The sequence below is a fragment of the Odocoileus virginianus genome, chromosome 4, assembly GCF_023699985.2.
Source record: "Odocoileus virginianus isolate 20LAN1187 ecotype Illinois chromosome 4, Ovbor_1.2, whole genome shotgun sequence".
In the NCBI taxonomy this organism is placed as follows: domain Eukaryota; kingdom Metazoa; phylum Chordata; class Mammalia; order Artiodactyla; family Cervidae; genus Odocoileus; species Odocoileus virginianus.
In genome coordinates, this window is record NC_069677.1 from 79,455,814 (window position 1) to 79,599,408 (window position 143,595).

Here is a 143,595-nt window from a genome sequence, read left to right on the forward strand (position 1 = left end):
AATATAACAGAAAAAAGCTGACTCCATGTTGGATCTGTTTCTTTTCCTTTGACCTTTGCTGTTCATTGCTTTTGTTCTGTCTATAGCTATGTTGTCATTGTTTAGTCTCTAAGTTGTGTCCAACTCTTTGTGACCCCATGGACTCTATCCCACCAGGCTCCTCTGTTCATGGCACTTTCCAGGCAAGAATACTGGGGTGGGTTGCCATTTCCTTCTCCAGGGGATCTTGCTGACCCAGGGATTGAACCTGAGTCTCCTGCATTGCACGCAGATTCTTTACTGCAGAGCCGCCTGGCAAGTTCATCTATAGCTATAAGCATACATAATGGCCTGCCTTGGGGACCGTGCCCCTCTACCTGAATGTTAAACCAAACTGCCTTTGTTCAGCTCACAAGGAGATACCCAGACTTGCCCAACTCTGAATGGTTGCAGGAAAGAAGAAATTAACACAACTCCTCTCCAAGACTGTGAAACCAGGAGATGTTTTGCAAGACTTAAGGCCTTTTTATTTCACTTCTTCACCTTCTCCCCTTCTCTGTTCTATAAAAGAAATTAGCATCCAGACCCCCATAAGATGGTACTCTAGAACTCTAGTTCACCATCTTCTTGGATGGCTAACTCTTTGATAAAGTCACTGTTCTTTGTGATAGCTTACGGTGAACGGTGCCAAGCTTGTGGTCTCTAAAGGAGAAAATTTCATTCTGGGACCAAAGACACAGTCTCAGTCACTCAGAGCTTCGTGCAGCATATATTTCATTAAAGTGAAAGGGTAGAGACAGCTTTTGACATAGACATCAGAAAGAGGTAGAAAGAGTACCCCTCTTTTTGAGGTTAAGCAGAGCTTTATACATTTTTCAGTTGGCTACTAAGAATAGATAAAAAATACTTCAAGATTGCAAAACTTTTGCTAGACCTCTTTCCCACAACATATATCTTAGATAATATCAGCATAAGATTAGCCAAGGAGAATGGGCTCCTGGGCACCGTGTCTTCAAGGGAGAAAGCAGTGATATACGAAAACAGACTCCAAGGCAAGATTTGTTACAATTATAATCATTAATGTGGAGCCTAAGAAAAGCATTTTCCAGGAGTAAGATATATTGTGATATATCATTAACTCTGGCCTTAAAGAAAAAAACCAATTTTCAGACAAGATATGTTGTTGCAATGCAGAGCTTTAAGAAAAGTATGTCCTTGAGCAAGATGTATTGTTGCTTAGAGGGCCCATGTGACTAAGGCAAAACAATGTGAAAAAAAAAAAGAATGTTTGCCTCCTCCTCCTTAAGGGGCCTTGGACTATCTATCAACCTGCCTAAGCTTTAACTTTCTCACTTGCCTCAACACCTTGTCTCCCAAATTATTGGTCTGTCGTGTAGTGAGCACAGCAAGCTTGGACTTAGTAGCTATAAGACAAAGGACTATCCACAAGAAGGTATCTACAGGTGGGATAAACAAATTTGGATTGTCCATCTCGTTTCTAATCCTTGAGGTCCTAAAATGCCCCCTTTGTCATGCATAGTGACATGGTATAATGGTTATCTATTTTTACATAACAAATTACTCCAAATTTTAGCCCTGAAATTTCCTCACCATTTCTTGGCTCAGGAATTCACATGAGCCTCAGACTGGTGCCTCTGGCCCAGGGTCTTTCCTGAAGTTTCAGTCCAGCCATGGACCAGTCAGCTACACTTGAGGCAGGAGATAGATGGGTTTCAGGTCAGACATTTGAAGATGAAGTTCCAATATTCTGACCATCTGATGCGAAGAGCCAACTCATTGGAAAAGACCCTGATGTTAGAAAAGCTTGAAGGTAGGAGGAGAAGGGGATGATGAGGATGAGATGGTTGGATGGCATCACCAACTCAATGGACATGAGTTTGGGCAAACTCTGGGAGATGGTGAAGGACAGGGAAGCCTAGTGTGCTTCAGTCCACAGGGTTGCAAAGAGTCAGACATAACTTAGCAACTAAACAACAAGAGGTTAGAGGTTTACAGACAGAAATATCTTCCAGATAGAAATAATAACAGGAACAGGGTAAATAGCTGGCTTTGCCTCTAGATAGACAATTAAGAGGAACAGTAATGGCATTGGCAAGAGCCCTGTCCAGATAAGAGATAAAGACCACATATTTCTCATCCTCGAGGTCAAGGAGACCTTCTCGATTGCACATGCACAGGAAGGCTCCTTGGGGGTCAAAAACAGAGGGAGTTGGCACTCTCCCTACAGGTAGTGATGTCAACCTTCCTGGGGGCCTCTTAGCTGGAATCCAACTTGGCTAAGAGATGTGTGCATACATGGGAGGATCCTGAGATATACCAAATGCAGCCTCAGAACCACGGAAAGCAAGATGATTGGCCAGAGGAAACCTGGAAGAAATGCCCCATGTAAGTAATTCAAACTACCATAAGGGCGTGACTCTGAGCCCACCCGTGTGTGTCTATTCACACCTACTCTTTTTTCTCCTAATAACCACTTTACTTGTGGAAAATTATTTCTACAAAGCCAATGGGCCAGGCACCTTATCACCAGCCACTGGCCCTGGTGGTCTAATGGCTAGGATTCAGTGCTCTCACTGCTGGGGCCTGACTTCAGTCTCTGGCTAGGGAAACCAAACCTTGCTGCAAGCTGCTGCAGGCCAAGGTCACCCCAGATCAAGTCCATTTCTCTGAGCTCCATTTCCTATTTCATTTATTTTTGCAATCTTCCAGATCATGTCAATTAGCCCAGTGCCTGACGTGGTCACTCCACAGATGCTCCATAACCAAGAGATGGCAATTTTAACACAAAAATTCAACTTTATTCCATAAATCATGGAACTCAGTTGCAGGCAGAGGAGGAACTGAGTTGGAATTTGCAGGAAATTGGTGCAAAGAACAGCCTGGACGGACCAATTCCCATTCCCCTGGGGAGAGTTCCCCGGAAGGCAGGTAACATGCACTGTTGCCTCCTCCATTGGAATATCAAACCTTCACCAAGTGATCACGACGAATGCCAGCTGGACAGCTGGCCCTTATCCAGGAAAAAATGATTTTGGAATGGCCACCAACCGTCCCCAGTGACTCCACTTTGGGTCACATGAGAGCTTCCCGAGTAGCTCAACGGTAAAGAATCTGTCTGCAATACAGGAGATCTGACAGGAGATGCGAGTTTGATCCCTGGGAGTTCCATTCCTGGGTCAGGAAGATCACCTGGAGGAAGAAATGACAACCCTCTCCAGTATTTTTGCCTGGGAAATCCCATGGACAAATATGTCTGGTGGGCTACAGTCTCCGTGGTTGCAAAGAGTCCAACTGGGCGACTAACAACACCACCAAGCCTCGTTCCAGGGCCACCAGCTCAGCTCCACCAGAGTGACAGACCCTGCGTTTCTAATAAGCTCCAAGGTGAAGCCAATACTGCTGGCGGGGGGACCCTCCTTTGAGAAGCACGGATATATGTCACCCGCCCAAAAGAGAAAACGCGGCAGCGACACCAGACACTCAGTCTTCAGGGGGGACTGACAGGGCCCTGACCAGCGTCAGAGAGGGGAGCATGACCCCGGTGGGTCGGTTCCCAGGCCCCCCGGAGCCCCGCGCAACCCCGCGCTCCGGAAGAACTGCGTCCAGGCTGGATGCAAGGTCCCAGCTGCAGCGCGGCCACAACGCGCAGCGCACAAGACAGCCAGGTTGCGAAACTATCCGGCGGGGCTGGGGGCGGACCCCTAACCCCACCCCCTCCACCCTCGGCGCGTCCTTCCGTCTCCCGAGGCTCCGCCCCTCTCCCCCTTCCCCGCCCCCCGCGCACCGCCCCCTCCTCTCCGGATCTGGACTCTAGGGAGGCGCCAGTAGGACTTCCTTTCTCTGATCCGAGAAGAAGAAACCGAAACCCAACTTGAATAGACTGGGAAACCGGAGACCAGAAACTGATAGCCTTAGGGGGAACTCTCCGGGGGTCATATAAGGACCACTCTGCAGGAACAGAGCCAATCCTCCGACTCTTAACTCACTCATTCTTTAATTCTAGCAACATTTATTGAAATGCTATGTGTCAGGAATTGTGCTTGGATCACAAGGATAGCAACAAACATCACCAACTTGTCCGCCAGGTTGATGGCCTGTAGCAGACAGGGCGTACAGAAAAAGACCAAGACGGTGTGATGAAGCCATGGTCCCGGGAAGCTGGGAGCTGGGGCATGCGGCTCCCAGAAAGCAAGTCAAGTCCTTTAGGCCAGGAGAAGGACGGAGGCTGGCTGACTTCTGGGGAGAAGCCCAGGTGGAAGATGAGAGCCCTGAATTGGAAGTTCTTGTGCAGTGAGGAGGCATTACATTCGGGCAGTGGAGGTGGAACGAGGTGAGGCTGGGCATGCCAAGCTGAGCAGGTTGGAATGCCTCTACCGGCTCCCACCCCTGCAGTGGGGTGCGGGGTTCCATTTGCTTCCCACAGGCATCTGAGCTACAGGTAGGGAGTGATGCCTAGAAGACTGCCCAGCCTGGTTTCCCATCAACACCAGTGCACCTCTCCTCTGCAAAGCCAGGCCAGCAGGTAATGAGAGAGCTGGACAAGAGCCAAAGAGACCTACAGAGCCCTGAGCACCCAGGACTGCATAGGCAGGAGGGGTTCTGGGGTCAGTGTGATTTTTTTAGCCTCATCTTGATATGCTTTCCTGGAAAAGACCCTGATGTTGGGAAAGATTGAGGGCAGGAGGAGCAGGGGGAGACAGAGGATGAGATGGTTGGATGGCGTCATCAACTCAATGGACATGAGTTTGAGCAAACTCTGGGAGATGGTGAAGGAGAGGGAAGCCTGGCATGCTGCAGTCCATGGGTTGCAAAGAATAGGGCATGACTGAGCGATTGAGCAGCAACAAATGCTTTCCTGTGGATGCTGTGTTTCCGCCAGACACTTCAATGAAGTTAGGAAACAGTAAGAGGGTAGGGGGCTTCCCAGATGGCACGAGTGGTAAAGAACCCACCCGCCAATGCAGGAAACATGGGTTCAATCCCCATAAGAGACATGGGTTCAATCCCTGGGTGGGGAAGAGCCGCTGGAGGAGGACATGGCAACCCACTCTGGTATTCTTGCCTGGAAAATCCCCATGGACAGAGGAGCCTGGCAGGCTACAGTCCATGAGGCTGCAGAGAGTGGGACCCGACTGAGTGACTAAGCACACACGTGATTACTAAGCACCCACTGTTGGTAGGTGGTTAGGCACTGGAGCATCCAAGCTTGATAGACCTTTATCAAGATGACAGCCTCATTGAGGAGGTGGCCGTATCCCCACTATTCAGAACATCCATCTGAAATGCAAAGCATCTTTGCCTGAGCTAATTAAGCCCACGGAAGGGGAGGCTGGAAGAGGTGCGACCCAGGCTTAGCTGCAGAGACAAGAAACACACAGTTGGGACTTGGCCAGAAAGGAGAATCTGGGAGCCCAGGATGACAGGTCAGCAGAAATGTGATCAGGGGTGGTGAATGGGGGTGCTGAGCCTGGAGGGCAACTCTTAAGGGCTAAGAGTTTGACACTTAACCTGGTAGAATATAGAGTCATCAGTGTCTCTCTAGTAGGGGAAGAATAGTCCATGATTCAGGTAAAAGGCTGTGAACTTCCTAAGAACAAGAGCGGCATCTTGTCAGCTTTAGCATGGAGAGAAGATGCTAGGGAACCCAGGCTTAAGAATAAAAGCTTGATTGCAGTCTAAGCTCCCCTACTTCCTAGTCAAGGGGCCAAGAGTAACCTAACTTGTTGGCCTCCCCTCACAGGGTGGTTGTGAAGGTGAGTTACTTTCTCAGGGTGGCACCCACACACTATGGCCTAGAGCATATAAGCTATTATTGTCTTATTATTGAATTACATCCTCAACAAGCCCCTGAGTTCTTTAGGGAACTACTTTCTAAGGTGCATATGGAAGCAGCAGGTACCAAAATCCCAGGCCAGGAGGCGAGAGGGGGAGGAGAGTTAAGCATCTGGGCACCAATTTTAAGGATGCACTTGACCTACTGAGAGTGAGCGATTCTTTAAACCCTGAACTCCAGGCACCTCACTCACCTGTTTCTAGTTCTGGCCCGGGCAGTGACTTTTGCCCTGGCCAATTTTCACTTTTGCCAATGGCTTTTCCTGAGTTCATTTCTGTACAGGAGTCAAGGGGAGAGCCTTCTGTGGTTTGAAGAAGTAAGATCATGCCTCAGATTTAAGTCTTCACTCTTCTTTGTGTCAGCTAAAAAAAATACATGCAACCTAAAAGTTGGGAGATATGCGTTATTCAGCAGAAACTTTTAGGACTGCAGGCCCAGGAGACAGCATCTCAAGTGACCCTGAGAAAACTGCTCCGAGAAAAAGGGGGCTGGGGAGAAGTCAGGTTATACAGATGTTTTGCAACAAAGAGCAGGTAGTTTGAATGCCAATTTTTTTTTCAAATAAATTACAGAAAACCATACATCCCAAGTTAAAGAATTTAGTGGTTTTTCTTTGTATGCACCTAGTCCAAGCTATGGTTTTTTCAGTAGTCATGTATGGATATGAGAGTTGGACCATAGAGAAAGCTGAGCGCCAAAGAAATGACACTTTTGAGCTGTGGTGTTGGAGAAGACTCTTGAGAGTCCCTTGGACTGCAAGGAGATCCAAACAGTCTATCTTTTTTTTTTTTTTCTTGGAATAAGAACTTTTATTTTTTTTTTCTTTTTTTTCTTTTTTTTATTAGTTGGAGGCTAATTACTTTACATCATTACAGTAGTTTTTGTTATACATTGAAATGAATTAGCCATGGATTTACATGTATTCCCCATCCCAGTCCCCCCTCCCACCTCCCTCTCCACCCGATCCCTCTGGGTCTTCCCAGTGCACCAGGCCCTAGCACTTGTCTCATGTACCCAGCCTGGGCTGGTTATCTGTTTCACCCTAGATAATATACATGTTTCAATGCTGTTCTCTTGAAACATCCCACCCTCGCCTTCTCCCAGAGGCCACAAGTCTGTTCTATACATCTGAGTCTCTTTTTCTGTTTTGCATATAGGGTTATCATTACCATATTTCTAAAGTCCATATATATGTGTTAGTATACTGTAATGGTCTTTATCTTTCTGGCTTACTTCGCTCTGTATAATGGGCTCCAGTTTCATCCATCTCATTAGAACTGATTCAAATGAATTCTTTTTAATGGCTGAGTAATATTCCATGGTGTATATGTACCACAGCTTCCTCATCCATTCGTCTGCTGATGGGCATCTGGGTTGCTTCCATGTCCTGGCTATTATAAACAGTGCTGCGATGAACATTGGGGTGCACGTGTCTCTTTCAGATCTGGTTTCCTTGGTGTGTATGCCCAGAAGTGGGATTGCTGGGTCATATGGCAGTTCTATTTCCAGCTTTTTAAGAAATCTCCACACTGTTTTCCATAGTGGCTGTACTAGTTTGCATTCCCACCAACAGTGTAAGAGGGTTCCCTTTTCTCCACACCCTCTCCAGCATTTATTGCTTGTAGTCTTTTGGATAGCAGCCATCCTGACTGGCGTGTAATGGTACCTCATTGTGGTTTTGATTTGCATTTCTCTGATAATGAGTGATGTTGAGCATCTTTTCATGTGTTTGTTAGCCATCTGTATGTCTTCCTTGGAGAAATGTCTGTTGAGTTCTTTGGCCCATTTTTTGATTGGGTCATTTATTTTTCTGGAGTTGAGCTGGAGGAGTTGCTTGTATATTTTTGAGATTAATCCTTTGTCTGTTGCTTCATTTGCTATTATTTTCTCCCAATCTGAGGGCTGTCTTTTCACCTTGCTTATAGTTTCCTTTGTTGTGCAAAAGCTTTTAAGTTTCATTAGGTCCCATTTGTTTATTTTTGCTTTTATTTCTAAAATTCTGGGATGTGGGTCATAGAGGATCCTGCTGTGATTTATGTCGGAGAGTCAAACAGTCTATCTTAAAGGAAATCAGTTCTGAATATTTATTGGAAGGACTGATGCTGAAGCTGAAACTCCAATACTTTGGCCACGTGATGTGCCGAAATGACTCACTGGAAAAGACCCTGATGCTGGGAAAGATTGAAGGTGACAGGAGAAGGGGTCGACAGAGGATGAGATGGTTGGATGGCATCACCGACTCAATCGCCATGAGTTTGAGTAAACTCTGAGAGTTGGTGATGGACAGGGAGGCCTGGTGTGCTGCAGTCCATGGGGTCACAAACAGTTGGACACGACTGAGCGACTGAACTGAACTGAACTTGAACATTCTCTGGCATTGCCTTTCTTCGGGATTGGAATGAAAACTAGCCTTTTTTAGTCCTGTGGGCACTGCTGAGTTTTCCAAATTTGCTGACATATTGAGTGCAGCATTTTAACAGCATCATCTTTTCAATCTGAAATAGCGCAGCTGGAATTCCATCATCTCTACTAGCTTTGTTTGTAGTGGTGCTTCTTAAGGCCCACTTGACTTCACACTCCAAGATGTCTGGCTCTAGGTGAGTGATCACACCATGGTGGTTTTCCAGGTCATTAAAATCTGTTTTGTACAGTTCTGTATATTCTTGCTACCTCTTCTTAATATCTTCTGCTTCTGTTATGTCCATACCATTTCTGTCCTTTATTGAGCCCATCTTTGCATGAAATATTTCCCTGGTATCTCTAATTTTCTCTAGAAGAGACCTCTAGTCTTTCCCATTCTGTTGTTTTCCTCTATTTTTTGCATTGATCACCGAGGAAGGCTTTCTTATCTCTCCTTGCTATTCTTTGGAACTCTGCAGTCAGATGGGTTTCTCTTTCCTTTTCTCCTTTGCCTTTCACATCTTTTCTTTTCTCAGCTATGTGTGAGACCTCCTCAGACAACCATTGTGCCTTTTTGCATTTCTTTTTCTTGGGGATGGTCTTGATCACTGCCTCTTGTACAATGGTACGAAGCTCTATCCATAGTTCTTCAGGCACTGAGTCTATCAGATCTAATCCTTTGAGTCTACTTGTCACTTCCACTGTATAATTATAAGGGGGTTGATTTAGGTCATACCTGAATAGCCTAGTGGTTTTCCCTACTTTCTTCAATTTAAGTCTGAATTTGGCAATAAGGAGTTCATGATCTGAGCCACAGTCAGCTCCTGGTCTTGTTTTTGCTGACTGTATAGAGCTTCTCCATCTTTGGCTGCAAAGAATATAATCAATCTGATTTCAGTATTGACCATCTGGTGATGTCCATGTGTAGCATCCCCTCTTGTGTTTTTGGAAGAGAGTGCCGTGATGGCTGCTAGATGGCAAGTATTCTCCTTCCTGAGTGCCTTTAGGGCTCACCAGTTCACCGTAAGCTGTGGCTACAATGGCTGGTGACTGTGACATCCTTGTTTACTGATACATCAGGAAATATTCCATTTCTCATTTGTAACTAGGAAGTAACTGAGGCCTGGATGGGTAAGCAGCCATGCAAGGGCTCCTTGATAATTGCTGGGGAAGCCTGTGTTCTCCCATTAGACCTCAGGAAAGGGCCCCATAGAACATGCCAGACTTCATGCCAGGCAGCTGCTCTGTGTGGCCCCCTCCCCTTCTTTTGGGTGCCAGCACATTGAAATTGGTTCCACCCAAGTTTTCCCGATGTGGCTGAAGAACGTCATTTGCCATATCAGTAGACAAAAGATATTGCAGCCATCACGCCAGCAGCCACTGCATTTTTTGACCTGTGACTGTATATGCTTGAGGGATTCAGGATGAGAAAAAGTGGGATGCTGGCCCTAGACAGCTAAGGTGCACATCAAAGGAATAATTTCAAGGAGCCCAGACTCTTGCATCTTCCCATACATAGAAAAGTGCTGAATTTATGAACTTGAGATGTCTGTTTTTTCTTTAATTAACAGTAACTTTGTTAATATTTTCAGTACCTGGATTTTGTTGCAAAAACTCCTTTATATTCTGGCTCCTCTCTGACCTGTTTGGAGCCATCCCTAAGAGCAATCTGAGAGGCTCTCTTCCAGGGTAAGTCCTCAGCAAGTCCACCAAGTAAAATATAATTCTCAGTTTTTTTAGGTGAGCAGTTTTTTTTCTAAAGTCTACATCTGACCCCAGCATTTGGAAAAAGAGCAGTTCTGGGTCTTTGTGTAGGGGGCAGGAGACCCTCTCTAACCACAGGAGTCTTTGTGGGGAAGATACTTGTTTAGCTGAGCCAAGGAGAATGGAGGTGGGGTGCCAGCCCTTTCCAAAATGAAATTTTACTCCTCACTCCCAGAGCCCTCCCGGGGGGCTCATCTTTGGGTCTGTTTGACCTTTGTCCCCCACTTTCTACTCATTTCCATCCTGAAGAAATCAAATGAGCTAAACTTCAGGGAGGGCTTGGGACTTCCCTGGTGGTCCAGGGAACCCTTTGCTTCCAATTCAGGGGGCACAGGTTCGATCCCTGGTCAAGAAACCAAGATCCCATATGACATGCAGAGCGGTCAAGAAATTAAAGCGGGGGGGGGGGGGGGGGGGGGGGGGGGGCGGGGCTTGAAGAAGATAATGAAAATTGAGAAAGGAGCCTGATGTAGGGATGTAGGTCTGGGTGAGGAGGGGGCTAAGGGGGTAGCTCCCTAGCATGCTTTAGAATCCCTACCAGTGATGGAATGTTCCTAGTGAGCCTACAGCAGGAGTTTGATACCCAGTTATCAATGCCTGTGTTCAAACAACCAAAGGTTAAGGGCCCAGCTAGGCTCCAAGCTACTTTCGGCTTTGGATGACTCAGGGCTGCTTGAACAGAGGTTCTCAAACTGCCAGGAACGTCAGAAGGGCCGGCTAAAGCTCGGAGTTTCTGATGCAGCAGGTCTGGGTGCGGGCCGAGAATCTGCATTTCCCGCAAGCGCCTCGGGGTGCTGTTGGTGCGGGGCGCACCTCGAGTGCCTCTGAGAGGATACAGCTGAGGGTGCGGGGCGCAGGGACCTCGGGAGGCGCCAGTGAGAATGTGCGCCGCCGGTTCGGTTTCGGTTTCCTTTCTGATCCGCAGCCCTGAACGTTTTCTAGGAGTTTCGTTTCCCCGAGGCTGGGTAGCAGAAGCGGGAGGGGGAGGCGGGGTCGGCGAGCTAGGGGCGGCGCTCGCGCTGCTTAAAGGCGAGGAGGGCGAGCGCTGGGAGCCTGCCTGTCACTGCGCTGGGGACGGGTAAGTGTAGCGCTCCTGGGTCTGGGCACCCTCCGCCGGTCGGGGCATTTGGGCGTTTGGCTGGGAGTTGAGCGCTCTGGGGTGCGATATTGCGCAGACTAGTAATAGTAGAAATGAAAATGATTAATAGTGATGGCATCCCAGAATTCTTGCCTGGAGAATCCCATGGACAGAGGAGTCTGGTGGGCTACAGTCCATGGGGTCGTAAAGAGTTGGACACGACTGAAGCGACTTAGCACGCAATAGTGACGATGACATGATGATGATAATGCAATGTTGGCTGGGTTCAGAGCATACTTGATTCTGCTTTCCCACCGACACGGTGCTGAGGCTCTTGAGTGATGCATCAAAAGCAGCATGACGCCCCTCCCGTCCTCCAAGCACTGGCGATTTTTCTGCCTGAAGAAATAGGAAGGTGGAGCAGAGCAGGTAAAGAGGGGCTCCGAGGGAGCAAAGGAGTGCAAGTGAAACAAGTCAACCCCGGGGGCGGGGAGGCATCCTTGGAAGCGCAAGGACCCGGGGATCTTCCCCAGTCTCGCTGAAAAGAGCGAGGTTGGAGCCGAGGGTCTCCGCGAACAGGTTTTGCCTGCGGGAGCTTCTCTATAGAAAGCCGGGCCGGGGCTGGCCGGGAAGATGGGGCATGCACTGAAGTGCCCTGCGCGGAGTACAAGTCGCCCAGGTGATGGAGAGCTGCTTCCCGCAGCTTGTGCAGCGGGATGCGATGGTGTAGGGCCGGGCGCAGTTAGTTTTCCGGGTGGAGCGAGATAGGACAGCCCTGGGGGCTGACCGAAAGCCCAGGCATCGCTGAGACCTGCAACCTGCAGATCAGCCAGGGGTGGCATTCTCAGAATTAATAAGTCAAATTTTAAATCAAGTTTTTATTGGAAGTAGGGAAGTAGGAGGGGATGTGTTAACTTCTTCTTTACTGTAGTCTTTCACAGGCGGCTGGGTCAGGATGCTTCTTGTGAGCTGAAAAAAATATTTTAGTTTCACATCTTGGCTTGGGGGCCATTGTGTTTAAGCTGTAGGGAACATCCCTTTAATGATTAACTTGTGGCAAAAGCAGTAGTGTTACAGGAAGGGGGGACCCCTTCCAGGGCCCGAAACTGAGTTCTTATCTAACACTTGGAAATGGGGTGTCCAAGGAGACTCTTGTGCTTTCAAAGCAAGAGATTTTATCGGGACAGGGCCCCCGGGCAGAGAGCAGGAGGGTAAGGGAACCCAGGAGAACTGCTCTGCCAAGTGGCTCGCAGTCTTGGGTTTTATGGTGATGGGATAGTTTCCGGGTTGTCTTTAGCCAATCATTCTGATTCAGGGTCCTTCCTGGCACCTTGGTCAGCCAAGATGGATGCCAGCGAGAAGGATTCTGGGAGGTGGTCAGACACGCAGTGTCTCCTTTTGACTTTTCCCGGACTTTTTCGGTTGGTGGTGGCTTATTAGTTCCCTGTTCTTTACCAAGACCTCCTGTCATAAAACAACTCATGCAAGTGGTTACTGTAGTGCCTGGCCAGGGTGGGCGGTTTCAGTCAGTGTTCTTCCCCTAACAATAGAATATAAAGGTAAAAGTAAAAGAAACAGCTCTAATATGGTGTCAGATTTGTTATTCCCTATTACAATCATAAACAATTTAAATGTCAGTGAGTTTTTGGAAGGTGAAACACTTCTATGAGAAAAAGCCAATATAAATTCTTAAAGGATTAGCTGGACTGAATTATTTAGGCTGGTCTGTTCAACAAGTGCAGCCAGATGCTGAATGTGACGAGTAAGTAAAACACTGATTTTTATTACTGAGATGGCCTTGCCCCAAAGATCCAAATTGATTTTCAAAGACTGTCTGAGATAGGTACAGATATTTAAGATGAACAGACAAAACTCACAAGACTTGGTTTTCACGGAATGTCACTTTATGAAACAAAGAGAGGGACTTTTTCGTTCTCAAAGCACCCATGGTCATCGAGAGCTAGCCCTGGGGATCAATGATGCCACATGACTGGGCTGGGTACAGTAAGGTCAGCTGAAGTTGTGGTCTTTAACCCGGGGCCCCAGCTCCAGCCTAGCAGCCCCTGGACACATGAAATCTTTCCAAAGGCATGGGGGTGGGTGGTGGTTAGGAAATAAATTGCCAGACTCCATAAGTATTCTTTAAAGTTGATCACCTTTCACTATACAATGAACAGAATCCATCCCTCCCACACTTTTTTTTTTTAAGCAAGCTTGACCTTTCAACTTGCCCTTTCAATGTAGATCCAAAATCCACATAGGCCTTGGGAGAGGGTCCCTAGAGAAGATACAAGAAGAGCATCAGGAAAAAAAAAAAAAGTGTTGATCCAATACACTGACAGCAAGTCTCTCTGCTTTATCCTTCAACCTTAGAATTTAAATATTTAAGGTATACAAAAGGACTCGGGGGACTGTGAACTTCCTTCAAAGCACATCCCCTCTGCATCTTCACCATTCTCAGCAATGGGATGTATAGTGATGAGCACTGTTATGTATTGTATTCACCGGGTTTTGGTCTAATTTGTATGTTTTGCCTGATTCCAAGGCGGTGTTGGAGGAGAACTCTGCATTTCTGCCAACTAGTCAGCACTACAGTGTCAAGTAAAAGGAAGGTATATTGGAGGTAAGTGCTTTATACTTTTTATAACATGTATTTCAAGTCCTAGGAGATATATATTTTCATTTACTTCTAGCCAAGATTATTACATATTATAAGTTTTAATACTTAGAAGTTTATGGTCCCAGAAAAAAAATTATAAATTTTTAACATATAGTCCAGTGGTTAGGACTCGGCACTTTCACTGCTGGGACCTGAGTTCAAGCCCTGGTCAGGGAACTAAGATCATGCAAGCTATGCAACATATATATATATATATATATATATATATATTTGGGTATTAAATGATCAAATATTTAGAATCCCTCATCTACATTGGAAGGAGTCTTACAGTAATTTTATTTTGAAACATAAATTTTAAAATGCATTAGAAATTTCATCCTTTGTTGCTATTTAAATTTATGGTGAAAAAAAATTTTTAATGTTCAACCTGTAATCATTTTGGGAAATACAGAGTTTTAAAAAAGCTTTTAAAAAAAAAGAAAAAAAAAACAACAAAAAAAAAAATAAAAAAGCTTTTGGCATCCAGAAGCATGTCTTTGAAGACCCCTGAGCTGGGATGGAGCATTGTCTTCATCTGACATTTGGTTCCTCGGAGTTCTCCTGTCATTTCTTTCTGAGCTCCCACTCTATCCCTGTGTGTCCCACGGTGGGTTTGGGTCCATGACTGAACGTACCCAGCTCCTGAATTGTGTTAATCCTTATGTGCTTGATTTATGCTGAACTGATAAAGGAAGAAGATGGTTCTTTCTGACTTGGATATCGAAGAACCTAATTCACCTGAATCCAGTCTAAATGGAAGTGATGATCCGGTGGGGGAATGTGAAACTGTAAGTTGATGCCTGAAAATCACTATCCATGTGGACATGAACTGTGTTCACTTGTGGGCTGCCCATTGATAACAGCGATGCCATTACTGCCTGGGGATGCTCACTTCCTCATCTCTCAAGGGGCTGGATGTGGATGCAAAGATGTGACTCATTTTGCTTGGGCCCTTCTTGCAGCCAAATGCCATTAGTGTGTTGCTTTAGCTGATGCTGAAAGTGAACGTGTTAGTCACTCAGTCATGTCTGTCTGTGACCCCATGGACTGTAACCTGCCAGGCTCCTCTGTCCATGGGATTCTCCAGGCAAGAATACTGGAGTGGGTAGCTATTCCTTTCTCTAGGGGATCTTTCTAATTAAGGAGTCAAACCAAGGTCTCCTGTATTGCAGGAGGATTCTTTACCATCTCAGCCACCTGGTTGGGGTGCAATTTTGGTCTGGAAAACCCAGGCAAGAGGCCGATGGGCTGGTGTAAGAATTGGGCCCAGGCGCTGGGCCCAAGGAACCCTGTGAGATCAGGTGCCCACCTCATGATTCAGTCTCGAGCTCAAACCTCCTGAGTGTCATTGTGATATCCCCGATGTTGGTCCTTTAATGGACCGGAAGCTGGTGGTCCGGAGTCGGAGTCGACGATAAGAAAGTAAGAGAGAGAAAGAGGCTGATAACTTGTTGGTCCTTTAATGGACTGGAACCTGGTGGTCCGGAGTTGACGATAAGAAAGTAAGAGAGAGAAAGAGGCTGATATCCCCTGGTTTATGCGGAAAGCCAATAGAGTCCTATTCTTAGGGCTCACGCTGCTGCACGTGGGCACCGGGCGCCCCCTCGAGTGGGTGAAGGCACAGTGCGCCTTCTCGAGAGGGTCTTAGAAGCCCGGGCAAGAAAGGGAGCTCAGCGGGCCTCCGCGCTCCAAGGAATTGCCAGAAATAGAGAGATAGAGAGAGAAAGAAAGAAAGGAAGAAAGAAAGACATGGGGACCAAAGCTCTAATGGAGCAAAGGTGTTTTAATCAACATGGTGTGGGCATATATACTGTCTTACAAGGTGGTTATTCTCAGCAAAGACAAAGATTAAAATTCCAGACTTACAAAACATAAGATGATCCCTATCAAAGAGAAAGTTGCAAGTGATCAACTTTTCATAAGAAGGAAGAGGGTATTTATCACTGTAATGAGAAATGCCTGGATTCCTCAGCCCCGGAAAACGCAAAGGCATGCCTCTCCTCTTAACTCCTGAATATTCAGGAATCAGTAAGGGCCAGAGGGTTCCGGACAGATCCGAAACAGCACACAGGAAGCCTTTTGTTAAATGCTTTCTGACAATTCCCCCTATTTTATTATATTTGTAAAAAAAAAAAAAAAAAAGGTCCTGACCAAATGAGTTTGGTATTAACCAACCTTATAGAAAGGCGACGAACAACAAATACAATTATCAAGACAGTTACCAAAGTTACAGTTTTAGACACGATGCTGTGTGTAATACTTTGAAACCATCCTTGTGGGTCTAGCCCTGATAATTTGTTCAGCCAAAGTTTCCAAATTAGTGGAAGAAGGCAGACGTTTAGAAAAAGTTTTAAAGATTTCCTTTTTGCAGTAATTGTACATTCAGAGAGGCATTATCAAGTAAATGAAATTTGATTTGTTCCCAGCTGTAGGTACTATGATTGAAATGAACAGGAGTAACACAAAATTGGCAATTAATACAATTTACAGATTAAATTGTAAGTGGGGCCCAGGCCTGTATAAAATATGATTATAGCAAAAGAAATAGTTACTATGACCACTACTGGTCCCTGTGAAATATCCGGTCTGAGTCCCAAGTTCTCTGGTGTTGGTGTTGCAGGAAGGGGGACCCCTTCCAGGGCCTGAAACTGGGCTCTTGTCTAACACTCGGAAATGAATTGTTCGAGGAGACACATGTGCTGATAAAGCAAGAGATTTTGTTGGGAAAGGGCACCCGGGTGGAGAGCAGGTCGGTGAGGGAACCCAGGAGAACTGCTCTGTCACGTGACTCACAGTCTCGGGTTTTATAGTGATGGGATTAGTTTCCAGGTGGTCTTTGGCCAATCATTCTAATTCAGAGTCTTTCCTGGTGCGCATGCATCACTCAGCCAAGAAGGAAGCTAGCGAGAGGGATTCTGGGAAGTGGACCGACAGGCAGGGTCTCCTCTCGACCTTTCCCGAACTCTTCCAGTTGGTGGTGGCTTATTAGCTCCGTATTCCTTACCAGGATCTCCTGTCATAAAACAACTCATGCAAATGGTTACTATGGTGCCTGGCCAGGGTGGGTGGTTTCAATCAGTGTGCTTCCCCTAACAACTCCCCCCTGAGAGACTTCATACTCAAGATACTTCTTGGGAATTGGGGCAGAGGTCTCTTTCTTCTGTAACTTCTTCCTGCTGTGCATGGGCGTAGGCCTGCCTAGCAGAGCAGAAGTCTCTCTCTCCCTGATCTAAGTTGGGGTGTTCCACATCTGAAACCAGCTTTCACTCCTGTAATAACAGCAATTTAGTTTGAAACTCTTGGTGTCTCTCAGAGATGAAATAGACAGGGGCCAAACAGGAGACCTAACAGGACGGTCATCACTGGTCCCCGGAAACAGGAGGCAACACTTGGGGTGAGGGCTGCAGGGTTTGTGACTTTTTTTTTTTTTTGATTGGCTGGTGGTCAAGCAATAGAGCTGTGCTCTAGGAATCTTGTGTTTAGTCTGAAGTCACCGTCCTCCACCTGGGTGGGGGCTCCAGTTCTGTAGAAAACTCAAAAGACATTGTTATGCATATTTCTTTGAGTAGAAACTAGGACCCTGTCTCAAGGCTGTACCACCATTTGATTGTTTCTCCTCTGTTTCTGTATTCCCTCCCTTCCCTGATTAGCAATTGTTTGAATCCACCCTTTGGAACTCAGGGAAGGTCAAGGAGGCTGAATGAAGCCTATATCCTACAGATAAGAGATGGAGAACACACAGCAGATCTGTAGTCCAGAGTCGCCACCCCACGGAGTCCTGCTCAGTTTTAATTTAGGGAACAGGGCGACTATGACTGTGATAACTTCCTGTCAAAATGGGGCATAGGACTGCCTCAGCTCGTAAAAGAGACACTCAATTGGAAGTATTCCTGAGTTCCAAGTCCTAGATCTGAGCCTTGTATGATTAAAATCTCAATCCCTTGGTCTGTCATTTTGTTGTAACAGACCCAATTAGTAGTAGCTGGAGGAGGGATAACTGGAATTTTAATAGACAAAATAAATCTCTTTCTTTTTAGAAGAATAGGCCTGAAACCCAGTCTGGACCTGGCACTTCGGGGAGACTTTTAGCCAGGTGGCCAGTTGCCTAGTTTTATAAAAAGTAAGGTAGAAGTTACTAGCTTCCAGCAGACATTGTTTTGAGAATGGTGGCATCTAAGCCTGATAGGACTCAGAAAACTCAAGTGTTTAGCAATACAATGTCTAATCTGAAATTACACCCATAGTAACACTTAGTTATTTCCCAGGATGTCTGAACCGTAGTTGAGTACTCTATTTTGACTTTTCATTGTAAAATTTTCCTTAATAGCCAAAGCAGATGTCACCATTAATGACGTCAGTGTTTCTCTAGGTATGAGAAGATGCAAGAATTGGGACTCATAAAATCTCCTGAAAAGATCTAACTATCTGAAGGCCTGTTCTGCCAGTTTTTCTCAGAGCACCGAGTGCCTCATTCCTGATTTTTACCCTGAACTCCTTTCAGGGCCGTTGAAAGTCAGCAGTTGCAGTGGCCATGATTTAACCTCTGTAGATGGCAAGTGTCAATCTTCAGTTGGCAGAGCCCCTTTTTGCTCATAAACTTGACCATGACTTTGAGGGGGGCATTTCATGACCATTTTATCTCATGGTGCTTAGAATGTCCATTCTCAGGTTTGGCAAACTTTTGTTGACAGGCCACTCAATGTGCTGTTACTGGACTAGGCCATAAAACAGTATCCAAAATTCTCTGGACCACCTGTCTTACTAGCCTCTTGGTCCAGGAAAACATTCCCTCTTGTTGCTTCTTTCCATATCTAGAGTTACACTGTTATCATGATCGATCTCATAGGGAACTATATATTATTCTATCAGAGGCCTCAGTCACACATTTGGCAGTGTAAGAAGCAGCAATTTTGTAAAACAGGTGAAATACAAAGAACATAGCCAGCAGTACTAGTAAAGTCACAAGTAAGACTTAAGTTAAGAGCTTCCATTAGATGTAGCCCAGTATATCCCAGGTCGTCTGACTTAGTCTACTCTGTACGAATCTTTACCTTTTAGGGAAATTATACATTGACACCACCGTCTATAAGGCACATAGCCCAGTTTTCTAGTGTTACTAGACTGATTATCCTTAGTATAATTTAATTGTTTCCAACACAGAGGAGACTTTACACCTAAATTACCATAGCCTGGTGTTATCTAATAAATCCTTCTCATAATCGTGGGAGATTTCTTTCTCCTTTGCTGAAACTTTTCTTGTTGCTCTGATTGAGCTTGAGGAATAGAAAAAAGCTCAAATTTATGGCCAGAGTCAGAGCAGGCATTATTAATTGGCCCGGTGAGGGGATCCCATCTAGTAATATCACAGTGACATGAATAGGACTATAATTTTTTTTTTTTAAGTGAATTTTCTCAGGGCCAACCAGTTAGAGCCTTGTAGTAGAGAAATTTACCAAGGTAACCCAGAACTAGACACAGGTAATTGGCCACAAACCCAACAATTGGATTGATTTCTAAAACTAGCATAGGATCAGGCCTATGATAGAAAAGCATTTGATTTATATGCAAAGGTGTAAGAAGTCAAGAAAACATTATAAATGATCATACAAATCAGGTCCAGCATCTTGGGCAAGCTGTCTACCTCTGATGTGGTTGTCTTTTCATCCTGATGTAGTGTAGTTTCTCCTGTTTGAGCATCATTTTAAGGTGAAATCAGGTCAGCTGTCTTCTCTATAGACCAATCCAGTGTAGGGGCCTTTGGAAGTGGGAATTAATCTGAGTTAATTTCTCTTCAGTTTCATTGTGCATGAGCTAGTTAAGAGTACCTGATAAAAAGTCCTTCCATCCAGGTTGGAGACAGTCTCTTAAATTATGTCTTTTTCCAGTCCTGGTTGCAGGTCATGAGGCATCTCATCTTCATCCAAAGATAGATTATTGAGAAAAGCTTCAGAAACAAACTTAGGATGTTCTTTAAGAATTCAATTAAATTTTACATTAACGTCACATAACAGCAAAGAACTATAGAAGAAATGACTCTTACTACATGCAGACCTCCATTAACAAACTGGGACTTAACATTTTTTTGCACAAATATAGCCAAATTCAGGCTAGTTTGTAAAATAGGTGTGTTCTCACTAATTTTGGTCTGATGATTTATATAACCATAATTGATTATAGACTTTTATTTTGCTGAAACACTTATAGAATCTCAGACTGAACTTTTAATATAAAACAGGGCTGGGAAACTCACACCAAAGGTTTATTACAGATTTTGCCTAACAAATCTAGGTGAACTCTTTCCTTTTTAAGGTCTCAAAAATTTCTTGAGATTTTTTTACCTGTTAGTGAGATAACCTTCCTAGCTCATTTGATAAACTTACTGGAAACCTAAGAGTTTCAAATTTCTGGAGGAGTCAGATAGAGAGAAAATATAATTGTTTTGTTTATAATGTATAATTTTACCAAATTATTTTCATAATTAGTTTGAGGGGAAGGTTTTCCCTACTCCTGGAAAACACAAGATTCAAACCTATAATTTTTTAGATAGAAACCATAAAAGTTATAAGCATATTCTCTGGTTCATTCAGTCCTTTGTTAACTTTTGTGAAGTCATCAGGTTTTTCATCAGAATACCAAGACATATCAAAATGTTAAGAACACCGTATAATTTTTGGGCTATCTGTATTAGTAACTTTATCATACATTATAACATGAGTGGATTTATCACTTATTTGATAATCTTTTTCATGTAATTTAACCAACCAAATAAACAGAGTTTAATATCTCTCTTTGGGATGTTTCAGGGGCCCTCTGAAGCACCCCAAAGTTAGCTAGAGGTCAAAGGAACTTTAAAAGAATTCGATTTAGGAAGTTTTATCGAAAAGATCAATTAAAAGCGTTTAGAACATTTGGTCAGATTTAGTCAATGTTGATGGGTGTATCATTTAGCTTGTTGACATGTCACAATGGGCATAAATACCAAGGCTCAAAGTCTAGTGAAAATCAGCTCTGCCATCTTGGACCTAACTGGCTCTAACCAGTTTTCTTTTTTTCCATTTATTTTTATTAGTTGGAGGCTAATTACTTTACAATATTGTAGTGGGTTTTGTCATACATTAACATGAATCAGCCATGGATTTACATGTATTCCCCATCCCTATCCCCCCTCCCACCTCCCTCTCCACCCGATTCCTCTGGGTCTTCCCAATGCACCAGACCCGAGCACTTGTCTCATGCATCCAGCCTGGGCTGGTGATCTGTTTCACCCTAGATAATATACATGTTTCGATGCTGTTCTCTCTAAACATCCCACCCTTGCCTTCTCCCACAGAGTCCAAAAGTCTGTTCTGTACATCTGTGTCTCTTTTTCTGTTTTGCATATAGGGTTATTGTTATCATCTTTCTAAATTCCATATATATGCGTTAGTATACTGTATTGGTCTTTATCTTTCTGGCTTACTTCACTCTGTATGATGGGCTCCAGTTTCATCCAACTCATTAGAACTGATTCAAATAAATTCTTTTTAATGGCTGAGTAATATTCCATGGTCTATATGTACCACAGCTTCCTTATCCATTCATCTGCTGATGGGCATCTAGGTTGCTTCCATGTCCTGGTTATTATAAACAGTGCTGCGATGAACATTGGGGTGTACGTGTCTCTTTCAGATCTGCCTAACCAGTTTTCTTATGGCCATGTCATTCTTAACAAAATCTATTTATCTAACTAATTGTAATCCAATTTTAGAAAATCCTGATCATGCATAACTTTTTAGTATTTTTTTCATACCTTTTTTTAACTGAAAGCACACTTCCTGTTTTCCTTTAGCAACCAAAAGCTAACTTTTATATTAGCATTTTATAGATTGGTGAGCATAAATAACCAGTGCTAATTTCTAAAACCCTTGCTTTTTAAAACATTTTGTGGTGGCATCAAACATTATTCATTTATAGTTCCAAATCTCTTTAGTTTTTCTGTAAAAGGAAATCAGTGTTTAGCAGTAAATGTTTCAAAATCGTATTTTATTTGGAAATGACCTAATTATTCAATAGACTTCTTATACTTAGTTTAGCACAATGCTTAGAAATTCAAGTTATGCCAGTCTGGAGAGACTATTGTAGGCAGATATTCCTAAAGAATAATTATTCTTAATAGAGTTTATATACAAACTCATATCTCATTTACATTTTTAGAAGTTTCTTCACTCGAGGTAATTTCCTTGTTGACAAACTTGTAACAGATATAATATTTAACTTATATTAAACCTAGGTACAATAAAAATATTCTACTTGATGTTAATTACTCTAAGACATGTCTATATTAGATGGGCCAACAAACATTAATATCAGGTATTTAATACTGAATATATCCCAGTTCACTTGAACATGGAATTTGTTACTTAATTTAGAATTATTTGATTTGTAAGTACTTAATCTTCTTTAAAGCAAATCAATAGAGCTCATTTACAAATTAACCTAAAAAATATTACCCAGAGACAAAGACATACCAAGACAGACACAGTGCAAGATCTAGCTTCATTTTCTAAGTTTGGTCATGAATTAGGTATTACAGTATAAAATTTACTAGTTTATAAAAAAAGTTGATACAAATAAAAATTTTAAAGACTTTCCCCCTTTTCCCCTCAGTCTCAGGAGTTAGAGATGGTCTAGATAAGTGTTACTGAGAGCCGTGGTCTCAAGGCACAGGGAAAGAAAATCAAGTTCTAACAAAATGGCGGCAGGTCTAAACCAAATGGTGGCCAGACAAAGCAAAATGGCCATCAAAAATCACAACACAGAACAGAGTTAAAACACACATATAAACCTGGCAGTCCTCATCAGACACTCCCTTAAATACAAGAATACAGTCTCTCAGAAAACCTTCTATAGAGACACAGAACTTCAGATGTCTTCAAAGATTTCAAAAGGAGGAAAGGAAGCCAGGTTGAAAGAAGAAGGAGGAGGAGGCAGGAAAGGGGGGCAAAAGGGGTGGCCTTACAGATGTCTCCTGCCACCTGCAGAAACCCAGGCGTTATGGGACTTTTCCCTGGGCTTCCAGAGAAGGGAGAACTGGAACTTGGCCCTACCAGAAACCAGAACCAGAATTCGAGTTCTCTGCCAAGAGGAGGTGATCAATCTCCAACCCTCAGCTCAGGCTGAGGCCCTTCGACCAGATTCCTGCGTCCAGGACCAGGGGACTAGAAAAACGGGAAGGATAGGAAGGGCTAAGGAGAGGAAAGAGGGAGGGAAGGGGAGAGAGGTCAATAAAGTCTCTTGTTCCTTATCGGTGGGGGCACTCTGGCCAGTTGTCTGCTTCAGGAGGAGACCAGGGACAAAAGGGTCCCAGTTGCGGCCGCTGGGTCTGGTCCATTGGCAGGCAAGCTGGCCTCTGAGTACCCCGAGTGGTCAGGATGTCAGTCTCAGCGAAGAAGAGTCCCCACCAGTTGCAGGAAGGGGGACCCCTTCTAGGGCCCGCAACTGGGCTCTTGTCTAACACTCGGAAATGAATTGTCTGAGGAGACACATGTGCTGATAAAGCAAGAGATTTTATTGGGAAAGGGCACCTGGGTGGAGAGCAGGAGGGTGAGGGAACCCAGGAGAACTGCTCTGTCACGTGACTCACAGTCTCGGGTTTTATGGTGATGGGATTGGCTTCCGGGTGGTCTTTGGCCAATCATTCTAATTCAGAGTCTGTCCTGGTGGCACTCGCATCGCTCAGCCAAGAAGGATGCTAGCGAGAGGGATTCTGGGAAGTGGACAGACAGGTAGGGTCTCCTCTCAACCTTTCCCGAACTCTTCCGGTTGGTGGTGGCTTATTAGCTCCGTATTCCTTACCAGGATCTCCTGTCATAAAACAACTCATGCAAATGGTTACTATGGTGCCTGGCCAGGGTGGGCGGTTTCAATCAGTGTGCTTGCCCTAACATTGGCAGCAAGTTTTTATGTTTTGTCTGTCTCATAGTTCAAGCTCAATTTGTCTGTTGAGGACAATTCAAGGAGGAGAAGGAGGAGGAGGAGGAGGAGGCCAGCCAACAAGTCCTTTGTCATGGTAATGTTTCAGCTTAGTGTTAGTAACCTTTTAAGCCACTTAAGCAGCATAATGTATAATGCTTTTTGTTCTTTCCCTAAAGTTTCAGTAGTATAAACATGGTTCACAGACAGAAAAAGGGCCGCCATGTCTGCAAGTCTTCTTTTGGAGGCAGGACTAAAGCCCAAGTTTGTCGGCCAATGTTTATGCATAATTTTGCTGGGCCCACTAACAAAGGAAGGACTTCATAACCTAAAGAAATGTTAATTAGTTTTCTCTCCTCCCCAGGGTATGAGGGTTCCAGGGAGGGGGCATTTGGGTGGAGTCATTGGTTGATAGCTGGGTCTTTTCTCTGTCCATTTTATGACCTGAAATAAAGGGGGGTTGGGTAAGTAAATTAGTTAATCTGGCTCCAGCGGGGGTCATGAAGGCCAACAGAGCATAGCGATAAGGTTTTCAGGACTCTGAGGCATTCCCTGTTGAGAAATCAGATTTTTTTTTTCTCCATTTATTTTTATTAGTTGGAGGCTAATTACTTTAAAATATTGTAGTGGTTTTTGCCATACATTGACATGAATCAGCCATGGATTTTGAAAGGTTGTTGCTTGAACGATTAGACGCGGGATTCTTGGCCTCCGGAGGAGACGAATTCAATCGAGGGCCAGAGACGAGGCTGGATCGCTCAGAGCTTTTGTGTAATAAAGTTTTATTAAAGTATAAAGGAAATAGAGAAAGCTTCTGACATAGGCATCAGAAGGGGGCAAAAGAATACCCGCCTCCTAGTCTTTAGCTGTCTGTTATATAGTCACTCACAGTCTGTTAATGAAAAGGATGTCATGAAATTTAGAATGATACCAGATAATTCATCCCTGGCCATAAAACGATTGACTTGAATCTTGTAGAAGGGCAGAATACCAACAAATATTTTCATTTACATAGATTAGGGGAACAATACCTGAGTAAGTAAATTTAGGCCATTTGGCGGAACCAACTTGAAGATAGAGTCTGGGGTTCATTAACATAGCTTAAGACAACATTTCCATACGAAAAAGAAACGTATTGGTCAACTCAAGGTTTGAGAGTAGTTAGCTTCAGGTGAGACCAGGTGTCATGGCAACACAGCACTTTAAGAGAAACCTCTTTTAAATTTGTATAGAGAAGGAAAAACATATCGCTGGTTTGTTTCTTCCTGCCGCTTAAGAGAGATAAAAATGTCTGGCACCTGCAGCTTCCTTTTTCCATTTGGAGACCCCTGGCCTTCCTGCCTGTTATCCTCTCATTCCCCCCTTTTCTTTTAGGAGAATTATGTTGCCTAGGGAAAAGGGGCGTCGTTTTTATTCTATAACTGCTTCCGAGCTGACAAGGGGCGTTGTCCCTAAATTGGTGAGGCAACATATTCTCCTAATCCTCATAGTGAGGATGTCTGACCCAGGGGCCCCAAATAGTAGTCGGGAGAAGCTGCAGTGATAGCAGGAGTTTGAGCAACCATTTGCAACTTAAAAGCTTTCATGCGACTAGAAACAAATCTAGTTACACAGTTACAGATGCAGGGAGCAAACAGCAAAAACAAAACAATCAGAATTATTGTAATTAAGATAGATTTCCACCATGGGGAACTAGTTAACGTATCCCAAAGTGACGCAATAGAGGCCTCAGGAGTATCCATGGCCCTAATCATCTTGTTCATGTGTTTAGTAAAATGAGTAACATTAGTGCTCATATCAGGTATATATGTGCAGCAAAATAGTCATTAAACTGAGACAGAGTATAATCAAAATTAAAAGTCACATTATGTCCATAGTTAAGGTACAGAGTATTACACCAGTCCATTCTAGGGTTGTTAGATGTCACCAGACGAAGAAGAGGCATCACATGTGATTGTTGTTGAAGGTATTCGCAGACTTGGAGAAAGTCTTTTCCTTGAAGTGGAGATGTCCACCACGGGAAGCCTTCCACTGATGAAGTGGGGAGTGCTCCGCAGACCCAGCAGTTAGACCGATTGTGGAATGCAGCATAGGAGTGAGCCCAGGACAGGAAGGCATTGTCTTGAGGATCAAATGGCAGACTCAGGATTTCTGGAGTCAGCAGAAGTAGGCTCACATAGATTATCAGGCCCATCTGAAACGTACAAAGCCAGAGCATAGAAAGTAAAGACATAAAATGACATCACTTAGTTTTGGTCAGGGTGCCATCTCTTGACTCGAGTGTGATGCACCCATGAATCAATTCCTGGCACTTTGACAGCTGTGGGAGAAGAAAGAATAACCTCGTAAGGGCCTTCCCAGAGGGGCTCGAGGGATGAGCCCCCAGATCCCAATGTTTTTATAAGGACCTCAGTTCCTGGCTCAAATAGAGGCTTGCTGGATTCAGAGGCTGGGTCAGGAGTCGTCTCCTGGAGTTCTGTTAATGCCTGTTGAAAAGCTGAGAGCTGAGTTACATAATTAGTTAACTCCAAGGCTTCAGGATCTATAACAATGTCCGTGCGTAAGAAAGGCCTTCCATAAATACATTCAAAGGGGGACAGCCCCTCCTTTTTGGGGGCAGTTCGAGCCCTCATTAAAGCTATGGGTAGGACTTTAATCCAGTTGTCCTGCGTTTCTTGAGTTAATTTGCGCAGATGTCTTTTGATAATGTCATTAGCTTTTTCGACCTTTCCTGAGGATTGGGGTCTCCAGGAGCAGTGTAAGTGATACTCTATTCCTCCAGCTTTAAAGGCGGAGCCATTGTCACTCTGAAGGCTCCGTGGCAGCCCAAACCTGGGGATAATTTCATGGATTAAAATCTTTATAACCTCTTTAGCTTGTTCACTACGACAGGGGAAAGCCTCAATCCATCCAGTAAAAGTATCCACCCAAACTTGTAAGCAAGAATATCCATTAGCTTTTGGCATATGAGTAAAATCAATTTCCCAGTCTTCTCCAGGATACTTTCCCTTTCGTTGTAACCCAGATTTGGCTAGCTTTTCAGTCTTTGGGTTATTTTTCTGACAAACCTCACATCGTTTGATAATGTTCTTTAAAGTTTTCATTACATTTTTACCTTCAAACAAACGAGAAGCCATCTGGTAAGTACTTTCTATACCCAAATGAAAACTCTGATGTAAACCCTTAAGAATTTTCCACTGAGCATTTTCAGGAATTATTAATCGTCCATCCTCGGACTGTAACCATCCTTTATCAGTAATCTTTGCTCCTCTTTTCTCATATCTTTCTAATTCTTCCTCAGTATATTGTGGTTTTTCCTGTTGCTGTTCTAAACTGTCTTTCTTTCCATATTGCAGCATGAGCATGTAAAGTCAAATAAGCATACTTAGAATCAGTGTAAATATTCACACGTTGCCCTTTGCTTAACTCTAGAGCTCGGGTCAGGGCCACAAGCTCCGCTAACTGGGCACTGGTTCCCTGGGGGAGAGATTTTGCTTCTAAAACCTGTTCAGCAGTCACCACAGCATAACCTGCTTTACGCTTTCCATCCCGAACAAAAGAACTGCCATCTGTAAATATTTCCATGTCAGGATTGTCTAATGGGGTATCCATTAGATCTTCCCGAGCTGCATAGTTTAAAGTTAAAAATTGAGAGCAATCATGATCAGGTGTTTCATTTTCTTTCTCAGGAAGAAAAGTAGCAGGATTTAAATTTCCACAAACTTTAACCTTAGTTACTGGTCCTTCTAACAATAGTGACTGATATTTAAGAAGCCTACTGTCTGTCATCCAAATATTACGTTTAGAATTCAAGATTCCACTCACATCATGAGAAGTCAGTACAGTAAGGTTTCGTCCATTAATTATTTTTAAAGCTTCAGGTGCTAATAAAGCCGTTGCTCCAATTACTCTTAGGCAGTGGGGCCACCCACGTGCAATTACATCTAATTCTTTGCTTAGATATGCAATAGGTTGCTGATGAGGCCCTCGGGGTTGTGTCAAAACTCCCAAGGCCATACCTTTTCTTTCAGTGACAAACAAGTTAAATTCTGACCCCTGTGGGCAAACTCAAAGCCGGAGCTTGCAGGAGAGCAGTCTGAAGAACCTTAAAAGCCTTTTGAGTATCTGGAGACCAAACCAGTTTGTCGGTTTGGGCCTGCTGAGTTTCAGCTATAAGTTTATATAAAGGCCGGGCAAGTTCCCCATAGCCCGGAATCCAAATACGGGCAAGTTCCCCATAGCCCGGAATCCAAATACGACAGTAGCCTGTGATTCCCAAAAATCCTCTCAATTGCCTTAAAGTCATAGGTAGGGGATGGCCTACCTAGGGGGTAGACTATGGCCCTAGTCTCTTCTGATATGATTAGGCCCAGATATCTAACAGATTGTTGACAAAGCTGAGCCTTTTCTCTTGAAGCCTTGTAACCGCAGCCTGCCAGAAAGTTTAGGAAATCTTCTGAGGCTCGTGAACAAGCTTCCTCTGTTTCAGCACAGAGCAATATATCATCTACATATTGTAACACTACCGCTTCAGAGCTATTAAAGTTTTGTAGATCCCGTGACAAACTTTGTCCAAATAAGTGAGGACTGTCACGAAATCCCTGGGGCAAAACTGTCCAGGTTAACTGAGAAGCTGGCTGCGTGGGGTCTTCAAAGGCAAATAGAAATTGACTTTCTTCCGCCAAAGGCACTGAATAGAAGGCATCTTTCAAATCAATTACTGAGAAATATTTGGCTCGTTCAGGAATTTCAGACAATAGAGTATAAGGATTAGGCACCACAGGGTGTAAAGGAACCACAGCCTCATTTATTATTCGTAAATCTTGAACTAGTCTCCATTTACCGTTTGATTTCTTTATACCCAAAATAGGAGTGTTGCATGGACTGTTACAGGGAACTAACAGTCCCTGCTCTTTTAAATTCTCAATGATGGGTCTTAACCCTTCTTTAACCTCAGGTTTCAGTGGATACTGCTTCTTATGTGGGAATAAGTGTGGGTCTTTGAGCTTGACAACTACAAGAATAGCATTCTGTGCTCGACCCACAGATTTTCCATCAGCCCATACTCTAAGATTTACATTTTGTTCAACTAAAGGGAGAGAAAGGGAGGGCTCCATATTCATGAAAACAGAGGCATGGACTTTGCTCAGTATATCCCTTCCCAAAAGGGGTGAGGGTGATTCTGGCACGATAAGAAACTCGTGTGAAAATAGCACAGAATCCCAGTTGCACGATAAAGAATAACTGGAGTAATACCTTTTGGCTCGTCCAGACAGTCCCATTACGGAAGCGGATCGGGAAGAAAGTGGGCCAGGGGCTTCATTAAGCACGGAGTAAGTTGCCCCAGTATCTAAAAGGAAATTGACGGATTGGCCTCCCACCGTTATCAATACCCGGGGCTCCTCAGGTGTAATTAGGACGGGAGCTTGTGTGGGGACCCCCGGGCACCTTCAGTCCTGGTGGTCTTGAGAGTCAGACCCCTGAGACCTACGCCTCTGGGGGCAGTCTCTCCTCCAGTGGGGTCCCTTGCAGACCGGACAGGGAGCTGGGGGCGGCTTAGATGCCTGAGGGCAATCTCGCTTGAGATGCCCCTCCTTTCCACAGCAATAGCAAGCCCATCCCTTTTCACCTGGGTCCCTCTGTGCATTTTTCTCAGGCTGCTTAAGAACGGTTTTCATAGCCATTGCGAGAGCTTCCGCCTTTTCCTTCGTCTTTCTCTGCCTTTCTTTCTTTTCCTCATATTCCCTTCCATAATAGACTGTCTGAGCCAGTTGTAACAGATTATCTAAAGACTGATTTGGTCCATGCGCCCGTTTTGATAACTTACGGCGAATATCTGGAGCCGAGTGAGTGAGAAATCTATCCTTTAAGATCACTTTTCCCTCTTCACTTTTGGGATCAATCTCAGTGAATCTGCGAAGGGCTTCTCTCAGTCTATCTAGGAATTTACCAGGAGCTTCCTTCTCCTCCTGTTCTATGTCTGCCAGTTTGCCATAGTTTAAAGGCTTAGAACGCGCCTGCTTGAGTCCTTCAAGAATACATCTGACAAAATGACTCTGATCCCATCTTCCTTTTGCAGTGTTATAGTCCCAGTCTGGTTCTGTAGCTGGGACCGCCTGACTCCCAGTGGGGACTTCGTGAAGAGGCAACAGCATGAGTGGCTGTCCCTCAGTCTCTCTGGCTGCCCTGCACATATCCCAGTTTTTCAGGATACAGTTCAAAGGAGTGAGGCTGGAATTATTAGCTCCCATCTGTAAGAGAGAAAAAAAGCGACCAGCGCCATTTTTTCTACCGGAGGCGTCCCTCCCTGCTCTAGATGGGGGTGTAGACAGACTTTACACCAAAAGCTTTTCCTTCCTGGTCGGACTTAGTCTGTCCCTTACCGACGCAGGCGTCACACTCGTCCCTCCCGGTTCTACCACCGAGACGGGGTGGGGATGCACCAGGGGTAGACCTGACGGCATCCCTGACTGATGTCCAGCCCTTCACCTCGCTTGCCTCTGATGCCACCCGGGGTGCATTCAGAGTAACCTTCCGGAATGTTTTCCAGGCTAAGACCTCTGGGGGACACATTTGTCACCTGAGTGCCTGTGCACGACCCTAAGCATATTCCTGACCACAGCAAGACCGATACAAACATGAAACTGAGATATGTTCCTTCCAAGTGTTACCACACCGGTATAAGAACCTCCTCTGGTCCACTAAGAGCCAGTGTTACCAAAGGGAAAGAAAACCACTGCAGCTCCAATCCGAGTCACCTTTAACCTCAGAGATGCTCTGGGAGTTAGAGCTCCATCTAGCTTCCGAACTTTCCATGCCTAGCGAGGCTAGGCGCTTCCTGACTACCAATCCAAGTTTGAGACCTAGGCCACAGTACAGTAGCAACATAGATTACAAGTCCCTTGAAAGCCTATGATCCGATAGATTAGGTTAGTACTTTTAATTCCCAAGGAGTTATGAAATGGTCAAAGAGACCGAAAAGGACCGAGAAAGGAGAGTTCGGTCCACACGCTTTGCCCGTTTCTGGTCGGTTCCTGAAAAAGACATTGGTTGCCTCTTGCCATTGGCAGGTCGGTATAAACGCCCGACAGGTTTTTGCCATAAGCCTTATGAGGTCGCCGCGGAACCGCAGAGCAGGGCTCTTCATTTGCTTCGCGAGGGCGTTTCATTCATTCACACAAGCACACTGAAGAGTTAGTAAAGTACAGCAGAAAACATGTTTGCTAGGAGAACAAAGAACTAGAGCTCCAAGCATCCTTACCTTGTCTTGAAGGATCCCGGACGAGCCCCCAAGATGAAAGGTTGTTGCTTGAACGATTAGACGCGGGATTCTTGGCCTCCGGAGGAGACGAATTCAATCCGGGGCCAGAGACGAGGCTGGATCGCTCAGAGCTTTTGTGTAATAAAGTTTTATTAAAGTATAAAGGAAATAGAGAAAGCTTCTGACATAGGCATCAGAAGGGGGCAAAAGAATACCCGCCTCCTAGTCTTTAGCTGTCTGTTATATAGTCACTCACAGTCTGTTAATGAAAAGGATGTCATGAAATTTAGAATGATACCAGATAATTCATCCCTGGCCATAAAACGATTGACTTGAATCTTGTAGAAGGGCAGAATACCAACAAATATTTTCATTTACATAGATTAGGGGAACAATACCTGAGTAAGTAAATTTAGGCCATTTGGCGGAACCAACTTGAAGATAGAGTCTGGGGTTCATTAACATAGCTTAAGACAACATTTCCATACGAAAAAGAAACGTATTGGTCAACTCAAGGTTTGAGAGTAGTTAGCTTCAGGTGAGACCAGGTGTCATGGCAACACAGCACTTTAAGAGAAACCTCTTTTAAATTTGTATAGAGAAGGAAAAACATATCGCAGGTTTGTTTCTTCTTGCCGCTTAAGAGAGATAAAAATGTCTGGCACCTGCAGCTTCTTTTTCCATTTGGAGACCCCTGGCCTTCCTGCCTGTTATCCTCTCAGATTTGATCCTCCCTCCTGCCTCCCTCCCCATCACATCCCTCTGGGTCTTCCCAGTGCACCAGCCCTGAGCACTTGTCTCATGCGTCCAACCTGGGCTGGTGATCTGTTTCACCCTTGATAGTATACTTGTTTCAATGCTGTTCTCTCAGAACATCCCACCCTCACCTTCTCCCACAGAGTCCAAAATTCTGTTCTGTACATCTGTGTCTCTGTTTTGCATATTGGGTTATCATTACCATCTTTTTAAATTCCATATATATGCCTTAATATACTGTATTGGTCTTTATCTTTCTGGCTTTCTTCACTCTGTATAATGGGCTCCAGTTTCATCCATCTCATTAGAACTGATTCAAATGAATTATTTTTAATGGCTGAGTAATATTCCATGGTGTATATGTACCATAGCTTCCTTATCCATTCGTCTGCTGATGGGCATCTAGGTTGCTTCCATGTCCTGGCAGTTATAAACAGTGCTGTGATGAACATTGGGGTGCACATGTCTCTTTCAGATCTAGTTTCCTCGGTGTGTATGCCCAGAAGTGGGATTGCTGGGTCATATGGCAGTTCTATTTCCAGTTTTTTTAAGGAATCTCCAAACTGTTCTCCATAGCAGCTGTACTAGTTTGCATTCCCACCAACAATGTAAGAGGGTTCCCTTTTCTCCACACCCTCTCCAGCATTTATTTCTTGTAGACTTTTGGATAGCAGCCATCCTGACTGGCATGTAGTGGTACCTCGTTGTGGTTTTGATTTGCATTTCTCTGATAATGAGTGATTTTGAGCATCTTTTCATGTGTTTGTTAGCCATCTGTATGTCTTCTTTGGAGAAATGTCTGTTTAGTTCTTTGGCCTATTTTTTGATTGGGTCATTTATTTTTCTGGAATTGAGCTGCAGGAGCTGCTTGTATATTTTTGAGATTAATCCTTTGTCTGTTGCTTCGTTTGCTGTTATTTTCTCCCATTCTGAGGGCTGCCTTTTCACCTTGCTTATAGTTTCTTTTGTTGTGCAAAAGCGTTTAAGTTTCATTAGGTCCCATTTGTGTATTTTTGCTTTTATTTCCAATATTCTGGGAGGTGGATCATAGAGGATCCTGCTGTGACTTATGTCAGAGTGTTTTGCCAATGTTCTCCTCCAGGAGTTTTATAGTTTCTGGTCTTACATTTAGATCTTTAATCCATTTTGAGTTTATTTTTGTGTATGGTGTTAGAAGGTGTTCTAGTTTCATTCTTTTACAAGTGGTTGGCCAGTTTTCCCAGCACCGCTTGTTAGAGAGGTTGTCTTTTTTCCATTGTATATCTTTGCCTCCTTTGTCAAAGATAAGGTGTCCATAGGTCCGTGGATTTATCTCTGGGCTTTCTATTTTTTTCCATTGATCTATATTTCTGTCTTTGTGCCAGTACCATACTGTCTTGATGACTGTGGCTTTGTAGTAGAGTCTGAAGTCAGGCAGGTTGATTCCTCCAGTTCCATTCTTCTTTCTCAAGATTGCTTTGGCTATTTGGGGTTTTTTGTATTTCCATACAAATTGTGAAATTATTTGTTCTAGTTCTGTGAAAACTACCGTTGGTAGCTTGATAGGAATTGCATTGAATCTATAGATTGCTTTGGGTAGTATAGCCATTTTCACAATATTGAGTCTTCCAATCCATGAACACAGTATATTTCTCCATCTATTTGTGTCCTCTTTGATTTCTTTCATTAGTGTTTTATAGTTTTCTATGTACAGGTCTTTCGTTTCTTTAGATAGATATACTCCTAAGTATTTTATTCTTTTTGTTGCAATGGTGAATGGTATTGTTTCCTTAATTTCTCTTCCTGTTTTCTCATTGTTACTGTATAGGAGTGCAAGGGATTTCTGTGTGTTAATTTTATATCCTGCAACATTACTGTATTCATTGATTAGCTGTAGTAATTTTCTGGTAGAGTCTTTAGGGTTTTCTATGTAGAGGATCGTGTCGTCTGCAAACAATGAGAATTTTACTTCTTCTTTTCCTATCTGGATTCTTTTTATTTCTTTTTCTGCTCTGATTGCTGTGGCCAACACTTCTAAAACTATGTTGAATAGTAGTGGTGAGAGTGGGCACCCTTGTCTTGTTCCTAACTTCAAGGGAAATGCTTTCAATTTTTCATCATTGAGGATAATGTTTGCTGTGGGTTTGTCATATATAGCTTTTATTATGTTGAGGTATGTTCCTTCCATGCCTGCTTTCTGGAGAGTTTTTATCATAAATGGATGTTGAATTTTGTCAAAGGCTTTTTCTGCATCTATTGAGATAATCATATGGTTTTTATCTTTCAATTTGTTAATGTGGTGTATTACATTGATTGATTTGTGGATATTAAAGAATCCTTGCATTCCCGGGATAAAGCCCACTTGGTTATGATGTATGATCTTTTCAATATGTTGTTGGATTCTGTTTGCTAGAATTTTGTTAAGGATTTTTGCATCTATGTTTATCAGTGATATTGGCCTGTAGTTTTCTTTTTTTGTGGCATCTTTGTCTGGTTTTGGTATTAGGGTGATGGTGGCCTCATAGAATGAGTCTGGAAGTTTGCCTTCTTCTGCAATCTTCTGGAAGAGTTTGACTAAGATAGGTGTTAGCTCTTCTCTAATTTTTTGGTAGAATTCAGCTGTGAAGCCATCAGGTCCTGGGCTTTTGTTTGCTGGAAGGTTTCTGATTACAGTTTCGATTTCCTTGCTTGTGATGGGTCTGTTAAGATCTTCTATTTCTTCCTGGTTCAGTTTTGGAAAGTTATACTTTTCTAAGAATTTGTCCATTTCTTCCAAGTTGTCCATTTTATTGGCATAGAGCTGCTGGTAGTAGCCTTTTATGATCCTTTGTATTTCAGAGTTGTCTGTTGTGATCTCTCCATTTTCATTTCTAATTTTGTTGATTTGGTTCTTCTTCCTTTGTTCTTGATGAGTCTGGCTAACGGCTTGTCAGTTATATTTACCTTTTCAAAAAACCAACTTTTAGCTTTGTTGATTTTTGCTATGGTCTCTTTTGTTTCTTTTGCATTTATTTCCGCCCTAATTTTTAAGATTTCTTTCCTTCTACTAACCCTGGGGTTCTTCATTTCTTCCTTCTCTAGTTGATTTAGGTGTAGAGTTAGGCTATTTATTTCACTTTTTTCTTGTTTCTTGAGGTAAGCCTGTATTGCTTTTACAGTGTCCCATAGGTTTTGGTTTGTTGTGTTTTCATTTTCATTTGTTTCTATGCATATTTTGATTTCTTTTTATTATTTCTCCTATGATTTGTTTGTTATTCAGAAGCGTGTTATTTAGCCTCCATATGTTGGAATTTTTAATAGTTCTTTTCCTGTAATTGAGATCTAATCTTACTGCATTGTGGGCAGAAAAGATTACTGGAATGATTTCAATTTTTTTTAATTTACCAAGGCTAGATTTATGGCCTAGGATGTGATCTATTCTGGAGAAGATTCCGTGTGCACTTGAGAAAAAGGTGAAATTGATTGTTTTGGGGTGAAATGTCCTATAGATATCAATTAGGTCTAGCTGGACCATTGTGTCATTTAAAGTTTGTGTTTCCTTGTTAATTTTCTGTTTAGTTGATCTTTCCATAGGTGTGAGTGGGGTATTAAAGTCTCCCACTGTTATTGTGTTATTGTTAATTTCCCCCTTCATTCTTGTTAGCATTTGCCTTACATATTGCAGTGCTCCTATGTTGGGTGCATGTATATTTATAATTGTTATATCTTCTTCTTGGATTTTGATCATTATGTAGTGTCCTTCTTTGTCTCTTTTCACAGCCTTTATTTTGAAGTCTATTTTATCTGATATAAGTATTGCGACTCCTGCTTTCTTTTGGTCTCCGTTTGCATGGAATATTTTTTTCCAGCCCTTCACTTTCAGTCTGTATGTGTCTCTTGTTTTGAGGTGGCTCTCTTGTAGACAGCATATATATGGGTCTTGCTTTTGTATCCATTCAGCCAGTCTTTGTCTTTTGGTTGGGGCATTCAACACATTTACAAGAAATCAGATTCTTAACTTGATTAGTGAGGGTTTTTATTTGTCCCCAAGAGGGGATATCATAGGGTTGATGTCTCCAAGGGTGGTGCTTTCTGGAGTTCTTTAGAGCCGCCATGGCCTGAATTGGAATTTCTTCCTCCTGGAGTTCTTGTTTCATCTCCATTTTGAATGTCGGGGGCCCCCTTGGGTTGAATTTTCTGAGGAAAAAGTTTGTTCGATCCACCTGGGGAAATACAAGCATATCCCTTTCCCTGTGAGATTAATTTCCCAGATTTCTATTGTTTATTGAACCCATCTTGGTCCCACATGGGCAGAGGAAGAGAAGTGTCCTTCATTTCCTCTAAATGTCTTTCTGCTCTTGTTAAAATATTTCCCTGTGGTAGGTTTAAAAATTTTAAAACAAATAGAGCTGTATTAACAATAATTATGAGTTTAGAAAATATGTTGGAATCTAGTAAAGTCTGCTTTGGATAAGGAAGACAGTAGTGTTCCTGTGTATTCCCCCCTTTTAAATTTTTTTTATTTTTAACTTTAGTGTGTGATGTGCTCGTTTGATATGCCTTGTGTCTGTGGATTATAAGGAACACCTGTAATATGTTTAATAGAAAAAGATCATAAAAATTGTGTAAAGTGTCTAGAAATATAGGCAGGGCCATTGTCTATTTTAATAGAACTAGGAGTTTATGGTGGAAGTTTCTATATTTTTTAATATAAAAACTGAATATATAGAATCAGAGACTATATTAATGGGGTAAGGATATAGGCAAATAACTTGAATAAGAGCATATAATTTATTTTGTTGAGCAGAATGAAATTTAGTATAAAAGACTTTATATTTTTTAAGAGACCAGAATGGAGTTTTGGCGTTTTTAGTCCCATCTATATAAAAGAAATGCGAGAAATAATAAATTCAAAGGTTTTGAAGAAAATTCCATAGCTTACCAGAAGGATAATGAAATGATATTTCTCCAAAATATTTTAGAAAAGCTAATTGGAAATCAGTAGAAGTTTGTAATGTGTTCTCAAATTGAGATTTATTTGTAATAAAGTTTTATTAAAGTATAAAGGAGATAGAGAAAGCTTTTGACATAGGCATCAGAAGGGGGCAGAAAGAGTGCCCCCCAGCTAGTCTTTGGCCAGATGTCATATAACTACCAGCAGCCTGCTTAATTAGAGAAAGGAAATGTCTCCAAACTGAAGAGAACGGCACCAGGCCCCTTACCCACAACATGCATTTTGAGATAACCTTAGCACCAGGTGAGTTGTCCCAGGCCACAAAATGATTGACGTGAATATTGAAGAAAGGCAGGTTTTCAAGCAAATGTAGTTTCATTAACATAGCTTAAGAGAACATTTGCATGAGTAAAACATACCAGTTTGTCAAGTCTGTTCTGAGTCTTAGGCAGAACCAACTTGAAGACAGAGTTGGGAGTAAATGCACATTAACATAGCTTAAGACAAACATTTCCATAAGAAAAATGCATTGGTTAACCCAGGGTTTGAGAATAGTTAACTTCAAATGAAACCAGGTGTTGTTATGGCAACACAGTATTTTAAGAGAAACCGATTTTTAAATTTGTATAGAGAAAAAAAAATCACTAGTTTCTTCTTGCTGCTTAAGATAGATAAAAATGTCTGATACTTGCAGCCTATTTTTTCCATTTGGAGACCCCTGGCCTTCCTGCCTGTTAAGTCAAACTAGATCCGCCAAGTAAAAGACTGAAGGTTTGGGGGAGCAGGGGCCCAAAAAGTCCAGTAGGTATTCTAGAGGGGGCTGCTTGAGGGTAAAAGAGTTTAGGGCTGGTCTATCGAGGGCAGCACTGCCAGATGTTGAGGGTTTGAGGGAAAAGATGGAATTTGCTCCTGGTTTTTGTTGAAGAGGACCTGGCGGTCTCCTGCTTGGAGTTTCCTGGAATAGGTTTTCCTTCAATATCAATTTTAAATTTACACTCTTTGGCCCAATGCATTTCTCTACGGCAGCAAGGGCAGATTTTTTGGAGGTTTTTTTTTTTTTTTAAGTTTTCTTAGGGCAGCCTGTTTTAAATGGTACTTATCTCCACAGGTAAAACATCCATTATTTTCCTCTTCTTAAGGCAGCACCCATTGTTTCAGCTAGCATTTGCATCTTTTGAGTTTCTGATTCTATATTTCGATAAGCCTTTAAATAATCAAAAATAGTCCCTGTCTCACGAATTGGGGCTATAGCCCTTTGACATTCCTGATTTGCATTTTCATAAGCAAGTAATTTTTCTAGTTGCCTTTTAGCTTCTTCTCCAGTTACTATATGGGAAATAGCAGTTTCTAATCTAGCTAAGAAATTGCCTTACTTTTCATTAGGTCCCTGCAATATTTTAGTGTAGTTACCTGTAGGCTCCCCTTGAGGAGTAATTCAACCCCAAGCTTCAAGGGCCACTGTTTTTAATTGTTCATGCAGCAAAGAAGGGCATCGTATTTGAGCTTCTATAGCGTCAAATTTTCCGGTGCCAGTTAGCATCTCAAAAGTAATTTGATTTTGGGGAGCGCCAGCTCGAGCATTTATGTTAGCATGATCTCTGGCTATATCTTGAAACCACATTGTCCATTGAAGATATTCTCCTGGTTTAAGGAGAGCTTTTATTAAAATTCGCCAATCATAGGGAATAAAGTTTCCAGTAGAAGATGCCAGAGCGTTTAGAATCTCTCTAGTAAAAGGCAAATGTGAGCCACACATAGTTACAGCCTTTTTCATTTGTTGCACATGAAAAAGGTTAATACTTTCATATTGAGGTATTATCTGCCCTTGAGCCTCAGCATTTCTTAAAACTGGAAAGGCAGAAAAACCATTGGCTTCAGAGACTTGTGATTGCAAAGCCACCTATTCAGAGAGCCTCTGTCGCAAAGGGGGTTGGTTATTGTTCTTCAGAAAGGTGGTGTCGGTTTTAATGTTAAAAGGTGTCTTAAGGGAGTTGTTGCCAAAATCATTAGGTTTTATCCAGGGAGAGACTTTGGGATATGTGCCCTCCGGCAGGGGAGGAGCACTTGAACAACTGGGCCACGGTTGGTAGGAATATCTTGAAATATCTTTTGTTGTTCTAATTGGGTCTTTTTAAGGTATCATTGTCTAATTTATATTCATGTAATAAGTGTTCTGCCTGTTTGCAAATATCAGGAGGGCTAGAATTACCTTGGAATGGCAGAATCACAGCTTCAATGAGAGCCCATAGGGGCCAGAAATCTATCGGAACTACCTTCATTAGGGAACCAAGGGTTACATTCAACCACTGTCTGAAGGCAAGCCTCTATTCTCTGGCATGAAACTGAAAATCCCTGAACTTTAAATAAGTGCTGAAGTAAAGCAGAAAAGTGAGGGGGCTTTCCAGCCGATTGACCCGTGTCTTAATACTTACCGGCCTCAATAGGCCCTGGGAGTCACTCCGTCTGAAGCCACGTGTACCAAGTCCCTGTTTCTGGTCGCCACTTGTTGGTCCTTTAATGGACCAGAACTTGGTGGTCCGGAGTCGACGATAAGGAAGTAAGAGAGAGAAAGAGGCTGATTACTTGTTGGTCCTTTAATGGACTGGAACCTGGTGGTCCGGAGTCGATGATAAGAAAGTAAGAGAGAGAAAGAGGCTGATATCCCCTGGTTTACGCGGAAAGCCAATAGAGTCCTATTCTTGGGGCTCGCGCTGTTGCACGTAGGCACCAGGCACCCTCTCGAGTGGGTGAAGGCATAGTGCGCCTTCTTGAGAGGGTCTTAGAAGCCCGGGCAAGAAAGGGAGCTCAGCGGGCCTCCATGCTCTAAGGAATTAGCCAGAAATAGAGAGATAAAGAGAGAGAGAGAGAAAGAAAGAAAGACACGGGGACCCAAGCTCTGATGGAGCAAAGGTGTTTTAATCAACACGGCGTGGGCATATATACTGTCTTACCAGGTGGTTATTCTCAGCAAAGACAAAGATTAAAATTCCAGACTTACAAGACATAAGATGATCCCTATCAAAGAGAGAGTTGCGAACGATCACCTTTTCATAAGAAGGAAGAGGGTACTTATCACCGTAATGAGAAATGCCTGGATTCCTCAGCCCCGGGAAAGGCATGCCTCTCCTCTCAATTCCTGAATATTCAGGAACCAATAAGGACCAGAGGGTTCCGGACAGATCCAAAAAGCACACAGGAAGCCTTTTGTTAGATGCTTCCTGACACCCCGACAGTGAAGACGTGTGATGTCTTTTCTCCCAGGAATGAGACATATTTTCGGTGGGAACCAAACTTGGCTTCTGGAATCAGTTCAACCTAAATTTGATTCCACTGCTGACACTTGCAGTTGTAAGATCTTGGGTGATTACTCCTCCCTTTAGAAGCCTGGTTTTTCATTTCTAAAATGAAAATAAGAGTGTTTACTTTGTGCAGCTGTTGAGAGGAGTTGGAGGCTGGGCGCTTAGAATGAGCTCTGTTTATTGCTGTCATATGTTTTAAAGCAATAGATCTTCAGCTTCTTTCTAATTGACTCCATTTTCATAATCAGTGGTTAACAGTATTTTAAACAATATTATAAACTACACCGAAGGACACAGAAAAATAAGAAATTCACCGATCTTTCCAGCACCATGATGTAACTGTTGTGTCTTGCCTGGCTGTAACTGGCAAGGTACAGGGCAGTAGGAACTCATGTGAGTGTGAATGTTGCTGTTTTTGTTATTCAGCTGCTAAGTTGTGTCCTTCTCTTTGAAACCCCATGGACTGTAGCATGCCAGGCTCCTCTGTCTTCCATCTCCCAGAGTTAAATTCATGTCCATTGAGTCAATGATGCTATCTAACCATCTCATCCTCTGCCAAGCTCTTCTCCTTTAGCCTTCAATCTTTCCCAGCATCAGAATCTTTTCCGGTGAGTTGATTCTTCGTATCAGGTGAATGTAGCTTGGCCCTTGGCCTTTCTGGCCAGGTTGAACAAGGTGTATCTTAAGACCCAGAAATTCCACTTCTAGGTGTTGACCTTGGTTCTTAGAGTGTGATCCCCAGAGAAGCAACATCAGTATCTCTGGGAAAGTTTGAAATGCAAACTATCACCCTCGCACACCCTTCCCCAGACCTAGTGAACTAGAAATTTCAGGGGTGGGGCCTACCATCTGTGTTTCTACAAGCCTTCTAGGTGATTTTTCTTTGTGCTGAAGTTTGAGATGCATTTTGCCATGTTCGTACAGCACTTTTTATAAGCAAAACCAGAAATAACGTAAGTGCCCATGAGTAGTGGAATGCATACATAGATTGTGGTATGCAGCAGAATTCCACACAGCAGTGAAAACTAATGAGCTAGACTTCCAGGTATCATGATGGCTGGGTCTAAAAAACAGTGGTGTGGCTGGTGGCTGTATGGTTCGGGCTCAACAATTTAACTGCCATAGCTTGGATTCAATCTGTGGTTGGCAGACTAAGATCCCCTGCAAGCCACATGACATGGCCAAAAAAAAAAAAAAAACAAAAAACAAAAAGTAAATAACAATAAATAGACAGTGGTGAGTCCCCTAGAATCAGGTCACAGAAGAAATATACTGTATCATTCCACTTATATAAAGATCCAGGCAACCATAAGCCATGTATTTTTTTAGGGAAAGATGGGTGGGTGGTAAAACAAATGAAGAGCAAGGACATAGTAATCATAAACCTGAAAATAGAGGGACCCTCTAGACGTAAAGGTGTTTTAGGAGGAAGGTACCTGGGGAGGGGTGGATGAAATATCTCAAGTTCAGGGAATATGTGTTTTCTTAACCCAGGTGGTTGGCACATGCATTTTGGCTAATTATTGTTCCTGTTTTATAAACTCTTGGGAATGGGTGATATAAAGAAATGAAAACAAAAAAAAAAAACCCGTAAGGAGGGCTAAGAGGCCAGTGAGGAGTATGAAGGTACAGCCAAATACGTGCATAGCCACCACCAGGCTTTCCCTGGGGATTCAAGCTCCAGACCTTTCTTAAGTGTCATTATTGAGAAAACTCACACAGGACACTTGTTTAAAAATAGTGGGGAAGATTTTATTCAAGACTGTTGCAATAGAGGAGAGAGCTTGAACTTGGTGTGGATACAAGGACAATTGGGCAGGACAGAGGAGAGGAGAAGGAATTTCCAAGAGTAATCTGGGAAGGGTAAAGGGAGGTGAGGAACTGATGCTTTCGAAGTGTGTTGCTGGTGAAGCCTCTTGAGAGTCCCTTGGACTGCAAGGAGATCAAACCAATCAATCCTAAAGAAAATTAGTTACCACAGCTTTAATAATAATTATGGAAATCAGGTCATGTTAACCCTCCAACTCTTTTCTTTTTCAAAGTCATTTGACTATTCTAGGAGTATTTAAACTATTTAGATTTACTGTGATTGTTAATATAACTGGACTTGGAAAGATCATTTTGTTATTTGTTTTCTATTTGCCCTATTCTTCATTTCCTCTTTTTCTGCTTTCTTTTGAATTAACCGAGTTTTTTATGATTTCATTTTATCTCCTTTGTTGGTTTATTGAGTAAAACTATTTTAGGGAATATATTATGTCTTTAATTTATCAAGTTTACCTTCAAGTACTAATATATTATTTCATATTTAATATAAGAACCTTATGATAATATGTGTCCATTTCTCTCCTCCCAGCCTTCATGCCATTTTTGTCATGAGTTTTTATTTTATCAATATTTTAAACCCCCACATTACATTGTTCTTATTGAAATGGCCAAATGTCTTTTAAAGATATTTAAGTAATAAAAAAATATGGTAGTCACCATTTCTGGTGTAAATTCCTTGGTATAGATTAAAATGTCCATTCAATATCATTTTTCTTTGGCTTGAAGGGCATCCTAAACTTTTCCTGTAGTGCAGGTCTGCTAGTGATGAATTCCTTCATTTTTGTACATCCAGAAAAGTCCTTACTTTCTTATTTTTAAAGATATTTTTTTCTGAGTAGAAAATTTTAGGTTGATGATTTTTCTCAGTACTTTAACAAAGTTGCTACACTGTCTTCTCATTTGCATAGTTTCTACTGAGAAATATGCTATGAATTTCATGTTTGTTCCTCTGTACATAACATGTCATTTTCTGACTGGCATTCTGTCATTATCACTGATTTTGACCAATTTGACTATAGTGTGCCTTGATATAGTTACTTTATGTTTCCTTTGCTCTGGGCTCATTGAGCTTTGGGGATCTTTGGGTTAATAGTTTTCACCAAGTTTTAGGACATTTTAGCTATTGTTTCTTCAAATATTTATTTCTGTTTTACCCTCATTCTCTTGATTGGGGAGCTCTCATCACTTGTATACATTACGATGATTGAAGTTATCCATCTTTGATAGAACGTGACCTGCAGGCTATGATAGAGATCTCCCATTCTGCCTCTTCCAGGAGTCCAAGAGCAACCTGTACAGCCAATATGAGGAGAAGGTGCGGCCCTGCATTGACCTCATCGACTCCCTGCGGGCCCTGGGTGTGGAGCAGGACCTGGCCTTGCCCGCCATCGCCGTCATCGGGGACCAGAGCTCGGGCAAGAGCTCTGTGCTGGAGGCTCTGTCTGGGGTCGCCCTCCCCAGGGGCAGTGGTAAGCACTTGCCTTCTGTGTTGGTTAGCTCAGGCTGCAGTAACAGAGGACCTCAGACTTGGGCTTAAACAATAGAAGTTTATTTCTCAAATTTTGGGAGGCTAGAAGCCCAAGATCAAGGTATTACCAGGGTTGGTTTCTCCTGAGGGCTGTGTCCTCTGCTTACCGATGGCAATATTCTCTTTGTGTCTTCTGGGGGATGGTGGAGGATGTTTGCAGAAGTCTGGGGTTTCCCACTGCAGTGTACCACCTGGGCTGATGGAAAACACTGGGGTGAAGCAAGAGATCTAAAGTAGGTGATTTCAAGTCAAACTCCATCTGAAATGTACATTCTAGATGCACATTCATGAGTCACCCCAGATAGCATGCCTCAGAGTCAAAGGGTGAGAACAGGGAGTTTGCAGTTTTAGGAGCCTCCCAGATGATTATATACAAATTTAAGAACCACTGGTCGAAGACCACCATATAGGACTGTTAGCAGCAGAGTATAGACCTGATGAGTAGTGGTTTCCTAGGTATTGTTACAAGATGTCCTCTCGTGCTGAGGCTGAAAAAACTTGGGAATGAAGGCGAGTGGAAAGGCAAAGTCAGCTTCCTGGACAAAGAGATTGAGATTTCAGATGCTTCACGGGTGGAAAAGGAAATCAGTGACGGTAAGTGTCCCATGTTTGTTCTTCATTGCCTATTTGAATATCTGGTCAACCAGGTGAAATAGCTGGGGTCTGCCTGTCTCTGTTCCCACTATTTCCTTTCTAGGCCTGTTCTGATCCCTCAAGGTTCTTCCCTCCCTCCATCCCTTCCCTCCATCAGGCCCCCAGCTCTCTTGTATTTTCTCTTTTTTTAGTCTCATTAAGACCAGTGCTTTGGACAGAATCTGACCTCAGTAATTTATTACTTAGTATGTAAGTATGTATCTGAGCATAATGTGAATTTTGAAGCTTGTCTTCAAATATGGAGTATTTGTCCTTTATTCAAAGGCCTCCCCACTCCACAGATCTGATGTCAGGGTGTGGAGCCAGGGAACACCTTGACCTGTTAACCAGCTTTCCAAAATTCTGACTGGAACATCACTGAATCCTGTTCATAACTGGAAGTCTTTTTCTTCCAAGAGTGGGATTCATGTGCTTGAATAATCCCAGCCTAGAACAATAGATGGCAGGTCTCAGTAAATGCACAGCACAGAGATTACTGTATCAATTTGAAACATCTGAAAAGAAAACATTAACGCTTGATGTAGATAGGGACAAAGTAGGGATACACTTAGTTGCTGCCGAGTGTGAGATGAGTAAGCAGTTTTCCGTTATTGACTTTAATTTCTTCCTAGTGTGTCACATAATTAAGTTCTAATCATTTGGGGAAGATACAAAAATGGTATGAACTGATATCCAGCAGTAGGAAAGAATGGATTTGACTCTATGAAAGTGGAAGCACTACCTACCATTTATTGGCTGTTGTGCAAAAATTAAATAATGTTATGAAGATGTTATTGTGTGTTTGTTGGGATTAGGTTGCCTGCAGAAAATGCAAAATTAGCATATATCTGTTAGTCCTTGGTGTGTAGCAAAACAATCTCAAAACCTAATGGCTTGAAACAACTTATTTCCTGTGATTCAAAGGATCAGCCGGGCAGTTCTTTTCCTCTAGGATGATTTCGCTGGGGCCAACAGTCTAGGATGACCTCAGGTACCAACCCAATCCTCGACTGGAATGACCAGACCTTCCCATGGTCTGACAGTGGCCTGTCCCCCAAAGGTGACTGGGTTGGGTTTTTTAACATGGTGGTAGAATGTTTCCAAGTACCAAGAGACCTGAGTACAAAGCTCTGATGTGTAAGCACCTTTCAGTGTCTACTGGAATACATTTTGTAACATCCTGTTACCGAAAGAAATTAATGCACTCAAGTCCAATTTCAAGAAGCAAACTCTTTTGATGGGAGAAGTGGCATTCTTTCTATAAAGCAGCATCCATATGGAGATGGGAAGGCATACAGAAGGCATTTGTGCAAGCAAGTTACTAACACAATGGTTTAAACAACATCAGTTTTATTTCCCTCAGAGCTGATGTAAGGGTTCCAAGGGTATGAACCCAGACTTCTGTCTCATTCCTACACTCTGTGTGGCCTCTGTTCCCAAGGCCCCTTCGTCATTTAGTCAAGTGTCCATTCCTGCCAGCTAGTCATTGGCAAATGGCCTATCCCTGTCTTAAGCATATTTTCTGGAAGTTGCACATAGCATCTTCACATCTATCCCATGGGCCAGACAATTTTATATAACCGCATCTCTGGGAAATGGATTTGGAGGGGGCGGGGGGAGTGCAGAATTAGCAGATTGTGGTACATATACCATTGTTACTATTATTTCCTTCTACATTCTTGACTTATATAAAGCATACCAAAAAGACGTTCTGGATGTACAAAGTGGTCAAGTGGTATTAGCTAAAAATTTGATGCAATAAATTCTTATCTTGAAATTTTCATTATTAAGGAGGAAGGAAAAGAATTAAATCTTAGTGGAATATCAACAACTAATGCTCAGCTTGCCCAAAACAAGCATGTACCACTACTCATAACTTTCCAGGTCATGTTTTAGGAGTCACCATTTATTTTTATTTGTTTTCATTTTGCCTCTTTGTTAAGTTCCTAGTATATCAATGGGAGGAATTCAGGTGTGGCACCAGGAAGAACTTACATGCTCTGCCAGGTTAAGACTGGTTCAGATGGGTGTCACCTACAGAGGTGTTCTCGCTAGTTCTCTCTGTAGACTATTCTGGCCACTGGCAATGCACATATGGGATTATCCTTTGATGTCCCTTTTTGTTTCAGAGAAACGAATCTGCTCCAAATATGCTTTACCCTTGAATCACAGCAGGTGGATGTTGTCTCCAGAGGCTTCACTGTAATGAGATATTCTACCCCAAGCTCTATTCCGTTTTTCTTTTTCCTCTTCTCTAGCCCAGATTGCCATCGCTGGGGAAGGCATGGGGATCAGTCATGAGCTGATTAGTCTGGAGGTCAGCTCCCCTCATGTCCCAGATCTGACCCTGATAGACCTTCCTGGCATCACCAGGGTTGCTGTGGGCAACCAGCCGTTCGACATTGAATATCAGGTGAAACTTCAGGCTCCATCCTGGCCTAGGTCTTGTGGGGGAGGGGCTGCATTAGAGAATCAGTGAGTCCAGGACCAAGCTTGAGGAGTGGGTACGGGGAGGTGGGGAATTTGGAGCATGCATTGGTCGAAATTACTCCACCAAGTTGGATGGAAAGAGGCAAAGTTGGGAAAGCATTTTATTTGTGTTTTATGTAGTGACTCATTTTTGGTTATAGTTAGTTACACTCTGTGCCATATCTAAATTGGCATGCATTAGGAAAGAGTTTTATGTGGGAAGAGAGAGTATTAGGAGCAAATATAATGATATTCCTGTATCAGTGAATCTCACCCTGTGGATTAAAGATTTAGGGAATAGTCAAGCAATTCTTTTGGCATCTTGTTTTTCATTGTGACCTTCAGCTTTGAGGTCTTGGGAGATGATTCACGAGTTAAAACCTCACAGTGTTCCCTCAGAAAATGTAGTTTTTCTGACTTGTGTTGTCAGCTCATTTCTCTGTGTTTGTTTCTTGGAAGGCCTGAAGCAAGTACAAGGTCAGGACCTGTCTCAACTCTCATACCCTTTCATTTTCTTACAGATCAAGTCTCTCATCAGGAAGTATATCCTTAGGCAGGAGACCATCAACTTGGTGGTGGTCCCTGCTAACGTGGACATCGCCACCACAGAGGCGCTGCGCATGGCTCAGGAGGTGGACCCCCAGGGAGATAGGACCATAGGTAAGAAGAGTGAAATTGTTAGTCACTCAGTCATGTCTGACTTTTTGTGGCCCCGTGGACTGTAGCTCTCCTAGCTCCTATGTCCTTGGGATTTCCCAGGCAAGAATACTGGAGTGGATTGCCATTCCCTTCTCCAGAGGATCTTCCTGACCCAGGGATTGAACCCGTGTGTCCTGAATCTCCTCCATTGCAGGCAGATTCTTTACTATCTGAGCTACCAGGGAAGAATCTGAAAGTGGCAGGTGGCTTGACAGTGGAAGAGCATCCTTTAAATCCAGTGGGTGTTCCTTGGCACACCTGAGTGGGGGCTGACACCCAGCAGATGAGAACTATTCAAGAACCATTGAGGCCAGATGACTCTTGGGCCACAACTGACTCTTGTTGGCCATGGGTTGACCCATAATCCTTGTCTATCTGCTTATAAGAGGTGTGGTGGGTTCCGGGGCAGGGCAGAATCAGAAAACAGTTATATCAGTTGACAATGCATTTTATGTAGCAAAACCCACGTGTCCCTGAAAGATGAGGGGGTACACAGGATGTGAGGTATCCATACAATGGGATAGTTCTGTGCTGTGCTTAGCCGCTCAGTCATGTCCAACTCTTTGCGATCCCATGGGCTATAGCCCGCCAAGTTCCTCTGTCCATGGGGATTCTCCAGGCAAGAATACTGGAGTGTGTTGTCATGCCCTCCTCCAGGGGAATCTTCCCAACCCAGGTCGAACCCAGGTATCCCATACTGCAGGCAGATTCTTTACCCCTGAGCCACCGGGGAATCCCAATAATACTGCAGTGGGTAACCTATCCCTTTGCCAGGTGATCTTCCCAACCCAGGACTCAAACCAGAGTCCCCTGCATTGCAGGCAGATTCTTTACCAGCTGAGCTACCAGGGAAGCCCACAGTGGGATAGTATCCAACCTTAAAAGGGAGGGACATTCTGACACCTTGAAGACATTGTGCTCAATGACATAAACCAGTGCCAAAGGTCAAATACTGCATGATCTCATTCATATGAGGGATCTAGTGTGGCCAGGTTCATAGACAGGAAGTCAAGTGGGGGAAGGGAGAAATAGGAGTTAGTGTTTGGCGGTTACAGAGTCTCAGCTGGGGAAGATGAAAAGGTTTTGAAGATGAACAGTGGTCAAGGTTGCCCAACCACATGAAAGTGTTTCACGCACCTGAAATGTGCATGTGAAAAGAGTTAAAATGTTATGTTTGAAAAAATGCATTTGGTTGTAAATAGCAGAGAGCTGGAGGACAGTGGCTGAAACAAACAGCAATTTATTTTCACACCTAACAAGAAGTCTGGGCAGAGGCTGCTCACCTGTGTACCAGTGATGCTGTCAGTCCCTTCCACGTTCTGCTCCACCATCCCTAGCGTCAGGTTCTCATTCTTTGCCTCTTCTGCTGCCCATCCTGCCTGGGATGAGACTCTCTCAGCCAGGGCTGCAGCTACAAGTGGGCACAGTAAACCTCAGAGTTAATCCTGAGCTGGACAACCGCATGGCGCCTCACATGCAGATGGGTCCTTGCTTGGCGCAATGTTGTGATGCTGCCATCTTGCAATACTTGTTTAAACAGGCGTTTGCATTTTCATTTTGCAGTGGGTCCTGCAAATGACCTAGCTGATCCTGGTCAGACCCTTATTTTCCCAAGTGTGAGCCAGGCCCCACCTGCACCAATATTAACTGAAGAATTTTTAGAAATGCAAGTCCCTTGATCCCGCCGAATCTCCTGAATCAGAATCTCTGGAGCAGGGCCTTAAGGTGGCTCAGATGCACAGGGAAGTTTGAGACCCACTGCATGAGTGAAACCCTCTGCTGGTCAGGAGGAACATAACGGGCCATTACATGCTGCTATCTCTCTGGCGTGAAAGACAAGATCTGGGCGCAGTGCACTTCAGGAGCACATAGGGGTTGAGCCTCGCACCTTCACTAGGCAAGCTGCATTGTCTGCCCCAACCAGCATGGGAGCAAGCCCAGGACCAGGGGACCTCGCTCCCCAGGAGGGGAGCTGACCTTACTCCTCACCCTGACAGAGTCTCTGGGTTGCAGGAATCTTGACAAAGCCTGATCTGGTGGACAAAGGCACGGAAGACAAGGTCGTGGACGTGGTGAGAAACCTGGTCTTCCACCTGAAGAAGGGCTACATGATCGTCAAGTGCCGTGGCCAGCAGGACATCCAGAATCGACTGAGCCTGGCCAAGGCCCTGCAGAGAGAGCAGGCATTCTTCGAGGATCACGCACATTTCAGGTATGTGCATGGAGCTTTCTCAGGGAGAACCAAAGTTAAGGACCTCCTTCCTCATGGGAGAAATGCATGCTGTTCAAGGTCGGCTGTTGAGAGTATCCGTGTGTGTCTGTTCCTTTACTATGACCGTGGGGAATCTGCCTGGAAGAGTGAAGTAGGAATTCACAAAGTAGGCAAAGAATAAATAAATCTAAAACTTCAGAGGAAGGCGAAGACTTTTTGCAATAACTTATTATAGTTCTGGAAACAGAATATAAACATAAGTATCCCAGGATGGAAACAGAGTGGAAAACCCAGAAATAGAGTCAAATACATACATTTGGCCTGTGATCAATGTGGCCCTTCAAATTTCTGGGCTTTGTCAGTTTATCAATCAGTGGGACTGAGATAATCATTTCATAGTTGGGGAAAATTAAATTTGTCCTTATTTAACATGGGACACCAAAACAAATATCAGTGGAAGTTTAAAATTAAGTACAAAGAAAGTACCACTTCTCAGAAGTAAATATAGGTGGAGAATTAATAATCCCAGGATAAAGGCCTTTCTAACCCTGATGCCAAAATGAAATTTTTTAAAAAAATGATGAAAACTGATAAATTGGTTATTTTGAAATAATGAGAAGGCGTAGAGTTGGTGGGAAAGGAGGGGTGTGGGCTTGCATCTGTGCTGCCTATAGCGTGTGCTGAGATCACCCAGGTGCCCCTAAGGCTGAGTTCCATTTCTAGGAATTCCACACAGTCAAGTAATCAGAGATGTGTTCAGTAATGTCCCCTAAAGCGTGCTCAGCACAGATTTGTTTTTAATTGTGAAGACTGTGGAATGTACATGTTGAAAATCATGGGATTTGTAGGGACAAACTAGAATGAGAGATCACAGTGCTGGCAACCGTTATAGTGCTGTGCCAAGGAGATGCCAATAAAAAGGTTCTTATAAGATGTTGAGAAAAAAGTGACACATTCACTGAGATCCCTTGTGTGTGCACATGTGTATGTAGGAGGAGACGTGTGCCCTTTGTAAACATTATCGTATTTGATGTTCCCAGAAGCCTGCAGAGACGCATAATTCAGAAGAGATATTTGCAGTCCTGTGTTCATAGCAGCATTATTCACAATAGCTAAAAAAAACATGGAAGCAACCTGAGTGACCACTAATAGATAAACACAATGTTTATCCAAAGTGGGTAAAAAAAATTCCATCCACACAATGGAATAGTATTTGGCCTTAGAAAGGAAGAAAATTCTAGCACCTGCTATAACATGGCTGTACCTTGAGGGCACTATGCTTAGTGAAATAAGCCAGTCATGAAAAGATACTGTATGATTCCTCTTATATAAGATCCCTAAAGGGGTCAAATTCATAGAGACAGGACCTGGGGAAGGGGATGGGGAGATGCTTAATGGGAACAGAATTTCAGGTGAGGAAGATGAGCTGTTTCTGGAGGGAGATGGTGGTGATGGTCACACATCAATGTCATTGTACTTAATACCACTGAATATGTGCTTACAGGCTTTCCAAGCAGCACTCATGGTAAAGAACTCACCTGCCAATGCAGGAGATGCAGGTTTGATCCCTGGGTCAGGAAGATCCCCTGGAGGAGGGCATGGCAACCCTCTCTAGTATTCCCGTCTGGTGAATCCCATGGACAGAGGAGCCTGGTTGGGCTACCTTCCATGGGGTCGCAAAGAGTCAGATATAACTGAAGTGACTTAGCTCACACATGTGTGCTTACAAATTATTAAAGTGGTGAATTTTATGTTATGCATATTTTCCCACAATTAAAAAATTCGACAGGTACAGAAGCTGAAACTTAGGTATGAGTGTACTCTTGCAACGATGTGTGTGAACTCATGTTTCCTGGCTGCCCTTCATCCTAAAAAGTCTTTTAAAATGTGGAAAACTGTGTAGTAACTCACTCTACAAACACATATTTGGAAAGAGTGAGAGGAAGGCTTGGTCTCCTTCCCCAAGCAGCTCATGGTTGAAGTTCTCATTTTGGAGAAGGGTGGGTCCCCCAGTTCAGGCTTCATCCATGCACCTGTGTAAATATCTGTCACTATATTTTCATGAAGCCCAATACCAGTACGCACTGTGTATACAGAAGGGCATATGCATGCTATGGAAACATATCTCCAGGTGATATGTGAATTTTTATAAAGACCATTTATAGTCAGATGTCATAAGACACATTTAATATATCAGCTTGAAGGGATCATTCTATACAGTTTTTTCAAAATATGCAATGTTACAAAAATTCAATCATAATTCTGTGTGATCCAATTGCAGGACATGCCATCCAGTGGGAAGTAACTGTATTTACTTTGGCTTTCCCCAGCAACAGAGAGCTAACCTGCATTTTCTGGCTAGACCCAGGTGGACATGAATGTTGTCTTCTCTTTGCAGGGAACTTCTGGAGGAAGGGAGGGCCACTGTCCCCTGCCTGGCAGAAAGACTGACCAATGAACTCATCATGCACATTTGTGTAAGTGCACGCAGAGCTGAACAGACTCTGAACAGAGTCTTGCAAGCGCAAAGCTAAACCATGTCGACACACATGGATCTCCTGGACATCTTGTTAAGATGTGGGCTCAGATTCAGGGGTGTGGATGTGGCCTGGGATGCTCCCAGGGGGTGTGGCTCTTGCCTGTCAGAAGACCACATGTTGAATGGGACACTGATAAACTACCCACCCAGCCTAATTTAAAATGAGCTTCTTGCAAGCACTGGCCTAACCCTAGTCTTTCCCCATCAACAACTGCAGCCCATTCTCTCTTCATGTTTATGTCTTTCTGTTGTTTTCCTCAGAAAACTCTGCCCCTGTTGGAAAATCAAATAAAGGAGACTCACCAGAGAATAACAGAAGAGTTACAGAAATATGGCAAGGACATCCCAGAAGAAGAAAGTGAGAAAATGTTCTCCCTGATAGAGGTGAGAACCGCCAGCAGCGCCACGCTGGGGAGTCGTGCATCATTGTCCACAGGGATTATGGGCGCCACGCTCATCCGTCTTCACTTCCCTAAAGCTGATCCGAATTCATTCTGTCCACTTAGCACCAAAATGGGCCCAGAGTTAGAGGACAGAGGGCAGGGAGTGGTGGACCACCCCATGTGTGCTATTGGCTCTTCCTCAAGTGCGTTCCCTCACTGGGGACCCCCCAGGCAGTGAGGGGGATTTGGGGTTGTCTGCTGCCCAAGCTTCTTCTCTCCTGTCCTCCCACCTGGCCTGAGATACAGCAAAGAGGGACTCACCCACTCTCTGCACGCACACAACTGCCAAACTACCTTGCTCTGTTTAGAGTTATCTCTGCTGATTCTTTTTTTCTTCTTGGCAGAAAATTGATACATTTAATAAAGATATCATCTCAAGAATAGAAGGGGAGGAATTTGTGGGGCCGCTTGAGTCCCGACTGTTTACCCAAGTACGAGCCGAGTTCTGCAAATGGAGTTCTGTGGTTGAGAAAAATTTCCAGCAAGGTGAGCCTGAGGCACCACGGTAAACACGTCAAATTGAGCTGAATCCAAGGCTGGGGGAGGTGGGTGATGACGGTGGTCAAGGACAGTCAGAGTAAGGACTTGGTAGTGTGAAAACCACATGTGCTGTTTCAAGACCCTGAACTCTGGCCAGCAGGCGTCAGGTACAGATTTCAGAGGACACCTAGAGAGAAGATGCGGATTCAATGGCCCATGTCAATCATGACTCTTGGAAGAATCAGTTTTCCCCCAATAGTGAGCAAGTGAGCCTGCCATGTGTATCATGCCCTTTAGGTTCCCGATGGTGCTGCCCCAGAAATAACCCAGGTTCCATCTTGGTTAATCCACTGAGGCCTTGAAACCTGATGTGTCCTGTAATGGATCTTATAGTGACTGTTTAGTTGCTCAGTCATCCGACTCTTTGCAACCCCATGGACTATAACCTGCCAGGCTCTTCTGTCCATGGGATTTCCCAGGCAAGACTAATGGAATGGGTTGCCATTTCCTCCTCCAGGGGAATCTCCCAACCCAGGGATCAAACCCTTGTCTCCAGGTTGGCAGGTGGATTCTTTACCACTGTGCTACCTGGGAAGCCCTTACAGTTGCAGTGGTGAAGAGAAAATGCAACAGCATCTTGGGTACCACCTTGCAGCATCAAATCCTCAAGAGTCTAAGAAAAGTAGAAAATGTGATCTGAAACTTAATTTTTTTTTTACTATTTTAAGAAGCCTAAACTAAATCATATATTGACCAATGAGAAAACTGCAGCAGCTGAGGGAAATTTCAATTTGCTTTTATTCCAACAATCTGATGGTGGTGGGGGGTGGTGGTGGTTTCATGATTTATTTAAACTGAGCAGCGGTTCAGACTGACGGTCCTCCTTGGCTTTGAGTAATGAACATGGGGAGAGAAATCAAGGGAGTTTCTGCATAATTCAGAGGCTGCACCTTTATTCCCTGGCAGAGGGCACAGAGGGTAGTGTAGGGTGTGAACTTTGGGGACCACAGTCCAGGACACTCATTCCTGGGCAGGTCACTTGGCATGTGTCCACAGTCTTTGTTCCACGTGTTGCTATTGCTTAGCTGCTTGGTCGTGTCCGATGCTCTGCGACCCTGTGGACTGCAATACACGAGGCTCCTCTGTCCTTCACCATCTCCCAGAGTTTGCACAAACTCATGTCCGTTGAGTCTGTGATGCCATCCAACCACCTCGTCCCCTGCCTCCCCCTAGTGCTGCTTAGAGAAGCTGAGTCCGTGAGCAGAGAGTTGTACACCGGCTGTGCAATGTGTTTTTATGTCGGGGAGGGGGAGCACCCTGCTAACCCCTTTCAAAGAAAACGACAGTCTTTGGCTTCCAGAAGCTCCCTCGTGGTGTTGCCTGGCCAGGTTTTCATGGCAAAAGTGCTTATGGCAGACAGCCTGTGAGAAAAATGGCTCATTTTTTTTAAATGATAAATTCCTCCCAACAAATGATCAGTTCCATATCACTGGGTGCCCAAATGTAAGAATTAATTTGGACCCCCTCATGCACCTCCTATCCAAAAATAAACTCAAAACGGATCAAAAACCAAAGTGTACCAGCCAAAACTGTAAAACTCTTTGTGACCTTGGGATTAGGTAGTGGTCTCTTTAGCTAGAATACCTGAAGCAGAAGCAATACATGGAAAAAAATGATATGTTGGATTTCATCAAAATTTAAAACTTGTGTGCATATCAAAGAACACTATCCAGGAACATGATCAAGAAAGTGGAAAGACATTCCAAAGAATTGGAGAAAGTGTTTGAAAACATGTATATGATAAGGGTGTAGTCTTTATAAGACTTCACTTCCCAGGTGGTGCTAGTGGTAAAGAACCTGCCTGGCAATGCAAAAGACCTAAGAGTCGTGGGTTTGATCCCTGGGTCAGGAAGATCCCCTGGAGAAGGAAATGGCAACCCAGTTCAGTATTCTTGCCTGGAAAATCCCCTGGACAGAGGAGCCTGGTGGGCTACAGTCCATAGAGTCACAAAGAGCTGGACACAACTAACGCGACTTAGTTCTCACTCACTAGTATCTACAATATGTAAAGACCTCTTACAGCTCAGCAACAAAAAGAGAAATAATTCAGTTTAAAGATGGACAAAGGATTGGAATAGACATTCCTCAAAAAAAAAAGAAAAAAGATACAGGTATGGCTAATAAGATTGTCTTCCCAGTGGCTCAGTGGTAAAGAATCTAGCTTCCAATGCAGGAGACATGAGTTTCCTCCCTGGGTTGGGAAGATCCCATGTCAGAGGAAATGGGAACCCACTCCAGTATTCTTGCCTGGGAAATCCCATGGACAGAGGAGCCTCTGGGGCTACAGTCCATGGGGTGGCAAAGAGTCAGACACAGCTGAACACGCATGCACACATGGCTAATAAACATGTGACAAGATGCGCAATATTGTCAGCCATCTGAAATGCAAGCTAAATCCACAATGAGATCCCATCTCACACGTGCTAGAGAGGCCTTTATTTTAAGTGGAAGAAGTGAGGCACAAAAGGCCACAGGATGTGCAATTCCATTTACAGGAAATGTACAGAACATGCAAATCCATAGAAATAGAAAGTGGATTAGTGGTTTCAAAGGCTGGGTAGAGGGAATGGGGAGTGAGTGCTGATGGAAACAGGGTTCCCTGGGGTGGTGGAAATGCTTGAGAATTAGATAGTGGTGATGTTTGCACCACTTTGTGAATATACTAAACATATACTTTAATAATGGTGAATTTATGGTATGTCAATGACATCTTAATTTTTTTAAATACCTTTGAGAAAGTATCTCCTGACCAAAAGAGGGTAACCAGGCTACCATCCCTGGTTAGTTCTTCAAAAAGAAGGAACCTTAGTCCTTCTGAATCATCCTCCCCTCCCCACCCCATGCAGGAGGTTCTTTACACCCTAGTTTGTTTAGAGTAAAAGGAATTCCAAGAATATAGAGAAAAAATTAAGTGCTTTATGTGGTAAGCAGTGATACCATATCACATTAATAATCCAACTGTATTATCCCTCTGGTTTATAAATAGGTTTTACTCCTGCTGCAACCTGGGAATATGTGCTGAGTCACTGATTCTAGCTGGTGTTATGGTCATTTCTTTATTTTTTTTTTTTTAGTGGGTCCACCTCGAGTGGCATGTGGGATCCTGGTTCCCCAGCCAGGGATCAAACACTCGCCCCCTGCACTGTGCCCACAGAGTCCTAACCACTGGACCATCAGGAAAGTCCCCATTTCTATTTTTTAAAGTGTCTGCAGGTCATAGTATTCTATGATACAGTTTTCTTTACAAAATCAAATTTAATTTACCAAATTTCCTACTCAAGTTACCTTTTCCAGAATGTCTTGGGACTTCCCCAGTGGTCCAGTGGTTAAGACTCCACCTTCCAATGCAGGGGGCCCTGGTTCAACTCCTGATCAAGGAACTAAGATCCCATATGCTGTGGGGTGAAGCCAAAATTTTTAAAAATTCTGTCTTAGTAAGTTTCTGCATTTGCTATTTTTCGATGTCCTTCTGTGGCTTACACGTGCCATCTTGAGATGACTAAGGACAGTTCTCTCAAAATCTGTTTCTTTATTGCAATCCTTGAATCTTTTTCAATTTGAAAATCAGATTTTATTTTTTTTTTCTTGCTCCTCTGTATTTTCAGGAAGTTCAGTATGCTACTGTGTTCGGCCAAACCAGCAAGGTTATTTCTGCAAAATAATTCAGACCTATCCTTTCCTTCTGTAGGTTATAAAGACATACTTACAGAAATCAAGCAATTTGAAAATCGGTATCGTGGCAGAGAGTTGCCAGGGTTTGTGAATTACAAGACGTTTGAGATCATCATAAAAAAGCAGGTCAAAATCCTGGAAGAGCCGGCTGTGGACATGCTGCACACGGTGACAGGTGGGTTCTTGGTTTTACTTTAGGCATTTTATCAATATTTCCTGCTGGGGTGTTTTCCGACACAAGCAACCCAATCAGTCTTCTCCAGACTTCAACTGAGTGTCCAACAATTCATTCCCCTTCTGACACTAACTGCCTGGAGTTCGCACAGACCCACAGCTCAGGGCTCAGCTCATAAGACCCACCTCTGTGGATGGCAGCTCCGTGTCTGAGACGCCTGTACAGATGAGTGACCAGCTACAAATCACAGTTCCCACCGCCCAGTCCTGTGGTTCCATACTCAGCTGGAACAGCTCACAGAACTCAGGAGCACACTCTACTTCACTGGTTTGCTATAAAGGATTTGCTTACCTTTACGAGTTTATTAGTGGGGCTTCCCAGATTGCTCAGTGGTAAAGGAATCTGCCTGCCAATGCAGGAGCCGCAAAAGACAGGGGGCTTCCATCCCAGGGTCGGGAAGATCCCCTGGAGAAGGGAATGGCAACCCGCTCCAGTATTCTGGCCTGGAGAATCCCATGGGCAGAGGAGCCTGACAGTACAGTCCATGGGATCACAAAGAATGGGACAGCACTGAGTGAGCGCGCACACACACACACACACACACACACACACACACACACACCAGTTTACTGGTGTTAGATATGAAAGATTGCAAGGTTGCAATGAAAGGTTGCAAATGAAAGATATGCATAGGGTGTGATGTGCTTCTGTCACATGAGCTTCTGTTGGAGGAGTGGTGAGGGCGGGACCACCCTTTTGGCATGTGGTCATGTTCACCAGCCTGGCTATCTTTGAGCCTGGTCATTAAAGGTTTTTATGAAGGTATAATCAATTATCCAGCTTCCCTGGCTCAGATGGTAAAGAGTCTGCTTGCAATGAGGGAAACCTGGGTTTGATCCCAGCATCGGGAAGATCCCCTTGGGAAGGGAATGGCAACCCACTCCAGTATTCCTGCCTGAAGAGTTCCATGGACAGAGGAGCCTGGAAGGCTACAGTCCTTGGGGTCACAAAGAGTCGGACATGACTGAGCTATTAACACACACACCCACACCCACACACACACAATCAATTATCCCATGGAAGCATAATCAATTTTTAATTCAATCTCCAGCCCCTCCCCTAACCCCCAGAAGTTGGGAAGGGGGAAGCTGGGTTGGAAGTTCCAGGCTTCTAATCAAAGGCTTGGTCTTTCTGGTGACCAGCCCCATCGTGAATCTGTCTAGGGCCACCTCGTTAGAACAAGTGATGCTCCTGTCACCCAGGATATTCTAAGGGGTTTAAGAGCTCTGTGTTAAGAACCAGGGACAAGAACCAGATGTATGTTTCTTATCATACCTCACCTCCCTCTACTCCACCACTTTGCATACTTCACAATCTCAAAACACCATTGTTTATTCGAAATCTCTGAGGAGTAAGGTTGACTAAACAGCTGTACATTATGGGAGTGGGCTGATCCTCTAAAGTGCGGCATGAACCTGAGACGGTGGCAGTGTGGTCACGTGCCAATCAGAAGCCACGTCGGCTCTGTGGAGGAGAAGCACAGTCCCTCACAGTACTCACCACCCACTTCTCCTCGAGAATCTTCACTCCCTGGTCTCCTATTTACTGCTCTGAGCTTCCTGAATCCCTTCTCTGTCATCTCCTTGGCCAACACCCTCCTCACTCAGGCTTCAACGGTCTCATTTTAGCATCAAGTCATCATCTTGAGGATCTGTGGACTCGTAGGGCTGAAGGAAGGACAGCCTTTTCACAGTTGATAAGACATGTGTTTCTTTTTTTTTTTTCCACTTTGACCTTTTATTTATTTTTGGCCGCACGGGGTCTCCCTCCTTGCTGTGCACGGTCTTTCTCCAGGTGCGGCAAGTGGGGCCTGCTCTCCAGTCGCCGTGAACGGGCTTCTCCTTTCGGTGGCTTCCCTGTTGAGGGGCGCGGGCTCCAGGGCCTGTGGGCCTCAGTGGGTGCAGCACGCGGGTCAATAGCTGCACCTCGGGGGCCCTAGTGGTTGTGGTGTACAGGTTTAATTTCTCCTCAGCTTGTGGCATCTTCCTGGACCAGGGATCAAACTTGCGTCCCCTGCATTGGCAGATGGACTCTTATCCACTGAGCTGGCTTCCCTGGTATTTCTAATTAAATTTCTCCTTCGGGCTTAATAACAACAAACTAAAGTCTGTAATGGTGCCTTGTTGATCAACTGTGCATTCTTCATTCAGTCCCAAAGGAAATTCTTGTGTAATACTTCAAGGCTTTCTATTTATATACCTATTTCTGTTGAGAAAAGTATAATATATAGCCAAGACATTTCAAAGCATAGCAGCCAGTGGTTAGCACTGGTTCAGTGGTTAGGACTCTGTACTTCCACCACAGGGGCAAGTATTCAATCCCTGGTCAGTGAACTAAGATCCCATGTGCCTCACAGTGTGGCCAAAAATAAATTTCCCAGCATAAAGATACTGTACGTCACACTAAGATAACATTCTGTGAGGAAGTCAAGTGGAAATATGAGTTTCAAAATAAAATGAAATAATGTAAGTTTTCTGATTGAAACAAGAGTTCACCTATTTCTTTCAAGTGGATAACAGATTCCATTGATGTATTTTAAAAAGTCATGTGTTTTGCTATAAATATTAAACTATTTATAACAACAGAAATTGCATTCTTTGCAACTATTTATACTTGGGATGAAAATTTAAACATCAGATAAATATTTCAGGAGACATTTAGATTTTTAAAATTCCTCCAGGATGTTTTTGAGTAAGAAAGCACACCGTCTTCCTTCAGAAAGAAAGAGAAGATTGGGGGTGGGGAAGAGGGAGGCAGTGAATTGTTTCTGCTGTTTTATCCTCTTATTTTTTGCAATTTATGAAGTCATGGGACCTTCCAACAAGACTGGACATCTCTGTCTTTCTTTCACCAGATATAATCCGGAATACCTTCACATATGTTTCAGGAAAACACTTTAGTGAATTTTTCAACCTCCACCGAACTGCCAAGGTAAAACTGACCATTAAGTTACTTAAAAAAAAAAAATATAGGCCTGACACATGAAAACAGATTTCTTAGATTAAGACTATTCAACCTTTATTATGTATTTGGAGAAGCAAATAGTCAAGATCAGTAGTGAATTTAAGATATGAGCAGTGATGTCTCGTTAAAGGCAGTAAGAGGGAGAGAAAGAGAGAAAGAAATTCAGAAGGAAAACATTTAGTCTCAGGAACAGAGGAGAGCCATAGTAAGTGTGGAACCCTGTTACAGCTGAAGAGAATGTCCTGAATCTGGAAACTCATTGAGGAAACCAAATAGGAAAGACTCATCCGATCTAGGAACAGGGGCTCCCCCTTGTCCTGGCTTGGGCTGCATAGTTAATACCACTGCAGACACGTAATATTTTATTTCTCATAGTCCAGGAGACAGATGGAGGTGCTGATGGCCTTCTCATTAGTGTCTTCACGAAACAGGAGGCTGGGGGCAGGGGTAGAAAGAGAGCTCCCTGGGGTCTCTTCGCAGAGGGTCACTAACCCCTTTGTGGGGGCCCTACCCTCATGACCTAATTACCTCCCAAAGACCCCCAGCCTCCAAATGCCATCCTGTTGAGGATTAGGGTTTCAATGTATGAATCTGGCAGGGACGCCAACCTTAGACCCAGCACCCAGCAGAGATGGGAAGACTGGCTCTGCCTTTTGCAAGCCAGAGGTCTTGGGGCTTCTTAACCTGCCTGGACCTCTGATTCCTCATCTCCAGAATAGGACTAAGAGTGCCCTTTGAGTCAGAAGGAACATAGAGAAGAAGATTTAGGACCACGCTTGGCATCACACATCATACTCTGGCATTCAGTGAAGTCAGGGGGTCCTGGTAACTTTCTGTATAAAGGGTCCCCTCTTTGACTTTCTGGCAGTCAGTTCCTCTAAACTCCAGGAACATGAAATATATGGAATTTGACTGATGAAATCTGGCCCCCATCTTATCCCTGTGAGTTCTCTGGTAGAAAATATTCCTCCTCCTCAGATGGAAAAGTATATAAAAGGGAAAAGTAATAAAGCTGGAAATCAGGCCTGAGAACAGAGCCCATGAAGGTTCCCAGGCCCTGGGGATGCGAGGTCTGGTCATCTGTGTGGGTCAGGCTTCCTGGGAAATTCTGACCCTCAGCCCAGAATGGAAAGCCCCACTCCCTGCCCAGAGACGCTATTGTGGGGACAGAAGGCTGCTCCAAAGCCACCAGCTCTTCTAGATGGCACCTGCTAGAGGTGGCCTTTGCAGTGGAGCTATCTTCCTGTGACCCAGTGATTTGTTTCTCGATGGAAATTCTGTTGTGTTTCTCTTTTGCTATAGTCCAAAATTGAAGACATTCGATTAGAACAGGAAGAAGAAGCTGAGAAGTCCATCCGACTACATTTCCAAATGGAGCAGTTGGTCTACTGCCAGGACCAGGTGTACCGGCGTGCATTGCAACAGGTCAGAGAGAAGGAGGCAGAAGAAGAAAAGAAGCAAAAATCAAACCATTTTCAACAATCCCAGCCCTCAGAGCCCTCCGCAGCTGAGATCTTCCAACACCTGACCGCGTACCACCAGGTGAGTCTGCTAGTCTCGGGACAGTGCTTCTCATCCATTCTTTTTCTCTGAGAATGAAAAGCCTGTCTCTTCAGTCTTGTCTCTGTAAGGGGACCACCAGCCCCATCTTTCAGCCCTTGGTAAGCCTCTGTAGGAGCAATTCGATCAGACATGAGAAGGGTTGTTACTTAGAGCCACTTGCATCTGGTTTGGGCTGACTGTGTGGCCTCCGTCAAGTTATTTAACCTCTCCGAGCCTTAGCCTCTCTAAAAGGAGGTAAAGTGATTACCTCCTCCCAGTGTTCTTGTGAATATTCAGCAGGAGGAGTGTGGACGGCAGTGGCCACTGGCCCCGGAGAAGCTGCCGCTCACAGAGACTTGTACTTTGATTGCTACCCTACATTTTGGGCTTCCCAGGCGACACTAGCGGTAAAGAACCTGCCTGCCATTGCAGGAGATGTAAGAGACATGGGTTCAATGCCTGGGTCAGGAAGATATCCTGGAGGAGGACATGGCAACCTATTCTAGTATTCTTTCCTGGAGAATCCCATGGACAGGGGAGCCTGGAAGGCTATAGTTCATAGGGTTTCACAAGAGTTGGACGTGACTGAGCAATGTAGGGCATGCACCCTACATTTCGAATAACTTGAGGGTCCATCTAATTCATCTAGAGAAGGATGCACAGCTCAGAGCCTGGGGGTATGTGAAAGTCTGGACAGGGAAACAAATGGCAACCTCCTGGTTTACCAGATGTCTCCATCACTTCAGGCAGTTTCTCACACCAACCATGCTCACACATCTCCAGGATCTTCCGGAGATGCAGATGTGGTGGTGGGGGGCAGGTCTGAGATGGGGCACAATTCTGCATTACTTCACAGGCTCCCAGAGGATGCCATGCTGCTGGATGGGGATACACTCTGAGCAACAAAGCTCAAACGGTCAGACTCTGCAGACCCTGGGATGTGCATGGGTGTGTGTGAAGCCAGTAAAGAGGGCAGCCCTGTGCCCCCTTGGTTTCTCCTGCAGCCAAGCTCACCCCCAAGTGCTGCCTGGCAGAACCTTTGAGACTGAGTAATACACACAGATACACAAATATTAAAGCCTTCACCTGCTTGGGTGAGGCCCACCCACATTCTTGAGGATGATCTCCTTTACTTACGTAAAGTTGACTGAGTGGAGCTATTAACCACATCTACAAAATATCTCCACAGTGATAACATAGATAAGAGTTCCATTGAATAAGTGGATCTACAACCCAGTCAAGCTGACACATGAAACTGACCATTATATCTGGGGAAAGGCTAGGGCTTGTTTTATATCGATAAGTATAAACCAAGGAACTGGCTTATGCAATTATGGAGGCTGGCTCATCAAGTCCAAGGTAGGTAGGACAAGCCATGCAGAAAACCAGGCAGGTGCTGAATCTGCAGACCACAGGCCAAAGTCCTTCCTCAGAAGAATTTCTACCTGCCGTGGAGGAGTTGACACCTTTGTGCCTTTAAAAAATTTCTTATCCAAGAACATCAGGAGACCCCTCATGTTCCTTCTTAAATAGCCTTTTGGGGAGTCTCAGAAGTGTTTTAAAGTTCTCTTTGGGTAAGTGCTACACACACCTGGAGTTTATTCTTCTTTTCTCATCTTTGTACCTCCTATCAATGAGACTTTTCTTCCATGACATCTCGTTTGTTGATTTCTGTATGTTGTCTTACATTTGTTAACCATGCTGATTCTCTTAAACTGTCTGTGGTGGTTTTACATCTGTTTCTCCTGAGTTTTCCCAACAAACACTCATCCCTCTGCAGAGAGTGGTGGTTTTACACTCTCCCTGCTCTTTCCAGTTTTTATACCTCAAACTTTTCTTGCCCCATCTGGTCCCTTCAGTGCTACTTGAAACCACAGTTGACCAGCAGACAGCCTTGCCCTGTCCCGACTAATGAGAACTCTCCACTTTTCCTATCAAGTATGATCCTCACTGACTAAAGTCAAGGTGTTAGCAGGGCTGGGTGCCTTCTCGAGGGTCTAGAGGGAGAATCTCTATCTTTGCCTAGTCCAGCAGAAACGAAGGAAAATAGCCAAGTAAAGCAAATTAATATCGGGTTGGCCAAAAAGTTCATTTGGGTGTCTGCCTTTTTTCATTTATCTGGTTAAATTTATTCTTTGGATAAATTTTTTTGATAGACCAAAAGGGAGCAGAGGACATGGGTGAGGTGGGAAGGGGGTATTGTCTCAGGAAGGACCCCCTCAGGATGAGGGAGAAAGGAAAGTTGAAGGTGACTTCCAGCATGCTTAGAACTCAGAGGGCTCTCTTCTGTGGCTTTTGAGAGCCCACCTCCTTTCGTGCTAAATAATTTCAGCCTTGATTTAAAAAAAAAAAAAAGAGGTTATAGAATCTTCTAGGCAGAGTTGTAAATAATTTTAAAATGTAGGGTTTTTAAAATTTGTTTTTAATCGGAGGATAGTTGCTTACAATGTCATGTTGATTTCTGCCATACAACAAGAATCATCTGTAAATACACATATGTCTCCTCCCTCTTGAACCTCCCTCCCATTCCCTCATCCCCATCCTACCCCTCCAGGTCGTCGCAGAGTATGGAGTTGAGCTCCATGTGTTATATAGCAACTCTCCGTTAGCTATCTGTTTTACACATGGTGATGCATGTGCTTAAATGCTCCTCTCAGTTCGTCCCACCCACAGACTGTGTCCACAGGTCTGTTCTCTGTCGTTTTTGTGCTCCGTGCATTTACCTTCTTAGGGCACGTTTTGCCCTCTTCCACCAGCAGTAACCATTTAGTGGTCAGGAGAGGCTGGTGGGAGCCCGGAGTCAAGGTTGGTCCTTAGCCTGGTGCTGCCCGGACCACAGGATGCGCACGGGTTTGAAAGCCAAGCGGGGACTATGCACCCACGGGGTCTGGGTCCCTGCCGGGGTGCCGTGGTGAAGTCAGGGTCTCCTGGCTGCCCCGGCCCCTGACCCTCGTGTGCACTGCGCCTTCCTTCCTCGCAGGAGGTCAGCACGCGCATCTCCAGCCACATCCCCTTGATCATCCAGTTCTTCATGCTGCGGACGTATGGCGAGCAGCTCAAGAAGAGCATGCTGCAGCTGCTCCAGAACAAGGACCAGTACGACTGGCTGCTCAGGGAGCGCACGGACACCAGAGACAAGAGGAAGTTCCTGAAGGAGCGGCTGGAGCGGCTGTCCCGCGCGCGGCAGCGGCTCGCCAAGTTCCCGGGCTGAGCCCGCCCTGCGCCCAGCCCCGGGTCTGCGGGGCAGCTCCCGGACGGCCGCACGCCCTCAGCTGCCCGTTTCACGGGTTTCACCCTGTAGCCGCAGTCTCTGCTGTCTCCGAGTGGATAAGCACACTGGCTTCAAGCTTCAGGTGATTTCCTTCGATGCCCCACCCCTCTGTCAGTTACTGATCCCCACACAGCACTGTAGACGGGTCGTTCCAATTTCTGTAATAGCCTTTGACACTCCATGTTTGAGGACTGAGTGCCACGTTTGTGAATGCATACCGAAGCCTCTTTCTTCGATTTGTAGTAAACTTCTTTCTACCAGACATTTCTCTGACACTTTCTTTTTTGGTGTTTATTTATTTTATTGTTATTTTGCTTGCATCGGGTCTTCATTGCTGCACCCCGGCTTTCTCTAAGTGTGGCGAGTGAGGACTGCTCTGTACCCTTCTGTGGCTGTGGCTTCCCATTGTGGCGGCTTCTCTTGCGGTGCACGGGCTTCAGGGCGCATGGGCTTCAGTAGTTGTGGTGCCTGGGCTTCATTGCTCCTAGGCATATGGGATCTTCCCAGATCAGGGATCAAACCCGTGTCTCCTGCATTGGCAGGTGGATTCTTATCCACTGTGACATCACAAAGGCTTCTCTGACACCTTCTGTATTTGGGAGACGTTTGGTGGGAATCTGTGGAGCAATCAGTGGACGCTAAGGCTGCCCTCTGTGCTGGGTCAGGTCAGAAGGAATGGTTGAGCCAAAGAACGTGGTGGGTTATTCATAAAAGGCTAGAAGGGAAGTGCGGAATAAAGTTAAAGAAATGTGACAGAAGGGGAAGCAATCGGCATTTGTCGTTTATACTGTGTGCTGATCGAGCATCCAGGCTGCTTAATTGCTGGACGCCTGGTGTGGAGCTGAAAGGTGAAAGCCTAGGTTGAGAGAGGTCACTGCCCACCCGGGGGGATTTTACAGCAGATGCTGTTCTAGTCTGGGAGGTGAGAAGGCGGAATGTTAACCACGTGTTGCCCAGGAGCACGGAAGAGTCCTGCCCGGCCTCCCTGGACTAGGCAGCCATGCAGACATGCAGACACCCAGCCAGAAAGGGAGTGGCTGCCTCATGAGCTGTCCACTCACTCCCAGGCCAACAGCTGTCCACTCACTCCAACGGCTTGTTGGAAGAGGTAGACTAGCTGCACGTCCCCTCCCATCCAGCCCCTGCCCCACCCCCACCCCTGGCCCCTTCTGACACTCAAGACACCACAATCCTCAAAGCTTGGGACAATGCGAGAATTTTTGTACAAGATGATTACTTTCTTGGGCTCCAAAATCACTGCAGATGGTGAATGTAGTCATGAAATGAAAAGACACTTGCTTCTTGGAGAAAAAGCTATGACCAACTTAGACAGCATTTTAAAAAGCAGACATTACTTTGCTGACAAAGGTCCTTTTAGTCGAAGCTATGGTTTTTCCAGTAGTCATGTGTGCATGTGAGAGCTGGACCATAGAGAAGGCTGAGTCGAAGAACTGATGCTTTTGAGCTGTGGTGTTGGAGAAGACTGTTGAAGTCCCTTGGACAGCAAGGAGATCAAACCAGTCAATCCTAAAGGAAGTCAGTCCTGAATATTCATTGGAAGGGTTGATGCTGAAGCTGAAACTCCAATACTTTGCTCACCTGATTCGAAGAGCCAACTCATTAGAAAAGGCCCTGATGCTGGGAAAGATTGAAGGCAGGAGACGGGGATGACAGAGGATGAGATGGTTGGATGCCATCACTGACTCAATGGACATGAGTTTGAGCAGACTCCAGGAGATGGTAGGGGACAGGGAGGCCTGGCGTGCTGCAGTCCATGGGGTCGCAAAGAGATGGACACGACTGAGCGACCGGACAACAAATATATGTGATGCTCTGAGATTTGGAGCTGCTGCCCCCTCGTGGCTGGCTGAGTAACTGCTCCAGTATCAGGCGGCCCAGTCCCCCACGGCAGAATCTGCCTCGACCAGAAACAGAGGTGTCACAGTTGCCAAGGATTCTTCTTTGCTGATGTAGTTTTCCTAGAGATTCCTAGGAAGAAAGCCGACAGTATTTCAGAGAACAGGAATTTCCTTGGGGGGACAAGCCCACTGGGGACTCACAAGGTGCTCATTTTCCTTTCGTGAGGTGTCCAGGAATCCCTCAGATCTGTCCTGACTGGCCATCGATAGGGGAGAAGTACACTGTCTCCCCTCCTATCTGTTGAGGAGCCAAGCAGAGGCAGCCCTGGAGTCCACTCTGTGTGAGTCCATCACTCAGAGGGCAGTGGGGCTCAGGCAACCCCCATCTCCCCACCCCAGCCCCCATCTCCATCTATGAAGGGCAACACCAGGATCAGAGCCTGCCCTCCAGACTCTGCTGCTGGCTCCACAGCACCGGCTTGAAGGTCCATCAACCTGGGCAGACTCAACTGGAAGAGCAACCGTGCCTACTCAGGGACCCTCACTCCAGGCAAGTCTGGGGCTCAGTTGACCCCAAAGTATGGGGCTGAGTTTGGAGCACAGCTAGGAGAGGAACTAGATAACATTGAAGTGACAACCAGGAAGCCTCTGTTTTCCAGAACACAGGGTCTGCTGGTGGTTAATAAATGCTGTGGAGGGAGTGGGCATAAGAGATGCCAGGCACATGTCCAGATGACTTGCTGGTTGCTTGACTATCTTTTAAGATGCTATGGAGCACCTACCTTTATTACTTTCCTTCTTGGAGCAAAGAGCAAAGGCAAAAGCAGCCAGCCAGGAAAGTCCCCACAGTCAGTTACTACGTGGGAGGAAAGGAATCCAATCCAACTGGTAAACCAGGAAGCCTTAAAAGCAGCTAATGGGGCACTGACATTGGCTTTCCAAGGTTCAGTGGATCCAAGTGATCAGTGGATTTTCAGGGGATTATGAGTTCAGGTTCTTTAATCACAGCAAAACGATGGCTCAAACACCAATATTTATGGGGTTAATCCATTTAAAATGAAATAGCTGGTATATTATGGGCTTTTGCAGGTGGCCCAGTGGTAAAGAATCTGCTTGCAATGCAGTAGATGTGGGTTTGATATCTGGGCAGGGAAGATGCCCCAGAGAGGGAAATGGCAGCCCACTTAAGTATTCTTGCCTGGAGAATCCCATGGACAGAGGAGCCTGGTGGGTTGCAGTCCATGGGGTCATAAAGAGTTGGACATGACTGAGTGACTAAACTGAACTGAACTACTTTGGAAGTAGCATAAATTGCACATTTTTCTTAAAACACTGGGCACCCTGGGGGAAGAGCTCTGGCCTGTACCACATCATACATCACCCTCTCTGTGTCCAAAGCAGAAAAGGACTGTGGCTATGGGATAGGACTCCAACTCGGAGTATATGTGTGTGTGTGGGGGGGAGCTCTTCACAAAATCAGGTCCAGGGTGAAGCCTTGGTCAGAAGAATAAAGTCTGAATTTCGAGCCAGATCAGGGCAACCCCAGGAGTACCAGAGAGGAGCTTAGAACAGACCAGGTACCTGAGTTTAAGGCAGGACTGCCCCACCCCCCGCCCCCGCCCCTCATAACAGCTCAGTGAGAATTGAATCAAAGTTAATTCATTCTCCACCCTGGAAACTCACTTACTTCCCCAGCTGCAAGAAGCCACAAAGTGATCAACAGATTCCACACCTTTAATACTCATGTGTCCACTTTAGTATTTTGAGTTAATTTATATTAAGCAAATTAATGTATGTCTCTTGTAAAGGTTTAACTATAGAAATATCTATTTCCCTAGTTTCAGCATTCAGGCTGGATCTTTCTCTGTTGTTTGTTTATATTTAGTCATTTGGCTACGCTAGGTTTTAGTTGCCGCACGCAGGATCTTTGATCCTCGTTGTGGCATGTGGGATCTAGTTCCACCCTGGGGTTAAACCCAGTCCCCCTGCATTGGGAATGTAGACTCTTAGCTACTGGACCACCAGGAAAGTCCCCTGGCTGGATCTTTTAAGGGAAATCAGCTTCGTTCAAAATTAAAGCCACTCATGGGAGAAAGACTCCAAAATGAGAAATACAACTGAAAAAGATGTCAGTTACCCTGCCACATGGACACATTTAGGACACAGTCCCTCTTCATTACTCACAGATTCCTTACCGGTAGATCCACCTACTCATTAAAGTTGATTTGTTACCCCAAATGAACACGAGCAGCGCTTTCGTGGATATCAACAGAGGAGCAAAAATATTGAGCTGCTGATTGCGTTTGAATATGGCTACCCTGCCTTCCCGTTTCAGCTCAGACTGTAAACAAGTATCCTTTTCACTTTATTTAGTGCCATGTTGTTTAGCACTGTTGTATTTTTGGATGGTGATGCCAATGTTGAAATGGTCCCAAGCAGAATGGGAAGTGCTGTCTAATCTCCTAAGCACAGGAAGGCTGGCTGTGCCCTCCAGACAAAACACGTGTGCTAGAGAAGCATCCTTTAGGAGTGAGATGTGGGGTTGCTGGCCAGGAGTTCAATGTTAATGAACTGACAGTATCTACCAATAAGGTGTCTTTAAGCAAACACACAGTAAACAAAGCCCTATGGCGATCAGGTGACAAAGGATGGTGGCTGGCAGGCCCCTGCCCCAACTTGTCCCCACTTGTCCCCTTTTGTCATTGCTGTTCAGTAGCTAAGTCATGTCCGACTCTGTGTAACCCCATGGACTGCAGCACGCCAGGCTTCCCTGTCCTTCACCATCTCCCGGAGCGATCAAACTCATGTCCAACCATCTCATCTCGTCCTCTGTCACCCCCTTCTCCTCCCACCTTCAGTCTTTCCCGGCATCAGGGTCTTTTCCAATGAGTCAGCTCTTAGCATCAGGTGGAGAAAGTATTGGAGCTGTAGCATAAAAGATTTTAAAGATGGCCCGCATCAAAAAAAAAAAAAAAATCTTAAAAAAATATGATCTAACGAAACACGTGTTTTCTTTACTTTTTTATTACAACTTTTACTGTAATTTTAACACAAACTGGCATAACGCAGACAATTCTCGCCAATCACCTGTTACACGTGGGGACCTGCCAGATTTGGGCTATTTGAAGAATATGAGTGGAGTTCTCTTCCAGGGAGGAAAACATTTACCCTCTCTCTGTCTCTCCTACCTGTGGTCACAACTCCGGGGGGCTGAGACACATGTTGAGGAAGAAGCTCTGCTGCTGTGAGCTCGCAGGAATTTTAGGGGAGGAGATGCTAGACTCAAGTTTGAGCAGGCAGAATCTGAGGACTCTGGGGCCACAGAGGGTTCTAGAAGGGAGTTGGGTCTCAAGGTCTGTATCTGGGAGAAATGGGAGGTACGGTGATGCTCCTTAAGAAGCTTGGTTACCTCTTCCTGCAGGGCCCCAGGCCCCAGGATCAGTTCTGGTCCAGGCTGCACTGAAGGAGGTGAGTGGTGATTGGAAACTTCATCGGCCGCTTCCCATCACTCCACCCGAACCATCCCAGTTCATGAGAAATTTGTCTTCCATGAAACCGACACTTGGTGCCAAAAAGTCGGGGACTGCTGTCTTCCCTGGTGCTCAAACGATAAAGAATCTGCCAGGAATGCAGGAGACCTGGATTCAGTCCCTGGGTTGGGAAGATACCCTGGAGAAGGGAATGGCTACCCACCCCAATATTCTTAACTGGAGAATCCCATGGACACAGGAGCTTGGCAGGCTACGGGTCCATGGGGTCACAAAGAATTGGACATGACTGAGCAATTAACACATTCACACTTGCACTTTGCTCTCCTACAGGACAAGCTGTGAGGGCCAGCAGGGCAGCCAGGAGACCACATCTGCCCCACCCCACCTGACCTCACCCCCGCCAAGCCACCACGCAGCGGCTGCCCTGACATCAAGGCCCCACGCGGAAATGCAGACTGGTTCTGCTTGCACACGTTTGAAAAAAAAAATGCATAATTTATTGGTACAGTTTTTCACAATTGAATTTTACAGTTTAAAAAAGATACAAAACAGAGAACAAACAGTGGTCACATAAATTAAAAGAAGCACTAAAGAAGGCATGCTTGCTCACCATCTCGACGCTTTTTAAAATCTGGCTTGGGAGCAGGCAGGTCAGGATGGCCCCTGGGGATGCTGCCGCCCGAGCATCCTGCTAGCGGATCGCCCTGACTTCCACTCCAAGGTCAAGTCCTAGTGCAGAATCATTCAAGTCGTTCTGCGAAACCAGTGTGCTGGAGAGGAGGCAGGCTGTCACAGCACCCGTGTTTACGCTTCACACTTGGTCACTGAAGCCTGACTCTCCCCTGCAGGGGAACTTGAGGAGTGGCTGGAAGGGGCCACGGGGAGGCCCATGCACACCCCTCTCTCCTTTCTCACAAGCCCAGATGCTGGGCTTCAGAACAACATTTCCAGAACATTAAATTGGGGGCAGTCACTTTGTGAAAGCAGCTCACCTCGGCTACTGCTCACACAAGCAAAGGCAACAGGAGTTTCAGAAAGCTAAGAGTAGGACTACAGCCCAGGTTTCATGGGCACTGAGGTAGTAACAGGTAGGCGCTTTACAGGAAACAGTGTTTCTTTAATTAGTATCCCTGATTTCCCTGGGGGAGCTCAATTTCCAGGTGAATGATTAGCAGGCTTTAAGAGGGTCAGCAGGCACCCTACTCGGGGTGAAGATCTCAGTGGGGACCCAGGGCATTGCACCATCTTCAAGGGAGGCCAGGGAGAGACTGGAGAATAAGGCGGTTCTCCCTGGGTGGAGGGCCCCCAGCAATGCTGGGGATGATCACATATGTTCCCAGGGCTCTGTCTACACACCCCCCAAAAGAAAAGGTATGGGTCCCCTTTCAAGTGGCTATCAAGTCATCACCCATGAAGAGCTGGTCCCTTTATTTCCAGCCAGCGCTCTGGGCTGCTAAGAAGGCACTCAAGAATGTTCATCAAATTCTCTCGTGGGGAGACAGGCCCTGGGGCTACCCCAAGTGGCCTCACGAGCAGTGGCCCCAGAGGCTGGCCCCTGCAGGTTCTGCCAGGCTTTCCCCCTTCCTTTCTCAAGCCGTCCAGCAGCTGAGAAGTCGCCAGCCCCATGTGCATCCAAGAGGGGTCCCTGGAATGGGGCCCGAGGGAAGGTCCCCGCGGGGCAGACCCCATCCCCTTTGCTCTGAACTGGCTCTGCTGTCCACGTCCAGCCAGCCTCCCTGGTCAGACGAAGGTTATGGAAGGGTGGGCCCGGGGGTAGTAGAGCCACGGGGTCTGCACAGAACTGTGGAAAGGGCCAAGACATACAGGATCATGATCGAATAAATACAAAAGGAACTGGAATCACTTCAAAAAATACGTAGTGCATGAAGATTAAAAATCAGCCCCTTCATTTTCTTGTGGAATGTTGCCAAGGACCCAGGCCGTACAGATTAGCTGTTTGCCTGTTCAAAAAGGAAAAAGAAATGATGTTATTTTCTTAAGACAAACAAAGGTAGAAAATTATTTTCCCCCTACATTGACAGGGAGGGCTTCCCTGCGGCTCAGTGGTAAAGAGTCCACCTACCAACCCAGGAGACACGGGTTCCATCCCTGATCCAGGAAGATACCACGTGCTTCGGAGCAATTAAGCCCATGCACCACAACTGCGGAGCCTGGGATCGAGAGCCTGTGCTCCACAACAAGAGTGCGAGCTACACTGCTTCAGTCGCGCCGGATTCTCTGTGACCTCATGGACCGACGCCCGCCAGGCTCCTCCATCCATGGGACTCTCCAGGCAAGAATACTGGAGTGGGTTGCTGTGCCCGCCTCCAGGGGATCTTCCCAACCCAGGGATCGAACTCGAGTCTTTTATGTCTCTCTACACTGGCAGGCGGGTTCTTTACCACTAGTGTCACCTGGGAAGCCCCCCCATAAGAGAAGCCACTGCAATGAGAGGCCTGTGTACACCACGAGAGAAGTCTGTGCAGCAATAAAGACCCAGCACAGCCAAGAATTAAATAAATAAATTATTTTCAAAATAAGACAAAGGGATATTTTTTTCTACAGCATGAAGGTTGGGTTAGACTGACAGAGGAGGAGAACGGCATGTGCAAAGCCCCGGGGATAGGAGGGGCCGGGATGTTGGGGGGGGGGTCCAATCACTGACACAGGCATCTCTGGGCCAACCAAGCATGACCTTAGCCTCTGAAAGTCATCCGGGGTCTACTTAGTCCTGCTTTCTACCCCACCTCCTCTGTCGTCATTCAGCCCCCCCACTTCCCGCTGCTGAGCCACCAGCATTGCCTAGACAAACAGTGCCTGTTGCTCTCTCATCCTGAAGGGAGAGTCACCCCTTGGCCTGCCTCACCTCCCCCCCAGTCTCCCCAGGACCCCTCCCAGCTTCCCTCCATCATGCAGCCCTCAATGGGACAATGGGGGTCATGTATTTCCAGCACTCGGCCCTTTGCAGGGTGGGGACTGGCTGGGCCCCAAGTCACTTGAAGGTGTTAGGTCTTAGGTTTTCGCTCAGGGGAGATGCAGGCCAGGCCTCACCAGGCAGTGCCCTCGGCTTCTGCCCCATCTCCTGGCACCTGGGCACCTTTGGAGACTTGAGGGAGACAGGACTTTCACCTGGAACCTAGCCCTGGAAGGAGCCAAAATCTGTGAGCACTGCCCAGTCCCAAGGCCCTGGCGATGGACAGACATCTGGTCCTCACCCAGGATCTGGACAGAACCCAAGACTGGGCTCTGCTGAGTATCATGCACCAGGCCAGAAGCCAGAGGCAGCAGGGGCGCCAGGAACCCCTGGGATCGTTCCCTTCTCACACCCTCTGCTTGTACCAGAGACACCAGCTGCTCCCTTGGGTGCCCATGAGAGCCCAGAGAAGGACAGGGCCAGGTCACGGCTGGCAGACCTGCCTCCCTCTGCTCTCTGCCCGTCACCAGAAGTTTGACGCAATGACATCTGAGTAGGTGAATGGAGCTATTAGAGCCAGAAGCAAGCCCATCACAGGGAGCCCTGGACCCTGCAAAGCTGGGCCCCAGAAGTTTGCATCCAAATGCATATGGGGAGGGGTGCCACCTGTCACAGGCCCACACCTCCGAGACCTCCGAGCTCTGACACAGTGAAGTGGGGAGCCGATCAGGAGGATGGAAAGGTTACCCTCATTTGTCGGTAGATCCAGTCTGTGAACACGGTCACGTTCCCGTACACTCCCGGTCGGTACGCCTTGGCACAGCCTGACCCCCAGCTCGTGTCTCCGATCAGCCACCAGATGCTGCTCTTCAGAGTGACCAGAGGACCTCCACTGTCTCCCTGGGGGACACAGCAGGTTACAGAGCAGAAGTCAATCCACAAGCCGCACAGGCCAGAGGGCAAGAAGGTGGGATGAGGGCTTAGCGGGGTGAAGGGAGAGTCTCTGGGCCTCCTCCAACCCCGGGTCCCAGGCACGGGAGGGGTGCACCTCACGGGCCCAGTGGGAGCCGGGCAGGGCCCAGCTGGCCATCACCTGGCAGGAGTCGATGGTGCCCTGCAGGTAGCCTGCACAGATCATGGCGGGCGTGATGAGGTTGTTGTACATGTACTTGTTGTTGCACTGCCAGGGCTCAATGAGGTGCACCTTGGCCGCGTTCAGGTCATCCGAGGTCTTCCCTGCAACAAAGGACAGCACAGCTCTCACAGGAAGCCTGGTCTCCCTCCTGGACACGTGGACATGTGACCACGCCACTCCTCCCAAGCCGGCTCCTGGGCAACCGGAGCCGGCTTTCAACTGCTGGGGCATGTGTTTAAAGCGGCTCCAGATTGTGTTTGGGGAGGGCTACCTGCCTCTGGGCTGTGGACCAAGCTCCAACTGTGTCCTAGAGTCGCCTGCTCATCGCCCAGCCTCATGGTTCCCTGGGATCACTTCTCCTCCTCCACCGCTCTCTCTTCTCTGGACAATCCCCAGGGTGGCACCGGGAGCTCCTGTGTTTCCACCTCAAGCACCCCGACCTTTCTCAGCCCCACGCGATCCTCCACCCCTGACTGCCTGCCCTCGGCTCCCTGCACATGGAGACCTCCAACCACTTGCAGGTCTGTGCTGTCTCTGTCACCCACCTGCTGCATAGATGTTTGCAAGGCTCTGCGGGCTTGGGGGCTGAAGCAAGGCCTCTCCTGGAGTGCTTCCCCGCCCTAAGCCACACCACTTGATCCTCCTGAAGTCGGTAAGCGGCCCCATGCCCCACCATGGGGCTTAGATCATGAGCACGAAGCAGGACCCCCGAGACTCCTCACTCTCCCGTGACACTCCATCCATCAACAGATTTGCTGGCTCTGCCCCTACCCCCACACCCACCTCCCTGGTCTGAGCCACCTTCTTGTCTCGCAGGATGTGGCAGTGGTCTCCTCACCATGCCGTCTACCGTTTCTGTGAGTCCCTACTTAGCCATCCAACCATGTCACTCTCTAGCAGCTCCCTGTCCCATTCGGATTAGAAGCTAGTGCTATCATCATAGCCTACAATACCTATGCAACCTGACTCCAGACTGCCCCCTCACCCCTGGTTCATCATGCCCTGGCCACACTGTTCCTAAGACATTCTTGTCATGCTGATTTCAGCTCAAATGTCCCCTCTTCCAGGAAGCCCTCCCTGACCACCCCTCACTATGACAAGCCTCCACCATTTGAAAGCACCTAGTTTCTCATTTCCTATCTGAGCACAATCTGCACACCCCCAAGCATCCACAGGAGAATGTGAAGCTTCTGCAGGCAGAGGTTTTATCTTAATTTGCTCACTGTTGCTTTCCCAGCCCTTGGAAGGTGCCCCACAGATCATGGCTGACTTTCCCTTTGGTCTCAGCTGCTGGGGAAACTTATTCACAACTGGAAGGATCAACCCAGGAGCTTATCTAGTCCAGATGCCAGGATACGCAGCCCAACTGCCATCTCTCCCTTCTCCCTCTAAGTCACCCTGCCCGTGTACTATTCACCTTACCAGCCTTCCTGGCACCAGGAACCAGTTTCGTAGAAGACAATTTTTCCATGGACCAGGGAGGTGGGGGGATGATTTCAGGATGATTAAAGTGCATCACATTTATTGTGCACTTCGTTTCTATTATTACTACATTGTGATAATGTTGTAATGAAAGCAATGGGGAGCAGCTATAAATACAATGAAGCTTTGCTTGCTCACCCGCTGCTCACCTCCTCCTGTGTGGCCTTGTTCCTAACAGATCACTGACTAGCACCAGTCCATGGCCTAGGGTTTGAGACCCCTGCTTTAAAGAATTCCTTGTAGGTGTGCCCTAAACACTTCTGGAAGGATGTAAACAATATATTACTATAAACATACCACTAAGCACATCCACACACTCAGCAGTGGCCACGGGACTGGAAAAGGTCAGTTTTCACTCCAATCCCAAAGAAAGGCAATGCCAAAGAATGTCCAAACTATCACAGTTGCACTCATCTCACATGCTAGCAAAGTAATGCTCAAAATTCTCCAAGCCAAGTTTAAACAGTGCATGAACCATGAGCTTGCAGATGTTCAAGCTGGATTTAGAAAAGGCAAAGGAACCAGAGATCAAATGGCCAACCTTCTTTGGATCACTGAAAAAGCAAGAGAGTTTCAGAAAAACATCTACTTCTGTTTTGTTGACTATGCCAAAGCCTTTGACTGTATGGATCACAACAAACTGCAGAATATTCTTAAAGAGATGGGAATACCAAACCACCTTACCTGCCTCCTGAGAAATCTGTATGCAAGTCAAGAAGAAACAGTTAGAAGCAGACATGGAACAACAGATTGGTTACAAATCAGAAAAGGCAAGACTGTATATTGTTACCCTGCTTATTTAACTTATATGCAGAGTACATCATGAGAAATGTTGGGATGGATGAAGCACAAGCTGGAATCAAGATTGCCAGGAGAAATATCAAAAACCTCAGATATGCAGATGATACCACCCTCATGGCAGAAAGTGAAGAACTAAAGAGCCTCTTGATGAAAGTGAAAAAGGAGAGTGAAAAAATTGGCTTAAAGCTCAACATTCAGAAAACTAAGATCATGGCATCCAATCCCATCACTTCATGGCAAATAGATGGGGAAACAATGGAAACAGTGAGAGACTATTTTGGAGGCTCCAAAATCACTGCAGATGGTGAATGCAACCACGAAATTAAAAGATGCTTGTTCTTTGGAAGAAACGCTATGACCACCCTAGACAGCATATTAAAAAGCAGAGACATTACTTTGCCAACAAAGGTCCATCTAGTCAAAGCTATGGTTTTTCCAATAGTCATGTATGGATGTGATAGTTGGACTATAAAGAAAGCTGAGCACGGAAGAACTGATGCTTTGGAACAGTGGTGTTGGAGAAGACTCTTGAGAGTCAATCAAACCAGTCCATCCTAAAGGAAATCAGTCCTGAATATTCATTAGAAGGACTGATGCTGAAGCTGAAGCTCCAATACTTTGGCCATCTGATGTGAAGAACTGACTCCTTAGAAAAGACCCTGATGCTGGGAAAGATTGAGGGCAGGAGGAGAAGGGACGACTGAAGATGAGATGGTTGGATGGCATCACTGACTCAATTTTCATGAGTTTGAGCAAGCCCTGGGAATTGGTGATTGACAGGGAAGCCTGGTGTGCTGCAGTCCATGGGGTCGCAAAGAGTCAGACCCCACTGAGCAACTGAACAGAACTGAAGCACATCCAATGCTCCATATAAAGGAAACAGCCATGATCTCTTCATTTGAAAAGTGTTATCAGAGACGAAACCAAATTATAACTGAAGGCAGCAAGGCCAGCCTGCGTCAGGAGAGTCTAGAGCCTCTTCCCCTCTGTGCAGTCAGGGCAGGAGGACTAGGCTTTGATGACCTGCTGCCAGTCACACGGGCCCATCCTCACTGAGACTGTTATCCTCAGCATCAAAGGCTGGCAGACTTCCAGGCAGCCCATTAATGACTATGTGACTTGAACACAGTGGGCCATGTGCCTCTCATATTTAGATGGCCTCTACACTCCAAAAAGCAGTTTCCACTCACTGTTCCATTTGTTTTTTTAATTAATTTTTTGATGTGGACCATTGTAAAAAAAAAAGTATTTGTTGAATTTGTTACAGTATTGTTTCTGCTTTATATCTTGGTTTTTTGACTACGAGGCACGTGGGATCTTCGCTACCTGATGAGGTATTGAACCCACACCCACTGCGCTGGAAAGTGAAGTTTTAACCATTGGACCACCAGGGAAGTCTTTGAATTTAATCTTAATCAGGGCACTGTAGTAGGTAGGGCAGGTAGGATTTTCCCATCTAGCATGTAGAGAAACTGAGGCAAATAGCCTGGGTGAATCACGTAAAAGTCATCCAATCATTCAGTGGTAGAACCAGGATCAAAACCTAGATCTCCCACATCTGAACCCATGCTCTGATTCATGGGACCTGCAGACCCTGTGCCAGGAGACTCACCTTTCTCGTAGGTGGCCCCCCACCCGGAAATCCAGCATAACTGAGTTGGCTCCAGCATCATGCCTGGATTGGGCAGACACACTGGTTTCACTTTGTCTGTTTCATGAAGAGAAAACACAATGAGCGGGTCTGGTCTAACTGATGGCTTCGGGTGATGGTCTGCACCTGGACCTTCCCATGTGCATGCACTGGGCCTGGGACCACCACCCTGCGGCCCAAGGAGACTTCTAGATTCCAATGTGCCCTAGCATCCTCTTCCTCTCCCTGCCAGGACCCTTTTTCTAAGAGCCAAGAAGTTCTCCTCTGGAAGTTAGGGTTCGGGAAAACTGAAGGTCAACAGTCAACAGCTGAAGGTCCACAGTCAACAGTCCCGTGATGCAAATAGTTGACACTTTCCATGGCAGGGCTGCATACACTACAGACTAAACTGATGACGATGAAGGTAAATGATCAGTGTACTACAATTAAAGGCACAGTGTCAGCTGTCACTGGCCAGACCCTGATGAAGAAATGACTTTTGCAGATGTACATGTGTGCTTAGTTGTCACTATGTGGTGGAGGGAAGATGCAGTGGTGACCACATTGCTCAGTGGCCACAGGCACATTCTGGGGTGGCTCAGCCTCTGGCAAACCCTCTTCTAACAGTCAAAGCCTCCCCCAGCCCTGCACTCTGTAACTCAATGCACATTTCCTCCATCCAGTCTTCACAGCACGTTTCATTTCTAGTCAGCCTCTTAAGATTTTGTCAAAACTCCCTGGGCTGAAGAACACAGGTACACACCGTTGAAAGTCAGAGGCGTCTGCAGCTTCATTAGAGCGATGTCATTGTTCTTGGTCTTGGAATCATAATTTGGGTGGGAAATCACTTTTGCTACTCGGTATCCACTTCCATAGAGCATGTAAGATTGTTTCAAGATTCCCGCAAAGGCTGCCCAGATCTTGGGATTGTTAAGGGGTCTGGAAGACAGAGACGAACACAGCTCAGTGTGTAAGAACGGCAAACACACAACACGCATCCCACAGTTCTCAAAAGTCATCAGCCTCCGAGGTGACATGACTTGTCAGAAGCCACACCAGAATGGCCAGGTGGTCTCAGGCTCTTCTCTCTCCCCATCTTACGCAGCCCCACCCTCCCACGCCCCTCTCCTTTACTTCATCAGTGAATCATGTTCCTCCCGTATTTCTGTACCAGCCTGCAAACCCTCACAATTCCAGGAACACTTATGCATGTGTGCTAAGTCACTTCAGTCATGTCTGACTCTTTGTGACCCTATAGACTATAGCCTGCAATGCTCCTCTGTCCATGGAATTCTCCAGGCAAGCATACTGGAGTGGGTTGCCCTGCCCTCCTCCAAGGGATCTTCCTGACCCAGGGATCAAACCCATGTCTCTTATGTTTCCTGCAATGGCAGGCAGGTTCTTTACCACTAGCGCCACCTGGGAAGCCCAACAACACTTATTCTTGAATCTAAATGCCTCCCTGAGGTTTGAAACCTCTTTTCCAGCATGACTGGGTCTTACTCATCTTTATATACTAGAACATCTCCTGGCACACAGTAGGTGCTTAATAAATGTGTACCAGGGAGTAGACTCTGAGTCTAATAACCACCCAGGCACTACCTTCTTTTGGGTGCTTCCCTTCTAAGAAAATCCCAAGTCTTAGAGCCCATGGAATCTGGTGGATGGAAGGAAGGGACACTCGTGAGTTATACACACTCCTTCCTTCAACCCTCACAACAACCCTCGAAGCAGCACACCTGTCTTACAGGTGCAGACGCTACTGTCAGACACCTGGAGTGAACTGTCTGAGGCTACTCAGCCAGGGAACAGCCAAGTCAGGCCCAGCATCACTCTAAACACGACAAACAGCTCCCATGAGCGTGGCTTTTTCAAAATATCCATGTGACCAAAAAAATTCCTTGTTTAAGAAAAAAGGAGGAAGAACAGTATTTTCTACAAAAGCCAACACTACAAATGATGGCCATCCTCACCCCACCCCCCAACCATCTGCATGGGAAACTGTGGGACCCAGGCTGCTTACTGGGTCACAGAGAACCTTCCAGCAGGACAGCCTGAGGTTTGAGTGTCTCCAAGTTTCTCTGAGTGTCTCTCTGGGGATGAGCACCCAGGGAGCCCAAACCTGTCGAGAGGGCAGCGGCCTCAGGAAGTGATAGGACTGAGCTGAGAAGACTGTGGACTGGAATTCCTTCTGATCATAGCATCACCCCAGCCCTACATTGCATCCCTGTGCTGACTCAAAGCGATGGACACATGCTATGGGATGTGTTGGCCACAGTTTCACGTGCTTCACAAGTCATCTGACCCTCCCTGTGACGCCAGGGAGGCGCCCTTAGAAGACCCAGTTGTCCCCAAGGAAACCAGAGCCTGCAGGAGTCAGCGACTTTGCTCAAGGCCTCTGGCAGAGCCACCTCGGAAGCCCAGGCCCCACCCCCTACCCCCGGTCCCGCCCCTTGCCTCAGGCCACGCCCCCTCTCAGGCCCCACCTCCTGGAGACTTACTCCTCCACACAGTGCGCGGCCGTCACGATCCACTCCGGGGTGATGATGGAGCCGCCGCAAACGTGGATGCCCTGCACGTGCAGGCTAACCTGCCAGGGCCATTCCCCCGAGTAAGCAGTCGATCCCCCCACGATCCGGCTCTGGCGGCTCGTCTTCACGGAGACGCCACACTCTGAGAGTAACAAGCACAGCGCAGCCGGCCCGTGAGCAAAGCAGGGCCGCCCCCGCCCAATCCCACTGCGCCCCTTGCTGCCCCCTTCCCGCCTCCCCTGGACACCTGCCACGCTGTGTGCCCAGACAGTTCCCATCCCAAGGTTCCGGCCTGGCTGCAGGGTGACCATTCTCGCCTCTGGTTCCTGTTTCTCTGGGCTCTGACCTTAGAATAGGCAGCCCGGTCTCTTCTGGCTGGGGTGGGAGGACAAAGGACACTCCTCCAGAAACCACCCGCACCCCCACCTCCGCAGCCACCCCCAGGAAGCACGACTTCTGATAGCCCTGGATGCCACCTGTTGCTTGGCACTTGTGTGATTCCATCAGCATCTCCCAAATACCCATGTAGCAGGGCAGCTAACAAAGGCCCTGGGACCCCCTTGAATGCTCAGAGACCCCAAGATTCCTGAACAAAGCTAAGGAGAGCTTTTCTCCTATGCACTGCTCTCAAACCATCACAAGGTGGACGGTATGGGCAGGAGGGCAGGGCAGGCACCATGCTCTCCGGGCACCTAAAGAAGCTTGAACCAACCTGTGTGGGAAGTTAATGCCAGGACCACTGGGGAATGGTGTTCACCCCGGAGCGACTGCTAGCTTCACCTGTTTAAACTGGGAATCCAAGCTTCAGGCCCGAGACCCATACGGGAAGAGGATGGGGCCATAGCAGAGAAGGGAGCTCAAGGACAGTGTCCTCCATGCCCATAAAAGGTTTGGAAATGTGAAAGTGGTAGCTGCTCAGTCATGTCTAACTCTTTGTGACTCCATGGATTGTAGCCCATCAGGTTCCTCTGTCCTTGGACTTTTCCGGGCAAGAATACTGGAGTGGGTTGCCATTTCCTTCTCCAAGGGATCTTCCTGACAGAGGGCTTGAACTCAGGTCTTCTGCATTGCAGGCAGATTCTTTACTGTCTGAGCCACCAGGGAGCCCAAAAAGGCTGGAAGCTGTAAGTAGTGCAAACACTGGAATGGGGACACCCATGGGTCTCCAGCCCCACAATGTGGACACCACAGAGAGGGCCCGTCCGTCTCTGGAGCTTGTCTGTCCTCAGGTGTCGACAGCTGGTTCTTGGACCAAAGCAGTGGGTATCTAAAGTGTATCCAGATTCAAGAACAGGAATCCTTGGGCAGGGTGCTGGGCATGTCCTGACCCGTTACTCCACCTTCTATCTCCAAGTCCTCCAAAGACACACTGGGATACAGTTCAGTAAGGTATCAAATTTGATACCATTTGATTTTGATATCAAATGGGATACCAAAATGTATCCCATTTTAGAAATACAAAACAGAAAACCAAGAATCACTTACCTATACAGCGTAAAGAAACCACCGTTTTTGAAGAGCAGACATCACTACAAAAGAAGAGGGGGAAATTCTGGTCACGATATCAAGACACTTGATTCTCAAAATACTTAGAAATAAATATTTTCTTCCAATGTTCTCACTCCCTGCCTCTTTAGATATAGAAGAGTTTGCAATTGAAGACATGAATAGAGGAAGTAAATCTACATACATAGGGGGACAGAAGTAAAGAGTAGACACCAAGTCAAACTGCAGAGTTCAAATCCAAGCTGTGTGACCTTGGGCAAGGCACTTAACCTCTCTGTGCCTCGAATTCCCCATCGGCAGAATGGGCTAATAATAGTACCAAAGGTGGTTGTGAAGATAATCACACATTGTATGTGTGTGTGTTAGTCATTCAGTCATGTCAAGTCGAAGCACACATCATATCGGCTGTTATTTTTTTTTCCCTTGGAGTTTAAAATCATCCTTTAATTTTGTAAGGAAGACTTTTGTAAACTTCCAGCTTCTTGTAACTGCTTTATATGAACTGCACAGAAAACTATACAACCATTTGCCTGGGAACAGAAGAGTTATTCCTTGGGAGGCAAACATTCCAGGTTACAGATGAAAAAGAACTAACCAACGCATTCCACTGTACACTGAATTTTCTCCTAATGTGCTAAAAAGAGAAGCAGCATTGACGCCTAGGTATTTGAAACTGGCAGTGTTCCTTTTGTTTTTTCTTTTTTTCTTTTTTAAATTATGGAAGTATGATGACACATTTACAGCAGATTTGGAAAATACAGAACACAGTTACATACAGTTCCACTATATACTACAATTATTTTTAAGTAGATAAAGATTTTCAGTTGGAATTTCAATATCAAACTCTCAAAAATTAATAGAATGAATAGAAAATTAGAAAGATATAATAGATCTGAAAAACACTATGTACTGAATGTTCTCCTGACATACTGAGAAGAAAAGCAGTTACTGACTGTAAGAACGCCGGGACAAGACAAAGAGAGCGCCGGAATATTAAGAGGCTTTATTGGGCAATCGCTCCCGGGCAGAGACCGCAAGATCTAGCAGGGGGAAAGCGGGAGTCTGCAACCTGCGGAAAGGGGGGGCGACACTTATATACCCTGGCGGATGCGGAAGTGGCGGGACCTTTCCATATATGGTTAGAATCGGGCTCTAGGGTGCTGATTGGACTTTCGGTCGTGTCAGTTTTTGATTGGCCGGAGTCTTTGCGCCTTCGCGTCCATCAGTCTGCCTGGCAACGGGCTGTTGATTGGTGGATGTCTGTCCGGGGACTTATCCGGGACTTTCCGGCGGGGGCTTCTCCGTCAGCATTTTGCGGCTGGCGCTTTCCCGCCTGTGGTCAGCATGACCTTTCACTGACACCCAGGTGTTTGAAGCTGGCGGGATTCTTTTGAACATAAACAGTTCATGTGGGGCCAGATAACTGTTACACGGCAGAGCAGGACATAGGCACACCCAACACACAATCCCATGTAGTTGCTCAGTCACATCCGACTCTTCGACTCCATGGACTACAGCATGCCAGGCTTCCCTGTCCTTCACTATTTCCTGGAGTTTGCCCAGACTCATGTCCATTGTGTTGATGATGTCATCCAACCATCTCATCCTCTGTCACTCCTTCTGCTCCTGCCCTCAATCTTTCCTCTGACGAGTCTTTTCCAATGAGTTGGCTTTTTGCATCAGCTGGCCAAAGTATTGTAGCTTTAGCATCAGTCCTTCCAGTGAATACGCAGGGTTGATTTCCGTTAGGATTGACTGGTTTGATCTTGCTGTCCAAGGGACTCTCAAGAGTCTTCTCCAGTGCCACAATTCAAAAGCATCAATTCTTTGGCATGCAGCCTTCTTTATGGTCCAGCTTTCATATCTGTATATGACTACTGGAAAAAGCATAGCTTTTACTACATGGACCTTTGTCAGCAAAATGACGCCTCTGCTTTTTAGTATGTTATCTAGATTGGTCATAGCTTTCCTTCAAAGGAGCAAGCGTCTTTGAATTTCAAGGCTGCAGTCACCATCTATAGTGATTTTGGAGCCCAAGAAAATAAAATCTGTCATTGTTTCCAGTTTTTCCCCATCTATTTGCCATGAAGTGATGGGACCAGATGCCATGATCTTCATTTTTAGAAAGTTGAGTTTTAAGCCAGGTTTTTCACTCTCCTCTGTCACCCTCATCAAGAGGCTGTTTAGTTCTTGTTCGCTTTCTGCCATTAGAGTCATATCATCTGCATATCTGAGGTTGTTGATATTTCTCCCTGCATTCTTTTTTTTTCCATTTATTTTTATTGGTTGGAGGCTAATTACTTTACAATATTGTAGTGGTTTTTGCCATACATTGACATGAATCAGCCATGGATTTACATGTATTCCCCATCCCGATCCCCCCTCCCACCTCCCTCCCCACCCCATCCCTCTGGGTCTTCCCAGTGCACCAGACCCGAGCACTTGTCTCATGCATCCAACCTGGGCTGGTGATCTGTTTCACCCTTGATAATATATGTGTTTCGATGCTGTTCTCTCAAAACATCCCACCCTCGCCTTCTCCCAGAGAGTCCAAAAGTCTGTTCTGTACATCTGTGTCTCTTTTTCTGTTTTGCATATAGGGTTATCGTTACCATCTTTCTGAATTCCATATATATGTGTTAGTATACTGTATTGGTCTTTATCTTTCTGGCTTACTTCACTCTGTATATAATGGGCTCCAGTTTCATCCATCTCATTAGAACTGATTCAAATGAATTCTTTTTAATGGCTGAGTAATATTCCATGGTGTGTATGTACCACAGCTTCCTTATCCACTCGTCTGCTGATGGGCAACTAGGTTGCTTCCATGTCCTGGCTATTATAAACAGTGCTGTGATGAACATTGGGGTGCACGTGTCTCTTTCAGATCTGTCCCTGCATTCTTGATTCCAGCTTGTAATTTATCCCATGCATGCTATGCTAAGTTGCTTCAGTCGTGTCCGACTCTGTGTGACCCCGTGAACAGCAGCCCACCAGGCTCCCCTGTCCACGGGATTCTCTAGGCAAGAATACTGGAGTGGGTTGCCATTTGAACTGAACTAAATTTCTTCCTGAGTTGAATTCATCCCATGAACCTGGCCCAAACCTCAAGTGACCAACAGCCCCCTCTGCTGGCTGGCACGAGTGACTGTGCTTCTTTGCCAACCCCAGCAGTAGCCTGGCTTCATGACACTCACCTTCTGACAAAAAAGCATTAAGGTACCAACTATAGAATCACCCTCATTTCTGGAGAGCATCCAATCTGTGGCCAAGCCTAGCTTCCTGGAACCTTCCCCAAATGACTCAATACAAGCCCACATCCCTTTATAAGTCCCTTCTAACACCCTCCCACTGAGACACCCATGGTTCTAAGACAAGGTGTGTCCTGGTGGTCTCTGGCTGGGCGGCACTGGATGCCAAGAGAAGACATGCTCCCCTTGAGAGTGGATGTTTTCTAAGGATCATCAGGTCATTCTCTGATGATGCACTGTGCAGCCACCTGACCCTGATGCTGGGAAGGATTGAGGGCAGGAGGAGAAGGGGGAGACAGAGAATAAGATGGTGACGGACAGGGAAGCCTGGCGTGCTGCAGTCCGTGGGGTCACAAAGAGTCAGACACAACTAAGTGACTGAAGAACAACAGAGCATCAGGGCATGAAGCAGACACCCAGACGAGCCCTACAAGGAGCCTGAGGTTCAGGCAGCAAAGTGCTACATCTGAAAGCAAACAGGAAAGAAGTCCTCCCACCCCCCGATGAGCATAGGGGAGGCCATGTGCCAAGCAATGACCTTTCCTCCAAAGTCTGAAGCCATCTTACGAGTTACCACGAGGGGGCAGCCTTCCCTCCCTTGCTCAGCCCTGGTTCCAGGTAACCGAGCAAGACAGAGACAGTCTTTACAGAGAACCCAGGCAGCTGTGTTGAGCTACTCAGAGGAGCAAACCACGGCCTGCTGTTTTGATGGCCGCGCCAGGCCATGGGCACCCTTCCTCCTAGGCTCAGCCTGTCACATTCTTGGGGACGGCCAGGCTCAGGTGCCCCGGGCAGAAGTCAGCCCCCTGGGGCCGCCAGGAACACAAATCTGCTTCAGTCTCCCACTCACAGAGAAGGAGGGGGAAGCTTGACTCGTCCTTCTTTCCCTAAATACAGCACCTGGCACCTGGCCAGCAGGGAGGGACGACATGGTTTGGATCAGTGATGGGGGACTGGGAGCTAAGGAAGCTATATGCTGTGTGTCTTTTACATGAAAGAACATTCCATTTGGATAACAGTATTCTATACTCCCTGGTGGGTCAGTGGTAAAGAATCTGCCTGCAATGCGAGAGACCCAGGTTTGGTCCCTGGGCCGAGAAGATCCCTCTGGAGGAGGGCATGGAAACCCTCTCCAGTATTCTTGCCTGGAAAATCCCATGGACAGAGGAGACTGGAGGGCTACAGTCCATGTGGCCACCAAAGCGTCAGACACGACTCAGTGACTAAATAACACCAGCAAGAATGATTCTAGGAAGACTGCGAACATTTTAAACATAAGCAACGCAAACTGAGTAGCTTAAGCCTAGCCCTCTCCCCCACCCTCCTAACTAGTCAAACCATCAACCGTGGGACTAACTCAGGTTCACATCCACCCACTGGACACACTGCGACCTTCCCAGCACTGCAAGTTGGCCTCCAGGTACGGGAAACACTGGTAGACTGGAGTAGCTGCTAGCTCCCAGGCCCATCCCTCACACAGCATCCTCTGACTCTACGGCTGGGGCTGGAGGACCGACCTTCCCCACTGCCTGGGCTGAGAGGACCTCTGAGAAGCAGAGTTTCCAGTGTGAAACCAGCAGGCTCCTGTGAAAACCAGGATGAGCTGGTCACCCCAGTGGGGACCACAACACATTCTTTTGGACTCCTAGACACACACCCTGACACACACTAAGATGCATCTCTAGTGTCTGCAGAGAGAAGAAAATCGGGAAAGAAGAATCTTCATTTTGTAATGTTATCCAATACCACAGAGGGCAGAGGGCACAAACAGGTGGCCAATAGACCATAGCCACCTCCCAAGGTGGCACTAATGGTAAAGAACCTGCCGGCAATGCAGGAGATGTGGGTTTGATCCCTGGGTCGAGAAGATTCCATGGGGAGGAAATGGCAACCCACTCTAGTATTCTTGCCTAGAGAATCCCATGGACAGAGGAGGCTTGTGGGCTACAAAGAATCAAACATGACTGAAGCATGAACGCCTCCCTAGAATGAACCCAGAGCGGCTCAGAGTGACAGGTCCTACTTAGAGTCCAATCTCCTCCCTGTCAGAACCTCAGACAAACTCACCAGCAACAGAGAAATCAAACTTAACGGTGATTCTCCCAGACTTCTACTCATTTGCAGTTTTTGAAAGGAAAAAAGAAATAACCATGCCCAACACACCCATGAAAAGATGATCAACATCACTAATTATTAGAGAAATGCAAATCAAAACAATGAGGTATCACCTTACACTGGTCAGAAGGGCCATCACTAAAAAGTCTACAAATGCTGGAAGGGGTGTGGAGAAAAGGGAACCTTCCTACACTGTCAGGGGGAATGTAAGTTGGTGCAGCCACTATGGAAAACAGTGTGGAGATTCCTCTGTTCAATTTAGTTCAGTCGCTCAGTCGTGTTTGACTGTTTGTGACCCCATGGCCTGCAACACCCCAGGCTTCCCTATCCATCACCAACTCCTGGAGCTTGCTCAAATTAATGTCCATCGAGTCAGTGGACAATCTCATCCTCTGTCGTCCCCTTCTCCTCCTGCCTTCAACCTTTCCTAGCATCAGGGTCTCTCCCAGTGAGTCAGTTCTTCCCATCAGGTGGCCAAAGTATTGGAGTTTCAGCTTCAGAATCAGTCCTTCCAATGAATATTCAGGACTGATTTCCTTTAGAATGGACTGGTTGGATCTCCTTGCAGTGCAAGGGACTCTGAAGAGTCTTTTCCAACACCACAGTCAAAAGCATCAAATCTTCAGTGCTCAGCTTTCTTTATAGTCCAAATCACACATCCATACATGACTACTGGAAAAACCATAGCTTTGACTAGCTGGACCTTTGTTGGCAAAGTAATGTCTCTGCTTTTTAATATGCTGTCTAGGGTGGTCATAGCTTTTCGTCCAAAGAGCAAGCATGTTTTAATTTCATGGCTACACTCACCATCTGCAGTGATTTTGGAACCCAAAGAAATAAAGTCTCTCACTGTTTCCCCACCTATTTGCCATGAAATGATAGGACCAGATGCCATGATCTTAGTTTTCTGAATATTGAGTTTTAAGCCAAATTTTCACTCTCCTCTTTCACTTTCATCAAGAGGCTCTTTAGTTCTTCTTCACTTTCTGCCATAAGGGTGGTGTCATCTGCATATCTGAGTTTATTGGTATTTCTCTCAGCAATCCTGATTCCATCTTGTGCTTCATCCAGCCTGACATTTTGCATGATGGAATCTGTATATAAGTTAAATAAGCAGAGTGACAATATACAGCCTTGACGCACTCCTTTCCCTATTTATAACCAGTCTGTTGTTCCATGTCCAGTTCTAACTGTTTCTTCTTGACCTGCATACAGATTTCTCAGGGGGCAGGGAAGGTGGTCTGGTATTCCCATTTCTTTAAGAATTTCCCATAGTTTGCTGTGATCCACACAGTCAAAGGTTTTGGCGTAGTCAATAAAGCAGAAGTAGATGATTTTCTGGAACTCTCTTGCTTTTTCAATGATCCAATGGATGTTGGCAATTTGATTTCTGGTTCCTCTGCCTTTTCTAAATCCAACTTGAACATCTGCAAGTTCACAGTTCATGTATTGTTAAAGCCTGGCTTGGAGAATTTTGAGCATTATTTTGCTAGCCTGTGAGATGAGTACAATTGTATGATAGTTTGAACATTCTTTGGCATTGCCTTTCTTTGGGATTGGAATGAAAACTGACCTTTTCCAGTCCTGTGGTCACTGCTGAGTTTTCCAAACTTGCTGGCATATTGAGTGTGGCACTTTCACAGCATCAGCTTTTAGGATTTGAAATAGCTCAACTGTAATTCCATCACCTCCACTAGCTTTGTTTGTAGTGATGTTTCCTAAGGCCCACTTGACTTCACATTCCAGTATGTTTGGCTCTAGGTGAGTGATCACACCATGATGATTATCTGGGTCATGAAGATCTTTTTTGTACAGTTCTTCTGTGTATTCTTGCCACCTCTTCTCAGTATCCTCTGCTTCTGTTAAGTCCATACCATTTCCGTCCTTTATTGTGACCATCTTTGCATGAAATATTCCCTTGGTATTCTTGAAGAGATTTCTAGTCTTTCGCATTCTATTGTTTTCCTATATTTCTTTGCATTGATCACTGAGGAAGGCTTTCTTATCTCTCCTTGCTATTCTTTGGAACTCTGCATTCACATGGGTATATCTTTCCTTTTCTCCTTTCCCTTTAGCTTCTCTTCTTTTTTCAGCTATTTGTGAGGCCTCTTCAGACAACAATTTTTCCTTTTTGGGTTTCTTTTTCTTGGGGATGGTCTTGATCACTGCCTCCTGTACAATGTCAGTTTCACGAACCTCTGTCCATAGTTCTTTAGGCACTCTATCAGGTCTAATCCCTTAAATCTGTTTGTCACTTCCACTGTATAATCATAAAGGATTTGATTTGGGTCAGACCTGAATGGTCTAGTGGTTTTCCCTACTTTCTTCAATTTAAGTCTGAATTTGGCAATAAGGAGTTCATGATCTGACCTACAGTCAGCTCCCAGTCTTGTTTTTGCTGACTGTGTAGAGTTTCTCCATCTTTGACTGCAAAGAATATGATCAATCTGATTTCGGTACTGACCATCTGGTGATGTCCATGTGTAGAATCCTCTCTTGTGTTGTTGGAAGAGGGTATTTGCTATGACCAGTGCGTTCTCTTGGCAGAACTCTATTAGCCTTTGCCCTGCTTCATTCTGTTCTCCAAGGCCAAATTTGCCAGTTACTCCAGGTACCTCTTGACTTCCTACTTCTGCATCCCAGTCCCCTATAATGAAAAGGACATCTTTTTTGGGTGTTAGTTCCAGAAGGACTTGTAGAACCATTCAACTTCAGTTTTACTGGTTGAGTCATAGACTTGGAATACTATGATATTGAATGGTTTGCCTTGGAAACGAACAGAGACCATTCTGTCCTTTTTGAGATTGCATCCAGGTACTGCATTTTGGACTCTTGTTGACTTTGAGGGCTACTCCATTTCTTCTAAGGGATTCTTGCCCACAGTAGTGGTCATCTGAGTTAAATTTGCCCATTCCAGTCCATTTTAGTTCACTGATTCCTAAAATGTCGATGTTCACTCTTGCCATCTCCTGTTTGACCACTTACAATTTACCATGATTCATGGACCTAACATTCCAGGTTCCTATTGCAATAGTGTTCTTTACAGCCTAAGACTTTACTTCCATCACCAGTCACATCCTCAACTGGGCATTGTTTTTGCTTCGACTCTGTCTCTTCATTCTTTCTGGAGTTATTTCTTCACTATTCTCCAGTAGCATATATATTGGGCACCTACTAACCTGAGGAGTTCATCTTTCAGTGTCCTATCTTTTTGCCATTTCATACTGTTCATGGGGTTCTCAAGGCAAGAATACTGAAATGGTTTGCCATCCCCTTCGCCAGTGGCCCACATTTTGTCAGACCTCTCTACCGTGACCCGTCCATCTTGGGTGGCCCTACATGGCATGCCTCATAGTTTCATTGAGTTAGACAAGACTGTGGTCCATGTGATTAGTTTGATTAATTTTGAGATTCCTCAAAAGACTAAAAATAAAAGTGCCATATTATCCTGCAATCCTACTCCTGGGCATATACCCAGACAAAGTATAATTCAAAAAGATACATGCACCCCAGTGTTCACTGCAGCATTATTTACAGTGTCAAGACATGAAAGCAACCTAAATATCCACTTATCGATGAGTGTATAAAAATGAGGTACACATATACAATGGAATACTACTCAACCATAAGAAAAAATGAAATAATTCCTTTTGCAGGAACATGGATGGACCTAGAAATGATCATACTAAATAAAGTAAGCCAGACAGAGAAAAACAAATGCCATATGGTATCACTTATTTGTGGAATCTAAAATATGAAACAAATGAATTTACCAATGAAACAGACAGACTCACAGACATAGAAACAGGCTTGTGGTTGCCAAGGGGAGGGAAAAGCAGATGGACTGGAATTTGGGGATTAGCAGATGCAAACTATTACATATGGGATGGATATAAACAACAATGTCCTACTGTCTACCATAGGGAACTATATTCAATATCTTGTGATAAACCATATGGAAAAGAATGTGAAAAAGAATGCATATATTTGTATAACTGAATCACTTTGCTGTTTGGTGGAAATGAACACAACATTGTACGTCACCTATACTTCAGGAAAACACATTTTTAGAAAAAGAAAGCAGCAAATAGAATACCTGTGGTAGAGTTTTTTGTAGAGATCGACATTGCTGGCGCTTGTGTTCAGCTTCATAAAGCTTGTGGCTCCGCTGTTATCAGCTATCCCTTGGCTAGAATAGAAACTATTCCTAAAAAAAGACAGAAAGTCTTACTTAAAATAATAGCTTTGCTGCGAGCATTTGCAAATCCTATGCTATCTCTATATCGCAGTACTTCTCTTATACGATGTGCAGGTTAAGAGCATTTTGGAAAACAAAAACACAACTTCTACTTAAGTGACACCACATCATAACCATCCAGTAACCCCGAAGTGTCAGGGGAAAGTCCTCTATCAGTCGTGTTTCGAATCTAATCTGGATCGGGATAAAAAAGCAGTAAGAATATAGATGTGTGAGGACGTATAATGTACCCGAACATATACTGTAACCACACATCAAAATGCTCCCAGTGATAAAATGTAGGCCCTGAACCATGATGAGACATCCCTACGTCATTCATCACGACACAGACTGCAACTAGGGGGAGAATGGCATTTGGAAGTAGTTCCCTAGCTAAGATGGCAACTTTCTTACCAAGTGGTAATTCATTTTGAAAACTGGCATAGGGGGAATAGGCTAGAACTGCAGAGAAGTCACATGGGGACACTCCCAAGGAAGAGAAGGTGGCAGCAAAATGGCACAGCCTCCCCCCGGGAGGCCGGACTGGCAGGCGTGCTCTGATGAGCCCCTGGCTGGAACCTTCTCTGGCAGCTGCATGAGGCATGTATTCTCATACCGATAAATCCAGTGATCAGCTCTCTCTGTTCAAAAGCCCCCAGTGCCTCCTGCACTGAAGCTCTCACAGATCTGTTCCCTCCGACCTCCCCCGCAGTCCTCCCCACCAGCCCCCACCTCCAACCCCCACCCAGGAGGCGAGCTGAGTCAAAGCACCTTGCACTGGAGTCTCCTCTGGAAATGAGTCTCTCAAGGCCCTTAGCCAGGACCCGGGACACTGGTGACCTCAGCGCTGGAGAGCCCCGAGGAACCAGGAGCAGATGGACGCCCAGGAGGAGGTGGGGCTGGGGGCAGCCAGGAAGAGGCTGAGGGTGTGGGGCACATGCTCCCCTGCTGGCTCCCTGGGGCAGCTTTGGGAAGAAGGCAGAGGTATATGGTGTCCGTGGGCTGGCACTTCTGGGGAGGGGCAGAGAGAAGCACCGATTCTATGCTTCTGTGCCTGTCACCATCACCAGGGAGGACGAGGGGCCCAGAACTCACCGGTAGCCCATGTCCTGGCAGGCCACCCTCCCGTAGCTCTCAGTCCAGTCGTCCTGGCACACGGGATGCCAGGACTTCCTCTGTGCCGAGTACACCTGAAGGATGAAGTTCGGTCCATAGAGGCGAACTGTGGGAAGGGAGGCTCCGGTGAGTCCCAGACCGTGACCTTCATCCTGTCCTCACGCGGGCCCCACCCTCCCCAGACACAAAGCCTCCAGAGGAGTGGAGCTGGGCTCCCTCTCCCCAGCTACACACAGGAGATGCCCAGAATCTAGCCTTTCCTCTCAAAATGTGCCTTTCAGCCAACAGAGCTGAAAACAGGTATTCAGATAAAAATGAACATCGTGCACATGTGTTCATGACAGCATTATTCCCAGGAGCTGAAAGTGGGTAATATCCAAATGTTCATCGATGGAGGAACACACAGAGTGCAGTCCTTGCACACAATGGAACATTATTAGTCCATGAAAGGGGATGAAACACTGACATGATACAACAGGCATGAACGTTCACACAATTGATATTCTCCTGACTGAAAGAGGCCAGGCAAAGGTCCACACACTGTAGAACCCCATTTCTATGAAACATCTGGAGGAAAAAAATCTATGGAGACGGAAAGCAGATTAGTTGTTGCTTAGGGCCTGACATCTGGGCTCAGGCCGCCATGGAGCAACCAGCCTCGATGCTTCCGTGATGAGCGATTCCATCCACCATGTGAGTGGATAAACCAACTGTAGGGGCATCCAGACAGTGGAATATGACTCAGCCTTAAAGAGAAACGAGCCATCAGGCTGTGAAGAGACATGGAGGAACCTTAAGTGCACATCAGTCAGTGATGAAAGAAGCCAATCTGAAAAGGCTACACACATCCTGTAGGATTCCAACTCTATGATACTTGGGAAAAGGCAAAACCATGGAGACAGTAAAAGGATCAGTGGTTTTCTGACGAGAAAGTGGTTTCAAGACAGGGAGGTGAGGGGCTGACAGGTCCAAGCTTCTATCCGTGGCTCAGTCTTTGTGGGGACCAGGGCTCACAGGAGCCATTCACGAGCCACCCAGAATCGCCTCATTGAACAAAAGACCCTTCTATCACCCAGGAAATGACAAGGGCCTTAGGAGCTTTGTCAGGAGCTGGGGTCGGGGACCAAATACCAGAACAAAGGATGCACCAGGTGGTCTCATCACTTGAAAATCACCGTGGTCTCAGGAGCCCTGTGCTGGGAACTGGGGTCAGAGACCAGCACCTGTCCTTTATTTAATCTCACAGTGTTTGAGTGTATGTATTAGTACATGTGAGCATGAGACTGTGTGTGAGTGTGTTACGTGAGAGTGTAAGTGACGTGGCAGGTGAGATTTTTCACTGCATACCCTTAGCTACTTCCTGAATTTTGGTCTGTTTGAGGACATTAACTCTTACAGTATTTAAATAAATACAACTTCAACATTAAGAAGAGAAAGTCTCTCCAGGCAACATCATGAGTTGGTCTTGCTAGAGTTATCAACACGTGAGTGGATACAAGTATTAGAACATCAAACACCATTCCATCCAATAGAGTAACCACGTCTGCTCAACCTCAGAAACTCTCCACTTTACTTAAGAAAATGGTGACAAATACACTATCACAAAGGCAAAGCACTATGTGGACAGTCTGCAGAGTGAGTGAGTCTGCCAAGGGCAAATCCTCTCCTGTAAGCAAGAACTCCAGGAACTCCCAGTGCAGAGGAACCCACGGGCAGGACAACAGTGTCTCACACAGGTGCCCTGACCTGGACTTGGGGTGGAAAAGAGAACCATCTCTCCAGGATGGCCACAGAGGGATGGACAGTTCTGGGGTGGAGCACAGTCTCTGTCTGCATCACTTGCACTCAACGTTAATGGCTCCCAGAGCATGCAGCAGGTCTCAGGCTTTGGTGAGGGCCTTCAGCAGATATCAGCGCAACCCTCATCCTCAGGCATCATTTTCCCTGCTACACCTATTTTGTGTCCAGTTGCTCAGTCGTGTCTGACTCTGTGTGACCCCATGGACTATAACCCACCAAGCTCCTCTGTCCAGGGGATCCTCCAGGCACGAATACTGGAGTGGGTTACCTTTCCCTTCTCCAGGGGATCTTCCTGAACCATGGACCGAACGCATGTCTCTTGCATCTCCTGCCCTGGGAGGTGAATTCTTTACCACTAGCGCCATTTGGGAAGCCCACAGCTACTGAAAAATTCATTAAAAATAAAAGCAGAAGCAGTGTCCACCCTGGGACAACGGACATAGACCACCCGAAAGGCAGCTTGCTTAGAAACCACAGAGCCCACTCCCAACCTGATATTTTAAACAGTTTGCTGTTTTAGTCACGTCCTGTGGCAGCTGGGGCATGAATGTGGCCTGGCCCTAGGCTGTGGTCTCCCATCCCCTGGCTGTGTGACTCCAGGCAGGAGCTCGCCCCCTCTGAGCCTGTCTCCTCACTTGAAAACTAGGCTGGATGCAAGGTTCAGTCGGTGATGGAGTGATTGCCATGTAGGATACGGGCCTGGCACCATGCACCTGCCTTGCTGTGGCCTCTGTGGGGGCCACCCGGTGCCTGAGCCAAGCGGTCCCCTCCCACCAGCAGCCCCGCCACTCACCGCAGCTGTTCTCGTCCTCGCCACTGGGGCAGTGCAGGATGCCATCGCACCAGAGAGAGGGGCTCACGCAGGTCCCGGAGGAGCCACACTTCAGCCCTGAGCACCCGTCCTCCACTTGCAGAGAAGCAGAGAGAGACGCCCATCAGGCTGAGAATCCAAGGAAACCCCCAGCCCTCGGGACAAGAGACAGCAAGCCATCCCCTTCTATTTTAAAAGGAGGGGATGGGTCCTTGCCGACAGCATATGTCAAAGGAAGCGGGGCTGACCACAGCAGTGGTGAATCCCCCGGGGTTTATTACTTCCGGCTGGAGGCGGATCCCTAACCTGGGATCTAGACAGCAGTTCCCCGCGCCCCCGCCACACGGGTGAGTCCTGTGACCCATGATCCCGCCCCAGGCTGGTGGAGGAGGCCTGGCTGTGGGTGCAGGAGCCCCCCGGGGAGGGTAGGCCTCCAGCCACCAGCGTGTACACTGAAATGCAGGAGACGGCTGTGCCCCCGAGCTGCGGGCGCTCACGAGTGCCAGGCCCCACCCAGTGTCCTAAAGCACAGGGTGAGCTCAGGGTGCTTGTCCCCCATGTGTCAAAACCACACGAAGGGCATGGGATCTTGACAACCCACAGGCGAGGAGGAAGTACGCCAATGAGAGTGGCAGCTTCCAAGAAAGGTTATCCAAGCATCTGGTAGTCATAAACAGGAGGAAAGAGATGGGAGACTTCCTGCGGGGCTGGGGGTGGGCCCCCGGTCCAGACAGCAGGGCTGCTAAAGGGCCAGCACAATGCAACCCGGCCCTGGACGGCACTTACTGTACTTCCAGAGGAGGACGGCGGCCAGGGTCGCTCCTGCGAGCAGGGCCGCCAGGGTGAAGGTGATGCACAGGACCTTCTTAGTCTCTGCAGGAAAAGACGTGAGTACACAACTTAGTCACCTGGTTTCTTAGACTCTCAAATTTCATGCAGTACTTTTATGGTATATCTTATCAAGGAATAATAATTTCGTATACACTTAAACGGGGCTTCTCTGATAGCTCAGTTGGTAAAGAATCCGCCAGCAATGGAGGAGATACCAGTTTGATTCCTGGGTCGGGAAGAAGACCCTGGGGAAGGGATAGGCTGCCCACTGCAGTATGCTTGGGCTTCCCTCGTGGCTCAGCTGCTAAAGAGTCTGCCTGCAATCCAGGAGACCTGGGTTCAATCCCTGGGATGGGAAGATCCCCTGGAGAAGGGAAAGGCTACCCACTCCAGTATTCTGGCCTGGAAAATTCCATGGACTGTATAGTCCATGGGGTCTCAAAGAGTCGGACACGACTGAGTGACTTTCTCTTACTTACTTATACACTTAAATATTATTCAGCCATAAAAAGAATGAAATTGAGTCAGCTCTAGTGAGGCAGATGAACCTAGAGCCTATCATACAAGAGTGAAGTAAGCCAGAAAGAGGAAAGTAAATATCATGTTTTAAAACATATATATGGAATCTAGAAGAATGGTACTGATGAAACAATCTGCAAGGCAGGAATAGAGAGGCAGACACAGAGAACAGCCTTGCGGACACAGTGGGGGAAGGACAGGGCGGGACGAACGGAGAGAGTGGCGTTGACACGTACACACCACCATGTGTAAAACAGCAGTGGGAAGCTGCTGGCCCACACAGGGGCTCAGCTCAGCACTCTGTGATGGCCTCGAGGGGCAGGATGGGGAGCTCGGTGAGAGGGAGGCTCAAGAGTGAGGGGACGTATGTATGCTTGTGGCTGATTCTCAGTGCCGTACGGCGAAAACTAACACAATATTGTAAAGCAATTATATTTCCATTTTTTAACAGTGACTTTTCTCTTTAAGCAATTATATTTCCATTTTTTAACAGCGACTTTTCTCTTTAAGAGCATATCCTGTGAGGCCTTATTTCTTCCAGAGAGTTAACTTTTTGGAGAACCAAAGCAGGAAGCCATGATATAAAGCAAACATAGACTGAAGTTAAGCTCTTAAGAAAATAAGATAGTCTTTGGGTCTTAAGACAGTCCAAAAGATGATGAATGTAAAAAATTGGTTGAATAAAGGAAATATACCTTGCTCCAGTAATTGCAAGCATAAGCAAAATAATAATAACACTCCCCAAACTGTCATCTCCAGGGATGTCCCTGGCTGTCCAAAGGTTAAGACTCCAAGCTTCCAATGCAGGGGGCCCAGGTTTGACCCCTGGTTGGGAAGCTAAGATCCTGCAAGCCAAAAAGCACAGCCATTCTCTCATCTCCACGTCAGTGGTACTCGAGGCAGGAGAAAAAAGCCTCTTCCTCAAGGCAGTTTAGGGAATGGGTGGGCCAGAGTCACACTGACTCACTGACTCACGGTCACTGGACTCATGTGGCTATTTTCACTTTAATTAATTCTCATGTTAAATGATATTAAATCATTCTGCAAATTCAACTGCTGGATAGTCCCACATGGCCAGTGGCTGCCGCACTGGACTGTGAAGAGGAAGGATGATCTATCACTGTGGGAGTATCTACAGGGCAGTGCTAGGGTCGCTCCCCAGGTCTGAGGACAGGAGCTCTGGGCTCACATTTCTGCCAAGAAGACAAGTTATAGGACAAGGTCACCAGTGTTTGCTGCTGCTGCTGCTGCTGCTAAGTCGCTGCAGTCGTGTCCGACTCTGTGCGACCCCATAGACGGCAGCCCACCAGGCTCCCCCCGTCCCTGGGATTCTCCAGGCAAGAACACTGGAGTGGGTTGCCATTGCCTTCTCCAGTGATGAAAGTGAAAAGTGAAAGTGAAGTTGCTCAGTCATGTCCGACTCGCAGTGACCCCATGGACTGCAGCCTACCAGGCCCCTCCATCCATGGGAGTTTCCAGGCAAGAGGACTGGAGTGGGGTGCCATTTCAAAACAAACCGACACGCCGCTGTTGGTCAGAGCATAAGCCACAAGTCCTGCGAAGCTTCCGAGTAAGACGCCTACCACCGCCACGCCCAGCAGTTCCTGTGCAGAGAGCGCCCCAGAGCCGGTGCTTCCCTCGGGAGATGGGCAGATGGGCGGAGGAGAGGAGAGCCAGGGCGAAGGCTCTTATACAACCTACTACTCAGCTCCTACAGGAGGACATCGGGCAGCAGCAGTGGAGCCCATAGGGAGGCCCTGCACCCCACCTGTGCACATTTTTCCTTCCAGAAGCCCACCAGACCAAGACGTCCAGTTCCTGGAGTCAGTTGAACCACTGGATCTGAGCATGAACCCTCAGCCCTCATTTTATTACCACATTCTGCAGATTCCACAGTCTGTGCTCAAACCAGCTTAGGAATCACCTGGGGAGCCTATTATCCAGAGATTCTGACTCAGCTAGGGGAGAGGAGGCGAGTCTCAGACCTACAGGCTCCTGGGTGAGGTCACGGCCGCTGGTCTGAAGAGTACCATGTGACACCAGCCACGTGTTATCAGGACTTGGTTCACGGTCAATGTGTCTGGCAGCAGGCAAGCTGGGGTCACCAAGGAGGCTCAGGGGAAATTCCAAATGGTCAATTTGATCCATCAGTAAAGGGTGATTTCTTCCTTTGGTTGACTTCCCTGTGTGTCATAGTATCCAAATAAGATACCGTGCCTGGTGAGTAGAAGGATGGTAAACCAGGTGTCCCGAAACTCTGGTTGAGAGAGTGTTCTGAACTAGGTGTCCTGAACCTCTCCTGGACAGGGTGGCAACCCGCCCGGCTCTTGCTAGGAGTGTGGTCAGCGGGGGCCCCAGATCTCACCGCTGGTGGACAGCTATTTCGGGATCAGTGTCTGGCCAATCAGACTGGAATGGGTGCTGGTTTGCAATTGTACCTATTTAGGTGTAGGTACAGCTGACTAATCATTTGCCATTGTTATTGTTGTTTAGTCCCTAAGTCATGTCCGATTCTTTGCAATTCCATGGACTGCAGCACGCCAGGCTTCCCAGTCCCTCACTATCTTCTGGAGTTTGCTCAGACTCATGTTCATTGAGTTGGTGATGCTATCTAACCATCTCATCCTCTGCCACCTTCTTCTCCCCCTGCCTTTAATCTTTCCCAGCATCAGGGTCTTTACCAATGAGTCGGCACTTTGCATCAGGTGGCCAAAGTACTGGAGCTTCAGCTTCAGCATCAGTCCTCCCAGTGAATATTCAGGGTTGAATTCCTTTAGGATTGACTAGTTTGATCTCCTTGCAGTACAAGGGGCTCTCTCAAGAGTCTTCTCCAGCACAATTTGAAAGAATCAATTCTTTGGTGCTCAGCCTTCTTTATAGCCCAACTCTCACATCTGTACATGACTACTGGAAAAACCGTGTGTATGTGTTAGTCGCTCAGTTATGTCCGACTCTTTGCGACCCCATGGACTGTAACCCTCCAGGCTCCACTGTCCATGGGATTCTCCAGGCAAGCGTACTGGAGTGGGTTGCCATTTCCTTCTCCAGGGGATCTTCCTGACCCAGAGACTGAACCTGGGTCTCCCACATTGCAGGCAGATTTTTTACCATCTGAGCCACCAGGGAAGCTTCTGACCATATGGACCTCTGTCAGCAAAGTGATGTCTCTGTTTGTTAATACACTGTCTAGGCTTGTCATAGCTTTCCTTCCAAGGAGCAAGCATCTTCTAATTTCATGGCTGCAGTCACCATCCGAGGTGATTTTGGAACCCAAGAAAATAAAATCTTGTCACTGCTTCCACTTTCTTCCCGTTCTATCCATCATGAAGTGATGGGACCCAGATGCCATGTCTCAGTTTTTTTAATGTTGAGTTTTGAGCCGGCTTTTTCACTCTCCTCTTACCTTCATTGTTATCAACTGTTGATGTGGCCCTTCTGTGACCAGTGTCAACCATTTGCCTCACAGGACTGTTGACCTTCAGGCCTCCAAAACCCGAATGCTAACACATGCATTAAGGTTCAATGTGAAAGATCTCTTGCTAAAACAAACAGAGCCGGGAAGATAAAATGTCCCTTGTACTCTGAGGATCTCTTGACTTTGTGCTATTTAAGTCACTTGCAAAATACTGTCAGGCTCTGACAGGCTACACACTACTGCATGACTTCAACTCTACACTCTAAAAAAGACAAAATTACAGAGACAAGTCAGTGGTTGCCAAGAGTTAGGGAAGGATGAGCTAAGACCATGAGGGGCTAAGACCAGTGGTCCTCAGCCTGGGTACTATGGACACCTTGGCGGGGTCATCCTTGGTGGTGGTCATTCTGTGCACTGGAGGATGTTTAGCATCATCACTGGCACCTAACAAACAGATGCTAGTAGCAACCCCACCCCAGTCAGAGCAACCAAAACTGTCTCCAGACATTGCCAAATGCCCCCGAGGGTCAACATCACCCCGTTAGGAGCCACCGGTCTCAATCGAACAGCCACCACCAGAAAGACATCAGTGCAGAGACAAGTAATTTCTTGAACCACGATGAACGCACGGAAGGAAAGAGAACCACACAGGAAAGGAGTAGGACTAATTAAGGAGAAGGGATCGCCAAGGGTTAGAAAACGTAGGAATGGAAGAGCGTGGCGGTGGGGAGGAGGAAGGATGGGAGAGTGATCTGTGAAGCATGATGGAGACAAAGCAAAGGACAGAGACAGAAATACAAGTGACGGCAGTTGTGAAGAGCTAGGGAGGTCTGAGGAGAGGAATCTTCAAAGGGCACAGACATTACCTGATGCCACTCTTTATGGTGTGTTGTTGGCACATGGAAATTCACCCTGTCATAGATCTTTAACTGTGTGAGTTGTGTGTGAGGGTATGTGTATCTCACAAAATAAAATGTTGTCAATGAAAATGCCCCTTGGGCCAACCCCTGTGCTAGCTCTGTGCCCCTATAAGTAACTGGCTGTACTAGTCCTGCCTGGGCAGTGCTTACCACATCAGCTTGCCTGCGTTACAAGCTGGGGGAGTGGGCACAAAGGGAAGGGATCTGGAGGGAAAGAAGATAAAATGAAATGTAAGGAGAGCAGGCAAGGGCCTCCCTGCTGGTCCAGAGGCTAAGACCCCGTGCTTCCAACGCAAGGGGCACGGGTTCAATTGCTGGTCACAGAACTAAGATCCTGCGTGCAGCATAATGGGGCCAAAACGATTTATTAACTAATTAAAAGTTTGAACTATTAAAAAAGAAAGCAGACAAATGAGAGTACATGAAAGACATGGAATTAAGGTGGTGGACAGAAGACACACCACCTGCAGTCCCTCACCCGCTCCATGACCCGCTCAGGTCTGCCTATAAGATCCTTCAAGCCATGAGCAAATGTTGCAGATGCTTCTGGGTGACAACCCCACCAGCCACTTCCCTCACTGAATTACAGAATACTCATCAAGCACCTTGACCATGACTTGAGGCATCCAGGAAATGGATACATGGAGAAAGGTTGTTTCTTCCTGCACTGGGGGCTGGGGGCTTACCATTTACTCAAGATAACACAGTAGCAAACCACGCAGACAAGAAGCAGTTCAGAGAGGCTGGGCTGGAAAGACCACCCTGGGTGGTACAGGCCAAGCTGGTACAGGAGCGTTAGTGGGAGATGAAGGTCTTAGCAGCTGCATATGTGTGCTGTGTGCTCAGTCGTGTCCAGCTCTTTGCAACCCCATGGACTGTAGCCCGCCAGGCTTCTCTGTCCGTGGGATTCTCCAGGCAAGAGTACTGGAGTGGGTAGCCATTTCCTTCACCAGGGGATCTTCCCAACCCAGGAACTGAATTCACCACTGGCATATCCTGCATTGGCAGGCAGATTCTTTAACACTAGCGCCACCTAGTTAAGAGGCTCCCAAAGGCCCCCGGGCAGTGAGAACCAGGGTCCACAACTTTGACACAGAGATGGGGAAGGGAGAGGCATGCACATCAGCCTTGCAGACCGAGGAGAGCTGGCATCGAGCTGGCGGGGGCAGAGGGTACACTGGAGAAGGCAGACCCAAAACTCGGTTCCATTAGAGAAAATAAAAGCAAAAAGGGTCCTACTTGAGGTGCACGCTGTCCCGGACGGAGGTTTGGGCTGCCTGTAGATGACAGGTGTCGAGGCGTGCGTCTGAACCCTTGGCGTGTACTGGGGCACCACGGGCGGGTAGTACTGAGCAGGGTACACCTCGTAAGCAGGGGGAGCCGTGGGCAGCTGCTGAGGGTACAAGCTTTCCGGCTGGTATCCATGGTTCTCATAGTAAGGCCCGACACCTGGTGATGATCCCTAAACAATTAAAAAGAAGATGAATGATACAGAGCTGTACTTATTCCAAAGCTGAAAGAAACATCCCATGGCACTCAGTCAGTTCATGGGGACAGCACTGCAGATTCCTATGTGAAAGTGAAACTCTCAGTTACTCAGTCACATCTGAGTCTTCATAACCCCATGGACTGTAGCCCGCCAGGCTGATATTCATGGAATTTTCCAGGTAAGAATACTGGAGTGGGTAGCCAATCCCTTCTCCAGGGGATCTTCCTGACCCAGGGAACAAACCCATGTCTCCTGCATTGCAGGTGGATTCTTTACCCCTGGGCCACCAGGGAAGCTCATTGGAATCTTAGTATTCTACCAATTTTTTGTGAACACTCTATGTAGAGAGTGGTAAATCTTTTCTTAAAAATGTGTTTTCTAGCTTGTCATTTGCTTTTTAATTTTGGTTTTACTTGTTGTTGTTTTTCTTTTCTTTTCTTTTCACTTCTCTCCTCCCCTTATGCCTACTTAAAAATCTGTCCTTTCCAAACCCTGACTCCCCAAGACCACTGGGGACCCCAGAAGCTTGTGAATTTGCTGTGCTTCAGGCCCACTCCTGCCCCCACAGACCACCCACTCGCTAGGCCACCCTGGGAGCCACACCTGCCCTCTTATCTAAGTGCCCACTTGCAACACTCCTCCCCACTCAGTAATTCCTCGCATTGTTCCTTGCTGACTGAGAGCTCAGAGGGGACTAGTATCCTGAGCAGAGGCGACTCAATGCTGAGAATTTTAAATGAGACCTCCAGGGCAGTGTGGTTAGAAAGCAGTGAGCCAATCTTCAGTTTAATAACTCACCAACGTGCCCCTTCCAGAGTCCGAAGCTTGCACCTAAGACCAGAGCAGTAACAGAAAGGGAAAACAGAAGGTAATCTCTCATCTAAATGAGGAAGCCAGAGGCCGAAACAGTACAGGCGTCTGGTCTCCATCTGAAGCATCTGAGAACACACTGACCTTCCCAGGAAAGGTGGCAGCGGGCACGGTGGCCTGACCCTGTGAGTTCCTTTTAAAAGGATCCAGTGAAAACTACCAAATACAGGAACGGGGCAGGCAAAGGTAGAAAAGATAGAAGAGAGATCTCTGCTGTCAATCACAACTTTTAGTAACCTAAATGTAAGATGATAAGTGAGATGCGATGGGGAAGGTACAGCCAGTCAGTCAGTTCAGTCTCTCAGTGGTGTCTGATTCTTTGCGATTCCATGGACTGCAGTATGCCAGGCTTCCCTGTTCATCACCAACTCCTGGAGCTTGCTAAACTCATGTCCATCAGGTCGGTGATGCCATCCAGCCATCTCATCTTCTGTTGTCCCCTTCTCCTCCCGCCTTCAATCTTTCCCAGCATCAGGGTCTCTTCCAATGAGTCAGTTCTTTGCATCAGGTGGCCAAAATATTAGAGTTTCAGCTTCAGCACCAGTCCTTCCAGTGAATATTCAGGACTAATTTCTTTAAGGGTTGCCTGGTTTGATCTCCTTGCAGTTCAAGGGACTCTCAAGAGTCTTCTCCAGCACCACAGTTCAAAAGTGTCAATTCTTCAGTGCTCAGCTTTCTTTATAGTCCAACTCTCACATCCATACATGACTACTGGAAAAACCGTAGCTTTGACTAGATATACCTTTGTTGGCAAAGTAACGTCTCTGTTTTTTAATATGCTATCTAGGTTGGTCATAGTGTTTCAACCAAGGAGCAAGAGTCTTTTAAATTCATGGCTGCAGTCACCATCTGCAGTGATTTTAGAGTCCAAGAAAACAAAGTGTGTCACTGTTTCCATTGTTTCCCCATCTGTTTGCCATGAAGTGACGAGACTGGATGCCACGATCTTTGTTTTTTGAATGTTGAGTTTTAAGCCAGCTTTTTCACTCTCCTCTTTCACTTTCATCAAGAGGCTCAAATGTAAGGTACATTTGTATCCAAAGTGTGGGGAGGGGGCGGGGGGGGGTTTCAGAGAGGGGGTGGCCAGCCCTTCGCTTCAGCCCTGGCCTCTCCCAGGCTATCAGTAAGTGAGGCCACACTGCTCTTCTGGCCACTGGTGTCCCAGGCACTCTCTTTTAACTGGGAAGGAATCTTCCTGCAATGTGGGAGACCCGTGTTCAATCTCTGGGTAAGAAAGATTCCCTAGAGAAGGAAATGTCAACCCACTCCAGTATTCTTGCCTGGAGAGTCCAACGGACAGAGGAGCCTGGTGGGCCACAGTCCATGGGACTACGAAGAGTGGGACATGATTGCGTGACTAACACACACACACACACTCTCCCTCTCTCCACCATCCTGCCTCTGTCTGTCCCCACATCTCACCCCTGCCCTCTGTTCCATCCTGATCCGAGCAGGAAGAACCTCATCACCACCACACCCCCTACAACTGCACAATGGCCATGCAACTCACGCCGCCCCACTCCTGCTCACCCCTGACCCTCGGAATGCCTTCACAGCATCCAGCAAGCATCCAGCAGGCAGCTCTAACAGCACTGACCAGCACATGCCGCCGCTGGAAAGAGCAGAAGGAACTCAGGACAGGGCAAGGCCAGGGAGGTAATGATTAACCACTTACTGAGTTTAAAGCCATCCTGATGTTATCAGCAGCATCGGGTCAAGGGAGGTATTTGGAACGTTCGCGTTGACCTAGAGGAAAGAACGACAGGACTGTTTTGTATCGTACTGGTGAGTTTGCGGGAGATGAGACGGGAAAGAACCAGAAGACGTCCTGGGCAACAGTCACCTCTCGCCACAACCACAGCGGTTCTGCCTGCTCACCTTCACCTTCACCTCATCACTGTACCCACAGCTGCCCACCCCGAAGGAGCTGGGGACCTGCTCGCTTGTAACTTACATTCAGGGCCTGCCTCACTCACCCTGCTCCCACGGGGAGGCCCAGACTTCCCGGACATTACATCCACCAAAACGAGAATCCAGTAAAAAAGAAATGGGCGTGGGGAATCTTCAGCCATCAGTTCGGCGGAGGTGATGCAAAGCAAAGCCCTGGGTCAGCTCCTGACAGTGCCATGTCCCCTGATGCCCTTGGACGAGTGACCTCTCTGGATGCCAGGCAGAAGCAAACGCAGCCACCTCACGGGCTTGTTTGGATGAGGATTTAACTTGAGTGTGCAGGCAGACACCTCACATGCCCTAGCAATGGCAGATGTGATGAGAGGTTGCGGGGTCTTCCCTACAGAGCATCCTCGGAGAGAATGAGCAGCAGTCCACCCACCCCACCCACCATGGAGCAAGTGGTCTAGAGCTCAGACCCAGAGGGAGGCCACACCTGACTTTTCAAATATCCCATCAGGGGCTTTCCTGGTGGTGCAGTGGCAAAGGCTCCACGCTCCCAATGCAGGGGGCCCAGGTTGGACCCCTGATCAGGGGTCTAACTAGATCCCACATTCTGCAGCTAAAGATCCTGGGTGCTGCAACCAAGACTCCATGCAGCCAAATAAATAAATAAAATTTTTTTTTTTTTAAAAAACAAGCTGTATGAGGTGAGAGGGAAGTTCAAGAGGGAGGAGACAGATGTATACGTACGGCTGATTCATGCTGATGTATGACAGAAACCAACACAATATTGTAAAGCAATTATCCTTCAATTAAAAATAAATAAATCTCAAAAAGCAGAGAGGAAAAAAAAAAACCCAACACACACACATACAAATAAACCACACGGAGCCACTGCAACCTTAATCAACACAAACGTGTCAAAATTCTATAAAACACATTTAGACTCACTCGATACTCCACTTACTATTCCCAAATCCAGAAAAGAAGGAAATTCAGGACTAACCATTTGAGTGGTTTCTAAAGATATCGGTCCAAGAGACTTTTCAAGCAAGAATACTGGAGTGGGTTGCCATTTCCTCTTCCAGGGGATCTTCCCGGCCCAGGGATTGAACCCACTGTCTTCTGTGTGTCCTATATTGGCAGGCGGATTCTTTAGCACTGAACCGCCTGGGAAGCCCTATACAATATACTTATCAATATATAAGGAAATTGGTCACGAAAAATAAAGCCCTTGGTCACCTTGTTTGCAGACGTTTTTGAACAGTGGTGTCTAGGAAGACCATCAACATAAAAAGCTTTATAGTAACAGCCCATCTGACGTCACTCTTTCCATCATAAGCAAATAGTGGCTTTTGTCCACCACTCCTGGCTGCCTTGAATTGATCAAACAGTAATTCCAAGAAACGGCCTTCACAATCACCCATCCACAGGCCCTGTCCTGGGTGAGAGAGCTCTGGGCTTCAAAGCTGGCAGATCTGGTCAGAGCATCTTTCATCTGTAGAGTGCCTGGTGCACAGGCGATACAAGCAGCAAGGCAGGGTGGTTGCGCCCATGACTCCTGGGACCAGACTCTGGATCCAAACCAAACTCACTCACACTAGCCATGACCTGGGGGCAAGTCTAATAAAGCTTCCGGGCCTCGGTTTCCTTGTCTGTAAAACAAGGAAATGGTTTAACGAATCATTAAGGTTGGTTTGCCCAAGTCACTGCTTTTTAAAAGTGGTTTCACTGTACATAATACAGAAGTTATCTAGGACATACTAGAAGCATCTTTCCGAAGAATGTAGTTCGATGTTTACTTAGTATAAGAGGTTTTTGCACAGTGTAACAAACATAGTGCTTACAAACCTGTTTAAAAAAAAAAAATGGAGGGGGAGGGGATAACAGTAGCACCCAATACAGGGTTGAAAAAGAAACAAAAGGAATCCAAATTGGCAAAGAAGAAGAAAAACTGTCACTGTTGGCAGATGGCATGATACTTACTATACACAGAAAACCCTAAAGATGCCACCAGAAAACTACTAGAACTACTCAATAAATTCAGTAAAGTCGCAGGATACAAAATTAATACACAGAAATCTCTTGCAGCCTGACACAGTAACAATGAAAGATCAGAAAGAGAAATTAAGGAAACAATCCCATTTACCATTGCAACGAAAAGAATAAAATACCTAAAGGAATAAACCTACCTAAGGAGGCAAACTGGGGAAAATTCTTAAACAGATGGGGATACCAGACCACTTTATCTGCCTCCTGTGAAACCTGTATGCAGGTCAAAAAGCAACAGTTAGAACCAGACATGGAACAACAAGCTGCTTCAAAATTGGAAAAGGAGCCCATCAAGGCTGTACCTACAGAGCTGACTCTGTAGCTCACCAGGGTCCCCTGTCCATGAAATTTTCCATGCAAGACTACTGGAGAGGGTTGCCATTTCTACTCCAGGGAATCTTCCTGACCCAGGAATCGGACCTACATTTCTTGAGTCTCCTGCATTGACAGGCGGATTCTTTACCACTAGCACCACATGGGAAGCTCCTAAAACTGACCATAAAGCTGATAAATGTTGAACAGCCCATAGAGGCAGGATGGGCCTGATTGGCAGCATTTAGAGATTCGCAGATCTGCATCTGGAAAGAGTGCCCAAGATACCAACATGAAATCCACCAGCTCTGAAAAACCCACTGGAGCTCAAGCTGGCACTGCCTCTTCGAGTCCCAAGCAAAATTATTATTTGACTCGTTACACATTAAAAAAAAACTCAAACATTAACTTGGATAAATAAAAATATAAGTAAGTGTGTTTAATCTCGGGAAAACTTGCTGAACAAGTCACAAGGAAGATGTACCAGATCTTTCATTTGCTTTTCATGTAAAGATAAAATAAAAGAACCAGTTGGTGCTGACAGCTTTGAGATTTTTTTAAGATTAAAAAAATAAAAAGAGTCAGCATGATTCCAGGTATGAGGGAAAAAACCTGACCCGTACCCAGGAGGAGGGGATCAGCATGTAGAATATACACGATGTTTACATCTTTACATGGGTGTGATGATCACATATTAATAACCTTCCCTACTTCTGCTCTGTAATGAGAGACATTTCTGAGACTTGACAGCAGTAGAGAATCCTCTCGTCTAAGCAGGAAAAGCTGGCACCTTCCTCGGATTAATTTCAGGTGAGTCCTGCCCTGGCCAAGGTTCTCGCCCCTGGTTTCTCTGCCCACAGTGGCAGGCACTCCCTGGGCCTCTGAGCTATCTTACCAGTTATAGGTTTGGTTGGAGTTTCAGGAAATGAAAATCTGATCTCACTGGCAGCTCTCCCAGTTTAAGAGCCCTCTGAAAGGAGTGATGAATCAGTGCCTGAAATCCACACTCCCTAGTCATTCAAGATCCCAAACAGTGAGACCAGGAAGCCAGGAGCCCAGGGGCACGGGGAGCCGCAGCCGTGAACTGTCCCCTAAAAGCCCAGGACCCAGAAATGACTGCAGCACAATCCTCTCTCACCCAGAGATCCCACGGCTGGCAGATCCTGAGGACCCAGGACACCAAATGTGCCCAGGTGGGCTGCCACGGACTCTGGAAGGGAAGACGAGTCGAAGTGCCCCTAACCATCGGAGGGTGTGTGTGTGTGTTAGTAACTCAGTCATGTCCAGCTCTTCGAAACCCCATAGACTGTAGCTTGCCAGACCCTCTGTCTATGGAATTCTGCCAAAGGGGATACTGGAGTAGGTTGCCATTTCCTCCTCCAGGGGATCTTCCTGACTCAGGGATTGAACCCAACTCTCCTGCATTGCAGGTAGATTCTTTACCATCTGAACTACCAGGGAAGCCTAACTCTCCGTGGCCAGACACAAAGGAAGAAAGGTCTCCCCTGGGACCTGGATCTGATGGGGATGCACTGTGTCCAAAAGGGGATCATGTTCTGTGCGATTAATTTCCAAAACAGGCAATTCCACTCCCGTACGAGGTAGCCCCTCTTTTTTAGCTGGTTTCTGAAAGGAACAAGACAACCCAGATGGCAGAGACAACACTGCCTCTCCAGTGTTCTCTCCGGGCATCAGAGGACACCCATGAGTGCTCTTGATTCCGGAAAGCCAGCCTCGGGGAAGCACTTTTCCCCAAAGTAACCAAGACTCACATGTGGCGAGGCTCTGCCCTGCTGCTTGCTCCTGGCCACGTCCACTTCAATGTCGCCCACTTGAGTCACACGGCAGAGCATGACTGTCCCGGGCCACCCTGGGCTCTCCTTTCAGGGGACTGACTCAAGCCTCGCGTCACCTGCCCGGCCACCACTTGACAGGACGGTGTTGTGGAACGCTACCAGCCTCCCATGACGTGATGAAGCTATTTCTAGACAAGGAGAGTTCCTCCTTACAGTATCTTTACTCTGGACTTCAAAACACATTTGCTGGAGATTTATTTTGAAAACTACCAAACCAACGGAAATGAGGTCAGAGAGGTAGATACGGATGCCCACGCAGGAGTCAGAGGTTTTCCCTATTATGAAGGCTCCACTGACTTTCCCTCACACATCATGCATGCATGGGCGCCTGCACCGGGCCCCCTCTAATGCCTTCCAGACACCAGTCGTGTGATGAGGTGTGACGGGTGGAAGAAACCCCACCTTCCTGACCTCGGATTTGGCATGCCTTCTCCAAACTCCAAAGCAAACACCACCAACAGATACTCCCTATCTGAGGGTCCATGACCAATGGAGCCCCTTATGTCTCAGCCACTGCATATAATCACCTTACACGTGGAGAGGTTCTTGGGTCCCACTGGGGACAAAATGCACTATGAGAGGGAAGTTAACAGAGACGGTGGTGGATTTAATTAACAGTTCAATGTAAACAAATATAAGACTATCAGAGAAAAGGCACACACAGTGGCTGACCCAGGGATGAGAAAGACAGAGGGAGGGAGAGAGCAGCTCGGGAGAGCTACTGCCTGCATCATCCAAGTTTCTTTTTCTATGAATGCCTCGTTGTCCAAACGAGATTGCAAACTTTTTAGGGCAGGAATTGAATCTGGTCCTTTTTTTTTCAGTCTAGTTTTGTACCGTACACAGAAAATGTTCCAAATTTTTTTTTTTTTTTTTACATCCCAAAGGCCAAATGAGTAAGATGAAATTTAAGACAGAGAGAGCCAGAAAGCCTGCAGCTGGACAAAGCAGACGCCAAATTGAAGATGTGAGTGACCTCACAGGTCTGGGTACACAGGGTTGACCGAATGCCAGCAGGCAGGCTGGAGAGGTGGCCAGTCCCTTGATAAAGTACAAAAACCACTGTCTAAGGTTCGAAGAACTTGCCTGAGTCCATCTGTGGAATGGGCATGCATGCTGAGTCACTTTAATAATGTCCAACTCTTGGCAAACCCATGAACTCTAGCCCGCCAGGCTCCTCTGTCCATGGGATTTCCCAGGCAAGAATATCAGAGTGGGTTGCCATTTCCTTCTCCAGAGGATCTTCCTGACCCAAGGATAGCAGATAAATGGGGTTTTGTCCAGATTAAGTGTATTCGTGGTCTAACACCATGCCCATCACACCATGAGCCCTCCAGAATAGCATAATGACAGTAGCTAAGGCACTGATGTATAGGAAAAGGACTCGATTTTTTTGTGTGAAGATCCTAAGGAAGAAGTTAGGATCAAAAAGGTCAGAAGTATCAGGAAGGCAGATTTAAATCAATCCAGGGAAACCAAGTTCCAACAATGAGGAAGTTTCAGTATCCACTGGGTTCCCTTGTGAGAAGCAGTTCCTCAAACCCCCCAAAAAAAGTTTGATCCAACGCTGGAAGGCTGTGTCTACAGCACATTCTAGAACCAAACTGGGCTTTAGCTGAGAGGCCAGACATGATGATCTTTTATTTTTTGTGATCAGAAACACATATCTATCCCTAGAAAACACAGGCTTCACATGCCCAGTGTTCAGATCAAGTCTCAGATGAGGCCAGGTGCTAGCCCTGCCAGGAGGGCCCCTCCGAAAGCAGGGAACTTAAAGTGATGCTGACTTGAGGTGATATCCAAACAAGCCACGATAAAAGCCTGGGCTTCATCTCACCTTCCAGATCAGAGCTCCCTAGAAAATAATTCTCTAATGGATGTCCACTAGAAGTCCAACGGAGCTCCCAATGATTCCGTCTACTCTGCCTTTGCAGAAGTTTCCAGACTTAAGCTTTTGTTGCTGTTTACTTGCAGCTAGCTGCAAGAATTAATGTGAATTGCAGGACTTCCCTAGTGGCTCAGATGGTAAGAATCCGACTGCAGTGTGGGAGGCCTGGGTTCAATCCCTGGGTTGGGAAGATCCCCTGAAGGAGGGCATGGCAACCCACTCCAGTATTCTTGCCTGGAGAATCCCCATGGACAGAGGAGCCTGGTAGGCTGCAGTCCATGGGGTCACACAGAGTTGGACACAACTGAGCGACTAAGCACAGCACTTGCTAAGTCACGTCCAACTCCTTGCAACCCCATGAACTGTAGCCTGCCAGGCTCCTCTCTCCAGTATTCCAAGAATATTGGAGCGGGTTGCCATTTCCTTCTCCAAGCCTTTCAAACATTTCCTGCTTCCTTATCACATTTCTGCACCCTCGACCCTCCTGCACCACCCCGCCTACACACAACATAAAGGCCTGGAGTTTCCACTCAAGGCAAGTCCTTCCCACCTTCTCCTTAACTGACCTCTAACAAGAGCATAATGTTCTGCTTTGGGTCACCTGCCCTCTTCAAGATTCACACTATACACAGTTCAAGGAGCTGCCCACACGCCCACCATAAAATCAGGGTCTGCCGTTCTCCCTGCATGTCTCTAAGACTGCCCATGACATTTTTCATGCCCCTGGTTCCTCTTCGCTGGACCTCTGTCCAGTGGCTGGGGCAGACCAAGTCCGAGGTCACCTCCCCTTCCTCCTGATCTCGAGTTCTGCCTCTGAGTTGTTCCTCAGACCCGGCTGTGTGATCATCTGAGCCCTCTGCTACTGCATTTGGGACCAGGCTGGCCATCGGCCAGGGGGGTCTGGGAGTCCCCTCCCCCACATCCAGGCCCACAGTCCTGAGCGGCTTGCAAGCCAGATCCCCCAAAATAGCCTATACATAGGAGTCCCCAACCTCAAGTTAGGAAGGGACTCACCAAGCCTGGCCCAATTCACGTCTCAGCACCCACGTGATGACACTTGCCATCCCCTTCCCAGAGGCCCCTTAGCTCATCTTGGGGGTCCCCTAGGGGGTGCCAGGAAGGGCAGCAAAGACTGAGTTTATTGTGGGAAGCAAGACCACCCAGTAGACCCAGAGCTGAGAGAGCAGCAGAGGGTGGATGAGCCTTGAGTGTGCCCCAACCCCTAGGCTTCCCCTCCTTAAGTAAGCAAAGCTGACCAGACAATACTTTGACCCAGTCGCCTTTCCTTTTTCTACCTCCATGCCTAAGGATTGCATAATTCTGGAGGGCTTCGAAAAATAGATTTCCTATTCCATCAGAATCTGATGCAGCAACTGAAACCAGGGCAATGACCCCCGGTGGTCACTGAGGCCCCCAGGACTCCTGCCACAGACCTAGGTGGAAAGGAGTGAGAGGCAGCAGCCTGGAGCCCTGGTTTACACATCCTGGTAGACCCTGTGTCCCAGGCCGGGCCGAGTCTCTGCAACAACCCTCATAGTGTGCTTCGGGTGTCTAGGCTTCATCGCCTGCAGGACATCTGTACCATCCACCCCATCACCAGAGATGGTCAGCCCTCTGCCCTGCCCCATAAAGGGGCAGGCTGTCCTGGCCAGGTTACCCTGCAAGTGGGCAGCTCCGAGCCAGTGGGGCGGGGGTGGGGGGAGGGGGCAGGGAAGAGGCTCTGCTCTTGGATCATGAGGAAGTCAGCCTGGGCCTAGAGCCACCCGCTTTCCCACGAGGATTCCAGGCTTCACGAAGCTTCCCTCGAGCCATCTGGCCTGCCTGCACTCCCTGGTCTCCCTACAGGTCATAGGATCTCCTGGGGCAAGTTATTTCCCCTGTCTGCCTTAGTTCCTCACAACTGAGTTACATGCATCATAAAGAGCCTGGAAGGATGCCCAGCTGGAAGTAAAGGCCACATCCACATGGGCTGTTCCTATGATAACAGGGGTACAACCCAATGTTCTCCTACAATTAAAGCAGGAGTCCAGGGTGGAGCAGCCCAGGGTGAGCGGAGGCCAACCACCAAGCAATCCTGAGCACTGTAGGCTCCAGGCAACTACACAACCTTGTAGGAAAAAGACCGACCTTGGAGGAGTCAATAAGAAAGGCATTGCTGGGGATCAAACAAACAAACCTCCCAGTCAAGAACAAAAAGCTCCTGCTGCTGGCCTGCTGATGGCCTTAAAAGCAGAGAGAGGGAGGTGTCCACGCCAATCTCCAGGCAGAGCCCCCACCGCAGCTCCCTGACTCCTGTGGTGTGGGCTTGCTGGTGCTGCCCTGGCCTCTCACATTGACCTCAGGGGTCCAGTAAAGTCCACCGTGGTGGGGGTGCAGGCAGGCCCACCTCTGGAAAAGCTGTGGAAGACGGAAGCAAAGCTCTCCTGCCTCCCTGGGTTCCCCAACCCCTGCACCTCATCAGCAGCAGCGGCGCCTGCGCCCCCAGGAAGCTGGGTCATGTAAGCCCGGCTCCCACTCCCAGCCCCTACCCTCCTGCAGGGGAGACTGGCTCCGTCCCCACTTCCTGGAGAACCTTCGGAGACCTCCCAGGCTAAGTCAACAACCCTCCCCTCACTTCAGATTTTCTAAACACCTTGACGCTCTCCTTAGCAGCCTTTGTAATTTTCCATCAGTTGGTTGGCTCTCTACGGCCCGGAGAGCCGGGAGCCCAGGGAGCCTACTGTGTGCCCCAACCTGCCCTGGTCCAAGTACTACGGCGCGAGTTTGAATCCGGCGGGATTCGCAGGCTCGAGGCAGAGCCCCAGGTGACCCCTGCCCGATAGGCAGATCTCCAGTCGCTATCTTTTCCCTCCCAAACGATCCACTGGGATTTCACCTGACCGGCCCGCAGCCACTTGTGCGTCCGAAAAGGAATTCCGGATTTGGGATCACCGGCGGGGTGGGCCCTTCCCAAAAGCCGGGGCGCACGCCAGGGCCGGCGGCCGCCAGCAACCCGTGCTTCCCCTCTTGAGGCCTGGAAGCGCGAAATTTGGGGCCGTAAGGCAGTTCTTATCGGTGCCCACTGCCAAGCTGGTGCGTTCAGCCGCGGGGCCACAGCCCGGGGTCCCGCCGGATGGCATGTGGTGGACCGAAGCGCCCAGGTGTCCGGACTTGTCCGTGGCATGGAGTGTGAGCCGAGAGATCAGGACCGCTCCTTCCAGCAATGGAAGCTCAGGGGACTGGAATGGGGGCGGGGGGCGTTGCCGGCTGTCCGGGCAGCCCAACCCTGACCGTGGCCTCCGGGCCGCCGCATTGGGGCCCGGGTTGTGGGAAGTGCCTTCCTGGGGCCACCGAGCGGTTCGCACCTCGCCCGGAGGCCCTCCAGGCCCGTCCCCGCCGCGCCGGCGTTATCGGTCCCGGCATCTCCGAGAGTTTCCAGTTTCTCCCCACTTTGGGAGGGAACCAAGAAGCGGGCGTTCAGGTAACACCGCGAGGCCGCAGAGATTTTCCCGAAACAAAGAAGCGGATGGACAACCCTCCCTCTCTCATCGTCCCCGAAGGGAAAAGGCGCACCCCTCGTCCCCAACTCGGAGCTTAAGGGGCCAGGGGAGCATGAGCTGATTTCAGCCAAGAGGACCCACCCCGAGGCACCTTGTCGCCGACCAATTGGCTAAGGGGCCGCAGAGTAGCCTGCACCAGCCCAGAGATGCCAACGGAGCAGCCGGCGAGCCTCTGAACCCCGCGCCAAGGCGTCCCAGGCTCCCGGAACCCTCCCGACCTCACGCAGGTCGCTTTGCCGGGCTCAGCCCCTTGCGTCCCGACGGCGGGAGGACGGACCCACGGGGCCGGAGCTGCTCACACCTGGCTTCACCTCCCGCTACTCCCAACCCAGCCCGGGCGCCCAGGTCCTCCCTTGCTCCCGGGATCTCCAGCACAGAGAACCCGTCGCGCGCGCCACTTACCTGCTGCGCTCCGGGGCAGCTCCCCTCCCCTCACCCCTTCCTCCTCCTGCTTCTCCTCCGCCTCCTCTGGAGTTCGCTTCTTCCTCGGCCCAGCTCGAAGTCCCCGACCCTCCCCGGCTCTCGCTTTAATCCTGGGAGGCGGTGTCCGAGCGCCCAGGGCAACACCCCCAAGCGCCGGTCCCAGGTCACCTCGGACAGAGGGAGGGGACGGACCGGAACGGCTGTCCCGGGCGGGGCTGGTCGGGCCGAAGGCGGCGAGAGGAGGAGTTTCCTCCAGGGAAAGGCCGGCACGCGCTCCAGGAGAGACCCAGAGGGAGCTCGGGGGGACGCTTCCATCCCCGGCGGGCTGTCTAGCGTTGGGGAGGAGCGCGTCTCCCTCCCGCATTCCCTGGGGCCGGGCCGGTCGCCGGCGGGTCGTTCGGGTTGTGCGCGAACACTCAAGTTTGGATTCGGCAAGGGGATTCTGGGGAGCGCCGGCCGAGTCTCCTGTGAACCGGCCGAGCCTCCTGTGAACCGGCCGAGCCCTGGTGCAGGGGATCCGCCTGATCTCTGTGCCCTCGGCGAGGACCCAGGAATCTGCTTCCAGGGGCCGCTGCCCCGGGCGCTGGAGCCCAAGGACCCTCCCCAGTCCTCTTGGGGGGCCTTTCTCTGCCCTCAGGTCCCAAGTCCCTCCCCTTCCCTCAGAACGTCCCCAGGAGTGCCTTGAGGTCTTCCTGCCCCAACTAAGGCAGAGGGTGAGGGAAAAGGGTGAGATAAAGCTTAGCTTTCTGCCTCCTTATAAGAGGTCTTCCCAATGTCCTTTGCAATACACAAATAAATCTGGATTGCCTTAGAATCAGGTAGAGGCAGAAGAAAGCCCGATTCATTCCAAGTGACGGGCTGCCTTGGCACAGCATTCCTTCCTGGTCAGGTGTCCTGGGACTGGACTTTCCTAGTAAGTTCTTCCCAGCCTCTCCTTTGGCTCCCACCCTTCGGCCCATCGCATCTCTCATCCTTTACCGTGTGCGGGTTGTCCAAGTAGAAGACCCTCGAGGACTGCCTCAAGGTCAGTGTCAGGTCACTGACAGGTTAGGTGGCCTTCTGGCGGTGACTTGTCTATTGCTGTTTTGAACAGTGTATTTGGAGTCCGCTGGGAATGGCAGACCTCAATGTCCACCACACACCAGGCACTATGTGTGTCTGCACCTTCATCCCTTTAGCGGTTGTTTTCTCACTATCCATTTCCCCTTCTTTTGGCAACTTTCTGGAACGTTTGTTCCCAGGAGCAAATGACTAGCTTGGGGAACCACCTCAGTTCTGGAAGTAAGCACATGGCCAGTGTTCGGCTTAGCAGCTAAATCTCATCCTTGCCTGGATTCGCGCTTCAGGGATGAACACATAACCCACCTTTGCACCTGGGTCTAGGGTCAGCCTGGGGAAGCTGGGATTTTTTTCTCTTCTACTGGATCCTTCAGAGACCCTCTTCCTTGTGCTTGGAGGAAAAAGCAAGTAGTCACAGGAATTGTTGATAGCTGTCTTTTCATCACCAGGGAGCTAGTACCACAACAAAGATAGCTTCTCCACCAAGAACCACAGCATACACCTCACACCAGCCAGAATGGCCATCATTACAGAGTATAAGTAATAGATGCTGGAGAGGGTGCGGAGAAAAAGGAATGCTACTATGCCACTAGTGGGAACTTAAATTACTGCAGCCACTGTGGAGAACAGTATGGAGGTTCCTTAAAAAAGTAAAGATAGAGCTACCATGTGATCCAGCATTCCCACTCTTGGGCATATAGGTGGAGAAAACTCTAATCTGAAAATATATGTGCATCCCAATGTTCACTCAAGCTCTGCTTAAAATGGCCAAGATATGGAATCAACCTAAATGTCCATCAACATAGAAATAGATAAAGAAGATATGGTATACATATATATGGAATATTACTCAGCCATAAAAATAAATTAAATGATGTCATTTGCAGCAATACAGATGGACCTAGGGATTATCATATCAGGTGAAATAAGTCAGAGAGAGGAAGACAAGTATCATATGATATCGCTTATATGTGGAATCTAAAAAAAAATGATACAAATGAACTTATTTACAAAACAGAAATAGATTCACAGACCAACAAAACAAATTTATGGTTATGAAAAGGAGATAGGAGATAAATTAAGAGTCTGGGATTAACATATACAGACTATTATATAAAATAGATAAACAACAAAGACCTGCTATGTATATCGTACAGAGAACTATACTCAGTATTTTGTGATAACCTATAATGGAAAAGAATCTGAAAAAGAATATGTATATAACTGAATCACTTTGTTGTACACTTGAAACTAACAGAACATTGTAAATTAATATCAGTTCAGTTCAGTCACTCAGTTGTGTCTGACTCTTTGTGACCCCGTGGACTGCAGCACACCAGGCTTCCCTGTCCATCACCAACACCCAGAACTTACTCAAACTCATGTCTATCCAGTCAGTGATGCCATCCAACCATCTCATCCACTGTCATCCCCTTCTTCCTCCTGCCTTCAGTCTTTCCCAGCATCAGGGTCTTTAATTATACTTCAGTTTTAAAAAAAAGCACAGTATAGAGATGACAGGAAACCCTACATAGAGGCGCGAAGCCGTTCATTCCAAACGGGCTGTTACGATTTCTCCTGGTAGTTCCTGGTTAATGCTTTCTCTTATAAGTCTCCCACCTCCCTTTGCTCCCACCTGGTCCCATCGCATCTTCATCTGAGTCTCTTTTCTGTTTTGCAAGTAACCTCAGGGTATCGTTACAGTCACTAATAGTCCATTTTATTGTTGTTGCTGTAAATGGTCTTTAGTCTATTTGGCGACTCGCTCCACCAAAAGGGCACTAGTTTCGCATCCTTCTCTTTAGCGTGTTTCATATATTTCCCCTTTTTTGGCCTTCGGAATTTTCCATGGGCTGACTACTTGGAACCACCAGTTCTAGTCAATGCCATTTCGTCTTAGCATGATAAATCTATCGCTTCCTGTCCTAGGATACACATAACCACTGCACTGGTCTGATCACTGGGGAGCAGTGGTTCTCTTCAGGATCTGAGTTTCCTTGGGTGCTTGCAGAAGCAAGTGCGGAATTGTTGATAGCTGTTCTTTTCACAGCTGTCCACTTTTAAGAACAATCCTCACACCACCAGATTCCATCATTACAAAGTATAGTAATATTGCGAATCACAACAAGAATGTCTATGCATAGTGGGTCCCTTTTCTCCCACCACTTGCAGAATATATGGAGTTCTTTGATAGGCTACCATTGTGATAGGTTCCCCTCATTGTGGTTTTGGAAAACTGCAATTCTGAAAAAATATGTGTATGTTGACTCAAGCTCTTTAATGGAGTTGGAATCACCTAAATGTCTTCCTAGAGAAATAGAGTCATGTTTATTTCTTTAGCCATTTTTTGATTGCGATCATTAATTTTATCAGTGATAGTCAGAGGGAAGACAGTCTTGATATATGTTTTGTGGAATTAAAAATTAATTGTAAATGTTTTCAGTTTGCTTTATGTTATGAACAGGATAGGAGGAGCTGGTTTATTACAGACCTTTGATTATAGTTTCCTTTGTTTGTGAAAGACTTTCAATTCTTAATGATATCATTGAACCACTGCATCCAACCACTGAAGTTAAGCCTCCTTTACCACATCTTCCATGAGTACAAGTAGAAATCAGAATTATCAACCAGGGGGAGTAGCCATATACTATAAAACAAAACAATATTTTTCTATGTTAAAAATGCTCTGTGCATAGTCCCTAGGTCGTGTCTGACTCTTTGCAACCCCATGGACTGCAGCACACCAGGCTTCCTGTCCTTCACTATCTCCCAGAGTTTGCTCAAATTCATGTCCATTGAGTCGGTGATGCCATCCAATCATCTCATCCTCTGCCATCCCCTTCTCTCTCTCTCTCAATCTTCCCCAGCATGAGTCTTTTCCAATGAGTCAGTTCTTCGCATCATGTGGCCAAACTATTGGAACTTCAGCTTCAGCATCATTCCTTCCAATGAATATTCAGGGTTGCTTAATTGAAGGGAACTAATGCTCTCCTGAGAATTTACAAGTACCAGCAAGCCCACTTATGAGAATTCAAGTTTTGAACCCTAACTCCCACCAACTTTGCAGTCAGAGAAACATCAAGTCAAGAATTTAATCAAAAGTCATCCCAGATAGGTAATGCCCCAGGCAAATGGCAGAAGCTAGCCTCTCTAGTGGAATGCCACTTGTGATGAATAATTTTATGCGTCAACTTGACTAGGCTAAAGGATTCCCAGGTAACTGATAAAATACTACTGCTTGGTGCAATAACACCTTGGTGAGGGCATTTCTGGAAGAGATTAGCGTTTAAATCATAGATTAAGTAAAGATCTGTCCTCAGCAGTGCTGGTGGGCATCATTCACTTCTTTGAGGGCTTAAAATAAAAAAGACAGAGCAAGGGCCAGTTTGCTCTCTCTGCCCAACCTGGGGCATCCATCTTCTGCCTACCAGCATCAATGATCCTGATTCTTAGACCTTAGGACCTGGACTAAATTATGCCACTGGTTTTCCAGGTTGCAAACAGCATGTCATAAGACTTGTCCTTCCTAATCTGGTGAGCTAAATCCTATAATAATAAGCTCACATACGCATACACATTCATACATAACATATATTTTTTACTGGTTCTGGAGAGCTAATATATTCTCCAACTCAGGAAAAATTCCTGGTCAATTAAAATGAGCTTAATTTAATTAAAAATAATTCAAATAAGATAGCATGCAAAAAATCAACAAGCATAACAATAGCAGAATCAGACCATAGATACTGGCATTATTAGACACAAATGATAAAAAAAGTATATTTGCTATATGAAAAAATAAAGCAGACTCTAAAAATGAATAAGAAGCAAGGATTGTTTACAATTAAGAGAATTGGGGGTAAAATACTAAGTAAAACTTCTAGAAACAAACCACAATATATGTTTTCAATAGCTGAAGAGGGAATTAGTGACTTGGAATATATCCCTGAAGAAATTATCCAAAATTCACATAGAAGGATGAAATTATTTTTAAAAATATAAAATTATAAGAAGCTAAGTGGTATGGAGGGTCAGAAGCTCTAGTGTACATCTGATTAGACCTCCAAAATGTGATAAGGGAGAAAAAAAGTTAAAAGCAATAGTGATTAATTTTTTTCCCAAAAATTGATAAGTCATGAATCCTTAGATTACTGAAGCACAACAAATTCTAAGCAGAAAAAAATGAGGAATCCAGAGTTAAATTAAAATATAGTGAAACTGCAGAACTCCTAAAATAAAGAAAAGATCTAAAAAACATCCTGAAACAATAGACCTAGCCCCCAAATAGAAGGAAGAATATGGTGGAATAAAATATTCAAAGTGTTTGGACAAAAAAATGACTCTTAACCTAAAATTTTATATCCTGTAAAGTATCCTTCAAGAAAGAGGGAAATGACATTTATAGACAAATTAAGACAGTGTTGATCACAAATAGAAATTTGAAAATTATGCAATCCAGGAAGAAGAAAAATAAACCCAGAAGGAAAGTCTGACATGCAAAAGGAAATGGTGAGGCAAGAAAATGGTAAAAATGCAAAAATACATCTCAACAAATATTGACAGCATAAAAAAGGTACCACTGATGATGGTGAATATATGAAGGCAAAGTGACAACAACAAGGAAAACATAGAGCAAAGATATTGGAAAACATTTTAATTCTGCTGTTCTAGGTAGGAGAAACAGAATTACAACATTATAATCAATACAATCTTCTGGAGGAGCATAAACACATGGATTAACACGAGACTTCATTGAGTTAAAAGGAAAATTAAAAAAGAATAAAAATAGTGTATGTTGACCTAGTCCAAACCTAACGAAGAAACAATGAGATAAGAAGGAAAAAAAACTCAGTGAAATTTAACAAAATAAAGCAAAGAAAGATAGGGAAGGAAGAGAAGCAAAATCAGACTTAGAAAGAGTACAAAAAGAAGCACAAAATATAACCTAAATATATATACAGGTGCATCAGTAATCATAGTACATATGTACTCCAAACTGTCATGATAATATGAATAGGTTTTTGAAAGATATAAATTATCAGATAGTCTAATTTTTAAAGATAGAAACATGTAATTTGTGAGAACTATGTAGAATGGACATACAAAAAGGAAAGCTGACTTGGTTAAATTAATAGTTGATAAAATAGACTTTTGAAGAAAGGGCTTTATTGGAAATAAGGAGAATGATTTTGTCATGGTAAAAGAAACAAGTCACCTGAGAAATATAACAGTTGTGAACTTGCCTGAACCTAAAAACACAGTCCCCCAAAAATGTACAAAGAAAACTTTACAGAAGAGGGAAAAGATCGTTTCAAATCCACCATCATCTCTCTCAGTAATGACAGGTCAGCCAAACAGACAAACAAAAATTTAGTAAAAATATAGATTTGAAAAATAAAGATTTGAGCAAGCTTTATTAATGGACATATATAGATTCATAGACAGAGGAGACTGGTGGGCTATTATTCAAGGCATTGCAAAGAGTTGGACACAACTGAGCGACTAACACTCATTTGTAGATGCCTACACCAAATAATTGGCCAGAGGCTTTTCCAGGTTAATTCTTTGAAGCAGTTAAAAAACACAATATTCCAGTCTTTCAAATGCTTTTTCCCAAGGAATAGGTATATAGAAAATACTCTCCAACTCATCAGTGCCTAAACCAGCAAAGAAAGTTCAAGAAAAATTATAAACCAATCTACTTCATGAATATAAATGTGAAAATCCTTTTTAAAAATTAGGAAAAAGAATCCAACAGTGTATAAAAAAGATTATGGCTAAGTTGGGTTTATCCTAGGAACGTAATACTGATTTAACATTAGAAAAGCTCTTCATATAATTCAACACAATAGCACATTAGACAAAAAAATTGTTTAACATGTTAAATGATAAAAAAATTTTATCTGATAAAACTAAAATGCATTCATAATAAAAGTCCTCTGCAAAGATGAAATAAAAGGAAGCTTTCTTACCTGATAAAGGATATATGTGTGTGTATGTGTCTGTGTGTCTGTGTTAGTCACTCAGTCGTGTCCAACTCTTTGCGATCCTATGGACTGTAGCCCGCCAGGCTCCTCTGTCCATGGGATTCTCCAGGCAAGAACATTGGAGTAGGTTGCCATTCCCTTCTCCAGGGGATCTTCCTGACCCAGGGATCGAACCTGGATCTCCTGCATTACAGACAGTCTGAGTCCCCAGTGGCTCAGATTTTTTTAAAAAAAGGATATTTATAAGTGTCAAAAAATATCCTCAATGGTAAAAGAATTATGGTTAGCACCGTATCTGCTCAACCTCATACTGAATGCTTTAGCCAGGGTAGTAGATAAGAAAAACAAAATTAAACTAATAAGAATTACAAAAGAACACAAGTCATCATTGAAGATGATATTGATTGTGTACCTACAAGACCTCAAAGAAGCAAAGAAAATTATTAGAATTATTAAGAAAGTTTGGTTATCTATATTTACATTTGATAAATACAGAGGCAGTATACAAAAATAATTTGCATCCTTCTACACCAACAACTCTGATGGGGGGGGCATGCTCAGTAAATCTTCAATCCAATTTTCTATTGATAAGTGGGGCTGTGTTCCCTCCTCGGCCTCAGGCCAAAATATGGTAGGGGTAATGGTTCTAATGGTGAATTCCTTCAAAAAGACTTATGCCAGGACTGTTGTATTCAGTGCCCCTAATCTCATGGCAGGCCGTTGTCAACCCACACCTCCACTGGAGACTCCTGGACACTCATTTTCATTTACTGCACATAGTAAATGAAGTGTTCGTTGCTCAGTCATGCCCGACTCTTTGCGACCCCATGGACTGCAGCCCACCAGGCTCCTCTGTCCTTGGGATTTTTCCAGGCAAGAATACTGGAGTGGGTAGCCATTTCCTTCTCCAGGGGATCTTCCCAACCCAGGGATCAAATCCAGGTCTCCTGCACTGCAGGCAGATTCTTTACCGACTGATCTATGAGGGAAGCCCAGCTTTTATTCCAAGGAACAAGCATCTTTTAATATCATGTGTGCAGTCACCATCTGCAGTGATTTTGGAGACCAAGAAAACAAAGTCTGTCACTGTTTTTTCACGCTTCTCTTTCACTTTCATCTAGAGGCTTTTTAGTTCCTCTTTGCTTTCAGCCATAAGGATGATGTCATCTGCATATCTGAGGTTATTGTTATATCTCCCTGCAATCTTGATTCCATCTTGTGCTTCATCCAGTTCAGCATTTCACATGATGTACTCTGCATCATGTGACTTCCCTGGTGGCTCAGATGGTTAAGTGTCTGCCTACAATGCAGGAGACCTGGGTTCCATCCCTGGATGGGGAAGATCCTCTGGAGAAGGAAATGACAACCCACTCCAGTACTCTTGCCTGAAAAATCCCATGGGAGGAGCCTGGTAGGCTACAATTCATGGTGTCGCAAAGACTTGGATGTGACTAAGTGACTTCACTTCACTTCACTTCACTTTTCATATAAGTTAAAGAAGCAAGGAGCCACTTCACCTTGAGAGGATCATCTAGACTGTAAACATGATTGAACCCTGTGAGGGTCTCTAAGTAAACATTTAAGATTCTGGCATAAATTTTGGAGATCTACTCATCTCAAGCTGCTCAAGACCAATCTTACATATATACAGAACTGTCCATGTACAGCATGATGCAACTCACCACACTTGTGGTGCAGTGGAAGGAACCTGTACTTACAGGTAGATATCGACCTTGGAGTCCTGGATCAGCTACATATCTTTAATAAATGCTATGACCAACCTAAACAGCATATTAAAAAGCAGAGACATTACTTTGCCAACAAAGGTCCATCTAGTCAAAACTAAGGTTTTTCCAGTAGTCATGTATGGATGTGAGAGTTGAACTATAAAGAAAGCTGAATGCCGAAGAATTGATGCTTTTGAACTGGTGTTAGAGAAGACTCTTGAGAGTCCCTTGGATGGCAAGAAAATCAAACCAGTCAGTCCTAAAGGAAATCAGTCCTGAATTCACTGGAAGGACTGATGCTGAAGCTCAAACACTTTGGCCACCTGATGCAAAGAGCTGACTCACTGTAAAAGACCCTGGTGTTGGGAAAGATTGAAGGCAGGATGAAAAGGGGACAACAGAGGATGAGATGGCTGGATGGCATCACCAACTCTATGGACCTGAGTTTGAGCAACTCAGGCAATTGGTGATGGACAAGGGAGCCCGGTGTGCTGCATTTCATGGGGTCACAAACAGTAGGACACAACTGAGCAACTGAACTGAACTGAACATCACTGACTAACCATTGGAGATGCAACGGTTTTCCTTGTTAGGATTTTTTAAATTGGAGTGTAATTGCTTTATGGGCTTTCCTGATGGCTCAGCAGCAAAGAATCCACTTGTAATGCAGGAGATGCAGGTTCGGTCCCTGGATCAGAAAGATCCCCTGGAGGAGGAAATGGCAACCCACTCCAGTATTCTTGCCTGGGAAATCTCATGGACAGAGGGGTCTGGCAGGCTATGATCCCTAGGGCCATAAAGAACTGGACAAGACTAAAGCACCTTAGCACAGCACATAACTGCTTTATGGGCTTCCCCAATGGCCCAGCAGTAAAGAATCCACCTTCAGTGCAGGAGACACAGGAGATGCAGTTTCAGTCTCTGGGTTGGGAAGATCTCCTGGCGAAGGAAATTGCAACCCCCTCCAGTGTTCTTGCCTGGAGAATCCCATGGACAGAGGAGCCTGGTGGTCTGCAGACCATGGGGTCGCAAAGAGTCAGATATGACTGGGACACTGAGCACACCATTGCTTTACCGTGTCGTGTTAACCTCTGCTGTAGAGTGGGATGAACCAGCTACACATGTACACATATCCCCTCCCTCCTGGAACTCCCCACGCCCCCCATCCCACCCCTCTAGGTCACCACAGAGCATGAGCTGAGCTGTCTGTGATACACAGCAGCTTCCCACTGGCTATTTCACACATGGTGGTGTATATATGGCAATCCTAATCCCCCAGTTCATCCTGCCCTCTCCTTCCCCCACGTGTCTGTTCTCTACACCTGCATCTCTGTTTCTGCCCTGCTAATTGTTTCATCTGCACCATTTTTCTAGATTCCACATATATGTGTTAATATACAATAATTGTTTTTTCTCTTTCTGATTTACTTTACTCTGTATGACAAACTAGGTCCATCCACATCTCTATAAATGACCCAATTTCATTTCTTTTTATGGCTGAATGATGGAGAATAATGTGGCAGTTCCTTAAAAAACTAAAAGTAGAACTACTATATGACCGAGCAATTCCACTACTGGGCATATACCCTGAGGAAACCATAATCCAAAAAGACACATGAACTGAAGTGTTCATTGTAGCACTATTTACAATAGCCAGAACATGGAAGCAAACTGAATGTCCATTGACAGATGAATGGATAAAGAAGATGTGGTACATAAATAGAATGGAAATGTAATTTTTAAATGTATCATTTACTGACACTGGTAGTGTGATTTTGTAGGAGAATATCATTTTTTCAAGTCCTTAGTCACTCTGTCATGTCTGACTCTTTGTGACCCCATTAACTGTAGCCCGCCAGGCTCCTCTGTCCTTGGGGATTCTCCAGGCAAGAATACTGGTGTGGGTTGCCATGCCTTCCTCCAGGGGATCTTCCCAACACAGGGATCGAACCCAGGTCTCCTGCATTGCAGGTGGATTCTTTACTGTCTGAGCCACCAGAGAAATCCATTTTTTTCAAGAGGCATGGGAAAATATTTAGAGATGAAATGTCATGATGCCTACAACTTAATTTCAAACAGTGCATCAAAAAAAAAAAAAAACCAGCCACATACAGGAAATTTTAAAAAATCAATGGATCTAGGAGGAGGGTGTACATCTATTTATTCTACTAATCTTTCCTATTTTCTGCATCTTTGAACTGTGTCATCATAAAAAATTGAGGAAAATAATCACAAGGATAAACCACTTAAGTGGCAACACAAATTAGTTACCTTGAGATAAATATACTAAAATATGTGAACATTCTTATGGAGAAAATTATGAACCCTTATTGGAAGGTATTAAAGACTAAATAGATGGAGACATAAATAATTTGTGTATGGAAGATACAACATTCAAGGATACTAATTATCTCCTCAAGTTGACATATTAGACTGAATTCAATTGCAACCAAAATTCTCACACATCTATTGGAGTTCACTTATGAACTCAGTCTAATATATACTTGTGAGAGCATGAAAGAACAAAAGACCAGAAAGAGTTGAGACACCCAAAGAAAAGCAAAGACACGACAAGCTTATTCCCAAACCAATTGTCCCGGTCAGAAGGCTAAATGTAGATCAAGTCTCCTAACTTCATTCTGGAAAGCTGTGTGATGATATTGGTGTAAGGAGAGGAGGAAATCATGAATGGAAAAGAACAAGGAGCAAGACACAGAGCCATATCTACCTGGAGACATGAAATGTTACAGGGATACAGGCCAGGGGAGAAATCTCATGGGATCCATTATCCACATGGAAAACGATGGAGTTAGAACCTTACATCACATCATATATGTAAATCAACTCGGATGATTTTAAAGACCATGTGAGACCATGAGAATGAAGGGCTTGTGTATTTAGAAGATGCAGTAGTTAGTACAGGACAGCCTTGCTAGGATTTCCCTTCCTATGTGCCTCTCGTTACACTGGGCCACGAGATCTTGGGAGATCTGGGGAGCAGAGGTGAAGCAGGAATTAAAGGTTTTGCTCCCACATTCATTGCTGGCCAGCTGGCTCACTTCTTCACACAGGGCAATGTCCAGGGCCTTTCCCCTGACCCTCTTGCTTCTGAGACTACAGGCCATATATGTTTACCTCTGGGATGATGAGCCCCACCCCAGCTTCTGCAGGACACTCCCATCAAGGTCAGGGGCAACAATCCAACTGTGTGGGCTCCAGCTTGTTCTTGCACTCCCCCATTTCACACATGTTGTGGACTGAATTATGAACCTCAAATGCAGATGCTGAAGCCCCATCCCAATGTGATTAGATTTGGAGATAAAACTTTCAGATAATCAAGGTTTAGTGAGGTCATGGGTAGACTGGTGATTGGTAAGACTGATGCTCCTTGTGGAAAGATCTCTCTTTATACACACGTTGAGGAAAGGCCATGTGAAGACACAGCGAGAAGGCAGCTGTCTACGAGCCAGGAGGAGGGTCCTCACCAGGAACCAAACAGGCCAGCACCCTGATTTGAACTTCCAGCCTCCAGAACTGCAAGGAGTAAATGTCTGTGATGTTTTGTTATGGCAACCTGAGCAGACTGATATGCCGTCACTCATTGCCCCGTGGAATGCAAGCTTTGGCACCAAAGGAGAACACGAGGGCCACACAGAAACCGCTTAGACAGCTTCCTCAAGTGCAAGGTCAAGTCCTCTAACCAACCCCTTTTGAAAACACAGAGACACATCACGGTAGAACACGGAACACAAATTAAAACTGAGTGAGGGTTCCAATGTGGAGGAAGCTTGAGGACATTATTGTGGAATGAAATAAGCCAGGCAAAAACACAAATGCTGTGGGATTCTGCTCTTATGAGGTCCCCAGAGGAGTCAAATTCCTAGATAGAGAGTAGATGACAGCTTGCAGGGGCTGGGGGCGGGGAACAGGGTGAGTGTTCAGGGGGACTGAGTTTCAGTTGGGGAGATGGAACATTCTGGAAATGATGATGGTTGCACCACACTGTGAATGTCCTTAATGCTGTTGAACTGCACACCTAAAAATAGTTAATATGTGAATTTTTATGTAATGTATATTTCACCACAAAAACAAAGATACCAGATCAGTTCAGTTCAGTTCATTTCAGTCGCTCAGTCGTGTCCAACTCCTTGCAACCCCATGAATCACAGCACACCAGGCCTCCCTGTCCAACACCAACTCCCGGAGTTTACTCAAACTCCTGTCCATCGAGTGGGTGATGCCATCCAGCCATCTCATCCTCTGTCATCCCCTTCTCCTCCTGCCCCCAATCCCTCCCAGCATCAGGGTCTTTTCCAATGAGTCAACTCTTCACATGAGGTGGCCAAAGTATTGGAGTTTCAGCTTCAGCATCAGTCCTTCCAATGAATACCCAGGACTGATCTCCTCTAGGATGGACTGGTTGGATCTCCTTGCAGTCCAAGAGAATCTCAAGAGTCTTCTCTAACACCACAGTTCAAAATCATCAATTTTTCAGCACTCAGTTTCTTCACAGTCCAACTTGCACATCCATACATGACCACTGGAAAAACGGTGGACTAGATGGACCTTTGTTGGCAAAGTAATGTCTCTGCTTTTTAATATGCTATCTAGGTTGGTCATAACTTTCCTTCCAAGGAGTAAGCATCTTTTAATTTCATGGCTGCAATCACCATCTGCAGTGATTTTGGAGCCCCCAAAAATAAAGTCAGCCACTGTTTCCACTGTTTCCCCATCTATTTGCCATGAAGTGACGGGACCAGATGCCATGATCTTAGTTTTGTGAATGTTGAGCTTTAAGCCAACTTTTTCACTCTCCTCTTTCACTTTCATCAAGAGTGTGGTATATGTCACCACAAAAATTAAAGTTATTCAGTACCATGTGTGGCCCAAACTGAGTCAGCTGGAGGGGAGGGGAGGGTAAAGGGGGAGGGTGTAACTGGAAGCCTTTTCAGAATTCTGCAGTAACACTGAAGTTGTTGAAAACTCTTCACCCAGCAATCTCACTCCCAAGTATGTGGCCTGAAATATTCCTGCGAAGTTTCTTTTTTTTTTTTTTCCTGTGAAGTTTCTATAGAAATGTTTACAGAGGCACAAGTACTATTGCAAAAGCCTGGAAACAACCTAAATATTGACAGGAAAGTCCTGTCAGTTCTTCTCATGGGTAAAGAAATAAGTATGTGTTGGTCTAATTCACATGATGCAATGAAATTGGGCAAATGATAAGGGTGTGCTTTACCACAAATGAATCTCACAAAATGTGGAGCAAAAAGGTGAGCTTCAGGAGAACAACATACAGAGGATTCCCTTTATGTAAAGTTCTGAACATTCAATGTTAAACAGTGTTTTTAGAGGTATTTACATATATGGTGAACTGTGTAAAAGAGAAAGAAGTGAATTAACACCAACTCCGTACTGCAGTTTTTCCCCAGTGGGAATGGATGAGATTCAATGAGTAGAGATGTAAGCTGGGGAGACTGGACATCACGCATAATGTATTGATGACAATATGCCTCTAAGCCTGGTTGATGATGACATAGGTGTTCCCTTTACATGTTCTTTATAGCATTTTGTATTATATATGTATATTTTAAAAAAAAAGGCTAAGTGCTAAAGAATTGATGCCTTTGGTCTATGGTGCTGGAGAAGACTCTTGAGAGTCTTTTGGACAGCAAGGAGATCAAACCAGTCCATCCTAAAGGAAATCAACACTGACTATTTATTGGAAGGACTGATGCTGAAGTTGAAGCTCCAATACTTTGTCCACCTGATGCAAAGAGCTGACTCACTGGAAAAGACCCTGATGCTGGGAAAGATTGCAGGCAGGAGAAGGAGACAACAGAGGATGAGATGGTTGGATGGCATCACCGACTCAAAAGACATGATTTTGAGCAAACTCTGGGAGACAGCAAAGGACAGGGAAGCCTGGCATGCTGCAGTCTAGTGATCTCAAAGAGTCGGACACGACTGAGCAACTGAATAGCAGTATGCTATTGTTGGGGCTTCCCAGGTGGCTCAGTGGTAAAGAACCTGCCTGCCAATGCAGGAGACACAAGAGATGCAGGTTCAATCCCTGGGTGGGGAAGATCCCCTGGAGGAGGACAAGGCACCCCACTCCAGTATTCTTGCCTGGAAAACCCCATGGACAGAGGAGCCTGGTGGGCTACGGTCCACAGAATAGCAAAGAATTGGATACGACTGAAGTGACTTAGCATGCACGCGCACATATGCTATTGTACGTATGGAGTATTTCATAATTTTACAAATGATACACGTGTCATTAAACTTTTTTTTATAATGTGTGTAGCTGAACATGAATGCCTTTTAAAAATATTTATTTCTATTTATTAAGCTGTGCTGGGTCTTAGTTGTGACACGCTGGTTCTTTAGTTTCGGCATGTGGGATCTAGTCCCCTGACCAGGGATCAAACCCAAGCCCCCTGCATTGGGAGCACAGAGGTTTAACTGCTGCACCATTGGGAAGTCCCTGAACATGAATGCCTTGATGAGAAGGATGGAACTGCTCACCATCTGGCAGTAATAAGACCATCTTGGCACCATGGTGCTTCAGATGGAGAGGATAGTTATGTGTTGTGGTTTTGAGGCTCACCAGAGTCCCATGGGTGCCCAGAGTCAAAAGGAGTAAGAAGGAATCAAGTCCCTTGAAAAACAAGGATGCAGGACACACAGGATTTATTCCAAAACAAAATGAGGAGGAAGACTGTGGGGACACACAGGATTTATTCCAAAACAAAATGAGGAGGAAGACTGTGCGGAAGCCCTATGATACCATGCCTGGTGAGCTCAGGACTTATGGCCGGTCCTTCCAGAGTTAACGAGGCCCCTCATCAAACCCCACTGCTGAGCAAACAGCATCTCTAGCGGCTGCCTGGGTTGGTCTCCATGCTTTCACCAAGTTCTTTGGGTGAGCCCAGATCCCACTTGTTCACACAAGGAAAAAGTTTTCAGCAGTTGTTTCTCGTGACTGAAGCCAGCAGTAAGGCTTTGCGCCAAGGGGCCTCTGGCCCCGTAAAAACAATTACCTTTCATTAAACATTTTCTGTGCCACTCATCATGCTGGGGTTTACGCTACCTCATTTTGAGAGAGGGGTATTGATTTCCCCATTTGTACAACTGAGGGTCCTGAGGCTCTGGGAGAGGGGTTGCACCAGACCCTGCTTCAGCACACAGGTGGGCTAAGGCCAGAACTGGGTCTCTGGGCTCGGCCGACTCCCGGGTGGCGCCATCAGCTAAGGGCCCGGAGCTCCTGGTACCCGGATGTGGGCGGGGCCTGTGTCCCCAGTCTGTTCCGGGTCTCTGGGCTCCCTTTGGCCCAGAACCCAGAGGGCGGCAATTGCAGGGGCAAGGGTGTGTGGGGCAGGCGGGCGGGCAGGGGGAGGGGTGGGACAGGGGGGAACGCCCACAGCAGCCGCAGTGAAGGAGGAGCAGCCCTCCGTCAGCCTCCTCCTGGGCCCTGGGTCCCCTGCCTCCTGCCCTGGTCCTCCCGCCTCCGTGAGGAATCACCCTGCATCCAGGGACCTAGGCCGGGGCACTGGACGATGTGCATTCACTGAGGAGAGCAGGCTTCCTTGGCTCCGGGGGCTAAGTTCCCGCTCTGTCCCCAGACGCACCAGATTCATAACAGTGGAGCAAAAACAGGACAGTGGAAATTTAAAAAAGAAAGAAAGAAAAGCCACTTAGAAAGGGGAGGAGAAGCCGCAGCGTTTTATTTGGCGGCCACCTGACCATCCCTGCCCTGCTGTCCTGGGAGGTGCTGGTCGTCCCAATTCTGCCCTGGACCCACTTCCTTTTGCCAGTTCAGGTGGAGGTTTTACGGCTTTTCCATGCTGGATGGGGCATCACTGGAGGTGCAGACTCCAGGTCTATGGCTGGCTTGCCAGGCTTCGATTTCCATCAGTCAGTTCTGGTCAGACAGGCTAGACTCAGGCCTAGTCCTTGGCTCTGACCGGCCACTGTCCTGGTGCACAGAGGGAAGAGTGCTGGGGAGGGGTCCCACCACCTCCCGGGGCCTCCCCTGAGCCGGCCAGACCCGGTGCCTGAGCCACAGTCTGGCTCTTTCCATGATTCTGTGACCTTCTCTTGCTTGATGTTCTTTTTCCTCTGGAGAAGATGAACTCCTGTGCTGAGAGATTTATTCACCACTGTCTCCTCTCACAGCCATGGAGAGACAGCCCTGTAACCCTCTAACTGCAGTGCCTCAGAACATATTGGTTCTTCCATGGGGTCCTAGGCGGCTCCTGATCAAATGCCCATCTCCAGGCTGGGACGCCAGATCCCCTCCCAGGACCCTCCTCTCCCAGGACAGCGTCTGCACCAGTGACCAGTGGGTAGTAGCCCCCACTCCCTGGGGGTGGCCCAGGCCTCTGGGGTGATGGCACCACAGCTCAGCCCTTCCCTCTATCCAAAGCTGCTTCTGTCACCCCCAAAATGTTTAACACTCCTTAAGAAACTTCCTGTCTCCAGGGAAGCTGACACAGGACAGAAGTCATCTAATCTCTTAGGGCCGCAGTAGAAAAGCCATAGAGAGAAAGTTGGGTTTAAATGAGTAATGGCATGTAAAAGGTTTAGAATAAGTATCACTATTACTCAGTTATTACTACTGATGCTAACTGGCTTTGCCTGTGGTGTTTGTGGTAGAGTCGCCTGCCAATGCAGAAGACACAAGAGACGCAGTTTCCATCTCCGGTTCGGGAAGATCCCAAGGAGGAGGAAATGGCAACCCACTCCAGCATTCTTACCTGGAGAATCTCATGGACAGAGGATCCTGGCGAGCTACAAAGTCAGACACAACTGAGCAACTAAGCATGCATGTACTACCGGTAGTACTGTTCATAATACTCAGGACACACCACTGCCTTCTAAAGCTTGGCCTGCTATTGCTCTAGCAAAACCCCCAGCCTGACTCAAACCCACATCCTCATGGCGACGTGTTCTAGATGCTCAAGGTGTACCCATGTATCTGAGAACCATAAATTAAGGATGTTCACTGCTTACATATGTGAACTCATCCATTTCCCATTAATCGACTGTGGAATTAACCCCCTGATGAAGGAACCATCAACCCCAGTCTGGGGAGTTTCAAGCTCTGTCTCTCATCAAACCACATTTCCAACTTGGAGCACCAAAAATCCTGTTATCATCAGAGCCTATCATCATCCATCATATGGACCTTCTGTCAGGAGCCCAGTGGACTGTGTTCACTCTGCCTTAGGGACTAGAAGATTTTTTTCATCAGGTCAAGACTAATATTTCCATCATATTGTTGAATGCCAACACTTTCAGACAAGAAACCGGAGCAGAAGTGCAGGTAAAATACAAATGCCAGGGCACAGGTTAAAGCATTTTAGTAGATGACCCCCTGCTCTCAGAATAACAATTTATTGTTAAACAAACTTCCTTAAAGGTCAGCCATCACAGTTAGTTTCAAGCCCACATCCTGGACTTTCTGAAAACCTCAGAGCTGAATAAAAGGCAAGGTGCTGAGGCATTAAAGGGCGGGAGAGTTTTTGGGGAGGTCGTGGTCACAGATCCTTTCCTTTCAAGCTGCATGCTTTCAGGAAAGTGAGAGCAGCACACCCGCTGGCCAGCTCGTCCCTTGGAGGCTGTCCAGAGGCTGGGAGTTCCCTACTGGGACCAGGACTAAGGCTGACAGCCTCGGCAAGGTGGGGGAGGTGGGGACTAGTGAGTGGCTCCAGTGGGGGACAGAGACTGCATGCAGGAGCTGCTTCCCCCCTTCTCCTGGCAGGGAGGCCTGGGACCACCACATATGCTAGAAGAGGACCAGGTCCCATGGGGCGTGGAGGCCAAGGTGGGGTGATCTGAACTCTCCTTTTCATCCGCTAGGTCTGCTGGGTCCATCTTGCAGCATGTGCAAGATTTGACTGGAAATGTGCTACTGCTTGAGAGACCTTTAAAGGTGGGCTGGGTCAAACTTCCCTGGTGGTACAGTGGATTAGAATCCGCCTGTGCCAACGCAGGGGACCTGAGTTCGATCCCTGGTCTGGGAAGATCCCACATGCCCCAGAACAGCTAAAGCCCATGTGCTGCCAACTACTGAAGCCCTCGAGCCTAGAACCTCTGCTTGGCAACAAGAGAAGACACTGCAACGAGAAGCTCGCACATTGCAACCAGAGAAACCGTGTGCAGTCACAAAGACCCAGCACAGCCAAAAACAAATAAATGTGACACTTTAAAAAAGTGGGCTGGGTCAGATCTCAGAGACCTCACAGACCTGTTCGAAGAACTTAGTTGGACCTCACTGCAGGGGCATCCTTGAAGAGTTTAAGATGGGAGATGAGATGGATTTGCGCCCCTGGTTTCTGCCCCCACCCCTGCCCCACCAGGTATGTGGCAGGAAGGGGAAGATGCTTGTGCAGGCAGGGTGCTCAGTGAGATCAGATACCCTGGAGACTCCTGATAAGTTTCATTTGCTTAGCAAATAATATTCCTCCCCTCTTACTTTTAGCATTTTATTAAAATTTGTTTCTAAATGAGCAATACAGTTTTTAGTATCTTTGCAGGAAGCAGCTTAATGTCAAGGGAAATCAAAATGTTTTCATTACCAAATGCGATGTATTTGCAGGAAGATTGCTCTGATGAAACCAGCCCCACTGGACCTCTGTGTGAGCCCTAGGTCTTCACCCTGCTGACACCCCCACACTACAAAGAGGGGTATCACTGATCTGGATAGTTCCCTTCTTTGAAAAAAAGAAAAATTAGAAATGTCATTCCATTCATAGTAAGTTCTTAAAGATCTAAAAATCAGAGGTTTTGTTTTTCACAAGTATTCCTCATTCTAAAACATGCTTGACCACTGGCGGTCCAGTGGTTAGGACTTTGCCTTCCAATGCAGGGGGTCCAGGTTTGATCCCTTACTGGGGAGCTGAGATCCTGCATACCTCAAGGCCAAAAGCCAAAACACAAAACAGAAGCAATGTTGTAACAAATCCAATTAAGACTTTAAAAATGGTCCACATCAGAAAAACAAAAACATGGGGATTAAAAAAAAAAAGCTTGATTTTGTCATGTTACACCTGATTTCTCTCTTCTAGCTCAAATCCAGGCAAGTAACTTTTTGGGAAAAGATTAAGCCTGGCCGATGATGCTACAAGTGCTCTTTTTGGTAGTCACGCTTAAATGCCCTTTCAGACTTACAGATCGTCTGCTGTGAAACAGTAAGTTACCGCACATTGAAGATGAAAGAGGGGACCTCCCTGGTGGTCCAGGAGCTAAGACTCCACGCTCCCAATGCAGGGGGCCTGGGTTTGATCCCTGGTCAGGAAATTAGATGCCACATGCTGAAACAAAGACCTAGGGCAGCCAAATCAATAAGTATAAATATATATTTTTAAGATGGAAGAAGACAGCAATCTCTTTTCTCCTTTACCAACTATGGCCTTCTAGAAGGAACGGCTCCCAGTTCCCCTAGTCACCTCCAGGCAGTGCCCTGGGAGGGACTGGAGATGGCCCCCAGTGCATTCTGCGTGTCAGAATGGGACTGAGAGAACCAACTGCCCAAGAGACAGAAGAGGAGGCCCAGAGACAGCAGAGTGGCCCCTCCCAGGCCTCCAGGGATCCCTGTGGTCAGAGCACTGAGCTCTGCACTCCCTCTGCTTCTAACTCCTTCTGTAATCTCATAGGTAAATTGCTTACCTAGTTCCTTTATTCACAGAATTGGCATACCAACATATTTCTCCATCTTGGAACATTAAGTTAACCAATGAATGAGGAGAGACTTTGCAAACTAGGAAGAGCTAGGCAAATCCAAGGGTTCATCTTTTCCAAACTGGTGTACTTCTGGGATGGGCTGGACAGAGGCATCCATACCTAGGGTGTCATGTATGGTTGTGCAGGTTGTGGACTGCACAACTACAGGGGTGTGTTTCACATCTGCAGTCACGCGAGACGCATACCTTTAACATGACAGCATCCAGCAAATGCCAGAAAGGACGATTTACCCTAATTCATGTGAAAGTGCTGAGCAAGCTTGGGTTGAGGTTGCCTGTCCAGCAGCATCTTGTAAGATGGGAGGAACGAACCCAATGGCAATATTCTCCTCTACCAGGTTTGCAAAGTTAAATCACTGTTTTAGTGTCTTAACTGTTCTATGACTTAACTATAAGGCTAGGGGCCAGAAGGAAAACCATCAATCACTTTAAAACTGTGTCAAGTCACTTTAGACTGATCTAGAACCAAGCTCCTAATTGTAGTGGTCAATCCAGGTATGAGTCCATCCTTCCAGAAACACAGAATTCTAAAACCATTTTGAAACAACATTTAAAACAGGGAGACTTCACAGAAATCCAGCTCTCTATCTTTTCTTGAGAGATCTGGCTGCTCGGGTCCCATACCTTTTAGATGGAGCAGGGGTGAACCCAGCTGCCCTGAACCTGTCAACCTAAAGAAAAAAAAAAATGCAGGGCTCCCCATGTGGTCTAGTGGTTAAAAATCTGCCTGCCAATGCTGGGGACATAGGTTTGATTTCTGCTCCAGGAAGATCCCACATGCCACCAAGCAAGAAAGCCCGAGTGCTACAACTACTGAGCTTGTGCTTTAGAGTCCAGGAGCCTCAAATACTGAAGCCCACATGCCTAGAGGCTGTGCTCCTCGACAAGAGAAGCCGCTGGAGTGAGAAGCCGATTCACCCGCGCCCCAAAACAAGAGAAAACAAGAGCAGCCCCCATGGGCTGAAAAAAGAGAAAAGCCAGTGTGCAGCAACAAAGACCCGGCACAGCCAAAAATGAACAAATAAATCTTTTTTTAAAAAGAAAGAAAAAAAATGCAACACAGCAGAGCTGAGTTTAAGTTTTATCCAGGGACTTCCTGAGTCCAGGAGACAGCCTATAGCAGCTCTGAGGGAACTGCCCCCAAGAGGTTGGGGAGAAGCTGGTTTATACATTATTTTTTGGCTGGAAAATACCTGCAGTCAATCATACATCTTGGTAAAAGGTTATCCACTGCTGGTCACAAAGAAGAGATATTTAGACTAAGTGATGTTGGTACTTCGCTATATACGGGAAGATGCGGGAACCTGGGGTCATTGACGTTCTTCCTGAGACACGCATGGAGCTGTCTAGGGCGGCTCGTCCACAGCACAGGGCACCTCCTCCCATGGGTACCTTGCTTCCTCTCGGAGCCCAGTCGCCGGACACTGCTGTAGGTTGCAGCTCCTCCCTTGTAGAACTGAGTGCTGAGCAGTCTTCACTCTCCTCTGTGTATGGGGGCATCTGTGTGGCTGCTCCTGACATGGAGGACCCTTGGGACCACTGGACCACCTGTTCCAGAAGCTCCGGGGTCCGGGCAGTGCTGAACATACAGCACTGAGCTTCGGATACTTGTCCCCCTGGAGCCTGAGACTAGAAGCTGCTGCCAACACTCCCATCTTCTTCTGTGCGGCCTCCCTGCTCCTCATGTCCTTACTTAGTGGGACGAGGAGAACAGAGGAGGGTCCCCACCCCCACACCTGCTTCTGCTCTTGGACACCCCCACAATTACTGAACATCTGCCCTGCGCCAGACCTGCCTGTGCTGGGGGCTCAGGGAGGGCTTGTCCATGTACAACTGTTGTTCCACCAGAACCGAAATTTGCAAACAATAAACACATAGTGTGGAGTGGAGCTAAGAGCAAAAAAGAAAAATTAAACCAGGGCAAGGGGGCAGAGAGAGGCTCCTTCTCACATGGGAGTCAGGGAGGCCCTGACGAGAGGCTGGAGAGGAACGGGTGCCCCTGTGTAGGGTAATAGCTTTCCAGGTAGAGGCTCAGAGAGCAGCCCTAGGGGCCACATGGGAGAAAAAACAGGAACCATGAAAGATGAGATAAGAGATGGGAGATGGAGGCAGGTGGTGGGAGGTCTTGGGGCCTCGGGAAGAATGCAGGTTACATTCTGAGTTGGATGGGAGCTGAGACATCACAGGGCTTGGTTTACACTTGGAAGGAGCACTCTGCTCTCTGCTGTGTTCAGAATAAATTGCTGGTGAGCCACGTGGATGAGGGAGGTGCACAGAGACGCCGTGTTTGGTGGGGCCAAGAATCCTGGAGGCTGGGACAGTGACAGAGGGATCAGCCGATGGGATCGGCCTTAGTGAGTGGATGTGGGCGAGAGGCAAGTGGGGAGTCAGAGAGGACCCTGAAAACAACCCCTGGAAGGGAGGGGCCATTTACTGAGACGAAGAAGCCGATTTGGGGATGGTTAAGAATGTGGTCTTGGGAAGATTGAGTTTTAGATGCTTTTATGGGTTGAATTGTGTCCATTCTCAATTCACATGGTGAAGCCCTAACCCCCAGGACTTTGAATGTCCTGCATTTGGAGGTTGGGCCTTTAAAGAGCTGATTCAGTGAAGATGACTCTAATCCCATCTGATTGGCATCCTCACAAGAAGGAGAATCTGGATACAGAGAACAGGGATGTGACAGAGAGAAAATCACTGAGGACGCAGCAAGAAAACAGCCACCCACAAGCCAAGGAGAGAGGGTCAAGAGAAACCAGACCTGCCGACACCTTGAACTCGGGTTTCTGGCCTCCAGGCTGTAAGGAGCTGTATTGTTCAACTCCTCACAGCACATGGTATTTCGTGACGGGTCCCAGGAAATTGACACGGCTGCCAACTGAGCCTCCAAGTGGAGATGGTCACTCTTTCAGAGCCGAGGGAAAGGACACTCAAGGCTGCAGTCACGAGCAGAGGATGATGCTACTGAGACCCCAGGTCTCGACGGGCCCCCGGGCAGGGAGTGTTCCCCATGAATGGAGCTGGTGTGGGGCAGGGGGTCCTCAGGGGAGGGAGGATAAGAGGCCAGAGCCTGAGATGGGGGCAGAAGGGCCAAGTGGAGAGAGGTCCCGGGAGGCAGAACAAAGAAGGGGTTCCAGGCAGATGGAGCAGCTGGCCTGTGATGCGAGGTGGACCAGACTGGACCCCAGCTTGATCCAGGGACCACGGTGAGGGTGATTCCAGTGGCACCTCAAGTCCTTTAGAGGCACAATCTTAAGGCCCATCCACTATTGGAGGGTTTTCTTCTATCTTATTTACAGAAGGAAAACCCAGCCTAGGAATGGGCATTGCTGTGGGCTCTCCCTGCGGGCATGGACCCCTCCTCACACACAGTCCTGTCTGTGTCTGGTGGAAGGATGTATCTAATCTGGTTCTTCTGGAGAGGGACCGTCAGTTCCCAAGAACTGCTGGGCTGCCCCATCACCCCTGGTTTCCAGGAAGCTCAGAAACAAACTTGCTGTGTTCACCTCTACAGTCGGCGTGCTCTGCTTCCTCTTTATCCTTCTAGTTTGCTTGTTTAACTTCCTTATTGCTCAGGTCTTTTTATTCTCTTTAGCAACCTTGCATCAGACTTTGGCAATAGGTGGCATATAAACCGATCCCAGCAAATGGAACACCTGTCCAGTCCACCCAGGCCTCCTTGGAGGGACTCTGAATCCTAGGTCTTCTTTTCAGGATATGTTTCATTATCAAGATGACTACATTAAATTCTCAAATTTTCAAACCAATCTACTTATTTCAATATAAAACTTTAAAAATAGATTCCAGGTCCCTCCTGCCCCCAATCACTGGCTCTGCCATCTTATGCTGCCCCCGGATTCCCCTCAACACCGCCATCCATGGTGGCCATTCCCTTCCTGGGGGCCTGTCTAGACCCCAGCTCTCAGTAGCGTCTTCTTCCCTGGGGGGTCCGTTGGTTAAGACTTTGTCTTCCTACGCAGGTGGTGCAGGGGGTGCAGATTCGATCCCTGGTTGGGCAGCTAAGATCCCACATTCCTTGTGGCCAAAAATGAAACAACCTGTAAAACAGAAGCAATATTGTAATGAATTCAATAAAGACTTAAAATGATAATAATATTTTTTAAAAAAATAAAAATAGATACTGTGCAACCCCATAGAAAGAAAGGTACAAAGGTAAAGAGCAGTTGGAGATAAGGAATCACTGCTGGTAGCTGCCCCCATGGGCCCCATGGTACCGGGAGACGCCCCATCTGGGGAAAAGGCAAAACCAGCAGAACCACAGCACTTAACCACTCAGGATGCCCGACTGTGTAACCGTCTCAAACAGGAACCCAGATCCTCGTGGAGAAGGTGACCAGAGGTCTATAAAGAGGAAGCTGAAACCCTCCTCTCTACTTAGAAAAGGGCAGAGTATAGACACGAAGCACTGTACCCCAGCCCTCTCTTCTCCTTCTCAGCAAATTCTCTCCTCCCTTCAGTTTACAGCCTTTTAAAAGAATGCTCAGTAAATAGTTCTCTTAGGGATTTAGATTTTGGGACTAAAGAAACCGGAAAGAACCACTTCTGGTCACTTCTCTTCTTCTGCCACCTCCTTGTCCAGAAAATAAAAGTCCACAGCCAGCTCTAGCAGGAATGAAGCGGGAAAGTGGAGGTGTAAGAAAATGTGAGTTGATATCTCAACATATGTAATCTGGAAAAGCTGCTGAAACCTCTAAGCCTCAGTTATCTCACCCATGATATGGGATAAGCAGCATCTGCCACCATGGGTTTGTTGGAAAATCTGAAAGACACAAGCCGTGTAGCAGCCATGACACTGTGCTTGCTGGGCTCTGCATAAGCAGCCTGTTATTCCTGGACATGGAGAGCATCTGACAATTCTTTCACCACGTTCTCAGTTTGCCTAAGAGGATGGAGCCACAAGAAAAGGGTCTTACTGCCTTGAGGAAATAACAGTGATGATGGTTTGATGCAGAACGAAAGGATAGGAGCATGTAGGGTACCAGCCTGAGAAATCGAAACACCAAAGGCCAGGTTCTCAGGAAATAAGCCTGCGGTCCAATTCTCAAGACCTGGACATTTTTGTCTGGTTGTTCATCAACGCTAAACTTATCGTTTCACCCACAGCATTGGTGATGTGAACACAGAACAGAGCTCCTACCTAATGATAGTTTGACTTCCACGTATAAAGTATCTTCCCTCGTTCTGAAATTTAACCAAGAGAAGTGAGAGGAGGACCACATGTGTTATGGTTTCTGGCAAAGCCTGGACTAATGTAATTTCCTGTAGGAAGGCATTAATTAAGCATCATTTTATCAGGCTGGATTTTAGGAGAATAAGTGAATTTCCATGTTGGGTTCTTATTCGGTGATAGCAAACAAAGGCCACTCAAAGCAACGGGGAAAGTATTATAGAAGCAAAGGGTTTTAAAATATTGAAAAATAATTTATTTTAAAAAATATTTATTTATGTGTTCTTGTGGCTGCCCTGGGTCTTCATTGTGGTATGTGGGGCTCTCTCTAGTTACCTCATGGCATGTGTGATCTTAGTCCCCTGACCAGAGATCAAACCAGCATTCCCTGCAAGGTGAATTTTTAAGTGCTGGACCACCAGGGAAGTCCCCATGGTCAATATTTTTGGAAACTACAATCTTTTGTACCAATGGTACAAAGTAATGACATAAATATTCAAATTTCTATTTCAGATTAAAATTTTTCATTATGTATAATTAAATTGTAATCACATAGGTGCTATAGATTTGTTTGAAATTGTTAGTCACTCAGTCCTATCCAACTCTTTGTGAGCCCATGGACTGTAGCCCACCAGGCTCCTCTGTCCATGGAATTCTCCAGGCAAGAATACTGGACTGGGTAGCCATTCCTTCTCCAGGGGAGTTTCCCAACCCAGGGATTGAACCCAGGTCTCCTGAATTGCAGGCAGATTCTTTACCGTCTGTTCCAACCGTCATCGAATCAATGGACATGAGTTTGAGCAAACTGTGGGAGATAGTGAAGGACAGGGAAGCCTGGTGTGCTGCAGTCCATGGGATCACAAAGAGTTGGACACAACTTAGCAACTGAACAACAACAATTGGTAGGTTACATTCTTCATACACAAATCCTGACTCCCAGTGTGATGGTATTAGGAGTGGGGACTCTGGGTGATTAGGTCATGAGGATGAAGTCTTCGTGAATACAGTCAGTGTCTTTATGGAAGAGATCTGGGTGAGCTGAGGACCCAGTGAGAAGTCAGGCATCCATGGACAAAGGAGGCCCTCCTGACCACACACTGAACATGCTGGCAAGCTGATCTTGGTTTCCCTTGCCTCAGCAGCCAGAATTGTGAGAGGTGCTTGCCGTGTGAGCCACCTAGTCTACGGTATTTATGTTATAGCAGCCTAAACGGACTGAGACAATAGGCTTAATTTTCTTAAGTTTGAAGGGTCCACCATGTGCTCTGTATGTCTGTGGTGCCTCCTGAATGTGAAGAAGTTAGGTGTCACTAGCCTGCTTAACTGATGAGGCCCAGAGTTGGAGCATCTTGTTCAGAGTACCAAGGTGGTCCAGGCTGTGGCATGGAGGGGCTGGAGTCCATGCCCACTGCGAATCCTTCAGTGTATTTGTGTTGTCAGGCTGGGCACCTGTTACCAAGTCCAAGCTCCCTCTGCTCACCACATAAGTCGATGAACCTGAGACCAAGTGTTGGGGTCAGGAAGGGACTTTGATCAGGAGCTGGCTGATGGAGAAGATGGCAGGCTAGCTCCTCAAAATAACCATCTTGTCCGGGCCTGGTTCCCAGGTTCTTTTATGGATCAGAGATGGGGGAGGAGGTGAGGAAACAAAGCAAAAAGACTGTTCAATCCTTGCAAATGTCCCCTAGAATGGCAAGCCTCAGGCAGGGGGATGTACTAGTTTCACTTCCTTATCTCCCTCAGGCAGGCCATTATGTATGTTTACAAAAGTGGCAAAATGTGGGTTAAAATCACAGCAGCTCCAGTGTAAATTCAAAATTAACCCTTCCCAGTTAAAACTCCCCCCTGTCAATGCACATCCATAATCTTGTGGGAGAAGGGGTGGACCATTTTGCTTGTCAGATGGATCTTCCTGGGAGTGCCTGCCATTGGTGCTGGAGTTTTAAATGTTGAGGCTTGTCTTCTTTTGTTCCTCTTGGAAAAATGCCTACTTTACACCTGTAGACTTAGAAATAATGAACTTCAAACTTAAGAAGCAGCATCTCAAGTTAAGAAATTTACCCATTTTCTATGCATGGGAAGAAAAGACCCTGGAAAAGACCCTGATGCTGGGAAAGACTGAAGGCAGGAGGAGAAGGGGACGACAGAGAATGAGACGGTTGGATGGCATCACAAACTCAACAGACATGAGTTTGAGCAAGCCCTGGGAGATGGTGAAGGACAGGGAAGCCTGGTGTGTTGCAGTCCATGGAGTCGCAAAGAGTCAGACATGACTGAGCCACTGAACAACAATGACAGTGTATGGGAAGATGCAAGAGCCAGGGCTCATTAAGTCATATTTTATATATCTTAGCTACCTGGGGCCTGAAGTCCTCCTGCATTCTCAGTTCTTCTCCGGACTCACCATAGGGAGTGGCTGCAGTCTGCTGACTGCCAGGTGGTAGGGATTCCCCTTCCTCAGGGCTTGCTAACTCACATTGCTAGGGCTGCAGTTGCTGATCCCATTTCTCAGGCCTTCCCCTCTTGGGCTACATTTTATGATCAACTTTTGTCCCAAGGCACTGGGAGGCTCATCCCAGTTCAGGCAAAATTCTTGATATGCCACTCCAGGGGTTAAGTTTTGGACCAAGCCCCACCAATAATTAAAATTCTCTGGATTCTAAGTGTTAATATTACCCAGGAAACACTACCCCTTGTTGTTTCTCCCCATACCTAGA

At 46.3% G+C, this 143,595-nt stretch overlaps 2 protein-coding genes across 9 annotated transcripts; one reads left to right on the forward strand and one right to left on the reverse strand.

The window, feature by feature from the left end:
* Positions 1–3,894: 3,894 nt before the first annotated feature.
* On the forward strand, positions 3,895–64,523 carry MX1 (MX dynamin like GTPase 1). Of its 6 annotated transcripts, none has more exons than XM_070466798.1 (16): positions 3,895–4,330; positions 13,621–13,698; positions 14,426–14,522; positions 23,696–23,782; positions 43,017–43,209; positions 43,725–43,862; positions 46,160–46,314; positions 46,892–47,030; positions 49,083–49,281; positions 51,680–51,758; positions 52,082–52,204; positions 52,608–52,749; positions 56,492–56,650; positions 59,565–59,641; positions 60,977–61,216; positions 64,197–64,523. In XM_070466798.1, exons 1-16 carry the CDS (start codon positions 4,137–4,139, stop codon positions 64,425–64,427), a joined length of 2,331 nt encoding a protein of 776 aa, XP_070322899.1. In that variant the 5' UTR covers positions 3,895–4,136; the 3' UTR covers positions 64,428–64,523. The 6 variants fall into 6 exon arrangements, with proteins under 6 accessions (XP_070322899.1, XP_070322901.1, XP_070322902.1 ...); XM_070466800.1 differs by lacking the exon at positions 3,895–4,330 and adding an exon at positions 7,938–8,430; XM_070466801.1 differs by lacking the exon at positions 3,895–4,330 and adding an exon at positions 9,901–9,922.
* Positions 64,524–69,352: 4,829 nt separating this feature from the next.
* Positions 69,353–115,322, reverse strand: TMPRSS2 (transmembrane serine protease 2). 3 transcript variants are annotated; one of them, XR_011487377.1, is made up of 15 exons: positions 115,153–115,320; positions 104,886–104,956; positions 102,091–102,313; positions 95,953–96,039; positions 95,149–95,262; positions 92,535–92,661; positions 91,299–91,409; positions 81,816–81,859; positions 80,301–80,472; positions 78,563–78,738; positions 77,782–77,877; positions 73,845–73,987; positions 73,499–73,651; positions 70,448–71,798; positions 69,353–69,964 (listed from the first exon to the last, which is right to left on the reverse strand). XR_011487377.1 is itself a non-coding variant. In XM_020907938.2 (14 exons), the coding sequence occupies exons 2-14, from the start codon at positions 104,898–104,900 to the stop codon at positions 71,787–71,789; spliced, it is 1,473 nt and encodes a 490-aa protein (XP_020763597.2). In that variant the 5' UTR covers positions 104,901–104,956; positions 115,153–115,320; the 3' UTR covers positions 69,353–71,786. The 3 variants fall into 3 exon arrangements, 2 of the variants coding, with proteins under 2 accessions (XP_020763597.2, XP_020763598.1); XM_020907938.2 differs by having other exon boundaries at positions 69,353–71,798; XM_020907939.2 differs by lacking the exon at positions 77,782–77,877 and having other exon boundaries at positions 69,353–71,798; positions 115,153–115,322.
* Positions 115,323–143,595: the final 28,273 nt, after the last annotated feature.

What these genes read in the sequence shown, in the direction of transcription:
- TMPRSS2 (XM_020907938.2), bottom strand. An exon ending in CGAGGACGAGAACAGCTGCG is followed by an intron (nt 92,662 to 95,148) that starts GTGAGTGGCGGG and finishes CCCTTCCCACAG; the next exon opens with TTCGCCTCTATGGACCGAAC. An exon ending in GGTTTCTTTACGCTGTATAG is followed by an intron (nt 80,473 to 81,815) that starts GTAAGTGATTCT and finishes TGTTACTCTCAG; the next exon opens with AGTGTGGCGTCTCCGTGAAG.
- MX1 (XM_070466797.1), top strand. Translation starts at nt 10,879, where the DNA reads ATGTGCGCCGCCGGTTCGGTTTCGGTTTCCTTTCTGATCCGCAGCCCT. An exon ending in CCAACAAGTCCTTTGTCATG is followed by an intron (nt 23,783 to 43,016) that starts GTAATGTTTCAG and finishes TGCCTCTTCCAG; the next exon opens with GAGTCCAAGAGCAACCTGTA. An exon ending in CATGCTGCACACGGTGACAG is followed by an intron (nt 56,651 to 59,564) that starts GTGGGTTCTTGG and finishes TTCTTTCACCAG; the next exon opens with ATATAATCCGGAATACCTTC.